At 38.2% G+C, this 144179-nt stretch overlaps 8 protein-coding genes across 14 annotated transcripts; 5 read left to right on the top strand and 3 right to left on the bottom strand.

The window, feature by feature from the left end:
- Positions 1-2761: 2761 nt before the first annotated feature.
- LOC113031908 (NLR family CARD domain-containing protein 3-like) lies at positions 2762-20651 on the top strand. The gene is made up of 12 exons (XM_026184434.2): positions 2762-2852; positions 4285-4375; positions 5766-5873; positions 7502-7609; positions 8236-8299; positions 9248-9476; positions 9959-11756; positions 11846-12019; positions 12368-12541; positions 14273-14446; positions 14638-14684; positions 19150-20651. Exons 2-12 carry the CDS (start codon positions 4299-4301, stop codon positions 19674-19676), a joined length of 3480 nt encoding a protein of 1159 aa, XP_026040219.2. The 5' UTR covers positions 2762-2852; positions 4285-4298; the 3' UTR covers positions 19677-20651.
- On the bottom strand, positions 20563-28372 carry LOC113031909 (uncharacterized). Of its 2 annotated transcripts, none has more exons than XM_026184435.2 (11): positions 27464-28372; positions 26440-26799; positions 25259-25615; positions 24050-24403; positions 23904-23921; positions 22872-22935; positions 22738-22781; positions 22253-22403; positions 21804-21917; positions 21443-21510; positions 20563-20760 (listed from the first exon to the last, which is right to left on the bottom strand). In XM_026184435.2, the coding sequence occupies exons 1-11, from the start codon at positions 27851-27853 to the stop codon at positions 20737-20739; spliced, it is 1944 nt and encodes a 647-aa protein (XP_026040220.2). In that variant the 5' UTR covers positions 27854-28372; the 3' UTR covers positions 20563-20736. The 2 variants fall into 2 exon arrangements, with proteins under 2 accessions (XP_026040220.2, XP_080164217.1); XM_080308091.1 differs by lacking the exon at positions 20563-20760 and adding an exon at positions 21053-21174.
- A 7685-nt stretch (positions 28373-36057) lies between these two features.
- On the top strand, positions 36058-37230 carry s100a1 (S100 calcium binding protein A1). 2 transcript variants are annotated; one of them, XM_026185414.2, is made up of 3 exons: positions 36058-36134; positions 36629-36782; positions 36891-37230. In XM_026185414.2, exons 2-3 carry the CDS (start codon positions 36642-36644, stop codon positions 36990-36992), a joined length of 243 nt encoding a protein of 80 aa, XP_026041199.1. In that variant the 5' UTR covers positions 36058-36134; positions 36629-36641; the 3' UTR covers positions 36993-37230. The 2 variants fall into 2 exon arrangements, with proteins under 2 accessions (XP_026041199.1, XP_026041200.1); XM_026185415.2 differs by having other exon boundaries at positions 36073-36134; positions 36632-36782.
- A 7774-nt stretch (positions 37231-45004) lies between these two features.
- mettl25b (methyltransferase like 25B) lies at positions 45005-51559 on the bottom strand. The gene is made up of 8 exons (XM_026184872.2): positions 51222-51559; positions 49936-50054; positions 49435-49651; positions 49288-49350; positions 48936-49073; positions 47236-48050; positions 46190-46374; positions 45005-46102 (listed from the first exon to the last, which is right to left on the bottom strand). Exons 1-8 carry the CDS (start codon positions 51321-51323, stop codon positions 46014-46016), a joined length of 1728 nt encoding a protein of 575 aa, XP_026040657.1. The 5' UTR covers positions 51324-51559; the 3' UTR covers positions 45005-46013.
- On the top strand, positions 51318-57266 carry isg20l2 (interferon stimulated exonuclease gene 20-like 2). 3 transcript variants are annotated; one of them, XM_026184876.2, is made up of 4 exons: positions 51318-51338; positions 53209-53936; positions 54937-55137; positions 55538-57266. In XM_026184876.2, exons 2-4 carry the CDS (start codon positions 53331-53333, stop codon positions 55655-55657), a joined length of 927 nt encoding a protein of 308 aa, XP_026040661.1. In that variant the 5' UTR covers positions 51318-51338; positions 53209-53330; the 3' UTR covers positions 55658-57266. The 3 variants fall into 3 exon arrangements, with proteins under 3 accessions (XP_026040661.1, XP_026040658.1, XP_026040659.1); XM_026184873.2 differs by lacking the exon at positions 51318-51338 and adding an exon at positions 51921-51999; XM_026184874.2 differs by lacking the exon at positions 51318-51338 and adding an exon at positions 51941-52271.
- Positions 57267-62610: 5344 nt separating this feature from the next.
- On the top strand, positions 62611-90167 carry bcan (brevican). Of its 3 annotated transcripts, XM_026184373.2 has the most exons (15): positions 62611-63030; positions 71951-72033; positions 74766-75158; positions 77336-77510; positions 77944-78071; positions 79200-79493; positions 79715-80587; positions 81247-81987; positions 83332-83574; positions 84580-84684; positions 84796-84954; positions 86659-86741; positions 86916-87060; positions 87175-87357; positions 88959-90167. In XM_026184373.2, exons 1-15 carry the CDS (start codon positions 63026-63028, stop codon positions 89072-89074), a joined length of 3726 nt encoding a protein of 1241 aa, XP_026040158.2. In that variant the 5' UTR covers positions 62611-63025; the 3' UTR covers positions 89075-90167. The 3 variants fall into 3 exon arrangements, with proteins under 3 accessions (XP_026040158.2, XP_080164218.1, XP_080164219.1); XM_080308092.1 differs by lacking the exon at positions 62611-63030 and having other exon boundaries at positions 71094-72033; XM_080308093.1 differs by lacking the exon at positions 62611-63030 and having other exon boundaries at positions 71095-72033; positions 83335-83574.
- A 1928-nt stretch (positions 90168-92095) lies between these two features.
- Positions 92096-98302, bottom strand: hapln2 (hyaluronan and proteoglycan link protein 2). Its single transcript, XM_026184374.2, has 6 exons — positions 98127-98302; positions 97867-97971; positions 96822-97178; positions 96341-96457; positions 96068-96250; positions 92096-92824 (listed from the first exon to the last, which is right to left on the bottom strand). Exons 1-6 carry the CDS (start codon positions 98158-98160, stop codon positions 92547-92549), a joined length of 1074 nt encoding a protein of 357 aa, XP_026040159.1. The 5' UTR covers positions 98161-98302; the 3' UTR covers positions 92096-92546.
- Positions 98303-111329: 13027 nt separating this feature from the next.
- Positions 111330-120099, top strand: rhbg (Rh family B glycoprotein). The gene is made up of 10 exons (XM_026185328.2): positions 111330-111686; positions 114306-114492; positions 115267-115417; positions 115562-115709; positions 116001-116167; positions 117142-117279; positions 117576-117709; positions 118340-118461; positions 118752-118825; positions 119391-120099. Exons 1-10 carry the CDS (start codon positions 111509-111511, stop codon positions 119481-119483), a joined length of 1392 nt encoding a protein of 463 aa, XP_026041113.1. The 5' UTR covers positions 111330-111508; the 3' UTR covers positions 119484-120099.
- The last annotated feature ends 24080 nt before the right edge of the window (positions 120100-144179 follow it).

Below are 144179 nucleotides of genomic sequence, written 5' to 3' on the forward strand. Positions count from 1 at the left end.
TGTGAGATTTACAAGGAGGGAAAACAGTACACCTCTCTAAACAGTGTCTGGGAGGCTGTGGTTGCTGCTGCACGCAATGTTGATGGTGAACAGATCAAAACACTGACAGAATCCATGGATGGCAGGCTTTTGAGTGTCCTTGCAAAGAAAGGTGGCTATATTGGTCGCTGATTTGTTTTTGTTTTGTTTTTGAATGTCAGAAATGTATATTTGTGAATGTGGAGATGTTATATTGGTTTCACTGGTAAAAATAAATAATTGAAATGGGTATATATTTGTTTTTTGTTAAGTTGCCTAATAATTATGCACAGTAATAGTCACCTGCACACACAGATATCCCCCTAAAATAGCTAAAACTAAAAACAAACTAAAAACTACTTCCAAAAACATTCAGCTTTGATATTAATGAGTTTTTTGGGTTCATTGAGAACATGGTTGTTGTTCAATAGAGTGTGTGTGTGTGTGTGTACACTGCTCAAAAAAATAAATAAATAAAGGGAACACAAAAATAAGACATCCCAGATCTGAATGAATAAAATATTCTTATTAAATACTTTGTTCTTTAGTTTAATGTGCTGACAAAAAAATAACACAAAAATTATTAATGGAAATTAAATTTAGTAACCCATGGAGGTCTGGATTTGGAGTCACACTCAAAATTAAAGTGGAAGAACACACTACAGGCTGATCCAACTTTAATGTAATGGTCTTAAAACAAGTCAAAATGAGGCCCAGTAGTGTGTGTGTGTGTGGCCTCCACATGCCTGTATGACCTCCCTATAATGCCTGGGCATGCTCCTGATGAGGTGGTGGATGGTCTCCTGAGGGATGTCCTTCCAGACCTGGATTAAACATCTGCCAACTCCTGGACAGCCTGTGATATAACGTGGCATTGGTGGATGGAGCGAGACATGATGTCCCACAGTGCTCAGTTGGATTCAGGTCTAGGGAATTGGCCAGTCCATAGCATCAATGCCTTCTTGCAGGAACTGTTGACACACCCCAACCACATGAGGTGTAGCATCTGCTTGCATGAGGAGGAACTCAGGGTCAACCGCACCAGTATATGATCTCACAAGGGATCGGAGGATCTCATTTTGGTACATAATGGCAGTCAGGCTACCTTTGGCGAGCACATGGAGGGCTGTGCGGGCCCCCAAAGAAATGCCACCATACACCATTACTGACCCACTGCCAAACGGTCATGCTGGAGGATGCTGCAAGCAGCAGAACGTTCTCCACCTCATCTCCGGACTCTGTCACATGTGCTCGTTGTGAACCTGCTTTCATCTGTGAAGAACACAGAGCGCCAGTGGCGAGGTTGCCAATCCTTATGTTCTCTGGCAAATGCCCAACATCCTGCATAGTGTTGGACTGTAAGCACAACCCCCACCTGTGGATGTTGAGCCCTCATGGAGTTTGTTTCTGACTGTTTGAGCAGACACACGCACGTTTGTGGCCTGCTGGAGGTCATTTGGGCTCTGGCAGTGCTCCTCCTGTTCCTCCTTGCGCAAAGGTGCAGGTAATGGCCCTGCTGCTGGGTTGTTGCTCTCCTACGGCCTCCTCCACATCTCCTGATGTACTTGCCTGTCTCCTGGTAGCACCTCCATGCTCTGGACACTACGCTGACAGACACAGCAAACCTTCTTGCCACAGCTTGCATTGATCTGCCATCCTGGATGAGCTGCCCTACCTGAGCCACTGGTGTGGGTTGTAAACGCCATCTCAAGTGATTTCCACTAGAGTGAAATCACAGCCAGCATTCAAAAGTGTCCAAAACATCAGCCAGAAAGCATAGGTACTGAGAAGTGGTCTGTTGTCACCTGCAGAACCACTCCTTTATTGGACATGTCTTGCTAATACCTATAATTTCCACCTGTTGTCTATTCTATTTGTACAGCACCATGTGAAATTGATTGTCAATCAGTGTTGCTTCCTATGTAGACAGTTTGATTTCACAAAAGTGCGACTGACTTGGAGTTACATTGTGTTGTTTAAGTGTTCCCTTTATTTTTTGAGCAGTGTATATGCCAAGCACTGATCACTGCTGCCTGTTGTGCCAAAAAGTGATTGCCTGCCAAAAACTGATTTCCAATGTCACTTTTTGGCACAACACCGTACTGTAGATCAGTAGGACGTGGAAACGTGACGTGAAAGTGACGTGGAGGATAAAAGACGATTGGACGAGGAATGAATGGAAACACACAGACTGATCTAAACACAAAACATTATGCCATTAAAACTAGCAAAATCGGGAGTTTTAATGTTTCAAATAAGAAGCGGTGTCGTGGTATTTTTAAATTCTGTTTTTCATTTCTGCTTTAAGATGAAGCTTAAGCTTGTATGCAGCTATATATATATGTACCCGCTTCTATGCTCGTGCTGCCTTCACTGCCAATCGTAATTAGCAGTTATCAACATAGAAATACGTATTTTTGTATAGCTGTAACTGAATTTTCAGGGTAAAGCTTTATCAGAATATATTTTGATACCAAGCCTAGTCGTTCTCGTTGATGCCGAAATCGATTAGGTGACTAAGTTTACACGAATTCAGCTTTTAACAATAATACAATGTTGAAATAGAGTATGAAATACTGAGCAGCTTCCCCGCCTGAAAATGATTTATTTGTAGCCCATATTATTCTCCTTCTTCTAAAGGGTTATATTAGTCTGCATTTTTCTGTAAAACTCTACGAACGTTTCAATCATTGGATATAGAGGGAATAACTCTTTAAACAGCACGTAGGCTAATCAGCTGACTTCAACTGCACGTAATCAGCTGACTTCAACAGAACTTCACACTTTCGCTTCTCCTTTTTCGCCACAACAGATAACTCGGTAACATATAAAAGGTAGGTCAGCAGAACTGCTGTTCAAGTCTGAGGTTACGTCTCATTTCTACTGTATCGAAGTGTACGGCGTCGTTTAGCGAGTATATACAAAATACGGAAATATCTCTAATAGTCTGTCTTTATTATCCAAGCAAACTGAAAACCATTTCGACTACATAGCCGAAAGGACGTAATTAGAAAGCTTTATCGGGAAAATTTTATTATTTACGTGATGAAACTGGTAATAAAAAGCAGACAAACACCGTGTGAACATCAGTATGAACCTAAGAACTGATCGGGGCCCGCTGTTGTTTTCCTGTCGGACTAACTCTACCCTGGTGATCATAGTACTTAGATAACACGTCATACAATTTAGTGCTATGAGGAAGTGAAACTAGCTGGGTTAAAAAGGACTACTGGAAGCATACAAGGCTGACAGGCACAGGCATCTCCTTTCCGGGGTGTCGGGGGGAGGTACTTAAAATATGAGCACATATTTTCAGCATATAACTATTTCAGTTTGCTTTCAGGAAAGAACACAAACTACTCACCCATCAGAACATCATCTTTTAGGTTTTGCACTTAGCAAAGTCAGTGACAACACTGCTCGAATCCAAAGCCCTGGCACTGTACTTATCCTGCTCTCTTTTCACCTCCCTCTTTTGAGCACCAGTGTTATTTACAATCATCCATCTCAGTCATAGCTAGCTATCTTAATCAGATGATGGTGGAATGTATCGATTCAAACTGTATTCAAACAGTAGCAACAATGACGACTTTGACTGGCAAATAATATTGATTACAGCCGCTGGCAGTTCAATAAGGCCAGATTATTAGAAGGAATTAAATAAAGATTTGATTAGACTCCGATGGCTCCTCACAGAGTGAAATCTCAGTGGTGATAGGAATTGAGACAGGGCCCTCTGGTAGATGCTGGTGGTGGTGAAAATAAGATGGAGGCTTGGATGAAATGACATGTGTGAGGTGGGTTGCACATAGGTTTCTGCAAGGGAAAATCAAAGATGAGCAGTGTGATTTAAAATATGGTGCTTGGAGGGTAATTGGTTTTAAGAAGGTGGGCAGGAAGATGAACCTAATAATAATAATAATAATAATGGATTGGATTTATATAGCGCTTTTCAAGGCACCCAAAGCGCTTTACAATACCACTATTCATTCACTCTCACATTCATACACTGGTGGAGGCAGCTACAGTTGTAGCCACAGCTGCCCTGGGGCAGATTGACAGAAGCGAGGCTGCCATATCGCGCCATCGGCCCCTCTGGCCAACACCAGTAGGCAAGTAGGGTAAAGTGTCTTGCCCAGGGACACAACGACCAGGACAGAGAGCCCAGGGATCGAACCTAATGAACCTCCTTAAATTATTTAACAACCCTGTTATGAGCAAGTCCTGATAATAATGGAACATGTTGGGTTTGTTTTTTTTGTAAAGGTAAAAACTGTCCTATGAGTCAGTCTGAGGAAAAAGATGAGGGACTGCTGCCCTCAAATGAGGAACATGGCAGCCAGGCAGACCTCGAGAGGTAAGATGGAAATCTCTTTCAACTCAAAATCCTCCGATTTAAAGTTTTGGATAATGTTTTGTTAGGTTGGGATTGGGTATTTTTGTTCTGTCCCTTGTTCTAAAAAAGCACATCCTTTACCTCTCAACTGGGCTCTTTTGGACATTTTAGAGACTGAATATAGATAATGTATATACTATTATGAATTTGATCATTCAGGGAACTATAGAAGGGATATTTGTACTTAGAAATGTAGGAAATAGTCAAAGCCAAATACTTGAAGTGTCCTTTTTTTTTTTTTTTTTTTTTTAGCAGAGTCCAATCTAGCCTTTCTATTCTTAAGGCTTATAAGTGGCTTGCACCTTGGAGTTGAACCCTCTGTATTCACTTTCACGTAGTCTTCTCTTTATGGTAGACTTTGATATTGATACACCTTCCTCACTTGTTCACTTGGTTGGTTGTTGTGAAAGGATTTCTCTTCACCATGGAAATGTGGTCTTCTGTAGATATCCAGGTCTTTTTGTGTTGCTGAGTTCACCCGTGTTTTATTTCTTTCTCAGCATGTACCAAACTGAAGACTCCTAATATTGTAGCAATTTCTTGGATGTCTCCAAAAGTTGATTCTGTTCATTTGGATATAGCTTTGTCAGCTACGTCCAGATGAACAGAATCAGCTTTTGGAGATTTACTTACCTGGATGATTGAGCATGCATCAAGGAATTTCTCAGATGGGTTTTTTCTGTTCTTAACTGGAATATGTTTCAGTAAACAGAAAACAAAACTTGAGTCAGTATCACAATATATATGAACCTAATTATATATAATGAATATTTCTGAAAGCCGGTGAATGGAATAAAATTTATTAAAAAAATGTTTATTTATATCATGAAAGATAAGAATGCAGTAAATCAACAGAGTTATATATTGTTTGATACTCCATGTCCAATATGCTCTAAAAATAATTCATTTTTTTCAGTAAAACTCTTCACATGGATGTTAAAGACATTACATTGGTTAGCAGTTAAACATGTTGGTAGCATTCTTGGACAGATGTATATAACCTCGACTTGCAAACTAGCTTTCTGTTGTCACATCTTGACATTTTCAGAGCACACACAAACCAGAGTACAAAAGTATAACCATAAACTGAATTAAAACATGAAGCATGTTGAAAAATAATATTCAAAGTAATATATAACAAAATATGAGTAGTAAGTAATAAATCACTTGGTGATCATGAAGTAAAACATCAAATCTCCAACATCCTAAACAGTATAAGGTATGAGGTCAGTACCTTTCCTCTAATATGTCTGGCTATGTATGGTAACTAGTACCACTTACCATTTTCCTGTCAGTGACTGAAGTCTATAGAACTCCCGTGCGACTTTTTTGTATGGTACATTTCTTTCAGGACTAAGCAGGAACATTCAAACTCAACTTCACAAAGCTGTGTATCCATGGAGAGCCAGAGATCCAGGGATTACCCGATTAGTTTCAACCAGCAAGAATCAGCTACAGAGTAAGTCAGCAAAGCAGTTTTAGCATAACTATGAAATTATTATTAAAAGATCTATGTTGTTTGCTTCTCTTGCCATCAAGTGTGTCAGTCAGTAAGCACAGACTTCCTGAGGCAAGTGCCATGGGCTCCATTTAATGCTTTTTTTAAAAAAATGCATATTTGTTTTAATGTGTTCTGTCCCAAACTGAATATGTTGTGTTGTTCTGTTATGTATACAAATATGTCTCCTCTTTGTATGTAGAATAAATTTGTTCTATTATTCCTTTTTCTTTGTTTTAAACACTTTACAAAGCCAAAATCTAAACTTGCCTGTGTCTCAATATGTAATGACTTTTTGTTTTAATTTTCATGACTGTGGCTTACGGCTCATTCAAATCAGAAATCCATTATTTCGGAATATTTACTTGGATCAATCAAAAAATCAAATCAAGAAATAATGTATGGTACTCAATGTCTGAAAAGTATGTTCATTAATATTCCATACTGATTTTGACCTCCTATACCACAAATTACTGCATCAATACAGTGTGACCTGGAGGTGATTAGTGAGTGGCATTACTGATGTGTTATTTGACTCCTTAGCACTATAAGAGGGACATGATTTAGTAATCATCAATAATGAGTCATGTTGTGCCCACAGGGGTCACCAGACAGTGTCAGAGGGGTCCACCTATCATCAGACAGACTTGGACTCCATATTTTTGTACCAAACTGTAGATTTTGTCACTCCTAATCTTGTAGCAATTTCTCGGATGGCTTTTTTTTTTTTTTAATCAGTTTTCACTCCTTAAAGATGGTTTGTTAACCTGAATGGAGAATTCCTTTGACAGCATGTTCTGTTCACAGCAAAATCTTCCAAATGCAAGCGCTACGGCTCAAATCAACTCCAGGCCTTTTATCTCCCTAACTGATCCTACATGACATAACGAAGGAATTGCCCATCCATGCCCATGAAATAGCCTTTGAGTCAATTGTCCAATTATTTTTGTTCCTTTTAAAAAGAATGTGGCACATGGTAAGGAGCTGAAACTCCTAAATCCTTCTTCCAATTTGAATGTGGATACCCTCAAATGAAAGCTGAGAGTCTACACTTTCTGTTCATGTTTATTATATAACTACAACTGGGATATGTTTCAGTAAACAGAAAACAAAACTTGTGCCAGTATCCAAATAAATATTGGCCTAACTGTATATGGTGAATATTTCTGAAAGCCATTGAATGGAATTAAATTGATTAAAAATTTTAAAAGCATTGTTTATTTATATTGTGATGGACTGAGTTGAAAAAGCAGGAGGAGTCACAGGAATTATTAGAAAAATACGGTTTCTGTTTATTTAACCCAAAAAAATCATATTTACAAAAGTAATAAATGTTGAACTCATAAAAGACAACAGGGTTGCAACACTCACTTGTTGAAGGTTGGATGATTCCAAGAGACAGCATGAGGTCCACCTCCTCCTTTAGCTCCACCAGGAAGTGTTCTGGTATCCTGTAACTCAAACGCTTCACAGCTGCATCAGGTCTTAAAACAATGTCATGCTCCACCAGACTTGTGGAGCATGACATTGCTGGAGCATAACTAGTAACACTTATCCTTTGAATTTTTTGTGTTGTCCATTTCTTTCAGGACTAAGCAGGAACAATTAAACTCAACTTCACAAAGCTGTGTATCCATGGAGAGTCAGAGATCCAGGGATTACCCGATTAGTTTCAACCAACAAGAATCAGCTACAGAGTAAGTCAGCAGAGCAGTTTTTAGCATAACTGTGAGATCGGTATTAAGATCTATGTTGTTTGCTTCTCTTGCCATCAAGTGTGTCAGTCAGTAAGCACAGACTTCCTGAGGCAAGTACCATGGGCTCCATTTAATGTAGCTTCTATTAGTTTTTTTTAAATGCACATTTGTTTTAATGTGTTTTGTCCCAAACCAAAAATGTTGTGTTGTTATGTAACGTATACAAATATGTCTCCTCTTTGTATACAGAATAATTTTGTTCTCTTATTCCTTTTTCTTTGTTTTAAATACTTTATCTAATCTAAACTTACGTAATGACCTTTTTGTTTTAATTTTCATGACTGTGGCTTACGGCTCATTCAAATCAGAAATCTATTATTCCGGAATATTTACTTGGATCAATCAAAAAATTCAAATCAAGACATAACGTATATTACTTAACATCTGAAAAGTATGTTCATTAACATTCCATACGGATTTCCATCTTCTTTACCACAAAATACTGCCTCAATACAGTGTGACCTGGAGGTGATTAGTGAGTGGCATTACTGATGTGTTATTTGACTCCCTAGCAGTAAACCTGATGCAGTTCCCTAGCAATAATTTTAGTCATGTTTTGCCCACAGAGGTCACCAGACGGTGTCAGAGGGGTCCACCCATCATCAGACAGACCTGGACTCCATATTTCTGGTTAGTAACTGTATAAGCAACCCTCTGTAAATAAATAAAAGAAACAGAGTACTTTAACTGGTCTAGTTCACCAAAACATATTTTGAGTGTATTCTGAGAGTGTGTGGTGGAGGTCCTGATCCAGGAAATCTTCAACTTCCGCATTTTGCAGAACACTGAGAAAAACTGGGGACATTCAGTCCATATGAACTATCTTCCACGCTTCTACTGCTGAGTCAGCAGTAGGAAACTGGCTGTGGCCTATTGTGGTGGCACTTACACAACAGATGGTTGACACTTCATGTAATGTAATGTGGGCTCCTTCTGGGGGGGGGGGACTGAATGAGTTTAACCCTGAGTTCCTGAAGTCTTAGGATGTTGTTGGGCCATCTTGATTGACATAGCTGAACCTTTCAGGATCACATCTTTTTTTTTGATGTTGCCCTTTTGGTGTCATCAAGTATTGACCTCTACTTGAAACTCATTATGAAATGGCTGGAATCAGAATTTGCACCAAGTCTAAAGCAGTGTTTCTTATTAAGGGTTTAAGGGGGAAAGTGTCCACTCCAAATTGGGGAGGAGCTGTTTCCCCAAGTGGTGGAATTCAGGTATCTTGGGTTTTGTTTATGGGGGGAAAAGTACAGAGTGGGATTGACAAATGGCTTGGCACAGGGTCTGCAGTGTTTTGCACCAGTCTGTTGTGGTAAAGAAAGAACTGAGGTGAAACTATTTAGCATTTTATACAACAACTTTACAAACAAACTAAAAGAATAAAAGAATATGTACATGTGGGTGGAATGAGTTTGTATACATGGCTCTTCCCTAGATTTAGAAAGAAGATAGAAAGGAGTCAACTGAAGGTACATAATAATACATTTTGGACATAATATAGGTCTGTGAAATGAAGAATCAAAGCTTTTGACAGAGATACATTTCTGCTTTTGAAACTGAAATTTTATTGTATTACAGGTTGTTGAGGAGAACATTGTTACTTTTGTGAAAAATGAGCTGAAGACATTCCGTAAATTGCTGAGTCCAGATTACCCAAAATGCTTGGAGAGTCAAGCTAAGGAGGAGGAGATAAATAATAGTGAAGATGAAGACCAGATATGGAGGAGCAGAGAGGCTTTTCTGAAAATCACACTGCAGGTCATGAGACGAATGAAACATGGAGAGCTGGCTGACTCTCTGCAAAACAGTAAGAGGTTTTTAATACAGTAGATGAAGCAAAACAAACATACAAGCCAAAACAATTAAAATCTGAGGTGCTGAAAATCTTCTATACAAAACATTACATCTTTAAAGGTCTTCTTAGCTATGCATACTATCCAAGAGTATATCAAGAGTTTCTGTCTGGGTAGTAGAAATCACATTTTTTTCTATTAGTAAAATTCTTTACTGAATCACCCAGTGAGTGATTCAGTAGTGACAATAAGTTGATTATTTTGCTTATAAAATTTTGGATTATTTCAATATCACATGTGTATAAAATTAACATGTGGACCAAAATCCCCCAAAAGAAATGATTTTCTACCATCACATTAAGAGATAAATGTGGCTTTGTTTGTGTCAGCTTTTTATTATTTTTCTGTCACCTAATTTGTCTTTGGTTTAAAGTAGGGAAATTGAGATACCTGTACCATGATCTAATTTAATACAATTTATCATTTTTCTTGTTAGGAGCTTCTGGGGCCATGTGTCCATATAAACTAAAATCAAGTCTAAAGAAGAAGTTTCAGTGTGTGTTTGAGGGGATTGCCAAAGCAGGAAATCCAACTCTTCTGAATCAGATCTACACAGAGCTCTATATCACAGAGGGGAGATTTACAGAGGTCAACTCTGAGCATGAAGTCAGACAGATTGAAGCAGCATCCAGGAAATCAGATGGAATTGAACCAAAAATCAAACAAGAAGACATATTTAAACTCTCTACTGAAAAAGATGAACCAATTAGAACAGTCATGACAATGGGAGTGGCTGGCATGGGGAAAACAGTTTTAACACAGAAGTTTGCTTTGGACTGGGCTGAAGGCAAAGTCAACCAGCATATCCAATTCATATTTCTATTTTCCTTCAGAGAGCTGAATGTGCTGAGAGAGAAAAGGTTTAGTTTGGTGGAACTTGTTAATCACTTCTTTCCTGAAATGAAAGAAGAAGGAATCTGCAGGTTCCAGGATTTTAGGGTTTTGTTTATCTTTGATGGTTTGGATGAGTCTCAACTTTCACTGGACTTCCACAAAACTGATATCCTGACTGATGTTACAGAGTCCACCTCATTGGATGTGCTACTGACAAACATCATAAGTGGAAAATTGCTTTCCTCTGCTCATGTCTGGATAACCACACGACCTGCAGCAGCCAATCAGATCCCACCTGAGTACGTAGACATGGTGACAGAGGTTAGAGGTTTCAACGACATGGAGAAGGAGGAATATTTCCACAAGAGATTTAGTGAAGAAGAGCAGAGAAGCAGAATTATTTCCCATATCAAAAGGTCACGAAGCCTTCACATCATGTGCCACATCCCTGTCTTCTGCTGGATCTCTGCTACAGTTCTGGAGAAGGTATTAAAAACAGAAGAAGGAGGAGAGCTGCCCAAGACCCTAACTGAGATGTATATTCACTTTCTGGTGGTTCAGTGCAAACTGAAGAACATCAAGTATGATGGAGGAGCGGTGACAGATTCACACTGGACTCCAGAGACCAGAAAGATGATCGAGTCATTGGCAGAACTGGCATATAAGCAGCTGCACAAAGGAAACCTGATCTTTTATGAATCAGATCTGACAGAGGGTGGCACTGATATCAGAGCAGCCTCTTGGTACTCAGGAGTATTCACACAAGTTTTTCAAGAGGAAAGTGGATTGTACCAAGACAAGATGTTCTCCTTTGTTCATCTGAGTGTTCAGGAGTTTCTTGCTGCTCTTCATGTTTATCTGACATTTTTCAATTCTGGAGTCAATTTGATGTCAGAAGGAACTTCAGTGTGGTCCAGACTGTTTAAAGCCAAACCTGATTCACTATCTCTCTACCAGAGTGCTGTAGACCAGGCCTTACAGAGTCCAAATGGACACCTGGACCTATTCCTGCGCTTCCTCCTTGGTTTATCTTTGGAGAACAATCAGAGACTGCTACATGGTTTAGTGAAAGAGACAGAAAGCAGCTCACTGACCAATCACAAAACAGTCCAGTACATCAAGAGTAAGATCAGTTCCACTTCCTGTCCAGAGAAGAGCATCAACCTGTTTCATTGTCTGAATGAGCTAAATGATCATTCTCTAACAGAAGAAATACAACAACACTTGAGCTCAGGACGTTTGCCCATAGATAAACTGTCTACTTCTCATTGGTCAGCTTTGGTCTTCATCTTACTGTCATCAGAAGAAGAGCTGAATGTGTTTGACTTAAATAAATACTCCACTTCAGAGGAGGTTCTTCTGAGGCTGCTGCCAGTGGTCAAAGCATTTACTAAAGCTGTGTAGGTTAAAATACCTGTATAAATCAAATGTATAAAGGTGTATAAAAAGATCTGTCAGTTCAAATACTTTTTGTTGCAAATACTTTTAGGGTGAGTTGTCATGACCTGTCAGAGAGAAGTTTGAAGCCTCTGGCCTCAGTTCTTAGCTCCCAGTCTTCCAGTCTGAGAAAACTAGACCTGAATTACAACAACGTACAGGATTCCGGAGTGAAGCTGCTATGTGAAGGATTACAGAGTCCACACTGCAAACTGGAAACACTCAGGTTAGGATTAAAAGAATCAAATAGTTATTTAAAACCTACTTTAGCATTAATACATGTCATCAAATGTGTAATCAGTAATATAATTTCTTTATTATAACGGACTATTATCAGATTAAAACATGTATGTATGTATTTATTTATTTATTTGCAATAACTCGCTCTTTAACAGGGTCCACTGTTGTTAATGGTGCTAATGTAATAATATGTGTGATTCTATAATAACTGTAACTTAACAAAATATCTTTCAAATGCTTATCTTTTTTTTTTGGCAGTAGTGGAAAACGGCTGCATATTAAGGACAATGAGTTGTTGTCATCACACTATTTTGTTACTTGTTCCTTTTTTTAGTCTTTGTTGCTGCAACCTGTCAGGAAAAAGCTGTGAGGCACTGGCTTCTGTTCTCTGCTCCAAGCCCTCCAGTCTTAGAGAGCTGGACCTGAGTAACAATAACTTGGAGGATTCAGCTGTGATGCTGCTCTGTGAAGGACTAAAAAGCCCAGAATGCAGACTGGAAACTCTCAGGTCAGGATACAGCCATTTGTTCAGCCTCTTTAAAAATGATCTAGGCAGAAAAAAAAAAAATCATATTTTCATATGTCCCCCCCCCCCCCCCCCTTTTTTTTTTTTTTTCATCAAACCTTTCAGGCCAGTATCAAGGGGTCACCTTTTCAGTTATTGCAGGCAAAATTCAGGAAAAGATAGTGAATGCACAGGTTCATAGACACCTCACTGGTAATAACTTGTATGAACAGTTTCAGTCTGGCTTCCATTCATTTCATAGTACAGAAACAACTCTAGTAAAAATAACAAATGATCTTCTGTTTGCAGCTGACTGGAGTCACAGTGAGACAGCAGCTTTTGATACTGTCTCTCACCACATCCTTCTTCATAGATTAGCATCTATTAGGATCAATAGTACAGCACTCGCCTGGTTTACCTTTATACTTTCAAGCTTTAAAAAAAAAAAAAAAAATTCATTTACCTTATGTTTTTTGTACTATTGTAAGGTGACCTTGAGGGTCTTTAAAGGCGCCTATAAATAAAATGTATTATTATTACTACTACTACTACTACTACTACTAATATGATTATTATTATGCCCTGACTAGGGGGCCAGAACACAACACGGGATAGGCGTTCACTTACCAAACCCAAGCAGCCACAACAAACAAGTTATCTGCATAAACCAATGTTGTATTTATTATTCAGCAAATTAACAGGAATCATGTCAGGATTATTAAATCCTCACGGTGAGTTAAGGACAAAACAACAAAACAGAACACAAGCTCAGAAAACCTGTAAGTATCAAATCAACAACATAGTCTTAACTCCAGAAGGTTAAACGTTAACAAAAATAAATGGTGGCTCAACCCTACCCACTCCTTCCCATATGGAAAAGATATATATAAATCTTATAAAGTTTGTATCTGTCTTGTGTGAAACTTGTATGAAAAGCATACAAGAGTGAAAACAGATGTAAGATCCCTTGAAAAATTATATAAATGAAACTTGTATGTTTTGGATACTTACTAAAACAATATATGAAAGTAATGAGAAAGTGGCCACTTTCATGAGTAAATCATATAAGCCTTATATGATTCACTTTATGAAGTAGGCCACATCTTATGCAAGTCTTTTATAAGTTTTTACTATTTCTTTTCCATATGGGTTATCAGTCTTACATAAGAGATTTTCTCACTCACTACGTGCTTATACACCTCTCTGCATTTAGTTATTAGTTATTGTTAATCTCTGGCTTTCTTCATGTCTTTTGTCCTGTCTTCCTCCCCCCTCACACCAGCAGATGGCCCTGCCCCTCCCTGAGCCTGGTTCTGGTGGAGGTTTCTTCCTGTTAAAAGGGAGTTTTTCCTTCCCACTGTCACCAAAGCACTTGCTCATATCACTTAGTCATGATTGTTTGGGTTTTCTCTGTTGTATTATTGTAGGGTCTACCTTACAATATAAACCGTTGTGATTTGGCATTGTATAATTAAAATTCAGTTGAATTGAAATGAAGTCAAATAAAGAGACTGATTAAGTGCAATTGAAAGTCAATATTTGGTGTGACCACCTTTTTTTGTTTAAAATAGCCTGAACTGTCTTTTGCAGGTTTTCTTATAATTTCTTTAAGTAGTTTTAAGGAATAGTTCCTCTGGCTTCTTGAAGAACATTCAAAGCTCTTCCTTGTGTTAGTCTTGACACTTTTTTGCTGTTTAGACTTCAGAAATCTCTGTGTGTTTTTTGTGTGTGTAGGCTGTCAGGATGTCTGATCACAAAGAAAGGCTGTGCTTCGGTGGCTTCTGCTCTAAATTCTAACCCAGCTCACCTGAAATTGTTGGATCTGAGTTACAATCATCCAGGAGAATCTGGAGTTAAGCTGCTCTCTGCTGGAAGAGAGAATTCAAACTGGGCACTGAATGATCTCAGGTATGAATAGACCAAGGTGTAAATTGATTTTCTTTAAAATATTTCAGAAAAAACAAACATAAAAATGAAACCAGACTAATTTCTAAGCAACTAAAATTAATTTCTCTTAATGTTATGATTACAAAAAACAACAACTTTGTCCACATCAATCCTTGTTAATTGCTGTTAATTGCTTTTTCAATACCTACCAGGATTGAACCCCGTGGATCACAGTTCATAAAACCTGTTCTGCAGAAGTGTAAGTATGCTCTTTTTTTTTTTTCTTTTTTTTTCATTAAATAAAATTACAGCACTGGTTGTTAGTGTTAAGTGTTAACAGTCTTCAGGTCATTTCATTTATGTAATTTTGTGGTATTCAACCTACTATCATGGAACTAATTTCTAACCAAAGACACAGTGAGTTTATTTCTATAATGTACCACTGCAGTTTACCAGCATCACAAACAACCAGGGCAAAAACTCAGAGCTTTTTGCCCTGATTTGATATGATATACTAAGGAACAAGTTTTTCAAGCCAACATCATATATCTTTTTTTTTTAATATATATTTTTATATACAGTGGAACCCCGACTTACGAATACCCTATTTAACGAAAAATTCAAGTTAGGAAGGCACTGAATGGCAGTATTTCTGCCCGTGTTACGGCAAAATGCCCGAGTAATGAAAGCCACTGGCTCTGATTGGCTGAGCCTACAATGCCCACAATGCCTTCTGAATCATGTGACAACCCCTTGGCTTTTGTACTTGTGCTTCGCTGTTCCACTTGAATGACATATTGTTGTTCTAGCTAGCAATTAGCCTATAGCCTGTCAATCAGCATTGCCTCACTCAAAAGACACGATAGGTGCTTCGACTTACGAAAATTTTAGACTTACGAAAGACCCTCCGGAACGAATTAATTTCGTAAGTCGGGGTTCCACTGTATATTTTTTTTATATTTTTTTCCATTTTCACAAATAGTACATAATTACATAACATAATAAAGTGTACAGTTCAGAGCCAAAAAAACAAACAAACCCCCCCCCCCAAAAAAACAACAACAAATCAATAAACAAACAACCCCAAAACAAAGCAAAAACAAAAACAAACAGACTGAGAACTAAGCACAAAACAAAACGCCAGCTCAGATCCATCTAAAAGATAAATAAAGTATACAATACAGTACCTGTGGTCCCAGTAGAACGCTGCCGTTTGAATATTCAAGAGAATCCTTGTAGCATAATATTAGAGACATCAGGTTCCACACCTTGAAGAATTGGTCTGTTTTTGACTGCAGTACACATGTAAGATATTCCAATGGCACTAGGTCCAAAACTACTCTTTGCCAACCTTTAATAGCTGGTGTTTTTTCATTAATCCTTTGGAGTAGAATATTCTTCCTCGTCGCATAGGTGAGAATACAATACAACCTCCTATTATTCTTTGATATTAAACGCCGGCTGGGGAGGCCCAGTATGAGCGACAGAGGGTCCATCTCCAATTCACAGCCCAAAATCTTCTCCATTTCAGATAACACATTAGACCAATATTCTTGCAATTTCAAACATGACCAGAAGCTGTGAGTTATACCAATTTCTGTCTTGCATTTGAGGCACATGGGTGAAAGGGTAGGATTATATTGATGTCTGCGAAATATGGATATATACATTCTGTGTATGATTTTTAACTGTATTGCTTTGGTACAATTACAAACTGAGATTGATTTGGCATAACTCCAGACATCTTTCCACTCTTCATCATCAATTGTTATACCTAACTCCTTTTTCTATGTGCCTTTAAGCCTCTGTGACATCATTGAAGGTACAGAATATAAAGCCTTATAAAATATCTTCACAGGTACCTCTTTATCTGTTAAAAATAATAATTTCTCATCAGGAGAGACTTCATGACTCTCACTGAAGTTAGTACTGTGCAAGATATAATGCCTTATCTGTAAATAACAGAAAAAGCCATGTTTGGGGAGAGAATATTTCTCAACCATTTGGTCAAATGGCATAACCACATTGTCGGAGAATAAGTCCCTCAGTCTGTGAATTCCTTTGTTCTTCCATTCGTTAAAACCTATATCGAACATCCCCGGTTGAAAGTCAAGATTATTCGCAATAGGGGTAAACATAATGTTAATTTCAACCTTCCCTCAATTCAACATACTAACCGCCAGGCCTTAAGTGTATTAAGTGTGATTGGATTATCACAGCTCGATCTAATATCTTTAAAGTTCTTAAAGAACAGTAAGTCCCTTAATGGATACTTTGAAATAGAGGTTTCAATCTCCAACCAGATAGAGTATGAATTATTTGTAACCCAGTCATGAATATAGCACATGTGAGTACTCAATTGATATATTCTAATTTTTGGTCAATCTAGACCCCTTACTGAATCTGGGAGCTGTACTGTAGCCATCTTAAGTTTTGGTCTGCGTTTGCTCCATATAAAAGAGCTATAACTGGAATCCTTTGAACAGGATAATAACAGTCGAGGCAAAATATTAATCTTAACCAAAGCTATACGTCCTAGCCAGGAAACAGGTAGGTAGTTCCATCTCTCCAAATCCTGCTTTACTTTCTCGAACAGAGGGACAAAATTTGCTTTATACATTTGTTTAAATTTTGGAGTTATAAATATCCCTAAGTATACAAAACCTGTGGTGGACCGCTTGAAGGGGAAAGAAAACAGTCCAGTTGGCACTGAATTAGGGCTCCCAATTGGCATAGCCTTAAGTAAAACCAGTATTGATGTCCCTGGATCAGAAATAAATATTAAAACATCATCTGCATATAAACTGATCTTATGCTCATAATCGATTCGCAGGCCCCATACATTAGGTGCTGTCCTTATCGCCTCGGCTAACGGTTCGATGGCAATGGCAATAGCAAACAAAAGAGGTGACAGTGGGCAGCTTTGCCTCGTTCCTCTAAACAATGGGAAACTATCTGATTTCAGTCCATTAGACAAAATGGGCGTTGGGCATCTTTCTTTGCCTTTAGACAATAATTCTGATGGCAAAAGAGCCAAACGGGACAGGCAAAAAAAAAAAAAGAAAAAAAAAGACAAAATGGACACCTGAGGATTATCATCCAAAATTTTTACCCACTTAATGAAATTATCACCAAGACTGAATTTATTTAAAGTGTAAAATAACTAAGTCCATTCTATCTGGTCAAAAGCTTTTTCAGCATCCAGAGAAAGCACCAAACCACCCATGTTCCTTTGCTGAGCAGCTTATTTAGATTGAGAAGGCACCTGACATTATTACAGGAATTACGGCCTTTTATAAAGCCTGTTTGATCTTCTTTAATAATTACAGGCAGGATAATTTCGAGTCGGGTAGCTAATATTTTAGAAAGTATCTTCCGGTCCACATTTAGAAGAGCTATCAGTCTATAAGGTGAACAAGACTTTGCACACTTCCCCTTCTTCAAAATAAGACAGATATTAGCTTCCCTTAAAGTCTGAGGTAATCTATTATGCAATAACGAATAATTAAACATATTAAGTAATGGGTATTAACAGCTTACTAAATTAATATAAATAAAATAAAATATAAAATTCCCTACTAAAACATCAGGTCCTGGGGTTTTTCCGTTCTTTAAAGTTTTTACAGCGTTTAGTACTTCCTTTCTAGAAATGGGAGCATTAAGGGTGGTCTGTTGTTTTGTTGCTATGGTAGGCAGATTGAGCCTGAAGAAGAAAAACTTGTGTTTCTCACAGAAAATCATTAATCTAATAAACTTAAGAGATGTATTTCAACAGACATTTATGGTATGTGAGAGAGGCAAAGCTAGAGGGAAGAGAGGAAAAAAATATATAAATATAATAAATGTTTATGAATGTGAATAAAAGCCTGAGACTCTGCAAATCCATTGTAAAAAGTAACTTCTTTGTTGGCAATACCCAAAATAAGATGCATCCTTATGTGGGCTGTATTAAGCTTATTCTGATAAAATCTCCACCTTATACAGCAAAAGTATTAACCCTGGAAGCAGAAACATTCTTAACCACATGAGATATACTTCTTTATGTTGTTAAACAGAGAACAATTAACAGTAAACCTTTCCACATCTTAGCAAACCTTTTTTTTTGTGATTTATGCAAGGAACTGTTTTTAAATGTTTCTTCAATCAATTTGGGAATATTGACAGTTATATCTAAAATCGGACCAGCAATATATCCAGATGTGTGTCAATCTGTTCTCTCCATCTGTTTGTGTATGACCAACTTAAAAATTTGGGATCTGAAGTTTGACACTATGTGGTTGGTTCTAATATTTTAGCTAATAGTTGCTTTCTGTTCATAACGTTTCATAACAATCCCAACGAATGCATGTGTTATAGTTTTCATGTCTGCCCGTGTTTGATTGGGTTTATGCAAATGCAGACATTCACATGCTTGATCATTTTTTGTAACTGCATGGACTCATCCTCTGAGTTCAAGGAACAACTCTGTATTCAAACCCATGACAAAGTATAATTACCACTTGAATTGTGAAAATCTTACGCTAGCCCTTAATTGAAAGTAATTTCAGCTTTTTCCTAAAACCAAGTCTTAACCTTCAAACAGGCCTTTGACTCCCTGGAGATGATTTAAAAGTAAATCTGTAAAGTGCACCTAAAAAAGCACGTGTTGCAATCTCCCCAAATTGAAACAGCATCTAAGTTAGAGTAAGACAATAAACTGCTGTTCTGCTTTATCTTTCCTTCAGATGCCCGTAAACTCACACTGGACCCAAACACTGCAAACAAAAACCTTGTAATGTCAAACAACAACAGAAAAGTGGCAATGGGTAGACAGAAGCAGTCATATCCTGATCACCCAGAGAGGTTTGACTACTGGAAACAAGTGCTGTGTACAGAGGGTCTGTCTGGTTGTTGTTATTGGGAGGTTGAATGGGAAGGACATATTTACTTAGGAGTGACGTACAAAGGAATCCAGAGGAAGGGGCAAGGGGATGACAGCTGTCTTGGATGCAATGATCAGTCCTGGACCCTGATGTGCTCTAATGGTGGTTACTCTTGCCAACATGGTAACAAAAGAAGATCCATCCGTACAACTGCTACCAGCAGAACAGGGGTATACCTGGACTGGCATGCCGGCACTCTGTCCTTCTTTAATGTCTCCTCTGGCAAACTGATCCACCTCCAGACCTTCCATAATGAATTCAAGGAGCCAGTCTACCCTGCTTTCAGGGTCAGGACTGATCCATTTAACTCATCGCTGGCTTTGTGTTAGATAAATCTTTAAATCTGTTTGGAACTCATCTTAGATGCAGTAGGGCGACAGATCAGGGCCTTAGTTTAAAGTCACCAATGCTTTTCCAGTAGCTGACCATTCAGCAAGTCTGAGTAATTAATCAAAGAGGCCTGCTCTGGCACAGAAGTCTCAAGCAGTTGAGTCTAGCTAGGGTTAGGTCAGGCTAGTTCAAGTTAGCTGGCCCACCATTCACAATTCACAGCCTGAAGTTTAGCTGGCTTGTGGGAACATTCATGAAGTGAATGTTTGGCTTGGAGCTGGCTGCGGTGCAGGACCTTCGAGAGGCTGGACAACAGCATCTTCATCACTCAGTACGGTGGCGATGAGGTTAGAGCACTGGGCAGCTTGACTTTGGCTGGCTGTGCAAGTGTGGAACTTGCTGGCTCCAGCAGCGAAAATGTGGAGTTCGACTCTTGAGGTGTGGGTACGAAATTTACAAAGTCAGCCATTTATTCAATGATGTTTCCTTGTATATTTTGCAAAATTATCAGAATTCTGAACTTCAAAAAAGTAATAAATAAATTGAGGAAAAAAAAATCTAAATTGCGAGATTATTCACTCAACCATAGCAAGACTGTAAATTTTGTACAAGTTGCACGAAGTTTCTGTAAATATACTGTAACTGTTACAATGTAAACCTCTCTTAATTTCATTAGTTGTATGGAAAGTAAAAAAGGCAGTAGGCTTTGTTTTATTTAACCTATTATGACTTCCAAATGTCAACAAAGAATGTTCAGAAAAAGTTTCTTGAACATTTTTCACAATATTTTATTGTGAGCATGTAAAGATTTAGCAAAATGGTAATGTGTATGTGATTCAGAAGTACATTTAAAACTAACACTGAAATCAGACTTCAGGCATTGAAAACTGTTTCTTTTCTGTGTTTATTGTCACTTTAATATTGCTGTGATTTAAAAATAAATGTTTGTCATTAAAGAAAATTTCAGTCATATATATATTTGCAGAGTTCTGCATCACTAAATTGATATGCAGCTATTTCCTACGTACAGTCCTCTTGTGGTCAGTTCAGCTCTGCTCCTCACACAATGGCTGTCTTCATAAACTGAAAAGAAAACAAGTCTTTAAAATGCAACTGTAAAAATAAATAGGCACAGTAAAATGTAGATATTTTTTATTATTTAACTCTTATTAGGCTAAGTAGCAAAGAAGACAGAAAACAGTCTATTTTTACTACTTACATCAAACAGATAAATATTTACTTCACCTCTTTAAAAAAAGAAAGAAAGAAAGTAAATGCATGTATTTTCCTCTGAATGAAAGCCCAAATTACCTTATGTAACAAAGTTCATATTTTTCCACCTTAATCACCCAATGACCTCAGAATAAATCTCTCTGTTGCTATTTTTTCTGTTTGTATTTGTCCTCGCTACCTAGCCTGACCTGTCTCCCCAATGTGATGTTTGTGTATTGTATGTACGGTCGGCAAGGTCTGTCATCTCGGTTGTGGGCAAAAGACCTGCAACAGACAAATAAAGGCTCTCATCTCATCTCATTACCTCCCATAATTTCCTTTGCTTGCAAACAACTACAGCCTAATGTATTTTAGTCTATATATTTAGTCTTTTTGCCTTTTTTGGATTTATACACATGCATAATCTATACTAACACACTTTTTAGTCATTATTAATATTGTCTACACTTTTCTGTAATTTTCCATATAGGTGAACATGTAAAAACTTGCTAGATTAAATTACACAGGTTTTATTTAAAACATGAAAACTCACCTGGTTCATGGTGAAGCTGGCCACTTGACAGTCACAGGGCAAGTTCAGCAGATGGGCTTTGAAACGATCTGAGACAGGAGGCATATATTTAAAACTTTGAAATACCATTTCAAGCTTGTAGAAGGATCAAAACTACAAAAATGATTGCAACTAAATTAATAACAATTCAAAGGTTATTGGGGAATAGATACAAATTAATTTAAGGTTTGCACTCAGTGACTTTTAATTCATCACATTCCCCCCCATTAATACTTAAAAAAAATAGTTCTAGACATCATATCTGGTGTAGTAGACACATTGTGTAATATTGAACTGGAGTATATCCTTAAAGTCAGTGTCAATGTGTTACAGTTGCAGTTACCTTTGAGGATCTGAAGTTTTGCCAGGGCAGCCACATATTTATCATAGTTGATCCCACCCTCTGAGCGATATTCCTGCCACAGAACTCTGAAGGTTTCGTCATCCAAATGAAATTCTGCAATAATCAGTGAATTTTCCCCGATTATTTATTTTATTTTTACAAATAAATGACTGCTTCTTAAATGTTTTGAATCTTTCTAATGACACATCCAAACCTTTTGTACTGCATCAAGAATATAATATACAGTACAGTTTGGTTTTCTGTGACTTTGCAGCTTATGTCTGTATAATGTGTCCAGTGTGTACTGTAAGCTGAACACAGCTGAGTGCGCAACTATGATATCAGAAATATCTGTATATTTTCTTGATTTATCAGCAAAGTTATGAAGGAGAAATGATGGATGTCAATGGATGTATTTTTACTGTACTTTTAAAGAAATAATGTCATACCACGGGCAACCAAAGCCTTTTTCATTTGGTTCTCAGTAACAGAGGGTTGATTCCTGCTCCCATAGCTCTCCACGTATTCTCTCCTGATAGCGCCCACAAAACGCTCCAGTTTGAAGAACTCCACCACATCCAGGTCTCCAGACTGGTCTGCCTGAAAGTGCTGGTTAAAGAGCATGAATCATGCAATATACATAGCTAAACACATAATTGCAATAAATGGAAACATATGCCAAATGGATAATTTTATAACACGGGAGGTTTCCATATTAATGTTTTCTATGCATCATGTTGGCATGGCTTTAACTATTACACTACCCACAAGCCTTTACTTCCTTTGCTATTAAAAAAAAGAAGTCATTAAGTGTAAAATCAGTCACATGAAGGTTCCCCCTCCCCAAATTATTTACTTCTTATTTCTTTAAGTGTTAAACTGTTGGCTAGAATTTGTAGTTCTGGTTCTACTAACTGCCACAAAAAAAGGATACATCCATGAGAGTCAGCAGCAGACGAGCAGTACTGAGAGTAAGAGCTAAATTTCGAAAAATAAATAAAAAAACATGAATTTAAATATTGTTCTTCAATTATTATTGAAAATGTTGGTGTTGGAAATGAAACAAACCTTTTCCATGAACAGAATAGCCACCAGCCTCCAGTTTAGCAGCGACATCTTCAACGTTCAACATCTGCAAACAAGGACAAAAATGGTGGTGTAATGGAAATTTTGCAGTATTATACCATTACCATTACCATTATACCATTATTGAATAATTACATCCCAAAGATGCGGTATGTGTATGCACACCACAACCTCAGTTATAAAGCAACTTTCAGTTCATTTTAGTGTCAGTTGAATGTACTACATGGATTTGTTTTTAACTTTTTTTGTCTTTAAACCACTATGATCTACATAATCAGTCATAGTTTGATTGTATTAGTCATACACACTAAACCACAAGTCTCCTTTTGATGGGTGGAAATCATTTAGAGACACCCTGTAAAGCTGTACTGTAAACATCTGTTATTATTCAGAAATACCAAAACATTTAACATGTGGAAAGAATTTCCCTTCATCATAAAACATTCTGTATCAGAGATTACTTAAAAGATTGAATCCTGTGTACTTTTCAATTCAATAAAACTTTATTGATCCTGAAGGTTGACCCCAAAGGAAATTGGGTTTTATGTTTGGTCATTATTATTATTATTTTTTTACTATCAACTGCTGGACAAATCCTGCTAGACTACAAACAGATGTATTCATCGACACCAGAGACCCTTAAAGTTTTTATTTTTTATTTGTTTTATGATTTTTTTTGTTGTAATTTATCAAAGTTTATTTATTATTCATTTATTTCCTATCCACTGTCACATTTATGTCTCTTTTGACTCAAATTAAGGAAGCAAAGAGTATTAATGCCTTTGGTGATGGTGATGAGCTCCCTTCAGCCACTAGACGTCACTAAAGCAGCACTGATGACATCATTGGATTCCCACCTATCTGTTTTTGCTGAGATGGACAACCAAATTGAAATCAGCACTGGCAGGTTAAAACTTTGTTATCAGCCCCACACCCCCTGAGTTGTCCACTTACAAAAGAAGCAATAAGTAAAAGTTATCAAATTTACTTTAAATTTCTGAAGAACTGAAATACCTTAGACCTTTTTTCTTCCTGTGAAAGAAAAAAAAGGAAGATGTCAAGTAAAGATAAATAACTGAAAAAGAAAAATAACTCATTTTACTTCATTAAATTACATTTTTAATGTTTCTTTGGTCATCAACAAATTGTCGATTACTTACTGATATGCACATTTCCTCTGGGAATGAGCTGCATTGCAGTTCTTCTGGCCATGAAATGCCAAAATTGGACATCAGTCCCTCACAGTCCCGTCTGGCTTTCTCACAGAATGACCTGCAGGGCCACTGCGCTTGCCCTGCCTCACACTGAGGGGCATAAACCCGACACAGGAAGACGCGTATGTCCACCGAGCACACGGTTTGCACCATGGAGTTGAAGAAGGACATCTTCGTGAATGCTTCTCTTTGGCTTGTGTGTCCCAGAAGATTTGGAATGAGGGTCTGGTTGTAGGACAGACCCTGGCACATTGGTATGGTGATTGGCTCACAGACCCCACCGCTGCTGCTCACGCCATACTGGAGACACAAGTACACAGTGTCATTCCAGCTCTGGTTACCTTCAGCATGTGATACATTTCTTTAATAATTTTATAGTGAAACATGGTCTTTACGTAAATATGTGCCACAAAAATCCAGCTAAAGCCTGAAAAAATTTTAAATACCAAATTATACATAGACTTGCAAATATGAGGGGAATATCAGTATGGTGACAGAAAAAAATGGACACATCAGCAGAACAAGACACCACGAAAGGTAATCTTGTGCTGTTGTAACTCACTTCTGCTTGTATTGTTAAAAACTGTCTTTGAAGTCCAAATAAATCTGTTTTTGTTGTATGTCACTCTGAATCCTGGACTCATTAGTTTTGACATTTTCTGGTTTGTACAAATCTACAATCAAAACGTTTTTTACACCCTGTGGCCTTAAAGATGTTTTTTTAAGTATGAAAAGTATTTAAAAAAATTTAATCTCAGTAGATTGGTTGAGCCATAAAAATGGACAAATACTACTATGAATACTTTTACATAATAAATGGGGACAAATGAGATAATCTGTTGAATTTGCACTTTTTTTCTTAAGGCATCTAAGGGCTGCACATCATCTGTTATGTAAACTTATTAAACGAGAAATAATTTCACAGGAAATAGTAGATTCTGTTGTCTTGCAAATGATTAACAATGTAAGGTATTGGGTGTCTTATTGCTCTTATGGTTTCAGCTTTTTAAAAAATCTCGGCTGTTCGTCAGATTAATGATCTCAGAATGTATTCCAATACAGTGCATTGGTTTTACTGGTCTAAACTGGGTCATAGGTCGCCCATGACTAAATTGAGTTTGACACAAAAGTGTTAGAGTGTTGTGTCAGACTTACATGCTCACAGGACTCTGTAGTAAATGCTGTACACTTCAGTTCTTCAGGCCATGGTAAGCCAAACTTGTTCATCAGTGGCTCACAGCCGGACTTTGCTTTCTCACAGAGAGTTCTGCAGGGAGGACGAGGTTTCCCTGACACACACTCAGGAACGAAAATAGAGCACAATAGCGGCTTTAAGTGGGAGGAGCACTCCACTTTAACTAGTGGATAAAACTGATTTATCTTCAGGCTTATAACATCTTGGGTTTCTTTCTCAGGCAGCACGGTTTCTGTGTAATGCAGGTCTTTGCAGAGAGGAACAGTGATTGGCTGACATGCTGCAGAGGGTGCTTGACTAACACTGATGACTGGAACCTGGATGAACAGAAACAGAAATTAGTTAAATGTCAACAATGCTGGGAAGCACAGTAGTGCAGTGGCTAACAGTATCACAGTAAGAGGATTTCAGGTTTGAAGTGTGTAGCTGTGTTGCCCACCCACAAACCTGAACTGGTAAATAATAATAATAATAATAATAATAATAATAATAATAATAATAATAATAATAATAGACAGGTAATGAAGTGGATGATTAGAAGAATGAATGAACAATGCCATTGCTAATTAGCTACAAATCTGCATGCTCATTTTAACTCTTATTGCCAAAGAGAGTATATCCAAACTGTCCATCCTGTGATACTTGTCTGTCTTATTCTATCAGGTCTAAGGGTTTGTGAGCTGCCAAAGTTTCCCTTGGCCAAAACTTGGCTAACTAGAGAGCATGCTGGAAGAGTGACTTCACTATGTCTTCATTCTAAGGCAATTGAAAAGCTGACTGTTGTAAAGGGGGAATGTAATGGTTGATCAGTTATTCTAAACTGGCCAAAGGTGTCAATGTGACTGTGACTGGATGTCTGTCTCTTTGTGGAAGCCCTGCGACAACCTGTCCAGGGTCTACTCCCCCCCTGCCACATTGAAGAAGTGGAAGAAAATGGATGAATAAATGTACTATCATTTATTGTCATTAACCAGCACTTACTATTTGATAGAGTTACAAGTACAAAAAAGCATATTCCCAAACATATGCAGAGCTGAAACAGATTTGAGCTACTCAGCCAGAAAGGCAAGTGAAAGAGTCAGAGCTTTCATCACAGTGTATAAGCGTCTTTGTGAATATTGTTTATCTTCATATTACTTACATGTTCACAAGACTCTGTGGTAAATGCTTCACACTTGAGAGCTTCGGGCCACTCCAAACTTAAACTTCTCATCTGTGCTCCACAGTGGGACCTTGCATGCTCACAGAGCGTTCTGCAAGGTGGACGAGGTTTTCCTGACAAACACTCGGGAACGTAGACGGAGCATAAGAATGGCTTCAGATGAGGGGAGCATCCTGATGTCACAAGTGGATTAAACCGGTTTATTGTTAAGGCTATATTGTCTTGGGTTTCCTGCCCGGGCAGCACAGTTTCTGTGTAAGTCATGTCTTTGCAGAAAGGAACCGTGATTGGCTGACATGCTGAAGGGGGTGTCTGAATAACACTGACGACTGATGACGCCTGGATGAACACAAACATAAACCTTTTAGTTTATATTTTTAATATTAATGGGAGTATAAAAGCATGCATTCTCTTCTGGTATTGGTGCATTTGGTTTTATACATGAAATCTGATGAAATGAAGAGTCTTAAAGAGGCATTGCATTTTCATTTCTACATACTTGTGGAATGACTGCATGAATTGACAAATTGTGAAAAACACAAACAGATGAGCTGAATATTAGCCAGGAGATGAGGACAATACCACGAAGTGTTACAATAACTGGATGTTCCCATTTAAAGTTTGTTAATGTCAGTGAAAGGGCTATGCCAAAGCTGAACAGACAATGCAACAATAAATTGTGAAGCAATCCATTAATTAATTGGGTGAAAATGAGACCTTTCATATGCTTTAACTTGTGCTCTATTCCACATGTGAGGTGATGCATGAAACATTAAACAAAAAGCACTTTTTTCCAGTTAATAATCAGGAAAAAAAACATAAAAAATCCACAGTAGCAAAGACTGTGCAGTTTTAATATTGAATATCCCGTGATATTGATGCTAAAAGCTGAATAATAAAAAAAACAAACATTCATGATTATGACTGTTGAGTTCAGTCAGCTATATTGCGTTACGTTTGCCAGACAGCGTAAGACATTACATTCTTATTATTTTATACTCACCCCTACACAGTTGCTCTCAGGTAAAGTCTCACATCGGAGCCTTAGAGGCCAGGACAACCACTTTGCTCTGAGGGTGGATTCACAGTCTGCCTTGACTTGTACACAGAGAGCTCGGCATGGTTTCAACCTGCTATCGTCCTCTGAGCTGCATTCAGGCACAACAATGCGACACATAAGTTTGGCAACATGCGGTGAGCAAGCAGTCTCCACAATCTGACCAATTTGCTGCAGGTTGTAGCCTTGAACTCCCGTTGGATGAAGGGTAGTGGTGTACCCCACACCTTGACAAAAGCTGGCTGTAAATGGCTTGCAGTTTGTCCTGTCATCGCTCCTGCTGTGTACCCACTGAAGAGACAGCAAACCCAAAACCGCCAAAAACAAATGCTTCATGGCTCGTAGTAAGCTCGAAAACTGTCCTGGATAGTTTAGCAAAGCTTTAGGAGGTTTGAGATGAGTGTGTCTCCAATGTGGAGGTGGAGTATGAGTCCACAAATGGAGTTTCTACAAACAAGGCACTGATTTAGGACCACTGTTAAGGTCACATTTAAACAGGTTGCCCAACACAAATAAGAACCAAACTGATCTCAGAGCAGGAGACTGATTCTGAGCTTAGTTGCAAGAAAAACATCTGCTTGTGCTTATGTGCTTTCACGCCTAGGGGTGAGAGTGTATTGGCAAACGCTGGCACAATAACCCTGACATCTGGTCAGAAAGTTACAAAGTGAATGTGAACACTTTACTGTACTCTACTGTCATTGTGACTCCAAGTTTTGATTTTACCAGATAAATAACAGAATACTTCATCACACAGCCTACAATATAAAATCCGATGTCACTGAATAGCCTAAGAATCAAATTTGTATTAGTTCTAGTACTTGAAGGAAAACGGTAAGAAAACAAATGTTAAAACCAGCGTGTCTCTTACTGTAAGCCTTAGAGGTGGAGTACGACTCCACCAATGGAGTTTGTACGAGCAAAACTGATTTAGGAGCAAAGCTAAGACCACATGTGAATACAAACCTCATCACTAAATGAGAGCCAGACTGGTCTCAGAGCAGCAGTCTTACATCATAGAGATTAAGAGCTTTATAGAAGAACAACACGTGGTTATGATTATGTGCTTTATGGGTGTCTTGCGGGGGCTGAGAATGTGCTGTATAAAACTGTTGTAATAAATTTGACTTTGACCTAAACATGTCCTCAGAATGTTTTAGAAAATGATAACTGCTTTACAAAAACAGCTGTGAACACGTGACATTTCTGGAATTTTTATTTCGAGAAGAGCGCACTGCTTTACCGGTAAGACAATTAGTTGATAGTCTCGTGCAATATGACCTAGAAAAAGACATCAGTGCAAAATATGGATGGGTTTCTTGATGAAACAACCTGTCAGGTTATTGTCTGTCTTTAAAGATCATCAATTTCGCTCAATCAACGGAAGTCTGAGAAGTTGTCCAGATGTGTTGTTAGCATTTTGTTTGTATTTTGTTTGCGTTGGGGGTCACTGCCCCAAGTGTTCAGATTACCACGGGGACCATTGAGGCCTTCACCCTCCACATCTTTTCTCTTCTCCTCTCTCAGCCCTGGTATTTTTCCAGCTTCTCGTGTTCCTTTTCCCTGATGTTACTATCACTTGGTGTAGCTACATTTATCACTACGGCCTTCTTCCTCTGCTTGTCCATGACTGCCATGGGCGGTTTGTTAGCTATCATGAATTTTTCCGTGTGTATTTCGAAATCCCACAGGATCTTTGATTGGTGATTCTCAACAACGCATGTCCCATTTTAACTTCGGGATTTCCGGGTCCCGAAGTTAAAAAGGGACATGCATCCTGTATACTATGTCAGCAAATTCTAACAACATTGTGTGTTTTTTCTTTTCCTTGGTTTTATTTTTAGAACCTCCTTTTTTTCCTTTGAAAAGAGTAATTGCACTATTCCCCCCCCCAAGTTTCTGTATTACCCGAGAGCTGACTAATGGTTGCATGCTAATTTTGCAAATGTGACAAAGGTATTAATCATATCTAAGTTCCCTAAAACAGCGGTCCCCAACCTTTTTTGCGCCACGGATCTGTTTATGTCCGACACTATTTTCACAGACCGGCCTTTAAGGTGTCGCGGATAAATACAACTAAACCAAGTACTAGTACCAAAAAAGACAATTTATTAATAACACACGGGAAAAGACCCAGGGAAACAGAGTTAACAATAAAAACGATTTTAAAAAATTACGCTAAAGAACATTAAAAGCCCTGAAAACCATAAATTTCACACCCGATCCTCAACTCTCGCGGCCCGGGGGTCGGGGACCCCTGCCCTAAAATGTCTTTTTATGTTTAGGTTTACATCACATTTGATAAGCTTCCTTAAACTTTGAGGAATCACAATGAAATACTTCTTACTCCCTCTCACAAACACTAGAATTGTTGCCAGCTGATGAATGGGTGTCCAGTGGAAGGTGAACAGCTGAGCCAGTTCTAAGAAGAATCAGAATCAGAAGGGGTTTTATTGCCAAATGTTGAGCAGGTTTACAACATTAGGAAATTGCTGTGGTACTTAGTGCAAAGATACTGTCAGACAATGCTTAAATAAACACAAAAATTAAAATTAAAAGTGATAAGCAGGTAGATATATACATGAATGCAGGTGGTGATCAGTGCAAAAATAGAATGATGCAGTGAGCACAGTATAGGGTCATGTGTTTGTGGTGCGAACAGAAAGAAATGTATGTATATATATTTAGTTATGTTTATGTCATTTATGGATAGAGGCGAGCATCAAATAATGAACATATTATATTAACACTTATATTAACACTTAGTGCTAGAGTAGCGCTGGACTTCAACCCACCTTTAACTTTCTCTATACTGCAGACTGACAGCGTGGAAGAGTTCAGCCAATCACAGACCTTTTTCTGCTTCTTCTTCTCCATCTGCAAGTCCCACGAGGAGCTGTCCAGAAAACTTAGGCACCATAATAACTACAGTTTGACCAGCTTCAGTAGCAGTCACTGAGTGAAATGAAAAGTCAGAAAGCAGAAAGCGAGTCAGATGACCCTGTTTAGAGTGTTTTCTGTGAGATTATTTACTTCTTCATATCATTCAATGGACAACCAATAATTAACACAGTCATTAGACCACCTGGAATAAAAGGAAGAAAACACAAATAATTTAGAAGTATGCCATATTAGGCAAATAACTGAATTCTGAATTCACATTTTTATACCCATTTTTTTTTCTAAACACACTTGACCTCCCTGAGAAGTTAGAAGTAAATCAAGTATAACACTTAACCACTAAAACTGATTTTTCTTTTCAAGAAAGTAAATAACTGTAATTTGGCATATTAATCAAAAATAATGAAATGCATTACCATGCATTAACAATACATTTGAAAATGTATAGTACAACAATAATACAACAATAACTAGATTTTATTATTTAAAATATTGTTTTAATCTTGGGCATACTGATGAATTAACCACTACAGAAATGTAAAAAATTATTGATTATTGATAATGACCAATTATGTTAGTTTAGGGCAGGTTTGACATAAACCTTTTATTAGGTGGTGGACTAATAAATTACTTATTTCTAATTTACATATTCTGGTCTTTTCCTTTCTCTGTTTGTTTGTGACTGTTTGTGATACTAATTGTGGACAGAATTTAAAATTTTGCTTCCTGCCAGTAAAGGCTGCTATTCATGCCCTTTCATGCCCTTTTCGCCGCTTTCTCGCCCATAGAGAGTGAGCAAGTAAAAATGGAACAGTTTGCCTTCATATTTTGATTTAGCAGCAGCTTTTACTGAAAACCAGTGTGTTCTGGTAACCTGAAAGGGCTAACCTGTATGATAGAGAGAAGACAGAGTGTGAAAAACTAGTTAATAACTTTTTCAGTACATTAGCAAGGAAAGCTGATGATAGAGAGAGAGAGAGACTGCTCTGAATGAAATGGCCTTTCTAATAGATAATGCAAGTATATTAAAGTACGGGTTTGGAACAGCCTGAAGACAATCTCAGGACAAAATCCAACCCCCCAGGCTTCAGGAGACTTGGGGTGGGTGAATGACCTAAATAAATATTTTAATAGGTTTGATCAACCACCCACCCCTCCCACAGCATCGTCCCCCCTGCTGCAATCTCCTTCATCTTCAGGGACTGCCTGTCCTTCATCTCAGGACTTCACACCTCTCAGCTTCACACCTCCCAGCTCCCAGTCATTACACCCACCCCCGGCTCCTGTGGACTCCAACATACACACCCCTCCCCCAAAATCCACTCTTTCTATCTCAGCACTTCAAGTGAGGAACGAGCTTCGCAAGATCAAGGTGCGGTAGGCTGCAGGTCCAGATGGCATCAGCTCCAGGCTCCTGGGATGCTGCGCAGATGAACTGTGTGGCATCCTAGGTTATCTGTTCAACCTGAGCCTGTCACTGGGGAAAGTACCACAGCTGTGGAAGACCTCCTGTGTGGTACTGGTACCAAAGACCTCCCATACCAAGGACCTCAGCAGCTACAGGCCGGTAGCCCTGACATCGCATCTGATGAAGACCCTCGAGATGTTGGTTCTAAACCATCTGCGCCCCCTGGTGAAGTCTTCATTGGATCCGCTGCAGTTTGCTTACCAGCCTGGCATTGGGGTGGAGGACGCCATCATCTACCTCCTGCACCGAGCTCTGACTCACCTGGAGAAGCCTGGAAGCACTGTGAGGATCATGTTCTTTGATTTCTCCAGTGCTTTTAACACCATCCAGCCACGACTTCTGAGAGACAAGCTGGAGCTATCGGGAGTGGACCACCACATGTCCCAGTGGATACTGGACTACCTCACAGAACGTCCACAGTATGTGAGGTCACAGGGCTGTGTCTCTGACACGCTGGTCTGCAGTACGGGGGCCCCACAGGGAACTGTGCTGGCACCGTTCCTCTTCACCCTCTACACTGCAGACTTCTCCATCAACTCCCCACGCTGCCACCTACAGAAGTTCTCTGACGACTCTGCCATAGTTGGCCTCATCACAGGTGAGGACGACTCAGAGTACAGACAGTGGACTCTGGACGCTGTTGACTGGTGTCAGCAGAACCACCTGCTGATCAACACCGGGAAAACTAAGGAGTTGGTGGATGACTTCCGGAGACGCAGACCCACCACACTGACACCGGTGAACATCCAGGGAGTGGACATTGAGATAGTGGACTCTTATAGGTACCTGGGTGTTCACCTGAATAATAAACTGGACTGGAGCCACAAGACTGATGCTCTTTACAGGAAGGGTCAGAGCAGACTCTACCTGCTGAGGCGGCTGAGGTCATTTGGAGTACAGGGAGCGCTTTTAAAGACCTTCTATGACTCTGTGGTGGCATCTGTCATTTTTTACAGTGTTGTATGTTGGAGCAGCGGTTTATAGGCAGCTGAGAGGAAGAGGTTGGATAAACTCATCAGGAAGGCCAGCTCTGTTCTGGGATGCACCCTTGACCCAGTGCAGGTGGTGGGAGACAGAAGGACTCTGGCCAAAATAACATCTCTGATGGACAGAGTCTCCCACCCCATGCATGTAAATGTTGCTGAACTGCAGAGCTCCTTCAGTGGCAGACTGCTGCATCCTAGATGCATGAAGGAGCGTTTCCGCAGGTCCTTCTTCCCTGCAACTGTCAGACTGTACAATCACAACTGCTCCCAACAAACATAGATGTTTACATCTGCGCTGTAACTGCAATAAGTTAATTAACCGATTCGCACTACAACCTGCTTTGCCTCTTATCTGTAGTTATTTTTATTTAATTTAATAACTGTACTGTACAGTACTCTGTTTATAGTAACCATTGTCCATACAGTGGGGCAAAAAAGTATTTAGTCAGCCACCGATTGTGCAAGTTCCCCCACTTAAAATGATGACAGAGGTCAGTAATTTGCACCAGAGGTACACTTCAACTGTGAGAGACAGAATGTGAAAAAAAAATCCATGAATTCACATGGTAGGATTTGTAAAGAATTTATTCGTAAATTAGGGTGGAAAATAAGTATTTGGTCACCTCAAACAAGGAAAATCTCTGGCTCTCACAGACCTGTAACGTCTTCTGTAAGAAGCTTTTCTGTCCCCCACTCGTTACCTGTATGAATGGCACCTGTTTGAACTCATCATCTGTATAAAAGACACCTGTCCACAGCCTCAAACAGTCAGACTCCAAACTCCGCCATGGCCAAGACCAAAGAGCTTTGAAGGACACCAGGAAAAGTATTGTAGACCTGCACCAGACTGGGAAGAGTGAATCTACAATAGGCAAGCAGCTTGGTGTGAAAAAATCAACTGTGGGAGCGATCATCAGAAAATGGAAGACATACAAGACCACTGATAATCTCCCTCGATCTGGGGCTCCACGCAAGATCTCATCCCGTGGGGTCAAAATGATCATGAGAACGGTGAGCAAAGATCCCAGAACCACACGGGGGGACCTGGTGAATGACCTGCAGAGAGCTGGGACCAAAGTAACAAAGGTCACCATCAGTAACACACTACAACGGCAGGGAATCAAATCCCGCAGTGCCAGACGTGTTCCGCTGCTGAAGCCAGTGCATGTCCAGGCCCGTCTGAAGTTTGCCAGAGAGCACATGGATGATACAGCAGAGGATTGGGAGAATGTCATGTGGTAAGATGAAACCAAAGTAGAACTTTTTGGTATAAACTCAACTCGTCGTGCTTGGAGGAAGAAGAATACTGAGTTGCATCCCAAGAACACCATACCTACTGTGAAGCATGGGGGTGGAAACATCATGCTATGGGGCTGTTTTTCTGCCAAGGGGACAGGACGACTGATCCGTGTTAAGGACAGAATGAATGGGGCCATGTATCGTGAGATTTTGAGCCAAAACCTCCTTCCATCAGTGAGAACTTTGAAGATGAAACGAGGCTGGGTCTTCCAACATGACAATGATCCAAAACACACCGCCCGGGCAACAAAGGAGTGGCTCCGTAAGAAGCATTTGAAAGTCCTGGAGTGGCCTAGCCAGTCTCCAGACCTCAACCCCATAGAAAATCTGTGGCGGGAGTTGAAAGTCCGTGTTGCTCGGCGACAGCCCCAAAACATCACTGCTCTCGAGAAGATCTGCATGGAGGAATGGGCCAAAATACCAGCTACTGTGTGTGCAAACCTGGTAAAGACCTATAGTAAACGTTTGACCTCTGTTATTGCCAACAAAGGTTATGTTACAAAGTATTGAGTTGTATTTTTGTTATTGACCAAATACTTATTTTCCACCCTGATTTACAAATAAATTCTTTACAAATCCTACCATGTGGATTCATGGATTTTATTTTTTCACATTCTGTCTCTCACAGTTGAAGTGTACCTCTGGTGCAAATTAGTGACCTCTGTCATCATTTTAGGTGGGGGAACTTGCACAATCGGTGGCTGACTAAATACTTTCTTGTATGTAAATATGTAAGAAAAATAGTGTATGTTTCTGTTCCGTGTCCTGTGTACTGTTTGTTTGTATATGTGTCTTTTTGGCTGCTGTTACAACCAAATTTCCCTTTGTGGGAAATTTGGTTGTAACAGCAGCTTGAGGGGTTTTTCAGAGGGATGTAATAAGTAATAAATGGAACTTATTTATAAAGAATGGGAAAGAAAGAGCAGGAAGTGGGTCAGATGATCCTGTTTAGAATAAAGTTGCGATTGCAACATAACCCTTAGTAATGCTGCAATAGACTTTGGCTGCTGGGGGTTTACTATGGTCCACTGAACATTTCCTCTTCTTTCACACATTATGTGTATATACACTACTCTGTATGAAATTATGAGTTATTATAGACCTTTAGCTCTCTTCCAGCAACCCTTCCACATCATGTATTTGGCTTGTCTCTCTCCCCCAACTCCCACATAGTCCCAAACAGTAGATGGCTGCACCTAACCTGAGACTTGTCCTGTTGGAGATTTCTTCCAATTAAAAGGTTTTTCCCTTCTCACTGTCATCTGATTGTTAGGGTTTCTCCCTCTTATTGTAAGCTCTTTACCTTACAATATTTAGCCACTATTGTGATTTGGCTCTATATAAATAAAACTGAATTGAAATTGAATATAATGTATAGAATATAATATAAAGAATTATTATAAAAAATATATTTTTATATTTTATGCACAATTTTCCTATAATACACTTTTATTTTTACCAAGATTTTTTTTTGTGTGTGTTTGAAAATAGATCGTCTCTTCTTGAGTTTTAATAAATGTCACTGCACATCACTGCAACATGGTATTTCTTTACTTATTTATAAGTAAAAGATAAATAAAAGATTAATAAAGTATAAACAAAGTATAAACAAAAAATATTTTATTATTGTTGAATTATTCTTTTATCAATCTGGCTTAGACGTCAATTCAAATTATCAATAAGTACGTTTAAGTAAAGTCCTAATAATCCTAATTATTATTATTACTTGATTATTTTAGATGTACAGCGCTTTGGGCAACAGCCCTTGTTTTAAATGTGTTATATGAATAAATTTAACTTTGCATTTGAAATATGACACTTACATCTGATGATGATGATGATGACACTTAGAGCAACACCCAAAAGGACGGCCCTCATTCTTATCTCCCTCTATAAAAACAGTGAGATGCCCTTGAACATTATATCTTCAAATCCTCAGATTTTCCTCAACATCTTTGCAGAGGTGAGTATATCATTTTGAGATAATATATGACACTTTAGATCACCAGATTACTAATTAAAAGTTTTAAAAGTTAACATTTAGTCATGTCCAGAAATGCTTATCACTGGGGATGAGGGTTATTTGTCTATTCAGCCAGTAAAATAAATTCAATGTGAAGAAAAGTTTACCGTCAACAATATTCAGAACAAAATTACAGACTCGTGTTTAGGTGTAAATGTTAATACTGAAACTATCGTTCACTCTCCTTGTGTTTTGCATTTCTTATTTTTTTTTGTTTTCACAATATTGTTGAATATATAATATTATTTATGTGCTGTGTGGATATCCTTTGAAAAAAATATGGCATAAATGGAGTTTAATGTAAATCATTTTTGTATTCAGTTACAAATAGAAGTGATACTTCAGGCATTGTAAAACTTTCAGTGTTCAGTGGATGAATTTAAACACAGGCACATTCAAATGTGTCTAACCTCACTTCCCTTGGACTTTCTCAGTAGGACATTTGCCATGGATACACAAATGAGCAAACTGGAAGAGGCAATGGAAGAAGTTCTTGGCATATTTAAACAGGAATGCACACGGAGCAAAACAATGATGAAAAAAGATCTGAAGAGAACCCTGAGAGCAGAGCTGGTTAATTGGCTGCAGGTACAACTCATTCTCTTTGTATATCCACCATAAATCCAAATCTAGTCATGATGTGAAAAATATACTTATCAGTCCTTGAGTCTTCATTGTTCCACCATTGTTTTTCAGAACTGCAAGGATAAGACAGAACGTGACAACATCTTGAGGGAGCTGGATGAAAACCCACACGACTGTGTGAACTTTGAGGAGTTTGTTTACTATGTGACTTGACTGATGATGTGCGGTCATTACTTCTTACAAAAATAGACTGTAACTCTCAGCTTGTTTCTAACACAGGAATTGGAATTGAAGATCTTAGCTTGACTGTGTTCAGTAGAAAATATCGTCCTCTCAACCCAGTTAATATCATTTTTTTGTCATTACAGCAACTCTTTCACCTTTGTACTGATTGATAACATAAATGTGAATTTATTAAAACTCTCAGAGTTTATATAGTTGTGTATTTAAACCTGGTCGGTGTGTCTTTTTTTTTTTTTTTTTTAAATCATGTTGATGTAACGAGTCTCTGAAATGTTTTCTACTGTGTGTTTTTATAATAAATCAGTGCTGTTGCTGATCAAAAGAGGTGCTATGACACTGGATTAAGAAGAGGATTAGGGTAAAACCTCAAACAAATATTTAATAAATATTATAATATTGATAAAAGCTCTTCTAATGATCCTGAGACTGAAGGCTCAGTGGAACTTGGGCTTAAACTTGTTTCAAGTATATGCTCTGGCAATGCACTAATTGTTAATTTAAATGTAACTTTAAATTATTACAGTTTTTGTAGTTACCTTTAGGTTTTACCAAAACAGAAGTGTACTTGTAATGAATATGTTTATAATATATTTTGTTGCACTTAATAGAACTCTCTATACTTTCCATTTTATGAGCACAACCACATGCACTAAAAATGTCAATGCGGTCCAATTTAGCCCATAAGTAAAAGGGTATAAATAATGAATGAATTATATGTGGTTTGCCTCTCGATCTCATTGTGCTAAGCACAGATCATGGCTCTGTACGACTCCACCAATGGAGTTTCTACAAACAAAACTGATTTAGGAGCAATGCCAAGACCACATGTGAAACTTCAACACAAAATGAGAACCAAACTGGTCTCAGAGCAGCAGTCTTACATCGTAGAGGTTAAGAGCTATAGAAGAACAACATGTGGTTATGATTATGTGCTTTATTGGTCTCTTGGGGGGGCTGAGAATGTGCTGCATAAAAATGCTGTAATAAATTAGATTTTGAGCTGAAATATACATACACACAACATATAACTGTTGACATACTTTACAAAAACAGCTGGGTCTATGGGATTTTTATTTCGACAAGTGCACGCTGCTTTACCGTTAAGAGAATTAGTCGGATTGTCTCTTGCAATATGAACCAAAAAACGAGATCAGTGCAAAAAATTATGTGAAAAAATGATTTTGATGGAACGAATATAATTCTGTTATAACAAAAACAACAAAATAAAGAAACAAAATAAACCACATAGGTGATCATATTTGCCGTTTACACACACCCTCACAAATTATAGCTTTAACTTCCATGACAGGTTTGGTGGGACAAAGCTTCTTAAAGTACTGAATGAAAATAACATATTTGATAATTAAGCATCCATCAAGACATATAAAAGCAGTGCTTTGATAGTTTGCGAGTCTGGAGCATTGATGTTTGTGTTGCAGTGCCAAGGAGGAAAAACCTCAACAACGACCTTGAATTGCATAAACCTCGAAAGTGTTATAGGGTTCATCGTTCTGCAGATTGTTCAGAAGAACAAGATTTTGTTCACCAAAACCTTCATGACAGTTTTCAGTCTTCCCAGGAGAATTCAAAACATAGGTCAAGTTGTACAGTGCTCAAAGAAGCGGCAAAAAACTCAAGAGCTACATCTCAGACAGGTTTTAGGAGACATGCTTAATGTTCACGACAGCACAATCAGAAAAAGACTGAACAATTATGGGTTGTTTGGTAGAGTTGCCAGAAAAAGACTGTTTCTCTCTGAAATATGGCAGCACAGTTTTGGTTTGCAAAGCTGCAACTTAGAACACCATAAGACCTCTGGAACAATGTCTTTTAGACAGACGAGACCAAAGTAGAGATGTTTGGCCAGTGCCATATTTGGAGAAAATCATTGCATATCAACGAAAACACCTCATACCTGCCCTCGTCTGCCACATAAAAACTATGCTTGCCCTCCTTCACAACATTAATTCCTGTCATGTGGGTTTTTTTTCTATTTTTCTTGCTGTTTGGTGGCTCCATCACTTGTCTCTCTACTTGTTTTGAATATGAAATCTACAACAGAATGTTAAAAAAAAAAAAAAGATAAAAAAAAAATCAAATAGTTGCAATCGTGGTTAAGTAAAAGTTTAGACCTGAACCTAAATGAAATGCTGTGGCAGAACCTAGAATGAATAAACCTCAGTGAAACAAATAAATGTTGTAAAGAACAGCAGGACAAAATTCCTCTACAATGATGTTGGAGATGGATAAAGCCATACAGAAAACCAGTACTTCCAGTTATTGCTGCTAAAGGTGGTTATGCAAGTGGTTGAAGCTAACACTGTGTTTTGTTGGCCTGTGATTGTGTCAGACTATAGTTACACGATAAAACAATGTACTGACATTACAGAATGTGTATTTTGAAAAGAAAAACACAATCGGTATGAATGATATGTCTAGTATATAAGACTGAAGTGAAGTAAAAAAAAAAAAAAAGTCTTAATGTGTAATTTTACAAAAGCTGTACAAAAAAACCAACCAAACAGCTTTAGGATAGCACATGTTATATCTGTGAGGTTTGAGCACTTTAGTCAGTAAGGCTGGAAAGGATAGTCATAGTAGGGTTTTTTGAAGCCAATCCTTAGGAGGATATCTCTGTGGCTTCAACACAGGGGAATCTGAGAGATTCCAGCTGTCACTTCCGGTGGACAGCTGGAATGCTGCACAATATTATAACAACATTGTGTTTCTGTTGGACAGAGTAGAGTTACACAACTACAGAAAATAAATGAGTTTGTTCTGGAAGAGAAGGGGAGAGACTTTTGGAGATAACACAGCACTAGGAACACAGAAAGAATTTACCCCTGTGACCCGATTGTATTGAAAGACCTCAGTAAATCTCCAGAGTGCATCACTTTGTCATGACACATAAAATGAAGACTGACACCAGAGTTCTGGAAACATGGGTTATAGTTTCAATTATTAAATACTCTAGTTAAAAAACATCAGCAGGGAAAAGTTCTGAATGCCTTTAAGAAGACGTGTGGAAAGATGATTGGACTACACCAGTGATGTCGCAATGAGCTTGACAGCATGGGAAAGTGGAAGTGATGTGGCATAAATAAGCCACCAACACATGGGAAGCAGACAGATGTGTGACTACAAATCTTCCTTATTGAACTTAAAGATAAGCTTTATATAAATAAAATTGTTTTGAAATCAAATATAATAAATAGGATATAATATAAAGTATTACAGTGAACGCAATGTAAACATGTGCAGCAGTAATAGCCATTCAACAATGATGGGAAACATTTTTCTTTTTTTAATTAGTTTTACTTTTGGTATTATATGCACAATTTTCCAATAATACAGTTTGGCATTGTATCAACATTGCTTTTTTAATTAGCACACTTAATGTACTTCTAATAAAGCAAACTAAAAAATGATTAGTGCTATTTTCAGTTGGGTACTTTCACTGTGACTCTGAGCTGTGGGTAGTGAAAGCAGCAGCAGGAATGTGCTTCCTCTCAAATGTCCTATTTGCTTTCTGCTTTTCTGAACTGAGCTTAACTGCCAAGATTTCTTCTGCATGCTGTTTTCCAGGAGAGGGAAAAAATTGAATTCTTTCACCAGGTATCCAGTTGTCCTGTTTTGTAGTGTTGTGTGTTACTCCATCCTTGAGACAATAAAGAAACAGACTTCCAGTCGGTCCATGATGCTGTTACACGTGTGGGTTCTCATTTGCTAAAACACAGAATAAAGGCAAACTCTCCTGTCTAAACTTATACAGTTGCAGCTGTCACATACTATCTCACTTAAGGTGGCCCTATGGAAGAGAAGGCTCCCTTGTTCACCTAGTTTCAGTATACTGTATACACTTCTCTCTGTACCAACACCATATGCATTGGCTGACTTTGACAATATGTCCATATTTGAAAATCAGCAGATTTGCAGATGAGTCGACATTCTTATCTTCAGCTATGGTGGCCATGAGGACTGATCTGAAGGGCAGCTGGTCTCTCCCTTGTGAAGGACAGATCCACACAGGAAAAGCTTAGAAGCCAGTTGAAGTGGTTTGGGAGTCAGGCAAGGATGCCACGTAGATTTTATTGGGATTACAATCATTTATACTTTAAACTGCATTGCAATACAAAATTACATTCACACTGTTGAATAGAGGGTATTTTTCCACTGAACAAGGTCAAGCTAAGATCTTCCCCATTTTCAGTTTCTGTTCTCCCCTGATGTACCAGACTGTCTCTTAGCTTTGACCTAGGTCAAGCTTACACAAGCATAATCAGAGATTTCAGTTACCTATTCCAGTATGCAGGATATAACAACCAGTGATGGGAAAAATGGCGTTACTTTTTTCAGTAACTAAAGAGTAATCCAACTAATTACTATATCGTAACAACGCCGTTACAGTTACTAACAAGAAAATGCGGTCCGTTACTATTTTTCAGCAAACAAACGGTTGAAGCTGTGTTCAGCTGGTTCAGCATCTTATATCAGTTGCACGGAAGTAGCTGTAAGTAATCTGGATGCTACAGCTTTAAGCAGCTGCGCACGCTCCTGCGGATGGTAATCACTGTCTAGCACAACACCTGGAGCTAAGGGGGCAAAACAATGGCATGAGTGCTGCTGTTTGACTGAGGAAGAATTAAGTAGTCGTGGTAAGCCAATCACACGGCCACTAAAAGACAAAACAACAAGGTGATATATACCAGTTTTTAAACTGTGTTGATAGGCCACGTAAAACCAGAGTCATGATAAACAATATATACGTGTGTTTTTTCCTCAATAGTTTCGTCACGTTTACTGTCTAAGGACAGCGCTAGCAAGCACGCTCTGCTTATGAGCAAAACAAAAAACAAAAAACAAAACAGGGGACGTTTTAGGAGTGACAGAGAGAGAGAGAGAGCAGAAAAAGAGAGAGAGAGGGAGTTTTGAGATGTGAGAGATTTGTGACGTTTAGCGTGTTTGGAGTGTGTAGTTAATGTGTTGTCTTGTGTAGTTAGTGTGTAGTGTTGTGGATAGTTTTGTGTTGTGTGTCAGAACAATGAGGAGACTGCTGTCTCCAGGTAGAAACAGGAGTGATACACCTGCTGCTGTCAGACCTGCAGGTATCAGGCTGTGATGTTCTCCTTTATAGTGGACAGAAATATTTGGAGTGGCACAAATAATTTGTGTGGCATCTTATTGAATGCAGAACAGCTGATTGTTCTGTAAATAGTTTGAAGTGGTTATAAAAAAAAAGAAGGGTAAAATGTAAATGGCTGCAAATAACTTTGTTGTTTGTAAAACTTGTGCATATGATTTTAAAATTGACAATTTATATTTGCATTTAAAGTTATGAAATATGATTCATTAAACATGTTTGTGGTTGTTACAGTAAAAAATATAACTTTTTCTACTGTGATTTTATGTTTTTTGTCTGATTTTAGATCAATTGTGTTAATACAGTATGTAAAAAATGAAAACATGATTGTAAATTCAGACACGTGAGGTTGTGCTGAAAAGGACGATACCAAACAAGGCAAAGTAAATCGTTTTTAAAGGTAAAATGTGGAGGGAAAATCAAAAGTAGTTAAAAATGGCCAATTATACCCTGGACCCCAGTGGGTGAACGTTTTTTTAAAGTAATGCAATAGTTACTTTTCAAGTAATTAATTACTTTTAGAATATTGTAACTCAGTTACTAACTCTTTTACTTACTTTACTTTTTTGAAGAAGTAACTAGTAACTATAATTAATTACTTTTTCAAAGTAACTTGCCCAACACTGGTAACAACATAGTGTTTTGTTTCTTTCCATGAACAGGTCCTGACGAGTGAATAGTTTTTCAAGTGAATACGGTCAAATTAAACTAATTTGTTCCGTCCTCATTTACAGTTGCTAAAAGGGGTTAAGGATTTGAAGTGCACCTTAAAATCCTTACATTAAAAAGTGCGTCTGAAAAATACGGTAATGGTTCCTTTAATGGTCTTAATGTGAAAAAGAATCACAAGTGGGTGAGGATGGCCAAATTAACAAAAGAAGGCCGGCATTGAAGGGAATAAGTGCACTTCACTGAAGATGCTCACGAAGGCCATCTTCAACCGTGACATTCAGGTAAGACGGAGTTCTCTGTTTGGTTGAGTAGAAAGTGGAAGATATGTACAGTTAGTGGAGCTAGTTTATTAGAAGTGGATCCTAAAATTAAAAGAAAGGCACTTGATTTTTTTCATTCGTCCTTCAGTTTTACTCAACATCGTGAACATTTAAGATTTTTCATTTTTTGCTCAGTCACATTTTCATTTTATAAATGTGAACGACGTAATGTTTAACATGTTCTCTCCTGTGTCCTCAGACTGGGAACAAAGGCCACTCCTCTGTGGAGGATGCTAGAGCCGCTATGGAGCTTTACAAAGTGGTAGAACATGAGTGGGAGACGCAACTTGCTGCCAACTCAATGGCCAGTGTGGAAATTTCTTCATTTTCTGAAATGATCACTTTAGTAATAGTAATATTACTTTTTTGTCACTTAGTTACATACATATAGGATAACATCACATATGTTTCGTGCTTTGTTCCACACACACAGTTAAGCCATTGTAAGTTGAAGACAATCAGGGGGCGATTAAGAGAGAGACCCCTCTCTGACATGCGCACATTTTGTATGGCAGCTAGACCACTTCTCTAGTAAGCCAGTTCCTGACACCTAAGTGCATTCGATCCTCATTACCCTAGTAAATATAGCAGCAACAGTTCTAAGTTCCTTTGACATTTCTACTAAATTCTGACACATTACCTGAAACCCTAAAAATAGGATTTTGGAGACATTCCACTTCATTAAGGAATTTTATTGGGCTTAGAACATGCTTTGAGGACCCAGAGAATGAACTTCTTCTTAAAGAGCTAAATGTGATTGATAAAGCAGCACAAAGGAGTGTGTGTGATATTTGGTGATGCATGTGTAACTCCATCCCTAACAATACTGCTGAAAATGGTTCTTTTACAGAAACAGTCACTAAATTACAAACATTGCCTGATGCATTTAATGATGAAGTTTGAGAAACATGTCTCAGACCAAATGGCTTCCTTATCTTAACAACAGTTTCTCATAAATGAACAACTTAATTTAACTAAAGTGATAAAGCTGAACAACTAATGCTATTTCATATTTCCATGTGTAATCTGATATTTTTGGAATTTTTGTATCATTACTGCTATTTTGCATACAAATTTTAGACTATAAGAACGATTATAAATGACCAAAGGGTCATAGTGAGAGTGGGATGAACATTAAGTGTAAAATTGTATCTGATACTGTAGAATGATGCACATCGCGAAACTTCTCTGAGTATGCAATGTTGTTGATATTGTATGATGTTAGACTAGAAATTACCTTTGTATGATTTAGTGTGATTGATCAAAAGGTTGGAAATGTAATGGAAAATTTGTTATTCTCATTCAAATTGCTTAAATGCTTGTGTTCATGCTCAGGTGTGGCATTGTAATGTAAACTTCCACTGAACAGTCTAGAACTACATGAACTTATTTCAGCCTCAATAGTTGAAGACAACAACTCCCTTTGCAGGTGCTGATAACGCCAAGGGCGCGAGTAGAGTATCAGCGCTACGATTAAGACATGGGAGAATCTGACAGATTAGACCTGCTTATTCCATTAAATTAATGGTTATATTTGTGTAAGACAGTTTCAAACTTTCAGCACTGAGCAAAAGTAAAGAATACATATAGAATTAATAAATATAAATTAAATTATAATTTAGTGCAAATCTAATATAAAGTTAAGTACGAACAGTAAGAACAGGTATTGCAGGTATTTTTTTTTTGTATATTAACTTCTACAGAAAAACAAAATTGTTTTAAAATTGCTTGCAGGAGGGAAAAAATCAACAAAGCTGTTCCAAAAAATATCTATATTTCTTAGACGTTCAGTGGCCAGAATTGGCCTGGTAAAGACTTGATCAAGCCCACTGGAAATATTAAGGAGGACATAAACTTTGAAGTTTTTACTGTATTTTCACAAGCTTTACAACATAACTCATAAAGCCCTCTCCCATTCCTACTAATACACCAAAGTAATTACATAATAAATAAATAATAAATATGAGAAAAATTTCTATTTTTTCACTGTCTACTATAGAAAAACCCAACATTTCTTAGCATTGAGCTATTACAACTTTTTCTGTAATTTTAAACACTTTACAAACGTGACAGATTTGTTTTTGATTTATAGGCGCATTTCTTTTGTCATGTAGAAAAACTGAGATATACTGCTGAAATTGCTCTTTTTTAATATTACAATTTTTGCAGGGATTAAATGCATTATGTTTAACTTCTTTATACTTAAAGCAAGAAGAGTTTCTTTGGTTCGGCCTAATTCAGATCAAAGTGGGCTGTATGTTGCCCACAATGTAAAACCAGTTTAGTGTCCCTGCTTTATATGGTTGTAAAAATGTTTAGGTCATGTTACTATTTGGTCACCAAGATCAAAGTGATCTTCCAAGAATGGTGACTCTATTTTTGAGATGGTAAGAGGTGATTTTGCAACTTGTTGATCTTTTATCCTGAACATAACCTGCTCTAAAGCAGCTTATTGGCACAATTTCTAGGATTTAACATTTCTTGGTGATGACGATGCCCACATCTATCCTTAATCCCTCCCCATGACCCTGGATTAGATAAGCACAAGAAGATGGATGGATATATTGTTTACACACAGTAAAATATGATGTTCCCTTTCTCCTTTACTAAAAATGGCGCAAGAAATAAAATAAATAAAAACAAACCACAAACACAATGTCTGTCTATACAGAGAAAATTGATACCTAACACATGCATGTCTCTAAGCTGTCATAGAGGCTTTAAGTGATAAACAGTGGTACATGTATGTGTCAGGATCATGATGTTCAGATGGATTAAAAGCTTAAAACCTTTCTTAATATTTAATATTTAAAATTCCTAAAAACAAAGAGCGGTTAAGTGGGAATTCTCCTTTTGTTGTCATTGTCCAAAACGCTTCAGAGCCACCAGCACAAAGTTTCTTGGAGAGAAGTTTGGGTTGAAGAGAGGAACAAGCTGACTGTTCACACCTGTAGAGAGACAGTAGAGGTTTGAGATAAATGGCTACACCACGCAATCATAATATTTAAGTCATGTGACAGCATCAACTGTCCAACCATTCTCTTGGAGGTAGATCATCCTATCCAGCAGCACCATTGTCTCCACCACAGGGGCCAGCAGCAGGGACAAGCTGAAGTACACCACCACCCTGCCCTGTTCCTTCAACATGGCCTCCACTCGCCCCAGGTCCAGGGGCAACTCAGGAGGCAGTCCGACCCGAGCCAGACCCAAACGAGCATATCTGGGAGGGATAACAAATGTAGACAAAACAGGACAGGATACTTAAGTCAGAAACTAAAATGATTCTTACAGAACGCAAATTATACATGCAGAAATGACACCAAATCTCTGCCTGTCTTTGTCCAGTACTCCTCCAGGGTCAGAGCAACCAAACACATGTGCCTCTTAAGAGGTTTTTATCTATATCACATATTATGATATCATCCAGTTGCCTAGCAACTACTGAGCAAACAGGGCTAAATTACCAATTCATGGCCTGTATAACACCTTCATGTCACTTTAATTTCACAATAACATATAATTCACATCCACAAAAGTTGAACTATGCAAGATATATATGTCGCCATCATGTTCTCTGGCAACCATCTAGTAGCAGGCTAAAATTTTCTAGCCTTCACGGCTTTACTTTTCTTTTTCTTAACTTTTATAATGTCTTCCTATGTTTTTATTTTTCTTGATTATCTTAATTGTACAGCACCTTGGTCAACAGTTGTTTTAAATGTGCAGTATAAATAAATTTTACTTTGCCTTTACAAACCAATATGAGCACAATGTATTACTTACATTTCATGACTATAACATCTTATTTATATCCACAAAAGTGGATTTACACTTCATATAGTAAAACATTATAATCATGTTGCCTAGCAACCACCTAGCATTGGGCAAAAATGACCACATTTTAGCATTTACGCACTGAAAGGCCAAACAATACTATAACATGGGCATGCACTGTTATTATGAATTTAGTGACCCTCCTCCTGTTGTACCAATTATTGCTGCATTTTCAGACAACTGACAAACCATATCAGCTGAAATGAAAGACCTGTGTAAATACCTGATGGATGCAATTTTTACTCACTCTATAAAAGGTAATAGGTGGGATTTCTTGATGGTCTGGATTCCTGCCCTGCGCAGATCTGGCCTTGTGTCTCTGATGAAGGTCTCAAGCATCGCTCTGTAACAGTGCGACCTGAGCAACTCGCTTTCTTCCCTGAGTCGCCGCACATAGTCCTCAACAGCATGACACGCCCCCTCTCGGGCCTTATAGGACAACTGATGTCCCGACAGCCCTGACACCCAGGAGCTCATCGGGTAGCCAAACTCTGACTGAACTGACTCTTGATCCAGTGTTGGTGGAGCAGGCGGTATGACCAGTCCTGGAGGGGTGGGGTTTTCTTTGGTTGTGATTTTCATGTAACAGCATGCCACTGAGGTGATGCCGCGCACATGCGGGCATTTGACAAAATGGCGGAGGAGGGTCGCACTGAGGTCACCGCAGGCATGGAGACCAGTCAGGACAAAGTTTGGATAGCCTTGAAGGCTGTCTTCCTCAGAGTATACCCCCTCGTGACTGTCAGAGTGGATGCATGAGCAGCATTTTTCGTCAATGAATTCCACTCCGGACATCTTTTTTGACTTTTGTTGTTTTGACAGTTCAGACTCTTGAGAGTTAGAATCAGAACGAGCATAAGAAGTCTGAACTACATGGAGGCCTCCTTGTTGCACAGAGCCTCGCAGTTTCTTTTTGCTGGGTCCAGATGGAGTTGGGGGACCTTCACTGACATGATCTGCAGCTTTTAGCTGTCCGATGAAAGCCTCCCACGATGCCTTCGGGTTTACCCAACCGGCGATGTGGCGAGGAAAATTTTGTGCTGGAATGTGAGAGGAGCAGTTCTAGGAAGCAAAAGATGTTCATTAATATTTCTGTTGATATGCACTATAGTAGGAGGTAAAATGTCTATACAATGGATTCATTAAATATAATCATAATTAAAACTGTCACTGATTGGTAAATCACTAAATCATCACTATGTTATTCCCCTAGGCTTTAAAGAGCGTTTACGCAAATCTGAGGTCAACATTTCAAACTTAAAGCTTGATCATTAACTGTGTTTTTATCCAGTCTTACTTTTCAGTGAAAAAGCATCCAGAAACCACTACTGTTTGAGACTAGCTAGTGAAGAGGGTATCTAACAGGTAAAGAAGCTCATATTTTTCCAAGAGTTGATAGAGAGGAAACTACAACTTTAAAGAGTGAATAACTGTGCTTACATTTATCAGGTAGAAATAAACAAATTCCAGGTGAATGGCAATGTTGCCCTGCGTCTGCTAAAGGTGGAAAAGCCCACCGTTTGCTAAGAGGGTCAACAAATTATCCAGAAGGGTGATATGCCAGTGTTTACACTTTGTATTTGCTGCCCCCAAGTGGCAAAAATGGAAGTGTCAGGCTTAATCTTGCCTTTGAATAGACATCACGGAGGATGCCGACTTTAACTCACAGTGCTTTGTCAACTCAACACAGTTCAGTTCTTATTTATAGGTTTGGACTTTTTGGACCCAGAATGCTCTTCTTGACAACAAGCTTTTTATAAAGAGGAAAAACATGGAAAAACTATGTTTGAAAATAGTAAATAATAATTAATAAGGAAGAGTCAATGGTAGAGCATTACACAAAATACTTAAGTATTCTATTAACCTTACAGGACATTTAGAGTTCTCTGAGATCCAAACTTTATTTAGAAACTTATAGGTGTGCAATAATATTAGAAAATCACTAACCTTTTTCTGCTTCTCCTTCTCCAAGGCCCACACCAACTGTCCATCAAACTTGGATGCCATAGTAACCAGGGTTGGATCAGCTTCAATAGCAGTCACAGAAAGTCCAAGTCCAAAGGACAGGAAACGAGTCAGGTGACCCTGGTTAGGCAAAAATGGAACTCAGGGTTTACTGTGGCAAGATTTACTGCTTTATTTTTGATTTCAACTCTTAAAAATTTGCATGAAAATTGATTTTATAGACTTTTACTACAGAAGCATGAAATCTAATTCCATTCCCATTAACATTAAAGTGCTACCTTAAAAAATGTATTGATGTGCTTATGGGTTAAAATCATGCGACTATGAGTGATACCTGCCCAGAGCCCACATCGACCACTCTGTTGCAATCAGTCTGCTCACAAAGTTGCTTAACCAGCTGCAAATATAAAAATATATATTAAAAACATTCTAAGCAGAAAAGCCAAGACGTGCTAAAGCAGCCACCTGTAAGCATACATACTGTGCCGAGCTTGCGAATCTCATGCTGTTTCTTGGGTTTAACATGCTTCCTGAAAATGTGACCCAGGAGGGAGCTCTGACTGTGATTTTCCAGGAACTCCTTTGGCTTCACTGACCCACCTACTCTGCATCCCTCACTCCTGCTCTCCCTAGGAAATGCCAGGGCATGGGCTGTGGCACGGAAAGCCAAGAGAGTCAGAGGCCACACTGAAGGATATCTGTAATGAGAAAGTTTTTAGGCAATTAATTACCTAATAAGGGGATGTTTTTATTGATATGATATTATATGAAGAGCACAGGATGTCTAATTTATGCTTACTTTGCCTAAATAAACAAATGAATGTATGAATTAATTCAATTTTGTAAAACAAGGCAACCAAACCTTCTGGGCTTTGCTAAAATCAACTTTGCTTTTGATTCTTTAGTTTTTTTGAGTTTGATTTGGATATTTGCAACCTTGCTTTAAGGATATATAAAGGGCCTAATAACAATCCAGTAGTACCTCCTGTCTTCATGAGTGGCATCCAGCAATAGGTCTGCAATCTGTGGATATGACAGGTCCTGCAACACAGGCTGCCAGCTGCTGGGTAATGTGTGCCACAGATCTTCTGTGAAAAATTCCTGTAGAAGGGATAACAAACTGATAAGAATCCAGCTGTTGCACTGTGTAAATAAGGCTTGATTACAATTCATATACCATACTTTACAGTCATGTGAAAAACTAAGTAAACCCTTACTACGTCCACAGAAATTAGAAGGGTACACAACAGCCACTCAGTGCTAATTAAATGCACTTGATTAACTGATCATCAGCAAGCATGACCACCCTTAATAAAGCAGAGGTTTTGGCAATTTGCTCGTCTGGAGCATTTAGGTGTAATCTACATTCTTTCGAGGAGTGGACGTTCCAGCAAATTCACTTTGAGGTCGGTGCTTAGAGAAACTCCCAAGAAAACCCAAGAGCTACATCTTAGAGTGAGACTACGGGTCTCAGTTAAGATGTTAAATGTTAAAGCTCATGTCAGTATGACAAGAAAAAGACTGAACAAGTATTAACTTGTTTGAAAACAAGTAATTTTTTCACTTGTTTTGAAAATTAACAACTTAATTTTGCAGAATTTGATCTCTACAAAACTGGATCTCTACAAAATTCCTCAATGTCCTTTGGACATATGAATGAAACCAAAGTGGAGATAGCTGGCCCTAATGAACAGCACCACATTAGATTATCAGCACAACACACATCATACCAACTACTAAGCACCGTGCTGGAGGGATGATGATTTGGACTTGTTTTGCTGTCACAGGATCTGGGCAGTCATTAATCGAATATGAACTCTGTATACCAAAGTATTCTACAGCCAACTATCAGATCATCTGTCTGACGGCTGAAGCCTGGGTTAAACTAGGTTATGCGAGGGACTGATGATCTCAAGCCCTCAGCAAATCTACAATAGAATGGCAGAAAAAGAAAAGGATCAATGTGTTCCAATGGTCCAGTCAAAGTCCAGACCTCAACCTGAATGAAATGCTGTGATAGAGCCTTAAGAGAGTTTTGCATAAAGAAATTCTTGCAAACCCCAGTTTCACTGATCTACTTGTCTCGCAAAGGTAAACAATCACTCGTCACTAGCTGGCACTATTGGCTTTGACATATACAAAACAAGTAAATAAATGTGCACAATAACATTTAGTTTTAGAGACCTGGTTATTTACTTATTCCAAACGCAACAAAAAACAAAACCACTGGGCAAGCTGCATACTTCAGAAATATCTATCGATACGCACAATTATGTAGGAGTCGGAGAGGTGGCTGTACTGAGACAGAAAGGTGGCCAGTTGCTTGGCTAGTTCCCTCTGCTGCTCCGCTGTGAAACGTGTTGTAAACATCTCGACATCCTGAAGGTAATGCTAACAAGTTAGCTCGTTAACGTCGTTTTATTTTATTTTTCTAGTTAAGACCGAGTGTGTCTGAAATACCAAAACTATTACAACCATCTCTATAAAATACAATTTTAACGTTAAAAGTATTTCCTTTAAATGTCTGAACTGATAATTGCTTTTAGCCACTAGCTTGTTTCCGTCGCTACCTACAACTTTCACGTTTTTCAATAGAATCGTGATGCGTTTAGGTACTCGCCGTAATTTTAGACACAAGTGCACAAAAATTTTTTTAAAATTAGAATCTTAATTTTAAACTTTAGAAAACAGTCTTCTACTCGGTTCCTTATATGCATCTGATATGGGGTTTTATTAATAACTTATAATAAATCACTCCCTACTGTGAGCAAATAGTACATTATTTAGGAATTAGTGGAAAGGATACTACAAAAGACGTTTAAAGAGTTTTAGTTTAGTATATTACTCAAAGTTATTGTGCATGTCAGTTTTAAAATATTTTATGATTTCAAAGAAATATAATAGAGAGGCTTTGAGATACCAGAGATAAAAGTATTCAAACCAATCTGGAATTTTCAAGATGAACAAAGGGTATCCAAAGGCAACATGCCCCGGATGTAGATCATCTGTTCTGGGCAGGAGGATTCGTTCGGTTCACGTGTAGCAGGTCTGGTTTTATGTTTCTAAAAGTTAATTTTAGACATTTCCTTTGAGGGCATATATCGCTATCGACCGACCAAATGTTCACAAGCAGAAAGAGAAACTGTCCATTGAGAGAGACTGTCAATAAACAGTGTTTGGTGTCCAACGTTAGCGTTAGCGGGCTAACCTTAGCAGTTATTAGCTAATGTTAGTATTAGAAGATATAGCAGTATTAGCAGTAGTGGCATCCACCAAGTGCAGCTGATGAGGTTTCCTGATGCCTGCTCAGTCATCCAGGTAAGGAAATCAGGTTTCCTTACCTTCAGGTTTCCCCAACTTTATAAACAATACGGTTTGTAAAGTTTGAATCTGCGACACGATGGGACAGTTACTGTGCCTGCTCATTTACCAGTTGCTTATAAATCCCGTATAAAGTTAGCTTTAAGATTTTATATTTCCAGAATCCCTCAGGTTGCCATGTTAAGTTGGGAAAAGTGTTGACCCTTCCATCCACGACCACAAACTATCAGGTCGCAAAAAGTAAACAATTAAAACAGAAAACATCTATTGTGAAAGGATGGAACAGTACCAATGTTTACATTGTCAATCTGGCAACTTCAATGTTTTCTAGTTTCCCGGACAAGTCCAGATTGATGTTACGTCCCCAAATTGGTTAGATAATTAGATATATGGATACTTTATTCAATTTTACGAGCAAAATTATTGTGTTATAACAACAGGATAAAGAATAAAAATAGTACAGTCTACAGTTATAAGCAACATAGTTGAAGCCAAAATGCTACATGCTCATAGTGATGACTTTACAACTTGAGTGAAAAAAAGTGCACAAATTTTTATATATACTACAGGGATTAAAAACAGAGCATTTTAAGAAATGAAATGAGTTAAAAAGTAAAGATAAGACTTAGATTGTGCAAGAAATTAGTGAAAATTATATTAGTGAATGATATATACACTCCAAATCTAACAAACGACTGTATAACAGTAAAATACTGAGATATATCTGTAAAAGGTTGTGCCTGAGAAGTGTGTTCACCTCACAGAAAGAAGAGTTATTGGACAGTTCCACAGAGAACAGTAACAATGATTTCCTGAAGTGTTCTTTGCCTAGAAAAGTATCTGAAAATTTGCAGGCATTTTCAGGCACTCGGTCTGATTGGTTATAATTCTGCAAATCCAGGCACAGTTTGATAATATTGTGTTTGCCTTGCAGGATGAGACTTCTAAACTGGACTAAACCCAACAAGGACCTGTTGAAGGATTACAAATAAGCAGATCTATGAGATTGTTTTGTGGGAACGTGTGTGTTTTGAAATTATTTAATTTGATGTAAACATGTCAGACATTTGGATTAATTTATCTCATGATGAAACTGCACCGAAAAAAGCTCTAGCAGGCAAGGTAAACAGGAAAAAAGAGTGGCTGCGTAGAAAGAGGCACAACCGTGGAGCAAAGGGGTACAGGGAAGGTAAACAAAAGAACAACCAGTATAGGCAAGACTTCAGACAGAGCCAAACACCACTTCAGAATGGTGCGTCCATTAAATGCCCACCAGCTTCCACTTCCACACAAAGCAAAAGTTTATCGTATCTGGCCAGTGCACACAGTAGTTCCATGCCTCCATGTGGTGAAAAACCAAAGGAGCCCCTGAAATCATCAGCCAGCAGCCCTGGTTCCTCAGTATCAAGCACCTGTAAGCCCATCACCATGTCATCAGGGAACCCTTCGAAGTATGTCGCTATTGACTGTGAGATGGTTGGCACGGGACCAAAGAGCCTCAGTGAGCTTGCACGCTGCAGTATAGTTTCCTATGAAGGAGATGTGATTTACGATAAGTTTATCAAGCCCTCTGCACGAGTCACAGACTATCGCACTCGATGGAGCGGCATCCGACGCCGTGACCTCGTCAATGCCATGCCATTCACCAAGGCCAGGATGGAGGTGAGAAAAGTGTACTTTTTTTTAAACGATTTAGCATGTTCTTTTACATTGTAAAATGCTTGTCATCAGAGGAGTTAAGAGAGAGAGATTTGGGCAAAAATATTGAATTTAAATGTAAAGGAGAACTCAACAACTGCAAAGATGCTGGAAGATATGTAAGTACCAGTGTTATTATAGCTAATATATAATTTATATAGTTATAGTTAATATAGTTATTAATTTGACAGCTAACCAGCACTAAAATATATTGTCAGATAAAACACATTTTAATTCGGATGAACGCACAACATGTGTGAGGTACCATACAAGTTGCAGCTAGTGTAAAGACACAGTAAATAACAGCAATTAAAGACAACTGCAGGAATAATTTATCATCCTAATCCATTTTTGTCCGTTTATCCTGTTCTGGGTTACAGTTGGTCTGGAGCCTGTTGTAGCTGTCTAGCTGCTATCACAGGGTTATCACAGGGTTTTAAAAGGGCTAACAACAAAGAGCCTGACAACCATTTACACACAAAATACAATCTCCAATTGACCTAACATGTATGCGTTTGGAGTATGGACCCACTAATGAAAATTAAAAATACAAAAATAAAATGAAATGATAATTAAGTTTCCTAACACTTATGGTAGTTAAATGTATTTGTTGTTAGTTTTATAAAAAGCTGTTGTTAAAAAGGGAGCACACTTATGGTCAGGTAAGGTATCCTTGAAAGGAACTTCACAGTTTCATGCAGACCGGTGCTAATATTAATTAATTTGTTTAGGTAAACCAACTGTTAATTTATATATGTTTTACTGTTTAAATTTATTTACTGGTTCCTTTTAATGGTCTTAATTTGAAAAAAGAATCACAACTGGGTTAAGATGTCCAAATTAACTCTAATTTAGACATTATTTCATTCCATTGTAGGATTTGATTTTTGCAGCGTCCATTACTCTGTATAAACCATATGAGTTTAGTAAATAAGATGGTTTTTTTTATCCGTTGGTACTACAGATACTGTCGCTGATTAAGGGTAAGGTGGTGGTTGGCCATGCCATCCACAATGACTTCAAGGTGATTGGTTACTGTCATCCCCCCGAGCTGACCAGGGACACTTCTCGAATTCCTCTCCTGAACCAGATGGCCGGCATTGAAGGGAATAAGTGCACTTCACTGAAGACGCTCACGAAGGCCATTTTCAACCGTGACATTCAGGTAAGACAGAGTTCTCTGTTTGGTTGAATACAAAATGGAAGATATGTACAGTTAGTGGAGCTAGTTTATTAGAAATTATAATAATTGACATTAATTACACACCAGGACACCAGTAATTTTTTTTATGTGAATCACTAACAGCAGTGTTTTTCTCACAGAATTATATCGAATTCAACACAAATATTTACCATAGAAGATTTTTGGTTTTGAATTATTTTCTTCTTTTTTTTTTACCCTGGAATCCTCTTTCATGTAGTGGGCTGTTGTCAATGACAAATTTAAACTGAAACCTGGGTAGAAAACCAGTTTTTCAACTAAAAGGTTAATATCATGTAATGTCATCATGATTATATAAATGTGACCAACATAATGCTTAACATGTCCTCTCTTGTGTCCTCAGACTGGGAACAAAGGCCACTCCTCTGTGGAGGATGCTAGAGCCACTATGGAGCTTTACAAAGTGGTGGAACATGAGTGGGAGACGCAACTTGCTGCTAACTCAACGGCCATGTTGGGGTAAAACACTTGATATGGCGGGCATGCAGTTTGGACAGCGGAATTTAACTGTCCCATTGTTGTGTGAATAACCAAACCAGGAGAACTGCAATTGCTCATTCAACAAACCGGATAACCTTCTACCAGCTGCCTGAATTTAAATAAAACTGTACTGTTGTCAGTGGAGGGGAAGAATGTGAATATCTGTTGGAGCTGAAACTTCTTCTACATCAATTTAAGCTTGATTTGTACTACTTGATGAAATCTATGCCTTACCATTACATCTGTATCGTCCCAGAAGTGTATCTAGATTGGTCCATTTGATAGTAAAATATGTGAGTCACACAATGATATTGTTTCATTGAAACAATGTGTTGTATCTGGCTTTCTCAAAAAAGCTAACACAGTTGCCAGTTTTCAGCCAGTGTTTTTTTTTTAAACCATGAAAGTCTGTATACAGACAGATATATTATCGACCTAAAGAAGCCTACATTGAAATATATGGTAGCACTGCAGCAGAAATATTGGTAGAAGTATAACTACCAAGGCTTTTAAATTAAGTTTAATCAGATGTAAGAAGTAATTCTGTACATGCTTGTAAATAATTGCACAAGTAAATTCCAGGAGGAGTCTGCTCACTGCTGGGACTTTCTAGAAGGACGTTGGTGTTGGTATAGAGGCAGGTGTTTTTGAAGACACTTCTCTTTTCTGTTTCAGTAAAGATGAGTGTTTTATATGTATTTGCTGCAAGTCCAACAAGATGAGCTCAGTGTCATCCTTAATGGAAGAGTAATGAAGACGCATTTGTCCAAACTCCAAAAGTAAACATGCAAAAGCTGCAATGGCCATTATGGTCCTGCAGAGATTCAGTGCAGGACTATAAATCAAGCTTTAATTGCAGTAGTTACATTTTGTGTCAGGGTTTTACACTGTGTTCAAATGGTGCTCATGCCACTTGGGGGCAGTCATGTCTTTGCTGGAACATTATTATGTGATGTAAACAGTTTCTAGCTTTTCACATGTTTTTTGTTTTTTTGTTGTTTTTTTACTAAATCAGCACTGGGCTGTAGTAGGACCGCATTTTATCAAGAGTCATGTAAACACTGCAAATAAATGGTCTTATATTCTTACCATGTGAACGCCAGTGAAAAAGAAAGTGAGCCCTGACTAAAAGAGCGTTAGTCAAACATCTAATTTTATTCAGGACCATAGAACAAAGACTTAACCCCTGAGTCATCTGTGTAGACTTTATTAATATGTTTTAAGGACCGAATTGTTAATATCACAGACATCTATAAAGCGTGCATTGTTAAATTTATTGGAGTTAGTTATCATTAAAAAACACAAAAATCAAGAATTGATCAACTTCATTCCCATTCCCCAAAATACTTCTGTTTAGACTTCAGGGTCCACACTGCTAGCCACTGGTTTGATCTTCCATTTCTCCTGTTACAGGAGTGGTCTGAGTGCCCAGTTAATCATCTTCCCTCTTTCAACTTCTTTTCCACCAAGTTCAAGAAACATAAGTGGTGACTTTCTGAATTTGTGCAATTTTCTATGCAATGTCTGTTGGAATATGTTATTCACTCTACTTTCATCCTGATTTTAAAATCTATAAATCATTACAGCAGTAATTTTGTGGCGTTACTGTAATTGGGTGTAAAGAAACCAACAAAACTGAGATAACGTTCAAATACTTATGTGCACAAAACACTGTTTAACTTTTCAGTTTGAAACACTCCTCGCTGTTTTTTCCACATTCGTTTTTTAATGTGGAAAAAAAACAAGCAATGGTGCCATCTGTGGCCATTTGAGGTAGTGAAAGATGTCTTTGTAGTGCCCGTTTGCATCAGTGTGTAGAAACTTCATAAGTGGCAGCACATAAAGAGCCCCAAATATGACCATGAAGCTAGTGAGTCTGTGAATGCAGATTTCCTGTCCCAGTGAATTCATGACCTATTTAAATTAAAGGTTAAAATTGCTTCCCAAAAAAGGTGCCTGGAAGTGTCTGTTGATGTCTGCACCTTTCTAAAATTCTTTTAGAAAGACTTTGATACTATCTCCTCATCTGAACAGCATAAATGAGCTCTATGGTAGTCTCTGATACACGACTGAGGAATAGGAAGTACATCAGTTTGAAAAACGGATGCCTCACAGGTCCTCTGTTGGCAGCTTCATTACCCTCTACAAAGCATTAGTCTCAAAATCAACAGTGAGCAGTCGACTCCAGGAAACTGGCCTTGTAGACAGAGTTGCAAAGAAAAAAAAAAAGACCTGTCTGGCCCTAGCCAATAGAGGGAATGGTTAAGATGGGCAAAAATGTGCAAACACTGGGCAAGGCAAATTCAAGAAGAAAATAAGATTTTGGGTTAACGGGTTTATTTATAAGACTAGATGCCATTTGTCAGGAAATACCTTTACATTTCCAGTTCCTTTTGGTGGGGAAATATAAAGGCAAAGTGAGAGATTTGTGCATGATCAAAGGCATCATGATAAGGAAAGTTTGACTATTTTTCAGTGTGGATACTAGTTGATTGGAGCAGGTTTGTTTTCCAATAGGACAATGACAAAGCTCCAAAGGATGCAAAAAGTATGTAAAGAAGCTGTGGGCTGGTACTCTGTATTGGAGTCAAGTCACTGGATTTCAGCCCCATTAAGCACTTTTGGCAACCAGCCCACCATATAGTGCATACATGTTCTGTCAATAGTGTCTACAGTATGTCTGTGAAGGTTCTCAGTCCAGGTCATCGTAGTCTAAGGAGCTTGAAAAGAAAAGCGTCTGGACTTCTAGTGTCTACGGCATAGTCATATATATGCATAACATTGTTTTCCACATATCCTGGCTTTTAATTTGAAAAAAACAAACAAACAAAAAACTCATAAAATGAAAAGCAGAGCACAGCAATTCTAACTTATGTTGTTCCAGATTCCTTCAATAAATTGCATGCTGAATGTCAAAGGTCTACAAGAGTATAATCGTTGCCAGTTGATGATTCTTTTACCAAAACAAAGATTGAAGGACAAAATTTAAAATAATTATTCTTTTTTGTATGTTCCAGTGCATTCTGGTACATCCTGCAGATGCATAGAATTGATGTCTATATCTAAAACAGCAATCATTATGGCTCCAATGGCCTGATAGCTGAGTTCTGAGATTACTTATTGTTAGTGTTGCTTTTCGTCTCAGAATTCACCCCTTTTTAAAAGTCTTTTGACAGAACAGACCTTGGTCAAATGTCAGATCTGACAAATGGCACAAAGCGTATGAATTCCCTGTTTTATTGAAGGCTAGCCTTTCCACAGAGCACATCAGCAGCTGCATCAACATATTTCTACTCTTCCAACTTTACACCACTTTGCTGGTGTAAGCATACGATTCTTCCACAGTCTCATACTGTTCCACTTTATGTCCCCTTTGGCAGCTGTTTGTCCTTAAAGGTGAACGTATCAGCATTTTTCCCCCACTGTGAATTCAGCTGTAGTGAATTAATTATACAGAATGCCATCCTTCCTGAGAAAGCAACACCAGACACATCTGCTATAGCAGAGAAGCTCATTAAAATAGTAAGAACATACCAAACGTCACAGGCAATACTGCACACAAACACCAACAGTGATTCACCAGCACTTTCTAGGTCTTTGTTAGAAAATCTCTACGTACACCAAAACACCATGCTGTCACACCATGAGAGCTCAGCAGCACAGATTTATTGGATTCAGCACACATCCACTTTGTTTTATACTGGTATTAATTGGGGTAATTTCTTAGCAACAGTGGGTCAGATCTGTTTAATGTGATTGTGGTAGCACAAGGGGACTCACAAGGAGCAGGAAGCCTTGAAGAATCATGTCCTAACTTGAAATTTTAATGTTATGTGTTTTTTTAACAGGTTTTTAATCAAATTTATCTCGATAATTTTGCAGGGATGTAACACTTCATCCATGGCAGACGAGTTAACACCAAGCTATTCACGTCCTTCTTTGCTCTTCTTTTCATAATCTGTTAACAGCTGTTTTGGCTTCTCAGCTGGCAAACTGAGCTCGTAACTTTGTATCTGGAAAATTCTGGCAAAACAAGGTAGGTATAGTAGACAACTATTGCTGACCTAACTGCCAAATTTAATGCTATTCAATTCATGTGCAATGCTGGGAAATTTACATTTGAAATAACAAATGTAAGACTGTTAAAAAGGCAACTGGTAACACAACTATTTAAATCATGAAAGTAATATAACATAACATTTCTCTCCTCTATTTTCAACAAATATATTAAACTGATACATAGATATCAGAAGGCCAGAACCAACCAAGAAACAATACTCCAAATATAATGAGTGTATATTAATACATGTTTTAGATACAGAGGCTAAGACACTTGCTACAACAAAAAAGCACATAAGTAACATTACAGAGTAGGATAACAGTGTTTAACCAGCAGAAGTCGTGAGAGGAAATCAATCAATGTCCCAAAAAGCAGGTGCCCCCCACAGACCACTGTAATTAAGTACACCAGTCAGCCAGAACATTAAAATAATTGACAAGTGGAATGACTATCGTTCATCTCATCTTGTTCTACTGGGAAACTTTTGGCCTTGGCTTTCATGTGGATTTAACTTTGACACTATCATCCATCTACTGTAAATATAGTTGCAGACCACGTACAGCCCCTTTGTTGCTGTGAAGCGACATGTGGTTTAATCCATTCTCTAGATTATCCCATGCTGTTTATCCCCTCTTAATCTCTTTGCATCTGGCCAATAATGTGAATACTTTGATTTTATTCCCTGTTATTAGATTCAAAAGTGAAAGCCAGAGCTTTAAATTAAAGAGGCTTTGGATTTTCTTCTATAGCTGTATTAAGTCTAATATTTTTGAAATCTTTTTTATATTGACCATTTCAAATGAGAAACAACTTTTGGCTCACTGATTCTTTTGGTCAACATTTCCCTTTCTTAAATGTGATTGCACATTATTGATTTAAATTATTCTTGAATTTTGAAATTAAAGAAGATTAAGTGACTACCTGCTGGATTAATTAGACCTTGGAATACATGCAAGACCACGGTGTGTGTCATTATGCCATACAATATGGATTTTATGGAATTTATTGCCCCGGGGTCAAGTTATTGGGAGCTAGACTCTGCAGATTACCCTTTTCAGACATATCACACAGCAAATATATTAGTCATGGCCCAGCCTCAGCTCTATGTGCATAATCAGTTTTTATTGCTCACGTCCAAGCCATCAGGAATTTGTCTGTTTTGCAGATTTCTACAGTAGTTAACCTACAGTACATACAGTGGGTTGGTAGAAGGGTCAGGATATGTGGAAGCTTAAGTTCTTATAGTGTCATGCATGTGGGTTATGAAAACTATGCGGGAGGAAATAGAAATCTCTGGAATAAGCAACTTTCTAGATTTATTACAAATCTGTTTAAAATACACTATAAAATAGGGTAGAGGCATATTGAATCCCCTATAATTTGTTCACTCATTCACTTTATCTCACATTAATGGTTTTTACTGTGTCCAGTGACACTCAAGTGCCCAGCAGTGAATACAAAGTTGTTCTTGCTGCTCCCCTGTAACATTTAAAGATCTCATAGAATAATTAAATGTATAGGCTTTGCTAATAAATATGCAACATGAACTAGGACACTCTAGGGTCAAAGAGCTAACCTGTGAGTGGAAAAACTGGTTTATACAGTATGACCCTTGGATTGTTTTCTTATTTAACAGTTTATTATTGTTTATTGCAGATATTTAGCATCCACTTTTTGTGTAATATTTTATTTGATTGTATTTGATGGTTTGGGCCCCGAGAAGACTAGCAACCACTGTTGTGGAAGCTAATGGGGTTCCTTATAAATAAACTAATAAACAAACATGTTTATTTTTAGTAATTACAAATTCCATGAACATTGCTTAATTTTTGGATGGTGATCTCATGACCTCAAGCACTTATAACATGCTAAAACTACTAGCTTACCTCAATATTTGGTCGCTAAAGTTACATTTACAATCATATTCCAGCTTTGTGGCGCTTTAGTCTCTTACAGCATTCGTTTTGATACACATATTACTATATGGCTCAACATCACTACTCTTGAGCTCTTTGCCAAAACAAAAGCTCAGAGAAAAATATTTATTAAACACCAAATTAGCTAGTGAGCACATAGACGGACTTTGCAATTTGTAATTGACATTCAAATTGCCACTGATGAATTAGTCACATCAATTTGTGTCCAAAGTGAAGAAACAAACAACAGGAAGTCAGATAACCACAATATCATTATGCAAGAATACTGACTAATTATATTTTGAGATGTTATCTTGTAATTATGTGACACACAGTTTGTGAAATGAGATGCAGATCTCCCAAGATTCTAGCATAAATCATCAGAAAATGTGTCACTTTTTTCCTTCTTTGGAGATCCAGACATGATTGTGAGTGGTAATGTTTTGAGACTACAGCTGAATGCTAATTTTATTGAGTCTGCTGGAAATCTGGGTTAGACTGCAGGCATTAGCCCTTAATAAGGGCATTATATATTAGAGCATTTCGTCAGATTCTTGTGGAATTGTTCCTCCCCCTAGTGGCCATAAATGTCAATTATTGACTCTTTAACCGTCGACGCTATGGGAGAAGAAGAACATTTAATGTCATGCTGCAGTGGGGTGAAAAGAGGTAAGAGATGAATAATTGCATGGTGTATCACGTGAAGTCCCGCATAAGTAAGGTATGATTCCGCTCACCCGATTGAGCCCTAACTATAAACTTTATCAAAAGGAAAGTTTTAAGTCTTAAAAGTTGAGACCTCACTTTATATGTCAGGAGAACTATTTTAAACTTAGCATATATTCTGGAATTAGCAGGGAGCCAATGACGAGAAGCCAGTATTTAAGAAATATGACCTCTCTTTCTTGCACCTGGTCACACTCTCCCTGCAGCGTTTTGGATTAATTGGAGGCTTTTTAGGAAACTTTTAGGGGGGGAAAGATAACACTGAATGACAATAGTCTTATAGATGTAATGAATGCATGAACTAGTTTACCAGCATCAAATTATGGGCTATGGGGACGACCCGCTTATGATACTGATGATAAGTATCCTCATTTGTTCATTCTTTAGCAGAAGGAGGAGGAGGAGGGAGTTCTTGGGCTTTTAAAAGTGCTCACATCCCAGTTTCTCCTCTCTCCACCTCCTCTCATTTTGGTGGCGGGGAAGGACGGGAGTGAAAATCTCTACTTCTCATCTGCAGTCGCTTCAGCAGTGAGAGACTCCTGGAGGAATTTCGGTCGGGAAATAGATACAAACACCTGCACCTGTGCCGAGGCTTCTTCGAGAAGAGACGCCGATTAATTTCTGCAAAACCAAGCCGAGAAGTCTAAACATGAAGTAAGTCCTTTATATCTGTTTTGCGAATTTCATTAGTGTAAAACGCGCTTTTAGGTTTTCGACTTCTTTTGATATTTGTTTAAGCCTCTGACCTTGCTACGCATGCATTTTATTTCGAAACACCGTTTGCATTTCTATGGAACGAATTTTTGGGATCGTTACACTTGAAATGCCGAACAATGAGTGATACAGCTTGGTAATACAAAGTAGTGCGCTAACAGCATCACTTAACAACCTCAGCATCACAACGTTACCCCAGAGATGTTTAGTGATAGCATGTGCAGAGCTAGATGTAATAATCGGATGTTGTAAAGAAAAAAGTAGTGATAGCACAATTTAAAAATAGGCTAGAAATAGAAGGAAAAGAATCAGCACATTGTGCATCAGGCATCAAAGGTGAAATGCCCATCTTGCAGAATTACTTGTTTTCAGGGTTTTGTGTCTTATATATTTAGCCAAATTTGTTATCCTTATGTTGCACCTGGTAGATATAAATATATGTAACCTGTAAGTAAGTAAGTAAATAAATCAATTATGGCACAAAAAAAAAGAAGAAAAAAGTATAAGCCAGTGGAAATAACTGTGCCATTAACATGCAATCAATACCTTAATAGAAATAAAGTTTTAAAAATTTATTTATTTATTGATGTATTTCCTTTTTTGTTATTTTCTCTTTGGAGAAACAGTTTCAAAGTTAATTAGTTCAGGTTTGAGATGTGTTTTCTCCTCATTTAGCTGTAAAAACGTCACATATATTCAACACAATGTACAAGTGTATGCATCAATTTTCAGTGCTGCATCAGAAATTACAAATACAAAAATACAAAATTCAGCATTTATGTAAAGTGCTGAATCTTGGGTTTACATTCACACTCAATGAGAAAAGTTTGAATTGTTACCTGGTTGTTATCCTGCAGCTCTCCACTTTTGTTTACTTATACAGGCCTTAATTTGAATATTCATATAATAATTGAAAATACCTTTCTCTATAATATAAGTCAGCTTGCACTTGTTCAGACAGCATCACTGAATGTCTTTTCTTGTCAGTCTCATATATAGGAATTCAAATAGGGTATTATTATTACTGTTCCACATGGAAAAAACTTTGATTTAAACTTGGGCAGTTAGGTGAACGTTTGCAATCGGGAAAAGAAAAGCACCAGAACTCATGCAGATCTACTGTTTATTTTAGGGGCCAATTTACATATTAACAAACTACTAAGTTCATTTTCCAAAGTCAAACCTTTTCGATAACTAAAAAATAAAAAGAAACAGTCCTTCATTTGAATTCTGTGTAACCAACAATCCTTTATACAGAATCTATTTCTCATTCCAAATTCTGAACATCTAAAGTGTACAGTATCATAATCCGTGAACTTTTTTACTTCTGTCTATTCATCTTCTATATGTGAAGCCTGATCCAGTGGTTTAAATTTAGAGGTTTCAGTAGATCAACAGAGTTCTGGAAAGACAATTTATAGCGCTGTTAAAATCCATTACATACTGATTCACATACTTACACGATCACAGACCATATTACGCACTGTTCTTAAAAACCTGTTGCAGAGAAATTAAGACCAACAATTTGATCTCTGAACATTGCAGAAACTCATCAACTTAAATTTGATATGCAGATTGCTCTGCACATATGGGAGTCACTAAGAAACTTATTCTTTTGACCTTTAAATGTAATGTTCACACATTGCCTCAAGGAAATGGCTGTTATACAAATGGAATTACTGCATCTGTACAAACCCAGCACATAATAGATTTTAGAGAATGTAACAACCCTTCCATGTTTATATAACCACTTTTATGTAAGGACCAAGGTTTGACTTGGCTAATCTGTTTGTATTGATCAGCTTTACTTTATTCTAGAATCGTAAAAGGCATTACATCTTGGTGCATATCTGATCACTTCCTTTCATTTTTTGAGTGGATATGGTAAATGTAATGTAAATGTTGCTGTTAATTTCTATTTAAGCATGTGGCGAGTGGAGTTTTCCAATAGGGTAAATTTTAACTCAATCAATTAGTTGTGGGCTCTCAGCAACAGATGATACAGCTGGCTCTCTGTGGGGGCCATAAGCAATCAGGTCATTGTGTTCACTGCCCTTTCCCATAACTTCAAAAGGTGTTGCTTCTCTAAAGCAGCAGCAAGTTTCTATCTCTTCCAAAAAGTATATAATGAAACCAGTGCTGTTGTTTTTTCTCACTTTGTCTGAGGCATAAGCCCTTAAAACTCACAGCAGATCTGCCTAATCGGCTTGTGGCACACAGACTACAACACACTCACACACACAAACTCACACAAGTCTAACGGCTGCTGTAGCTAACACCCAGAGACTTGTAGCTTATGGCTTTTGTCACTGCTTTAAAAGTTTTGCCCTCCAGCGCACAGAGTCAGCGGCTAACAGCTAACAAGACATGACTGCTGCCTGAGGCTGCCTGGTGAGCTGTTCCAAATCATTCCTGTGAACTTAACATCTCTCTCAGCACTCAGTCATGCTGTATGGAGCCTCTTTCTTCTTTTCTGCCTCCCCTATTCTCTTTGAGGTTTTTCTTGCTTCCAGCCCTCCCTGGCTGCTCCTTGCTTCCTGTCAGATTGTGTCTATTCGGGGTGGGAGGTGGGGGTGTTCAGGTTGCCCCTGGAGATGGGCAGGCTGATCCATTCTAGGTGGTGTGATGTGGGACTGGTGGGATGGGGTAGTGAGGATCTGCCGAGGGGCGACAGGAGTTTACTGTGGGGGTCCTTTCTTAGAGAAAATGGAGGGGTACAGTGGAGGTCAGGTTTGACCAATGATGGGCTGGCAAGTAGTTTTTGAATCCATTCTTAAATCTGAATGACAGCAGCAAAAAGAGGCAGTTTTAGACTGTGTGGTGAAAGGCTTTCGGTGCTACTGAGTTCCTTTGCATTTATTATTTTCGAATCCTTTAATAAAAGTACTTATAAATTCTGTTTAAACTTCTTCTTTTTTCATAATTAATTTCTGATGTCGGTTAGCATAAATATATATATATGAAAATACTTTTTTAAAAAAGTGACAGTAACTTTAAACAAACTGTGAACAGGTTATCATAAGTTCAGCAGTAACTTACTGGAGGCTAGATAGCAGTAAGATACTGTAAAAAAAATGTTAACACGTTTTTAATATGTTTTTATTTTTAATACAATTCTTGCAAATGAAATTACAGTACAATGAAAAAAATTTAAAGCGACTTTATTGTAAATGCTATTACAATAGGATGTTTTTGCTGTAAAAATACAGTAGTAAAATATAGATTTTACAGTAGTAAAATAGACATTATATAGATACATGAAATAACAACCTCTAAGTTGATTTTGATTGTATTACAACTCAAGGTCCTAGTGTCTTTCAGAAGTGTAGCTTCTTCTACTGGTCACTAAAGCACACATACCACAGCTTTAATATGATTCAGTAAGAGAAAAAATTGTTTGATCTTCACTATTGTGTAAATTCTGCTTACAGCTTTGATGCTAACTAACATAAGTAGATTTGCATGTTCCTTACTGTAAATAAAAGAGCTAAGGAAAGCTAAATCCATCCATCCCCTTTGTACTGCCAGTAAAGATCTGGGTCACCGGGGCAGCAGTCCAAGCACAGAAGCCCAGACCGCTCTCTCCTCAGCCAACTCCTCCAGTTCTTTTCGGGAAATACAAACTCTTTCTCCAAAGTGAAAACGATCTGTAAGGGTGAGACTAAGACACCTTTTGGAAGCTAATTTTTACCCCTCGTATTCATAATCTTATCAGGCTGGAGCACTGATGAACTTAAGAGCATCACATAATTTACAAATATCTGAGGCAGTATTCTAAGACCTAACACTCAAAAAAACTCCAAAAAGTGAAAAAGTGTGAAATAATTCTAAAAATTGTAAACTTAGCACTGCTGTCATAAACCTTTAGTGTGTCAAGCTTAGTGTAATTCTAAAGGTAGATTTTCCTTGAAATTCACAATGACAGAACTCCAATGTCTTCTTTTTTGCAAACACTTAACTGTGGTTGATGCTCTAAAGATGCAGTAATGCAGTCAACCCGTTTACAGAAATGTCAGCATGTGTGCTGCACTTAGCTTTCTGCTGGAGCATCAGCCCTCTCATCACATCCTGGGTAAAGTGACAAATGGGCCAAACTCTCACAAAGCTGGTGCAGTCCTTAAGAATGTAGTTCACCCCCTCTACCTCCCTTCCAGCCTCAAATGACCTTTCCTGGCATACTTAGCGGTCAAACATCCTCTCTCTTGGCCCTCACTGCATTTCCCTTAAGGTGAAGTCACTGACTATTCAGTCACTTGTGATGCCTGACTTTGCACTTCTGTTGTTGACCAGAATGCATCCATTGCCTGGCAAAAAAGAGCTCTCTCTCTTGTTATTTCTCCTTCACTCTGTGTGTCTCTATAAACTTCATGCCCTGTGGAAATGTGGTCATGGTGGGAGGCTACGCCCACAGAGGAGCTGAATTATCAAGTGAGGGAGACAGATAGCTGATAGTTTGCAGAAAGTTTCACATCAGTGTGACCTGAAGATGAATAAAATGAGCATGGAAGATGCAATTACTGTCTTATTTACTCAAGCTTGTTCAACTATTATAGAAGTTATTAATGTTAGAATTTGAAATGATCTTAATAAAATATCTCTTTGTGTGAATACTTATGTGTAAGAACTTCTTCTTCTTCTTCTTCTTTTGTTTTTACAATATTTTCATATTTGTATGCTGCTTTTTATTCATTGATACTCTATGTGAGACATCTAAATCTCTCGCGTCTCAGATTTTATCAGCAAGTCAAGCTAGCTGGTGTTGTGCTCATTTAATAAATCCTAGTTTTGTAGATGAGATGTTGACATCCTAGTTATATTAAAAAAAAAAAAAACAGCAACCAGTAAGATTGTGGGTGAAATTGGAAATGCATTTGCTTTTGACAGCCTTAAGGTGTCATGCAAAGTGTTCTGCTTTTGGTTACTTTGCTCATCAAATGTGGGAACTCTTTAACAGTAACACTTAGTAATATTACATATGCAAAATTCCCATTGATAGAATTGAGTTCTATCTATTTGGCCAGGAGATATTGAAGTCAGCCAGTCAAATAAGCTAATTGACTAAAAGGTGTCAGACATCAGACATCAGCATTTCATTTGTGCAACTATGTTTAAACTTTTTAAGATTATAGCTGGTAATCAAGCAGACAATCAGTCCACATATTTATTTTTTGTAAAAAGTGCAATAGTTGGTGCAATAGAATAGACAGAACTGAGTATCGTGCTTCGTAATTGGCATCGACACTGAAGCCAGCCCAGGCTTCAATGCTGATGCCAGCGACAGATGGGATTTCTTGAGGAGCAGCTGTTGGAGACCCTCTTTTATAGTGATGATGTACGCTAAACAAAAGCAGGGGAAGGGACCGTGTAAATTCTGTGGTAAAATATTAAGTTGCATAAAATAAAAATACTCATGTAAAATCAAACTTGTTTGAATTGTCTAAATTACATTTATTTATTTTGTTACCCACACCTTTTTATGTGCTGAGCTGTACTTTGGTAATCTTTATGTAACATGTAAATGTTTCTCAAGGGCACTCTTTCTCATATGACAAATTTTTAGTGAATTTCACTTTTCTTTTCTTTAGCCCGTTCCCATTTAAGTTTAGTGGATATCGGTACCTGTCAGTCTAAATCTCTGTTCGGTTAAATTGATTTGAACGGCCAGCTTTATCCCATGTGGCATTTCTCCCTTCAAAGCCTTCAAAGCCTTCATATTTGTCCATTATAAGAGCCTTTGAGCGATTATTTATTAATCCTGTTTTGATTAGAAGTCTGTCTCTGCTGAGACTATAAAACAAACTTCAGTTTCTCTCGTCATCACGTGTTTAATACTCCTTTCAGTCAAAAGGAAACGTTCACTGACACAACTGTCTGATTCCAGAGTTGCACATTCATCTTCAGCTAAGGCAGACAGACAGTCCACCTTCTTCTCCTCTCCACAGGCAACTTGTAAAAAGAGCTTGCATAAAAGATCTAAGAGTCTGAATGAACCATTTACTCTCATTCAGCCTCATTTATTTCCTCCTGTTGAACCTCTCGTTAATGCAGACCCACCGGCGAAGTGTTGTCAGGTTTTGTCCCCTGTGGGAAGGAGTGACCTGCTCGGTTTTTGCTTGGTTGTGGTTGAATCATCTGGCCAATAATCTGCCATCTGTTGATAATTCTAACTAAAAAAAAAAGAAAAAAGAGATAGAAGAGGTTTTGAATTTAATTGTTGCTTTTTATTCTCAACGTAGCTTTAGAAATAAATTACAAACTCATGAAGGTTTTTCTTTACTAAAAAACAGATTATAAGACTATTTTAAGTCCTAAGGCCACAAGCTGTTACAGTAGAAAGTATAATCAATAACTGACTGAGTTTTGGTCTTAACTTGCATGACGAGTTCTTGAGGAAAGAATGTAATATTATAGCTCGGCAGCCTGTCTGCAACTCTTCGTAATATAAAGGCCTTTTCCTCTTGGATAAAAGACTTTCACACTTTGTTTGTTAGTTGCCATTGTGAAGAAAAAGCAGATAGGAGATAACATAAAATGGTGTAACATACCCTTAGGACTACCAAAAAATACAACAAAGGAAAACAGGACACCAAAAGCAAAAGACAATATGCTCAGGGTAACACGGGTGCTAATAATGGTAACTCTAGTTAAGCTGGAGGTTGGGTTTCAGTCTGACCCTCCGGGGAGTTTTCTAGAAATCAGAATTCAGCTCACACTCCACAGCTCCTGAAGTCTGACTCACAGCAGCCACAAAGCTCCAAGGACACACAGGCAGTCCTTCTCTCTGTCTCCTACACACACTCAGACTCACACACACTCAGACTCACACACAAAAGCGAAAACACCCGGGTATGTTTGAAAAGCTAGCTTTATGGGAACATTCATTCACATAATACATTGCATAGCCCCTTAAAATAACCTTAACTATCACACCTAACAGTCTAACCGTGACTTGAAAAAAAGTCTGTTAAAAATTGATCCTAACTTTAACCCTAAAACCAAGTTTTAACTCTCAAACAGGCCTCGAAAGGGTTGTGAGAAGGTTGCCATTGTAATTGTAATTTGAAGACTAAACTCACATCAAGCTCAAACTAAGAATAAGAATGATAATTGTACACACACACACCCACACATACAAGTTCAAAATATTTACCCAATATAACTAAAAATTAGTAACACAAACAACAGTGCTGATGAAAATATTTGATTGTGACAGCCGGTCACGAACAAACTTGTTCATAATTAATTTATATAAAAATTTAATCTGCACAACTACTTGTTTTAATATTATTTATCATGACTCAAGGTTGTGTTTTTTTTCTCAGAACACCTGGGTGTAGTTTCCCATGAATATCATGAGCTAAATAATAAATAAATTTGTTCTGTTTTTCTGTATTTTCTGATTCTATCCACAAATAGCATGATTCTTTTTCCCACATAGTCAATAGAAAATGTAGTCAGAAATTGTAAATAATGGTTGAAGCATTTCACTAAATGCATGGCTAACAGCTGAAAATCATTTTCTTAGAGTAAACAAATAAAACTATTAGTTATAAACACAATGAATCTGGCTAGCTAAAGTAATGAAAAAAGCTGGAAATCATTAACTAAAAGTCAGTAAGGTGAAACAGCTGAAGCTGTTCTATCTCAGTGAATCATTATTCTTGGAGAATGCATCACTGAAGTATGCAGGCCCAGTCTTAGCCTCTCGTGGCTTTTAGTTTATTCTTGAAGGTGTTATTTTAATAATATTATAAAAAGTCCTTTGTGTTTCCTATCTGCAGTGTTCTAAATTGTATCTTTTGTGGTTGTATCAGCATTACTTTTGATGGCTACGCTCATCATTCTCTCATTTTTTCCTGCAAAGATGCTCATGTTATCCGCTCACTGGCTTTATTAGACAGTTTAAACATGATATGAAAGCAGGTGTCACTACCTGTCTGCTTTGAGTTTGATGAATCTCTCAAATCAGTGCGTGTCTTTTTTATTCTCTCCTTAGTGAGACACTCATATTTGCAGATACTTGCTGTCAGGTGTTGTGGAACAGCAGCTGCAGCTGTCTACAATGTCATGAACCAAGAATGCTTAAAAAAGGATAAAAGTAGTGCACTCTAAAAAGTTGCCTTCAAGTTTTTCAGTGAGGCTGCATTATTGGCACAAGAAGTCAAGTTCACACTGTTTTGTAGTTCTTTAAAAGCTGCATTTCAGCGGCTGACATCAAAAGTGTTTGACCCTTTCAAAAACGGGTGACTGCAGTTGTCATTTTTAGTAACAAATAAAAACCTAACAACAAACAAAATAGAAACAAGAAAGAAAACTGAAAAAGTGTCAATGTTAAAAAAAAAAGGCTTTTCATCGGCTTGTGAAATTGAAGTTACCAAAGACATGCAAGCACCTAAGTAGCTCTGAATGTTACATCATCCAGAGAGAAGAGTTATCTGTTTTTACTGTTGTTGTTGGGAAGCCTCAGTGATGTATTTTAGCAGGTTTTGGACAAAAATTGAGAAACAAATGATAACATGTAAAGCATTAGATTAATTCACAATATTGTAACACAAAAAATATGTTTTATTTGTTTTTATTAAGAAAAATAATGACAATAATCCTTCCTGTGACAGAACCTTTGCTTCTTTTGCACTTCAACTCATCATTTATTTTTTTTAATTTAATTAGAATTTTTTCTTTGTTTGTTTGATGAAAAGGGATTTATATTTAATGCACTGGGTACTATAACTGAAAGTGAAGATAGGGTATTAGGAAGTAGTATGCCTAAAAGACATGTTGTTCAAACTGGAGAACTCCTTGTCATATTCAGGTTCACACATTATGTCCCTCTGTCTCCTTTCTTGTCTTTTACCCACAGGCTGGATGTGCCTCTGCGTGCGCTGCTGTGCGCCATCTGTTTCTTTGTCCTGCTATCGCCCTCTACTTCCCTCCATGAGCCTGGTATGCACCTCTCCCTTTCTATCTCCGTCACTTTCACCACTGCCATCCACTACTGACATCCACAGCTTCATTAAATCACACCTGACCTCTAACATTTTAGGGCAGTAGGGTCCTCTTAAATCATTTGATGTCATCTATTGTTTTTGCTGACATGCACCCTGTGGAAGCCATGCTCAAAGGTATCTGAGTGTTCCAGCTAAAAATCAAGGTTAATTGATGCCGCTATGTAAATGTAGCTCTTTCGTTGTGTCAGCAAAAGAATAAGAAAATTAAAGAAAAAGTAATCAAATGGCTCATTTTGTATATCAACAGGCAATCCCTTAACTTTTCATCTAGTACCATCATCAGGATGAAAGCTGTAACTGTATTTAGCTAACATTAGATTTTGTTGAAACATCATTGTGTCTACGTTTAAGAGAAGTGGCTGAGCCATGTTTGTGTGTCCCTAATTTATATAATATTACTAAAACACAAATATTTACACAATTGTCATCAATGAATAGTATGTATAATAACCCAAGAAATAGCTAATTAAAATTGACCTTTTATGCTCATTTCTAGTTTCATTTCTTTCTTATTCTTGGGCTCTTCTAGAGTAATTTTATGTGATTCACATTTCCTTCTGGGTTTTGGTGCACACCCTTGGTTCATCCACTGTCTGACAAACATGAATTAAATGTAATGTCTCCCTCTCTTTAAGTCAACTTTCCTCTGCTTTGGACACCGACACTGTTATTTAAAACCTCAGCCATGTTTCATATTTTACCCACCAGAGTTTGATTTTGAACTTACCAGTGACTGAATCACATCATTGTCCGCAAACATCACAGTCCACGGAGACTCCTGCCTGCCCACATCTGTCAGCCTGTCCATCACCATCGCAAAGAAGAAAGGGCTTGGAGACAATTTCTGATGTAATCTCGTGCTAACCTGAAATTCATCTGTCTCTCCTATCACACACCTCAGCACTGTCTCACCGTCCTCATACATGTCCTGCACCAACCTCAAATACCTTTCTGTCACTTCTAACTTCCTCACACAATACCACAGTTCCCCTCTTGGCACCCAATCATATGCTTTCACTAGATACACAAAGAAACAGCGCAGCTCCTGTCAAAGCAAACATCACATCTGTAATGCATGAAGCCATATTACCGCTCACTGATCGTCACCTCTCTGCTTAACCTAGCTTTAACACCTCTGTCACATATCTTCATGATATGGCTCATCAACTTTATCCCATCTGTAGTTATTACAGCGCTGTACATCACCCCTGTCCTTGAAAATCGGTATCAGTTCACTTCTCCACTCTTCAGGTATCCTCTCACTCTCCAAATTTGTGTTCAGAAATCTGGTTTAAAAGTCCACTACGCTCTCTCCAAGACATCTCCATACCACCACAGGCATGTCCTCTGGACAAATCACATTCCTAGTCTTCAACCTCTCCAAAGCTGCCCTCACTTGCTTTGTTGGAACCGTTTTTTCCATCTGTCTTATTCTCTCTCTCATTTTCATTCCTCAGTTCCTCAAACGACTCCTTCAACACTCTCAATACACTCTCTTCACTTGTTAGTATGTTACCACCTATATCTTTAATCATCCTAACCTCCGGCACATCCTTTCAAGTTCAGTCTTTCTATCTAGCCAAATGCTGCAAGTCTCTTTCTCCTTCCTTAGTCTCCAACCTCACATACAAATCACTATAAGCCTTTTTCATTTTTTTACCACCTCTCTATTTGCTGTAAACCACAGCCTTGAATTACTCCTTGACTATCCTACTTTTTCTTTGCCAAAATCTTCCATTCAATGCTTATCTGTACTTTCTCATTCCATCACCAAGTCTCCTTATCCACTTTCCTTTGTCCATAGGATATACAAAACACCATCTTGGCAGCTTCCTTCATCATGCATCTGGTAACTCTACCATATCACCCAATTTCTTCCTCCTTGAATTCCCTGCCACATTCTTCCTTCTTCAACTTCCACCATTTCATTCTTGGATCTACCTTCACTCACTACCTCTTCTTCCCGTCCAAGGTCACCCTATGCCTAGTTTCATTTTCCCCCAAATCCACCTTGAAATATGTGTTCACTACAGCCACATCACTGCTCTCTACTGCTTCAGTGGTAGATAATGCAAAGATCATGGTAGTGAAGGTGAATGAGTGCCTGGGGTCAGCCGGTGCATAAAAGAGGTGAAGAAGAGAGTGTGTCAAGGGTGATATGTGACAGAAGGATAGCAGCAAGTGTGAAAAAGGACAGTTTAGAAGGTGGCAGTGAGACCTACACTATGATGCCTAGTTTGGATATGGTAGCAAAAAGACAGGAGGTAAAACTAAAGGTAGCAGAGTTGTACAGTGACCAGATATGAATGTATATATAAGGGGCATCTCAGGTTGAGCATTTTAGAGAGAAAGTTAGAAAGGCATGGTTGTGAGGGTTTGGATATGTGCAAAGGATAATGAAGATTCATGGATGTAGTAAAGGAAGACATACAGAGGTGATGGAAGACAATGCTGGGAAAAGACTGAGATGCAGGCAACCCAGTCAGTCAGTTTTTCTTTGTTGCAGGCAACAAGGGACAAACTGGGAGCTCTAAAGCTGCTCCGACTCTATGTCTGTGCTTAACACACAAACATGACAGTGGTCTTGACCTTCTCATCTGATTCTTATAAAAAATTAGAGTGCATTACAAAAGGTCGCTTGTTACTTTAAAGCTTGCCTCTTCTCAGATGATTCGAAGCTTCTCCATGTAACCATCCCAGCCACCCAACCTGTGTTTGCGGTGCTCGGTGGCTCTCTGACTTTACCCTGCCTGGTGTCTCTGGCACACCCGCCGCCATCCCCCTCTACCAATGGTCGCCATGCTGTGCTGTCTGTCCCCCGGATTAAATGGAGTATCCTGAATCATGGCATGGAGACAGAGATCCTGGTGGCCCGTGGTGACAGAGTGAGGGTCAGTGAGGCCTACAAGGAACGGGCCTCTCTGTTCAACTATGCCTACTCCCCCGCTGACCTCACCCTGCGTCTTGAGAGCGTGAGGCAGAATGACACTGGTTTTTACCGCTGTGAGGTGCAGCAAGGTCTCGAGGATGCTAATGATGTTGTGCAGGTCAAGGTCAAAGGTGAGACATATATATATATTTTTTTTTTATCAGACTGTCAGTCAACAACATAATATAATGTGGTCAATAAATGAACATACTAAGAATTTCCCTTTTAAAATTAAGCTACACTTAAATTGTTTATGAATTAATGGCCATGGACCAAATACTATGAACATGTGCAGTGAGTTCGGAATCATTTTAGAAACTTTACTCTTAGTTGCTTTCACACAGTGAATAACACGCAAATGTAATTTCTATCAATGATAGTCGTGAATCTATTAGAAACTGACTTATTTATACATCTGATGGTCAAGGTTTTGCTACTTGAGATTTAAAACATCTGTTTTTATCTGTTTAGCTGTGAAATGTTCCTACTGTTAACAGTATAATGATAGATACTACACAGATATACCTCCAGCATCACTTGTCCATGAATGTTGTTTTCTGGGCTAAATCTGGTCTTTAGTCTGAAACACTACAGGGAACGATTGAATTCAACATAATTCCAATCATTTAAGGCTAGAATCAGGTTAACTTTGGTTCAGAGGTGAAAGTTTAGCAGATTTGGAGTTTATATCTAGCTGTTATCAAGAAATCTGTGCACTGGGAGTTTATTTAACAGGCCTGTAGTGGAGTTTGACTTTATGTAAAGAGATGTTTTCAGCGACCTGAAAGTTTTTCACCTTCCCTTTTCAAATAAATATCAACATTCTTTTAGATGAATGGCAAAATCTCCTTCAATGTCTTTTTAGTGCATTTTGCTGTGCGTGATGCTTTTCAAAGCACAACTTTTTTACACAGACAAAAAAGCAATGCGTGCCACCTTTCGTACTAAAATAAACAGAGCGAACCACATCATGTAGTTATTCCACAAGCAATAATGTCACAATGACTTAGTAAAATAGTGAAATGGCCTTGCCCAGGTATGAGTGAGTCGGTCGTGTAAGTCAGGTGTGTCTTGACTCCGAGTCAAAGAAAAGTGTCCCAGTCAATACGATGAAAAGGAATAAGGTCAACCGTTCCCTAAAGAACAAAAGAAAAGCTGCTGTTTCTCTCCTGTTTCTGTATCAATAGTATGCACAGTTTCAGCATGTGTGATGAATGACTTTGCCCTCTCAAAGCAATACAATATGGATATTCTGACCACAGTAATTTGTGAGCTAATATATCAGGCTCTGAATGCTGGTTTCACGAAGTTTGCATTAAATAATGACAAGAATTCCATTGTATTGCTCACTAAGGTCACAATAAGGTTGGGCTGTTGGGATGTAAATTTAAGGAAATAAACCAACTTCTTCTTGTAGTTAACAGAAGAAAGGAATTCATTTCAGATTCCATTTAATTAATTTAAAGGGGACATGAAACACTACACATATAAAGGCTAATATACACCACTGAGCCCTGCTCTCAAAAACCGACATAGATGTAATGCCGGATTAAAGCTGGAAAAGTCCTTGAAGCCAAAGTTTACTGCTGTCTTCTGTCAGTAGGGGACGTGACGTCATGTGGTTGAATGGTTGGCTGCGGCTAATAGACTTACATTAGTCCTTGTTTTCCACTGAGGTATTGATTCTATCACTATTTAGCTTAAACTAAGTCTGTTAGCCGCAACCAACCAAACACATGATGTCATGACACACTCACAGACACAAGATGGTCGTAAACATGTTTTTAAAACTTTAAGCACTTATTTCTTAAATCCAGCTTCACAGACAATGTTACACCTATGTCTGTTTTTCAAGAGCAGGCTCAATGGTGTATATTAGCCTTTATATGTATAGCGTTTCATGTCCCCTTCTAATATACAAGACGAATCCCAATCACGGTGAATACAACATGCAGCCCATCTTTTGTTTAAGTGGTGACATTCTCAGCATGTAGCCAAGCAGCATATGCTCAGCTGAAGCCAATTACGCTTAAATATACTTATGTTTTGGAACAGCCACTGATGGAGTAATGAAACCATTACAGGAATCTTAAAGCTAAGTCAAAAGATTAAACTGCAAAGTGCATTCTATCGCAGTTAGTTAAGTTATATTTTTTTTATAATTTTATGATTTGATTTTATCATGTTGATAATGTGCTCTGCAATAATGTACTTTTCTTTGTGATATCTGTTTATGTGAGTGCTTGTTTAGTACTACATGTTTTACAAGATCTGCACAGATTTCACAAAGCTTTTCTTTTTTTTGCAGGTGTGGTGTTTCACTACCGCGATGCATCCAGCCGCTACGCTTTTACCTTTGAGCAGGCTAAAGAGGCTTGTGAGGACATCGGGGCTGACATCGCTACCCCAGAGCAGCTACTTGCTTCTTATAACAGCGGATATGAGCAGTGCGATGCAGGCTGGCTCTCAGACCACTCTGTGAGGTGAGGACCTGAGAGGACAGGGCACATTACTTGGCAATGTTTGGCCTTTTAAGCATTTTATGTGAATTAATTCAAGGTTGTTTTCAGCGTACATTTGCAATCAATCCAAATCCTTTCTTCAGCTCCAAACAAACATCAGGCCTGACATTGTAGATTGACTTGTTGTTTTCTATGTAGAAAAAAGAGCATTTAGTGTAGAGGTCAGTCATTCGGGGGATGATAGTGCTCCACTCAGATAGCTAATATTTGATATGCTCTCCACATTATAACACAGAGATTGTCAAGTACCTGAGAGTCACTCATCTGATCTCAAACCAGACATTTCAGCTCTTCAAGACCTACTCACAAATGTACTTACACAAGTGCCATGTTTAGAGTGCTGCCATTAGAGAAGAAGAGGTGCTTCAGTGATGTTTGGCATTTCCATCCACAGATACCCCATTCAGATGCCAAGAGAGGGCTGTTTTGGAGACATGGATGGCTTGCCAGGAGTGAGGAACTATGGACTATTAGAGCCCGATGAGCTATATGACGTGTACTGCTATGTGGAGAATATTCATGGTAATACAACTATTAAAAACTTGTAAAATGCATTTCACAAGTTTTTAATGTTAAATGTATTTTATGATAAAACCTGTGTCTTATTTTTGTACTCTTTTTGTATATTTTGTCACCAGTTTTAAAAACTGCAGATTCAGTAATATGATATGGTTCTGTGATGTGTTAAATGTGTAAAACCTGCTTGTTTCTTTCCTTTTAGCATAAAAGCGATTTCTATGATTAGTAACAATTTATTTTTAGAGGATCACTGGGGTTCTTAAAACTTTGGTAAAAACTTTTGCTAAATCTGAGCAAGCATATCGCCGCCTAGTTGCACTTAAAGCATGCCTTGAAACCCTTAATGATCAAAAATACCTTTATGGCAATTGCCCGCTTTATTAGACATAGTATGTAAAGATTAGTGGTGTGCGGATCTTCTTCCGATACCAACAATTTATGTTCTAGAATCGATTCTCATATTAAAATATTCATATTTTAGTACTTTGGGGTAAATTTGTAGTTTTTCATCAACAGGAACACAGTGAAAAGAAACTATATCATTCAGATCGTCTAAATTGGAAGGAACTACTTCTTACACCTTTCATAGTCATATGCGAAATATGGCTGTATAAATGTGTTACAGCCCCTGTCGTGCGCACTCGCAACAATAGCTGAGCGTAAACTGATTTATGTGTGGACGTATTTTACCGCCACAAACAGCCAAGACATGGTTTGCGATATATGTGGCAAGACAGTGAGGTTTTGTGGCAACACCACTGACCTCGTCAAACACCTCAGAGTAAATCATATCACAGAATATGATGAGCTTATGTTGAGTCGAACTGAATTTCTATATGATAATTCTGCATTATTAAGCAATAAGAACAAGTAGTCTGATGTCCTGTAATCATTATGAAGCTATATTATTATATTATTATTACAATTACATAATACAATTATATATTGTATTATGAAATACAATGAAGCATTAAGTTTTTGTACAGAGTATCGGTATCAGATCAGTATCGTCGATACCACCCTGAATTTTACTTGGTATCGGATCGGAAAGGAAATATAGTGGTATCGCACATCACTAGTAAAAATGTAGCAAAAGTAACATGTCAACATTATTGTTTCTCTGTTTGAAAGGTGAGGTGTTCCATGGCTCCACCCCCCAGCGTTTCACCTTTGGTGAGGCAAAGGCCTACTGTCTCAGTCATGGTGCAGAGTTGGCCACCACTGCTCAGCTTTATGCAGCTTGGAATGACGGACTAAATCACTGCAGCCCAGGGTGGCTGGCAGACGGGAGTGTGCGGTACCCCATTGTCACCCCTAGAGAGCGCTGTGGAGGTGGTGAACCTGGGGTCAGAACCGTTTACAGATACAGCAACCAGACGGGCTTTCCTGAGACCCACTCTCGACATGATGTCTACTGCTTCAGAAGTAAGAGAGCAAGTCGTGTAATTTCTATTTGAGTTTATTCTGTCCCCTCAGTGCCGGTGCTTTTGTAGGTAGTTTCATGGATAAAAGGACAGAAAAGAAATATAGCTTTATTACGTAAAATTCAACTTGGTATTTTACATTTATTGCCATGAAGATCCCAGTAAACATAAGGATATTGTGAATTCAGTTTTTTTTTTTTCAAATTATGTTTCTTTCTCCAGGTGATGATGGCCCCTACACAGATTCTCCCCAGGTTTTAGCCACTGAGCCAGAGGATATTGGCCAAGATATTGTTTTTGTAACTACGTCCTCGCAGGAGGATGTCAGCAAAAGTGAAGCAATGACAGATGGAGTTGCCCAGACTACAAATCCAATAAAGCAGGGTACTGTCGATGCTCACACAGTGACAATATCACAATTGACAGCAGACATTCCTCAGACTGCAACTCCTCTGTCTGATCACCAAGAGCACATGTCCACCAATGACACTTGGGAACTGGTAAAGAAAGCCAACTACCCTGAGTCCTATCAGCCAGCACCCGAAGAGGATCCAGACACAGATCACGAGGAGTCGTATATAATTTCATCCCCTTCTCCAAACACAGATAATGTAGTTACAGTTGGTTATTACTCCATTATACCCATAACTGATGTGGCAGATCCAGAAAGTGGAGAACCCACAGAGCATCATATTTCTATGACTGAAAATCCAGATGTGCCAGTTAGTAATGCCACATCTGGAGCTGATGAGGTGCATCAAGAGTGGGATTTACCTGTTTTGCAAAAGGACCACACTCCATATGTCCCTGAGGAAAATGCCTCAGTGACTGAGCTTGTCTATGTGAGCACCTCTTATGATGCTTCAGAACAGCCAGAAGAAGCCAGCACTGGTACTATTGAGGAGATATCAGTGGCAATGACTTCACTCCACACTGAGGTAACAGATGTTCTTGCCACTTCACCGATGCCAGCTTTTGCTTTTGATAAAAGTACAGCTGATGATTCTCCAGATGAAGAACAGGAGCATTCTGTGACAGTCGATTTGGACACCACTGCCATAACCAAAGTGGTCACTAAGTCAAACCTTGATTCAAGTAAGTGAGATTTAAATGTGAAATTTAGCCCATAAGACGGGTCGTAGTGCCGTGATTAGCACTGTGCCTTCACAGCAGGAAGGTTTGAACCCTGGCTGCAGTCATTCTCCATCTGTGTCTGGGGGTTTCTTCCCAAAAGTGTTAACTAGTGATTCTAAAACTAGCCATGGATTAGATGTGGTTAAATATGTAAAATATAGAAAAAATAGTACATGGTTAAATAAGAGCTGTAGTTTAAATTGTTTGATTAGTCATTCAGAGTAAATGGCAGTCTATTTTCATTAAGAGTTACTCTTTCTAGAGTTTCTAGAGTTCTAAAGGTTGTATATTTCATCTACTGGTAGAGATTGTGTGTGTGTATGTTGTTCTGCACACTGCTACATTATTTCTGAGCACCATTAAATGGTACTGTCAGCCCACCTGCCTGTCCACATCTGCATCCAACAAAAAGTTGCCCAAATGACCCACAGTGACATTATGTATATCTTAAACACAATTTTCTGTCTAGGCCTGTAAACGGTTTTTATATTTCCAATACCCAAAATGCTACTTTTCTTTGCTACTTTACTAGTTTTTAGCATTATACCATGCATTGTGTTTCCCCATTATCAGTCTAAATTGCTTCAGAAGTGTAGAGATTTTTTTGTTTTTGTTTGCAGGTTACGATCCTACTCAAGCCCACTCAGATGTAACGGAGTCCTCCATCCCAATTGAGCATAGCGCTGAGGAATTGAGTAGCACTTCAGGAGACGTGGCAACAGATGATCTGGCAGAGCAGAGTGGACACAACCCTCCAACTGTAATCTCAACTGCGGAGGTCATCACTTTCTCAGACGACACAGGCCTCAGCATCGACGCTCCTGTTCTAAAAAACCAACCTGTCTTATTGTTGGGATCCCCAATCTCTGCAACCTTATCTCCTCCTCCTGTTGAAGTTGAAGCCAGTTCAGAGATAATAACCTACATACCAGAAAGCAACGTTTCATCTGGGGCTGAGCCATTGGACGACATTCAGGATAAACCCGAAATGGAGGGATTAGGAGACAGCTCCGTGATTATCCTCCATACAGCCCAAAATATCACAAATATTGCACCAGAGGAGACCGATAAAGATGTCACAGAAGGACCAGGTAAATCGTCAGGAGAAAACCCAGAAAACTCAGGGGACACCAATTCAGAAGGAGTTAATGGTGATGCTGGCACGAATGCACCTCATTCAGAGATAAAAATCACTCTGATCCCTCATTTAACACTCACACCCAATTGGGAACCTGAGCTTTCTCCTGCCACACCACAGGAGTCTCGGTCTGATCGAGAATATAGCGCTGAGCCTGCTGCTGCTCCTGAGGAAACTGATGATGCTTCTAACGAGCAAGAGATCAACACCGGGACCATTAATGGTAAAGTTTAAAAGGGTCCGACACCCCTTTCTAACAAATAAATGTAGGGCGCACATGTTCCCAGTATGTGTATTGTAAGTTTTAGCTGAAGAAACCATGCAGATCATTCATAAACCCTTGTTTATAGGCCTGTACCATCCAGTTTTTGTTGTTGGGGTTTTTTTTTAACATGTTTTTTAGCTATAACTCCAAAAGAGCTGCTGTTTGTTACAATAACATCTCTGTCAGACACAGTAGAGCTGCAAACGGGAGTAACAGCTCCTTCAGTTGACTGTGAGTCAGTTGACATTGATGGAAATGGTAACCTTTTAATGACAAACTTTTACTTTTTAAGTGACCATTGTATGAAATCACTGTCATTCATAAGTCATGTGTGAGACATAGTATTATTATAGAAAAATGGAAAGCGGCTTCTGGGTGGTTAATTAGACCATATGTCACATTTCAGTCACAAGAAACTAAGAAAAAAATGTAGATGAGAAAACCTCTTTTAGAAGAGATCAAGCAATGTTCTGCTCTGACAGTTCAGATACTGGCATTCATGTGGATGTGACTACTGCATATGCCACTCTATCTAAGCATCAATGAACCTTAGGGTCATTCGTCCTTGGTAACATCACTCTAACAGCAGGACTTTGTGCCCTATTAACCTATTAAGCAAAAACTTGCAACCTGCTTCTTGACTTCTTTTGGCATATCTTCGGCCTATCAAGGTAATGGCACACTTAAGATTTTCCATTTTCTATCAAAATAATAGTAAATCAATGAATCTTCTGTTCTTTTCAAATGTCCTCCAAATACTTGGACCCAGCTTTGCTCGTTCAGCAAAAGCACAGCATTTGACATGCTCTGGTGGCTGTAGCAGTGAAGTAACAGTGGCAAACTGCCTTAGTTTGTCTTTCATTTATGAGTTCTTGCTTTTCAGGCATATCTATTTATGGATGGAGTGCTGTGCTTGCCACCACAGCTGCAAATTTTATTGGTCCACAGATATGATTGCTGATCCAAATGAAAGAAATCAAAGAAATATTATTTTCTCATGTTTTATGTGTCTTGACACATTGGGGATACCTAATTATGCACACAACAGTGGCAAAGTAGATTGTGAATAATATGTCTCCTCTAAAGGTCTTAATTAGATACTTCACAAAAAATATTTTGTTTATCTAACAGTAACCTCTTCTACCGTCTTACATAGTGCGTTGTACTGAAGTCTGGACATATCTGTTTCTAATAAGCCACATATTTATTTACTCACGGAGAGCTAGACAACTTACACAAACTCCAAGAAAGTTGTTGTCTGATTTTAAAATTAACTTGTGAACATGTTGTGAAATGTCTCAGCAGAACATGGATCCCATGGTAGTATGGAGGTGACCGGCACAGACGAGCCTTCAGTTAAAATATGCACATGGCGTCCTGAAGAGGAGGAGATCTCCAGCTCAGCACTGACCACAGACAACAGTGATATGACTATCATTGCTCCCACCATATACCCTGTGTATTTTGAAGGGAACGAGCAGACTGCCATGGCTGCCTCCCTGCCTGCTGCCAAAGTTTCAGCTGCAGGACAAGGAGGCTTTTCAGGTATCTGTACTCCAGAAAGAAGTGCAAATAGAAACAGCAGCTGATGCTTATCAGTGTTTTGGGAAGAGTAAGGTGTGATTAGGAAAATGCCAAATGTGGAGTTTTATTTTATACTGCACAGAGGGTTAAACTGTAGCTTCCTGCTTGCTCCCAGTACCAGGGGCACTGCGGCTCAAGACATATTGCGATATATATCGTGCATTGTGATAGAGCCCCCCAAAATATATCGATATTAGATTTTCATCAAATAGCCCAGTCCTATACTGCTGGTTTAAGACTTCAGGCTGACGCAACTCAACGGATGGATCAGTTATTAGTTTAGATTAGATTTGTTATTTACATAATTTCGTTATTTTAGTGTAAAGAACAGCCAGGTCATGTCATCACGGACTCATAAATCCCTTGAGTTGATTTTGTTGTAGTTATAGTTCAAATATTGTATTTCATGTGTAAGTCTGGAATGAAGGATGTTCTTTCTTAATGTGCAGGATCACTTCAGGGAATTAAAAATGTTAGATTGTTTTTGTTTCTTTTAAAAAAGAAACCCATTTTTAAAATGACATTAAATGACTTGCAATATTAAAATTTGACTAACAGAGTAAATACTGGAAACTAATTTGGAGAAACCATGTTTGAGGCAACAGCTCCCTCTGCTGGTGTGTCTTTGAAGGGGTTTTACATTTGAAAATCAGACAGCCTACTAGTCAATTGAGCAGTTTTATCTTTATAATCTGTTCCTTTTTTTAAGTGTATTTTGAGTTTTTAAGCAATAAGTTGTATAATTGTCAATAAAATAAGACACATATATGCAATTTTATCCCCATTAACATAGAAAACAGCTGGGAAATTAATGTTTGTATACATGGACTCTGACAATTTAATACAATGAATAAAGTATGCAGTTTTTTTTAATTTCATAAATATTAGTTTCACAGATACAGAATAATGCACACATCTGAAATATTTCTGGATCTCTGTTATAACTGTCATTTCTCATATCTACAGACTCCTGCTTGGAGAATCCCTGTTTGAATGGAGGCACTTGTGTTGACGGTGAATCGTTAAGATGCTTTTGTCTACCTGGTTATGGAGGAGACTTTTGCCAGAAAGGTATAGCACCATAAAATACAGATGTACAATCTTCCAAACATAAGCCAACCTTTCTACTTATTCAGACTTAATACATTTCTTGATATTTTTCTGTCCTTTCTTCTGTCTCAGACCTGGAGATGTGTGAGCCAGGCTGGGAGAAATTTCAAGGATATTGTTATCGTCATTTTAGCAAGCGGCAGAGCTGGGAGGCAGCTGAGCAGCACTGTCGGATGTGCGGCGGGCATCTGCTCTCTGTCATGACTCCTGAGGAGCAGGACTACATCAATGGTAAAACATGACTCAAGTGACTCATATGATTATCAAAGATTTTGTAATCAGGAAGCAAAAACATCATTTGACTGCACGAGTTAAATGTTACTTCTTGAAGCTGAAGAAACGTCAAGTATATCACACAAATAATGATGACAAAGTTTTAGATTGTCTGTATATTTTTAATGTTTGCACTGGGTAATCTTGCAAAGCTTTGAAATACTTACTTGAAAAATGCAATTCATGTCTAAGAAGCATACACTGAATTACACAACATTAAAAAATAAACCTGTCACAAAAAGTAAGAAAGTATGTATTTGGTCATTTATTTCTTTGTTGTAATAATGCTTTGTGGCAGTAAGTCCTATACAGTTGGAAAACCTGTTTATTTCCCCGCATGTGTGGGTTGAGCAGCAGAGTTGAGTATGAGGGTTGCTCCCATGAAAAACTTAATGGTACTTGTTAAGTTTAGTTACTGAAATAAGTACAAATATTTTTGTTCATTTGTTTCAAATGTCCGTAACCTAAGATAAGATAAGATAAGATAACTCTTTATTGTCATTGCACAGTCATACATAGTACAGTAGTACAATGAAATTGGAAAAACTGTCCTACGTCGGCACTACATATAACACAACACGACACGATATGACACATCACAACGTAACAAACAACACTAATCGAGGTGGAGAAACGTTGGTAGATGCTGGCACAGTGGTCAGTAATGCATAATATATTTTGTTCTCCACGCATAAAATCTAAAATTCATTGTAAAAAACAGTCACATTCCCAATCAAAGGACAGTATGAATTTTGTTGTTTCTAATAGCTGAGTTCTCTTTGGGTTTTGTGCAGTTGGGTTTTGTGCCTTGCCATGCAGAGGCAGGTGTCAAACCAGTCACTTTTCATGCTTCAACATGAGTCAAACTGTTAAAAAATGAAAAGTCATGAGTTTGTTTTAGGAACGAGACGCTGAGATTTTCTCCAGACAAGACACAACAATAACCTCTCGTGTCTTTCATCACTTGGAATTTGTTTTTCTTTCCAAGAACATGGCAGTGACTCACAGCTGCTGTTGGTATTTTGTCTTGCTAAGGGGCGATGACATCGTTATCTGACATCGCTGTGGTGGCGGCTCCTTGTGCTCGGCAGGCAGTGGGCACTGATCCTATTAACTGATACTCTTATGTAAGGATGTGAAAAGCAGCCGGCTTCCCAAAACAGCAGAGAACTTTAAAGCAGGAATGTGTACCACAAAAGATTTTTTTCTTTCATAATTTTCTCACAAAACATACTTTAATTCAAATTATTGTTGCTGACAAACAGTTTAAGTGTGAAAATATATTAGTATATTGTTTACATGCTGTGGATAAATGTTACATTGGGAACATGAAGCATTTTTTTTATCACAACAAAAAGTTGTGATGCTGTGTAAAATGTAAATAAAAACAGAATGATTTGCAAATGTCATAAAGTGCATTATTCACAGTACAACACAGAAACAGCTGGACAAACATAATTTAATTAGGTTAATTGGCAAAAGGTGATTGGATATAAGACGAGCATCTTAGAGTGGCAGTGTTTCTCAGAAGTAAAAATAGGGTTTACTAATTTGAAAAAAAAAAAAGGCAACAAACAGAAAACTGTCTACAAATTGTCCTAAAAAAGTGCAATGACTTAATAAACAATATATATAATACATATATTCTTATGCTAATTTTAGAAAAATACAGAGAATATCAGTGGATTGGACTAAATGACAGAACCATTGAGGGAGATTTCCGCTGGTCAGATGGAAACCCACTGGTGAGTTTTATTAGTTTTGACCTGACATGTTTGAGATTCAGAGGATTTATCAGCTGTTTAACATGATTTTCTTACATTTGGTTTGTTTAGTCACCTGATTTATGACTGTGAGAATGAGAGCACAATCAACCAGATTACTATGTAATTTCAAATCTGCTCACTTCTCTTTGTCAGCTCTATGAAAACTGGTACAAAGGGCAGCCTGACAGCTACTTCCTGTCTGGTGAGGACTGTGCGGTGATGGTGTGGCATGATGGAGGCCGCTGGAGCGACGTGCCATGCAACTACCACTTGTCATACACCTGCAAGAAGGGCGTCAGTGAGTTCACCTCATTTTAATCTCCCCTAATTCCTTCTTTTTTAAACTCCTTTTCTAAAAAAAAAAAGAAAAAAAAAAGAGTAAAGATCTAAGACTCAAAGTGGTTTCCAACAGCCTCCTGTGGTGAGCCCCCCCATGTTCCCCATGCCAAGGTGTTTGGGAAAAAGCGGTTGCGTTACGAGACAAACACCAAAGTGCGATACTACTGTGAAGAGGATTTTGTCCAGAAAATGAATCCTGTCATTAAATGCCTGCCAGGTGGCCAGTGGGAAGAGCCTCAAATTACCTGCATGCCAAGTAAGTCCATCATATGTCTGAGCATGATTAGTTACACCTATTACTATAAAACAGTCACGTGCTTCTGCAATGTAATATGTGACTATAATGTAAATTACATACAAAAGCACTTTTATGATATTTTTTTTACCTAAAAGCCTTACAACAGAATATCTTCAGATATCAGATCAGTGAAATATTGCTCTATTTTTAGTCCCTAAAAAAGATATTTTTTCAGTCTGAGTGAACAATATAATAGAAAATCAGACATGCATGTATTGACCTCTGTAGTACAAGAAGTAACGTGACATAATGGCCAAGAGTGGGACTAAAAGAAAGTGTCTGCAGGTGTTAAGGTGTACTGAACATACCAACTTTGGGCAAGAAAGAATATCTTAGATTCAGCTGAGACTGTCCACTATGAGTAGGGATGGGTATTGATAAGATTTTCACGATTCCGATTCCATTTTCGATTCTGTTTAATGATTCGATTCTTTATCGATTCTCTTATCGATTCTTTTTTAAAAAGGAGAACACTAAGGTCGAATAGCTTAGAAATTTGTTTTATATCTTCTCTTTGAATAAGATAGAAATTTAGGAGTAACATGGCCTTACAAACCCAACAGTGAGATCTTAAGAGATCCAGCCTGTGGCTCTTCAATGGGGTGTCACAGGGTCCCCAGGAAAAAAATTGTAAATGTAAAATAATAAAATAAATATTCTTCTGTAGCAATAACAAAGTATAACATAAATTATTTTGTAGCAATTACACAAGAATATCCAGTAATGTCCCTGCCTACAATTAAACACATTCACTTACCGAAAATCGGGGGCATCTGCTGTGGCAAATGGGTGCAAGCCTTTAAGCACAAACTTAGTCACTGCTCGGTGACATTCGTCTACCCTGGCCTGAAAGGAGATGCTACCGGTAGACTGCAGCGAGAACTGCCAGCATCTGAGCCAGACTCTGTCTGTCTCTCTCATCATGGTCACCTAAATGCACAGTAATGGCAGGTTTTGTAATAAGGCAGATCGCGCTAACATAATATGCACTGTTAGTTGATTATTTACCTGCCACATTAACGGGAGAGGACGTGCAAACGTTACCGCTGCTGCTGGGTTGAGATTCACGAGTCCGGAGTGGAATTAAAAACATGACATTCATTTAAGGTCATCGCGTGTTTTGTGAGCAAATGCTTTTGCATATTCGTAGTGTTTCCTCCCTTAAATGAAATATCTACTTTACAAGTATTGCAAGTTGCCCTGATGTCATCCGTTCTCGTAAAGCATAATCAAACTTTTGAGCGTTTGAGCCGCCATGTTTCCTGCCAGGTAAATGATGCTCCGCAATGTGGTGACGTCATTTGGGGCGACTGGAATTGATAAGGGAATCCTTTGCAAAAATGGCAAACAATTCCAAGGAATTGAAACAGTGGGATACCCATCCCTAATTATGAGGCTGTAGGAGTGTCAGCTGAGTACAGGAAGCTCATTTATACAAAGATTATAGAGAGCAAACTAATCTAAAGCAGCTTACATGGAAAAAAGTCCTAAAAATATGGTAAATCAGTCTTTTAATCTCAGCAATCATTTCTTTTTTCCCTGTTTCCTTACACATTTAGCTCATTCAGAAGAAGAGGACCTAGTTACCGTACATGCTGAGCAGCGCGAGGAGGCCATGGGTACAGCCACAGAGAAAGCAGCCCCGCTCTACTGGGACATTAACTGGAATGTTTAAAGCCACCCTGCCTTATTTAAAGCAAAAATCAAACATTCCTTCTCCTGTTTTCACACTTTTCTTGTTTCTTATAAGTTAGTCCTGCCCAGTTTCTGCATTAAATTGCCCCGAATAAAACAAGTTGCTCATTTTAACATCATCTCAAGGTTACAGTTCCTGCAATAATGGACAATTCTGGAAAAGTGCTCTAATCTAAATATGCGTTTTACAGTGTTGACCAAAGCGTGTCTAAAATGTTTGTGAAATCAAGGAAAATCTGTTCATATTGTTTAAAAATGCAGTTCGATCTAGACATGCATGGAAAAAAATATGATTCCCAGAATAATTTTCCAGTGAACCTTATCAAAAGATAAAGTAGGATCCAACACGCATTTTGGATCAGTAGACGACACTTTGGTGCAACAATCATCCGCCTCCTTTTTTGAATAAATGGGTTTCTGTTTAAAAAGAAAAAAAAAATCTATTTTTTGCTAGCGTATGTATGGAAGAAATACATTCTTACTTTTAATACAGAAGGACAACTTTTAAGCAGGTGGACAACTTTTATACAAATCAATTAGAATCAGTTAGAAGATGAGAGATCTGTTGTATAATTAGAACAATAATTGTAGATTATGGAAACAATTAGGTCTTGCGTATCTATGTATGATGATTAGCCTGTAATACCTGAAATACACCAAATCAAATGGAAACCAAGTACCAAGTAGATGATATAGAAAGATTTTTTTTGACCCAAGCTGTTAATACGATATGGGCGGCTAAGAGATCAAGGAATATTTATGAACCAGTAACTGTAGCCAGTTATGACTTAGTAACACTGTTACTGATGTAACTTACTTTCACAATCAGCCGTTCTGTAGCTGGCCTTTGTTGTGTTTTAGGTGACGATAGCAGACATTGAAATCAACCTGTTGACAATGTTGAATTCTTGAATTTGACTGCTGCTACCACACACTGTAATTTTAACATATTTGTAACAAACTGCTGTTCATGATAGTTTGATGAGTTTCTGATAGGTGTTAAATGTAGCAAAGTGTGAATTGATTGTCAGCATCAGCTGGTCTGACATTCACTAAAATCTGTTGTTCTTACAGTCTGATGGATTTCTTGTTTTTCTTTATGAGTGAAGGTTTTCTGTGAATTTTAATATTGAAAACTCCACCTGATGTGTCAAACCTAAGATAGCTCACACATATCTAACGATCAAAGAAATTCAAATGAGGTCTTAGAGTAGCTGCACTCGAGGAAGTGCTGCTATTCTGTTCTAATATAGCACAATGCTTCTTTACCAGGAGAAAGAGCATGTAACTGCTCATTAAATGGACACATTTTTTTACTTTTATAAATTGCTCTTGAAGCTGCTATAACTTTGCTGATTTCCAAACACACAATCTTGTTTCACCTTTCACCTTTATTAAAAAAGGGATTTCATGTGCGTTCTGTTTTCACTGAAAGTGGGTAGTAGATCTCAAATTGCAGTGCATCTCAGATAAAAGGAAATTATGTGGTATACTCTGTAGCAAGATCCTTATAGGTTACAAAAAAATGTGTGGGCTTGAAAAGCAAACTTAAAAATGGTAAGTCAAGGCAATGTGTAGTGTTAGTCTTTAGACAATGTGATTAAATTGTCAACACAACAAGCAAGATTGCAACGAAGATTTGGAAATTCTTTGCTTAGACTTGGCTACTCACTTGACTGTGAGTCAACTGTATATTTTGCGATACAATATTTGAATTTGAAGAATCTTGCAACTGAGAAATATCTTCCATGTAATATTAGTTATAATAGCAAACGAAACTAACCACAACATTAAATACAGTGAACATAAAAAAGCAACAAAAAAAAAAACCCCAAACATGATCAGCGTTGTTGTCAAGTGGTTTATTGCTAAAGACGTTATGTCTCAAAAACAGTGTGAATATTTAAGTTTCTCTCATTTGTAGCCATAGGATTGCCCACTGATTGCCCACTGATGACAAATTTATCCATTGATCCAAACAATATGGAGTAATATGTTGTGGGCCACCTTTAATAAAGGTGAAACACGATTATGTTGTGGGTAATATGTTGTGGGCCAAAAGGGTTACTCCAGGACAGTGGGACTGTCCTGGAGTAACCCTTTTGTTTGGGCTCTTCCTTTTCTTCTGTGTTCACAGGACTGGTTCATCTGTTGTTGTTTTCTTGCTTGAAGGCAGAGATAAGAGGAAGAGGTGGGAACTTCTTTGGAAATTTCTTTTTATATCACTTAAGAATGTATAGATACAGTTTACATGTAGATAAGGTCACATTAAAGCGTGAGTCACACTAGCTCCAGATTTAATCAGATGCAGTTTGTTTTGTTTTCTAACATGTCTAACTGATTTAAACACCATGTGGAAACTATGTTAACGTTTTCTTGAAGGGGACATCAGTGATTCCCTTTAATTTTGGTATTTCTTTAGATGAGGGAAAGTACCAACCCTGAAATCAGAGAAATTTCATGTAGACAAATGCATAAAGCTACCAGGTTGTCTCGGTACTCATTAGAGATTTAATAGGAAAGCAGATCACTGCTATATTTTATTTTATTTTATATATTTTTCATAAATATGTGTAAAAATGTATAATTCCTGTTATTTTAACTTCTATTGCAAGGCTCATTAAATAAGTCCCTCCTTGCTTTAATATTTTCTTTCAATGCATTGTTGAGGCAGGAAGCTTTCCCTGGCACCCTTGGACCCACATTGAAACCTAGCAGCTAAACTGAAACTGAAAACTTAACAGTAAACTGCAATTTAACTGGTTGCTGCTACTTTAAATCATTAACAACTTGACATCATGACCTTATCTGTGCAGTTTAGAAAGAGGCTACTCCTTTCTTCATTTATATTCCAACGACTGATGGCATCTAGATGCATGTCAAAAATGAGTATTTTAAAGTTAGGCTACATCCAGGCACTCTATGATAAATAAGGACAGAGGCTCCAGCAGCTGAGATATTTTTGGAAAGTAAGGAAAAAAATATACAAAAACATCCAAACTGATAACAGGTCATCTTTTTATTCAGCAAATTAAATTATGTGTCATTAATTTACACATAAATCAGTTTATCCTTTGTGTTTATTCTCATTAGAGTATGCTCATATAAAAGCAAGAGTTATGTTAAGTAGACACATCACGTGTTTGCAGAGCTGTTATTATTAAAGGCTTAGTGATAGATGATTGTGCATATAAACATTATTTTATAACATTTACCTGCAATCTACTAGTTCTTGAACTTTCCTTGAACTTTCATTCTTTTAGTTATTTTTAATCATTATTATACCCACTCATAGTTACTTTACTATAATGTTGAAAATAACAATAGTGCAACGTGTCTGTAGCCTCAGATATGAACTTTCTTATTTGGGACAATCTTTTGGTATATAAAGCTGTATACACATGTATTGTGGTCTCTCAGGTCTCTCTGTCTTTCTTGCTCGTGCTTTTGGATTACCTATAGCAATAGACCCCATAAACATGTGTGTTCTTGTCTGGGAATCCAAATGACCGTACTCCTGCCTCTGGAATGCCTCCACAGCGCTCCCTGGGGTTACTGATGGGAAACCGAACACTGCCATCTTTTAACCAACCGGCATCGCACTGGTCAAAGTTATGGAAATGCCAGGCAGCATAAAGCTGGCCGACCAATGCCATCTCAGCTCCCTGATTTTTACAAGTGTGTCCGGCCTGTTCGAAGGAGAAAGCCCCAGCTATGTAGAAGACGGAGCCTGTGGGAGCAGGAAACATTTGTAGGAGATATAAAGAATAAGTAATTATTTAAATGCTGACAAAAAGAAAATATGCAACTATTTAAATGTCCTTGTTGTTTTACAAGTCCAAACATGTCTGTCATATTTTCAACAGTAAGAGTGGGAGTATCAGTAGGGCTTTCCAGCTGGAGAGACAAACAAGCATTTTCCCACTGAACATGTTTCCATCATGTCACAACAAGTGATGGGATTTCCGGCTCTTTTTAGAGATCCGGCTCTTTCGGCTCGGCTCACTAAAAAGAGCTGGCTCTTTCGGCTCCCAACCGGCTCTTCAGGTTGTTTTGTTGCTTTAATTAATTAATTATCAACAACAATATAAAATTATGCACAAAAGGAATTAGTAATGTAAAAAAACGTGGTTTTCTTTATGTATGTTTATATATAAATATTTATGGGGACCCCTAGAGACGAAACACGTACAAACTCCAAAGCACAATATTAATACACAAACACTCACACACACACACACACACACATATATATATATATATATATATATATATATATATATATATATATATATATATAAACACCCAGCACGCCCCTGCGGGCGGTTTATCCTTCAAGCTCGGGTCCTCTACCAGAGGCCTGGGAGCTTGAGGGTCCTGCGCAGTATCTTAGCTGTTCCCAGGACTGCGCTCTTCTGGACAGAGATCTCCGATGTTGTTCCCGGGATCTGCTGGAGCCACTCGCCTAGCTTGGGAGTCACCGCACCTAGTGCTCCGATTACCACGGGGACCACCGTTACCTTCACCCTCCACATCCTCTCGAGCTCTTCTCTGAGCCCTTGGTATTTCTCCAGCTTCTCGTGTTCCTTCTTCCTGATATTGCTGTCATTCGGAACCGCTACATCGATCACTACGGCCGTCTTCTTCTGTTTGTCTACCACCACTATATATATATATATATATATATATATATATATATATATATATATATATATATATATATATATATATATATATTCAAATAATTTTAAAAAAAAAGTTCATTTACCTGTTACTACCACACACCCAATCCGATTGTTGGTACTTCCTGGCTTGTGTAGCCACTAGGTAACAAAAGCTCAACACAGCTCCTAGCATCCTGGAGCACTTCTGTTGTGTTTTGGAGTTTGTACGTGCTTTGTCTCTAGGGGCCACTGTAAATATACTTTTATTTATTCACTCCACATAAAATGTAATAAATAAATTATAAAATACAAAAACCAACTATTTACATTTCATACATTTCAACTTTTAACTACTTAAATTTTCAGCTTTTTCCTTTTAAACAAATTTAAAGTGAAACAACACAAAACACTGCAAACCACAACACAGTAAAATATAAATTAAAATATGGGAAAAAGGGGGAAAAAAAGAACGCCCAGATCTTTAATTAAGGGAAAGGTTGGCATTTAGAAATATTAATATCACACTCAACTGACTGCGTTTTATCTTCCCATTGCACTGATGGGTGGACAGTTCTTAGGTGCCTGTGCATGTTGTTTGTGGAGCTCTATATGATATCCTTTTCTTGTAGACTCTACACTCTGCCTTTGTTTTGTCAATACGATTGAAATGGTTCCAGACTTTGCTTCTTTTCTTCGTGTCACTCATTTACTTTACTGTACCTTTCCAATGTGACGGTGTTGTCTCTTGTTGTTGCTCCCGGCTGTCTTTCTTTCCCTCCTGCTCTTGTTGTGTGCTACTGCTGTTGCGAGTGTAACTACCGTCCCCGCCCCCTCAGCTCAGCTCAGCGCTGAGCAGAGGGGCGCAAACGCAAGTCCCTGTTTGGCGTCTCTGCTCAGCGCAAACACAAGGGTGACTTGCAGCGTAAAGCAAAAAAAAGTGAAAGAGAGGGCAAGAGAAAGAAAAAAACCCACGGCTCCCAATAAGGAGCCGGCTCGCATCGTTCACTTCAAAGACCCGGCTCTAAGAGCCATTTCATTCACCCATCACTAGTCACAACAGCACCTACTATCAATACTGCTTTTGTGTGGTAGGTATTAAAGGGCAGATTGTTTCTACTGAGAATCTGGATTCAGTATCACTGCACTCAAACATAAACAATCATCAATAAAAAATTAAGAAGCAACACCCTGTAGACCATGGCTCTACTGGCGTCACCAAGAAATCCAAAGTGTGGTGACTTTCTGGGATCTGGGTGTGTTTGAGGTGCACTGCTCGGGTTTCTAAAGGGGGAACTCTTTTTTAAAATGATCACTGCATAGATTTTTGAATTTTCTTGTTTTTATGACTTTTTCTCTGGTGGTTTAATAAATTTGTTAAACACTGTATAACTGTATACAAAAAATATTATATTTTCTAAGGATTCATCAAAAGTACTGTGGGTTGAGTCAGTTTATTTTGTCACTTTGACTCATAGAAGTTCAGAATTGTTTTCTCATAATTACGAGTGTAACCAAGAGTGCATACAGCCTACAGGAGTGCCTAAGGCAGGATGAGGAAGCCAGCTTAAAAGCGCTAAAACCTGCATTTCTTGGAAAAGTCACACAAGGCTGTTTCTCAACTGGTAACAGCTGTAAGATGAGTGACAGTTTTTTTTTCTATTTTAGTAATTTACTTGTTTTGTTAAGTGTTGATATAGACAACTTGGGTCATTTTTATTGAATTACACAAAATATAACTTGTTGCTGTGTGGTACATGAAGCTTGTTTTTTAGTTTTGGTGAGTTAAATTAACTTCACACTCCACCCTCACAAATAAAATAGGCTGTTTTAGGTTTCACAAAACCAACATTCCAGGAGTCAAAAGGCTAATGAGGATATAAAACCACTGGGTATGGTCACAATGTCTATGTCCATCTTTTATAAACAGTCTATTGTGTGACATTCTGTACTTTATCTGGTGTTAAATTATTTCTTAAAGAGTTAGTATTATTTGATTCCTTTTCTATTTTGAAGAACTCCCATGTGAAGACCAAACACACACTAGCCTCTCAATACTTCCACGCCTTGTTATGTGACTCTCTCGGCTTCTGCTCATTGGTTCTTTCTGAAGATACAGTGTCCCAAAAAGAAATTTATGTGAAGGATTGTAAATGAAACGCAGGATGCTGTGATTTTAAACAAGTGTATTACAACATAAATAAATAATAGCATTTGGATCAGTGATTCTATATTTCAAACAGTTTGAGATTTGAAAAATATTTAACCACACAAAAAACTGGAAGAGTAGAAAAGTTTGTTTCCTAACTTACCAGATGTCTGCGAAGTGAAGCAAAAAGCATCAAACCGATCATTGTTTTTATCTTTTGGGCCATAACTGCGGATGCCTGAAGGCAACTCGCCTCCACAAACTGGTCGTGGGTGAATAATCGGATAATGAACAGTGCCATCATGGAGCCAACCTGCGTTGCACCAATCCAAACCCTCAGTCCAAGCTGCAGGAAGAGACAAAATAATAAAGCTGGACAAGCAGTAGATAGCACTTGTTGATTCGGAATAAATGCTTTGAACAGTGTGTGGGGTACCTCTGTAAAGCTGGCTGTATGTGGCTAATGTGCCATCTTGTGCAGCACAAGCCTCTTTTGCTTCTTGGTAATTGAATCTGTAACGGCCATCTTTACTCTGATACGGGAAGACCACACCTACAAAGAGAAGGCCCGCTGTCAGTGCTGGTTTTTCTCTGCCCATGCAAAATGAGTGCCCCTATGAAGCTATGACAACATTTCAAAATAGCCTGTATATCTTTCACATCAGCGGTTCTCAGACTATTTTTCTTGATAAGCAGGAGAAAAAAATATCCAAGCTGAACCATAAAAACATGGGTAAACCTTATTTTCTTTACAAAAAAAATCATTTTTATTCTCATGTGTGTGTTTTTGCCCCATGACCTACCAATAGCTCAAACCACTATTTTACCAGAAATAGCCTTTTTTAGCTAGTGTATACCACACGAATAATCAGACATGTACCAATATCCTGAAAAAGCAGATACAAAAAATATTTTACCTTCAATCCTCAAAGTAATGGTGACGCTCTCATCCTCAATGCCATTGACCAGCTCACAGCGATACGTGCCTTCATCTTCCAGCTCAAGACGGCCGAGGTGCAGGGAGGCGTCCATGGCATGAGCCTTACGCAGAAAAGCTCGCTGTCCAAGATGGCCGTATGGCTTGAATTCATGTGCATTGGATATCATGATAATATTTTCTGGTCCAACCTTCTCTGGTTCAATTTTTGTCCATTTAACCTTGTAATGGCTGGGTTTGGTTCTGAGGATACATGGTAAGGTGACATTATCTCCTCTTTGACCAGTGACGTCTGCAGACACAGGCAGCTCAAGAAGATACTTTAGTTTCTTGGAAGCTGTGGGCAAAAGAAAATCGAACATCATAAATAGAACACTAACATCAACCTCCCATGTGACAACCTTTTTGGGTAAAAGAACAACTTGTTTGCACTACACCGAGCAGTGCAGTGTAATTTTTCTGCAGTGCAAAAGTTAGATTTTTACCCTTTCAGGTTAAAGCTTTAAAATTTTCTTCACAAGACACTTTTTTTGGCAAAAATATTTGCATTGATAGCGTGTCAGTACCAACCAGAAAGTTTAGTATCTTTGAGCAAGATACTAAACCCCCAAGTTCTCCCTGATGCACTTTAAGTGCTCTGATTGAGTTCCACTCCATCTATGACTAGAAGTAGCCGTCTACATTGTATACAGTAACATATATTCTTTTCTTTACTTCACTGCACTGATAAAAAATATTCTCCTCATAATAAATACTGTGCTGAAGATGAAATATAGCCTATATTTGCATTTTACATAAGACAAACCAATCAGGAGTTCAATACTGGGCAATATTGGTAACATCATCAAATATGAATTCATTTTCTTCTGTTACACAGATAAATTCACAGATTGCATCATTAAACATGACGTACGTTAGGCAGTAAATTAACAAGTATGTAAAGTAATCTCAGGTCAGTACATGAATATGTAACTGCAAACCATTGCCAAAACATCACCCATCATGTGAGAGTAATGGGATTTTACCTGCTCTCTCCGGTGTATATAAAGCTGAAGACCAGGTGAAGCACCTTGATATCAATAAAAGAATCACTGCACAGTTCATTATGAAGGGTGTCACTCTTCCTCCTCCTGTGTTTCATGAGAAAACAGAATAATATTTTGTTGTCACAGATGGCCTGGCATCATCAATAAAACTTTAAGTTAAGAAAAATTGTGGTACATTTTACAGTCCAATATGTTTCCCAAATTTTAAATCGGAAATTGGCAAAGACAAAGACAAAAACCTGCGTAATTGAGAAGATACAGCCGTTCGGTCATCCTCCAGCATCCTCCAGCACAATGTTTTCAGTGTCCAATCAGAAAATTCTCTGGATAAAGCTTGACTTTGTTTCTCTACTATTTATCTCTGTTGGGTTCTCTGTCCAATCATCAAATGTTCAGCTGTCATCGGTCTCTAACTCTTACTCCCTCTCTTCCCTCGCTCTGGTCATATGGTCCACTCTGTAATCGACAGTGTGACTCTTGTAACCATACGAAGATCTGATACTCACAAGCTTTTGTGTTTGTTTTCGTTAATAGTCTTTTTTTCTTTGTTTTTATTAAATGTGAGACAAAATATGAACAACAAAAAGTTTTCTCAGAGGATTATAACTATGAATGAAACCAGCATTAGCACCTAAAATTCTACATTTTGGTGTTACAGGTCAAGGTGCAAACACTGATTTGTAAAACATGCCATTATCTGATTTGTTTGAGCTGACACATACTAAATCTGTCAGTGGTAGACGTTACTTTTAGAACATGAATAAATGAATTGTTTATTAATTGTCCATCAATGTCTTGATTGATCAATTACCAGATAGCAAAGTATCTATAATCTTATTCAATTCCTGTTTTAGATGACTGAAGAAACAATGAATATATACAAAGATGAGTTTTGTGTGTTGCTTCTTAAGAACACTTAAGAAGGAGAACCTTAATATTACACATTAAAACAAAGAAAAGTATTAACTTTGATCAAATCTGCACACTTTTCTTACATTCTCTTGTGCTGTCAAAAAACATATTGTACAATAAAGTGCACCGAGTGATGAGCCATCTCTGAACCCTGTAGACAACAAGTTAGCCTGTGTATTCTAACCTTTCCCATAAGGTCGTTGCCAAAGAGCACTATAGTGCGCATTGAGGCATCTTTGTTATTGCCCACATGGCTCTGGGGGCAGTGGGAGAGGAAGCTGTGTCGGACCTAGTTTCCTATTCCACCACGGTCCTCGGCACAAGGGCGGCATTGTGAGGGTTATGTTCTCCACACAGTGACAGCAGGCAGGAGACACACAAACAGCGTCCAATGTGGAAAAAAAGATTAAATGATGGGATTCTTCTGTTTTTGCTGGTGTTGCTTCCCTATTGTGCTCCGTCATCAATGGGACTCTTTCATGTCCTCCAATTAGTATTCGCACAAACACCTCTAGGTGACAACAACCAAGTGGCTCTACAGAACTCTCTCCATATACAGTACCAATGCATTCATTACGTTGCTTCAGTTTGTTAAGGTTTGAAGGTATTCTTTTGTGCACAGCTATCTTCTGCACTTTGATTGGATGATTACAACTCTTTGATTCTTTCTTATTTCAGTAACTTTGCCTGCTGAAAAAAAAGCTTTACCTGGCCTCACATTCTACTGGTATACAGAAGAGTTCATGGTTGACTCAATGTGTCCTGTGGCTGGTGTCCCCAAACAACACTGTTCCAGAAGTCTTTTGATTTATTCAAATCAAAGTTTTCAAATCTATGCTATGTTGTCATGCTCCTAATAGAGAGAAGCTTTCTTCTGGTAACCCTTCCAACAAGTCCAATATATTCAGGCTTGTTTTATAATTGTTCTCTCATAGGTTTAATATTTAGCATTCAAACTAAATCCTGTAGAACAGCGGTCCCCAACCTTTTTTGCGCCACGGACCGGTTTATGCCTGACAATATTTTCACGGACCGGCCTTTAAGGTGTCGCGGATAAATACAACAAAATAAAACTAGTACCGGTACCGAAAAAAAGAAGATTTATTCATAACACACGTGAAAAGACCCAGGAAAACCGAGTTAACGATAAAAACGATAACAAAATAACGCTGAAAACCGATAAAAACCCTGAAAACCATACATTTCATACCTCAGCCTTAACTCTCACGGCCTGGTACCAAACGACTCACGGATCGGTACCGGTCCGAGGCCCAGGGGTTGGGGACCGCTGCTGTAGAACCTCTTTTGGGTGAACTGCCTATGAAGAGTCTTGCATTGTGTTAACACAGACCTGAATGTTCCAGATCAGCAAACTACATATACTCCTGCTTACAGTATATATAGGAGATCACACTTGTTGATGATCAGCTAATCAAGCGTATGGACTCCTATGAAAATGCAGCCTTTCATGGTCTTTGTGAGTGTTGATCTCCTGTCTATGAATAGAAACACAATGTTATGCCATTTTGGGGCAGCTACACCAATTTATCATAGAACAGAAAATCAAAAATCATCAGGATATTTGTTCTTCAGATTCTGGTTGCATTGTAACAGATAGCTGAATATTGCTTGCAGGGCTTTGTGCTGTTAGTGTGAATTTATGTTGCATAGAAAGAAATGTTGCCCTCTGCAGTTTAACTATAATAACGACAATAAGTAACTTTATTTTGTCATAGTGCCATCATGTGGTAGTTTTAATACATTTTTTTTACGCCAAACTGTGATCTATATTTTTCAACATTTTTTTAAATTATTCTTTATTGAAAAATATACAGTTCAAAAACCCTCACAAAACTATTTTTGTTCTTTTTTTCACTTTTCAACTGTTTGGCTCATTTTCTTATACACGGCAGCTGCCTAAGGCTCAAAGCAACTTATTAAAGCCTGCAGGTAAATGCTCTTGCACTCTGTGACAGTTCATTTCAATTTTGTTGATGGATGTGTTTTTGGTGTTTCGCAATTTACTTCTGAAGCTCTAAGCAGGGCTGCAAATCACAGAGTCAGTTAAAAGCATTCAACATTTTAATCTCTACACATTTGATAACCACTCAGTCCATCTAGAGTTGATGAGTGGGGCTAATATGAGAGCTGGTCGACCTGCCTGCAGCCCTGATGTAGTACTGATGCGTGACTCTGTTGACAAAATCTGTGAAAAAGTGCTGAGGTCATGAAAGTGCCTCATGGTAAAAGTATGTACTTTTTGCCAACATTTCTGAAACTTCATGTAAAGACACATCACCCTAACTTCTAACATACTTACAAATACCCTTCTTCTTGAATCCACTGCAGAGAGTGACAGTTTGTGACAGATTTACCTTCCTTACAGTTTTAAAAAAATCCAATGCTAAGGAGTCACTGGAGGCACTTCCTTGTCTGACTAGGTTCCCCGTGTCTTCCTTGTGTGTAGGTGGCTTTTTTGTCTTTGCATTTCATCTAAGTACCAGGAGTCTGAAATAAAACCTTTTGACCTTTTGATTCTTATGAGGCATAATGCATAATGATCTTTTATAAGAAATGTGAAAGCTGTTTTCCACTCCTTTCCTGCGCTAGTATAATTTTACACCAAGTAATGTGCATAAGTTTACAGCAGAAATGTGTGAGACCAAAAGTGACATGTCTCTTTTTCACAGACAGCTGTTAGGAGAAATAATGTAGGTTTTTTTCCCTGTTACTTTCAGAGGTCCTTGTAAACTTTCACCGTCCTTGTAACCATAAACCCCATATGGGCACACACTGTTTCTTAGAAAACAGTTATCAGGAAATGTCAACTGACTGTTACACTGAAAATGAAGTTGCTGGTACTTAAAACAAACACAAGCTTGTAAGATGTAGAGCTGAGGTGTACTACAGAGTCAGGTTGTAATTTTAGATGAGTTCATCAGTAAGGGCAAATGTTTTTACATGAAACAAAACACATTTTACACCATGCAGGCTGCCGGATGGAAACACCAGTCATTATTATCAGTCCTTTACTTATCTTTGTATACTTATCATTCACCCATTCACATCCCTTCACATTTTCCATGCTCAGTTGACTCAAATGTTACCAGTGAACATTTAGCAGCATTTTCTCGTTGTTTGCACTGTGTAAAAATTAAATAAACAAACAAAAAAAAAACGACATTGACTTTGAATAGGATATTTGTCTCTGTGCCAGTCGCGCTGACTGTGTCTTTATTTTTCCTTTCACATTATCACTGATGTTACTGTTTCACATCAATACAAATTAACGTTGTGTAAGGTTGCGTTTGGAATGTCAATAGGATAGTGTCATATTTAAGTAGCGTGCTGTAAGCATTTAAACATTCCCGTAATGCCACTTCTGTAGTACGCTGATGGTTGTCAAGTTATCGGTGTGGTGTGTCATTTGACTCTGTCCATTATTTTCTACAAATCACGTTTTCATGGTATGCTGATTATTGCGATATAAGACATGTGACACTTGCTAGTCTCGAAGCACTGATGCGGATCATGCATTGGTTGGCTGCTCAGATACCTCATTCTAATGAGAGTACTCATACCCTATCACACTTCAACACTCCTTAGTTTTGATGAACAAAATCTTTCAACAAAACTGCTACACATTTATTTATTTATATAAAGACATTTTCAAGTTTCTGCACACACTGTTACAGTCCTTAACACTGCTTTTTGAAGTTAATAAGAGGTAGACTTGCTGATGTGTTTCCAATCACTGATAGAGCAAGTCATTCAGGTCCTAAAGCAATAAAGTAACCCCACACCATCACACTACCAGCACCATGTTTGCGTGTTGGTGTGATGTTCTTAAGCCAGATGTAATAGGACTTAAAGCTTCCAAAAAATTCAATTTTTGTTTTGCACTGCACAGAATATTTTCCCAAAGGTCTTGAGGAACATCAAGATGAAGAAGGGTTTTTTTGTTTGTTTGTTTGACAAATGTGAGATATGTCTTGGTGTTCTTTTTGATCAGCACTGGATTTTGTCAGTGTCAGTAATTTTGATAAGCTGGCCACTCCTGGGAAGCCTCACCACTGAAACATAAATGAAATAATAATTTAAAAATGACATTTTATCATTTTATCTGCATTATATCAAGAGGGGGGGGGGGGGGGGATACTTTTGTACAGCATTGTACATAATACAACAAAAAATATATTAAATATAAATATATTAAAAACGACAGGAGTTGTTTGACCCCTTGTCCTTTACATGGAGTGATTTAATAATGAGCCTGAGGCACAAGCTGAGTTAGTTGTGTAACACACATACGACAGTCATAGAAGTAGATATGAATCTCACAGCAAAGATGAGAGAGAGAACTTAACGTTCCCATACATGTTTTTCCCCCTTTGAGCATGGAGCACCTCCAGGTTGTTTCATGCCAGAACTGGAAACCAAAAACAACAAAGTGCAGAATCGTTATTTGTGTGTGTGTGTGTGTGTGTGTGTGTGTGTGTGTGTAGGGACACTCTTTAGGTAACTAGTATATATATAGTCGATATTTTCAGCTCAAATATCAATCATTTACCTTTTAACCTTTAAGTATTTCCTGCAATGATTGCCACTAATTGCTACTATTTAAAGACATATATTTTGTCACTTTTACACTGCGACAAGACATTTTGTGCTGCAGGTATAACACATGGTATTATAATGAAAAAGAAAAAAATCGTTGAAGATTTTGCAAAATATGATATTGTACATCCAGATGAGTGACATGGACTGAATTTAAACAATGAAAATAGCCAGTGTGATGTCAACCAAGTTGAGCATTCTGGTCATTTCCACCTTGACGTCTCGAAAGCTGGATGTGATGCGTGAGAGGTGGATCTGACTGAGAAACCAAGGAGCACTGCATGCTCATGCAGCAGCGGATTGTCCATCAAAAATAGCCACACCCTAAAGCATACCCTGCTTCATACTATGTCGACTATTTTATTCTTACTGGAATCCTCTTTTTCAAACTGCACATTATGTTGTGTTCAACAAGATGTGAAACCAGCAATGACACTATGAACTCATTAGGAATTCATATGTGTTCATGCCATTTTAAGGCATTTTGTACAGGAAGCTATTTTTTTTTCAGGTACTGTCTGTGTCTATAACAAAAACGCTATAACAAGAAACTTCATGCATCTATTAAGATCAATTAATAGATGCACCTTAAAAGGTCACATAGGCCTGGCAAAGTTCCCAGAGTACAGTATAAAAGTGTGAAGTACCAGTATAGATTCCCACTATCAACTATCTCAGTCTTACATAACAGGCAAGCTTAGGCTTGCATTTATCTCTTTTCATGTGGTGCTGGAGCTCTTTCTGTTTGCTGTTACTATGCTGCCTCTGATGGGGAGATTGTGTTATCAGTGCATCAGAGCAGCCAGTACTGCACTGATTGAATGACAATAGTAACACAGTACTACAAAACAAACTGTGGTATGCACGCTTGAACCTCTGGGGCTAATTCACAATGAGTCAGGTGACACACATGCATTTCTATCCTGTAAGATCTGGAAAAGATATCAAACATTCTAAATTTATCTCACACAGCAGCGTTTCAGCCTTATCGTTGAAGAAGTGCAGCTGAGGTATCTTTTAAGTCTGGTGCCCATTTGTCTGTCGGTTGGTTTGTCTGTTTTGACATCAGGGGACAGGAAAGCTAACTGGCCAAAATTTTTGATCAAATCATGGTTGAGGAAGAGCTTCTCTACACTGCACTACACTTATAACTACACGATAGGGCATTGAACTTGGCCAGCTGGTTGTGGGCATATTGTCACACCACAGTTAGCATTTAGCTTAAATCTACTCATGAAGACAATGAAGTTACTATTTATTGCTATTCAATTCAATTCATTTTTATTTATACAGCACTGTTGCTACTACTCATTTCAGTCAGAAAAGTGTTTGGGTGTTAATAACTAATTGCTTGTTTGTACAAATGCCGCTTGTAACCTTTGGGCGATCGTGGCTCAAGAGTTGGGAGTTTGCCTTGTAATCGGAAGGTTGCCGGTGGCCTCGGCTTGGACAGTCTCGGTCGTTGTGTCCTTGGGCAAGACACTTCACCTGTTGCCTACTGGTGGTGGTCAGAGGGCCCAGTGGCGCCAGTGTTCGGCAGCCTCGCCTCTGTCAGTGCGCCCCAGGGCAGCTGTGGCTACATGTCGCTTGCCATCACCAGTGTGTGAATGGGTGGATAACTGAATGTGTAAAGCGCTTTAGGGACTAGTAAAGCGCTATACAAATACAGACCATTTCTTAGATGATTCAAGAAATAGTGTTTTTGTGGGTACTTTGTTGACTCCATTTACATATAGGGGATTTTCACATACCTCACTGAAGAGGTATGTGCCACCCTGTCTAGACGTCTTGCCCCCTCACCTGGAAAATTTTCTAGATCCACGACTGAGCAAGGTAACAACTGTGTTTTATTATTGCTGTTTCTCATTATATAGTTGGATTATTACATTCATTACATGTGGCTCCCCTCCCTCAACACTTTTAGATGCACTTGTTGGAGTGAGATTTACACATGCATCACTTGCAGGTTAATCCCATTTAAATAAACACTGAAAGTTGCAAGGCTAAGGATTATCCAGATGTTTTGATTGTGAAGAGCGATATGTGGATATATGTCAGCTTGGGTTTACCTGCTCTGTGCCACGTTGTATTATCTATTGATAAAAACAGTATTACAGCAAACAGTATAAAAAAATCGTTACTCATTGTGTTTTTGGAGTAACTAATTTGTGTAAGAAATCCAAAGTCAGGGACGTCAAAACATTTAAGTACTTTCTGGACCACGAGCCACAAAATTTAACTGTAAAATTATCTTAAGTATCTTAAGTGTTGCAATATTAATGTGAGATTTTAAGAATTTTTGGAATGGTTGAGAATAATCTAATATAAATGCCAGAATGGCTCTTAAAAGCAAATCTAAAAATTGAAAATGAAGAGGTCTGTCTAATGTGAAATGGAAATGAATTGGGGAGCTGCTATACAGCAAAAGCCCTGTCTGCTTGGCACATCCACAGCTGGTCAGCTGATCTGAGCAATTGGAAAGGAGAGTGGAAGTGCAGCAGCTCAAAGAGGTAGGATGGGGGCAACGCTATTTATACACTTTAAAACAAAGAAAATAATTTTATAATGAACTCTAAAATGGAAAGCTGGCCATTGCTGTGAGGATAAATCATGAGTAACATGCTCTTTCTTCTGTGTTCTAGTTAAAAGTCGTGCAGCAGCATTTTGAGACACGGAGGACTGGCTAACACTAACATACAAGGAGTTACAGAAATGTGATAAATACTGATTTACTGATATTGATCTCACTGCCATGATAAATAATGATTTTTTTCTCTAAAGTAATGGATGCTTATTAGAGAAGGGGATTCATTCCCTGTATTGGTTGTAAATCATTTCCTTGTTTGTTTTATATAAAACTTTAATTTTCTTTTATGTCTCTTTGTTGCTGTCCCAGGCTTAGATTGCATTTGTTGAGATAGATGTCAGTTTCCCTGTGATATCTAAACAACCCTCTCTTTTTTACATTTCTAACAAGATCTTTCTCATTCAGTTTCTGTTTCAGACTGTTGCACATCACTCATCACATTCATATAGCTGAGAGGTCTCTATGTTGTCATTTTCCTGCTAACAGCAGCAGCAGTTGTGAACTTTAATCAAAGTTTCAGCTTCAAGTTTAGAAAGCTTGTTGATTTTAAATGTAAGCCTCTAATGGCTAAGATAAAGCGATGAGGAACAGGATCAGTTCAAGAGCAAAGACAAGATGAGGCATGTCTGGATGTAGGTCCTTATCTCTGAAGTTTTATGTTTCATTCAGGTTATAAATCATAAAACATGACATATCTAATGGGTTTTTTTTTCCCATAAACAACACTATACCTGTTTGAATGTTGAATTAAATGTATTCTTCTGTTTTCTGTTAGAAGGTACAAAAGGAGATATTTAGCTATTTACTCTGGAGGAGGCTTTAAAGGAAACCAAGTTGATGAGTCATGAAGCTCATTTCAGAGCAGTGTTGGGCTCGAAATTAAAGAAAGGAATGTATTACACATTAAACTTGAAGTTAAAGTTTAAGGGGGATACGATCTTTCTTGTACTTGTTAACATATGAACATAAAGCCAAAAATGCAAAGCAAATCTGGAAACCAGCCTAAAGAGCCTTCAGAGTGACTGCAACAGTGATTCTACTTTAGAAACATGAACAGATAGAAACAGTAGTTGCAAGCCTGATCTTTCATATTTGGTTTCTGGAGGTGCAGATATGAATTAAAAAAACCTCCATCGCACACAAACTCAAAACTTTTATGTGTGTGGTGCCACACACATAAAAGCCAAATAGAATGGTGATTTTCCATTTAAGATTGCGGGCCAACACTGCCACTAATTCTAAATTTACAAAAAGATTAGTTGTTGGAAGACTCAATTACACATTAAAGAGTGCATATTTGTGAATATAATATTTTTTTCTATGAATTCAGCTCAAAAAGCAACATATTAGATTAAATCTTTGGTACAGAGGAATAATAAATAATATTATGTCACACATAGGAATTCACAGTTAATTTAAATATTTTCATTGACATAAAGCTTATATTACTATATAATGTTGAATTTGTCACATGACATCATGTGACTGAATGAAATGCAGGAGAATACCGATCAGTGATGTTTTGATTTTGTGACAGGAACCTGGCAGAAAGAGTTATCTGTATCTGCATAGTTTATGGCTTCTCTTTGACTCTCCTGGTGTCTCGTGGTAATAGTTTAAATACTTCAAAAACATAACTGCATTCTTGCCAGCTCCGAAGAAAAAGCAGCCTGTGCTGATAGAAGATGAAGATACAGGTGTGAGTGACATATGTTATGAAACATTATAGCAAGAGGAAGAGAAGGCACATGAAATTTTCCTTTAGCTTTGTACAACCTCAGCTTGTCCAGTCCTTTCACAAATATATAGCTGTTTTCTCTCGTGTCTGTCACAGCTCTGTCAGTGTAAACAGCGTAGCAAATGGTCTATGCTCTTGTGGTTTTAGTTTACTGATTCTGGGAAAAAATGCCTGAGTGATAACACTCATGGGAATGATTTTTACATAAAAAAGAGTGATACCAACATTGGTGAATTAATTTTCTGTTGTTTCTGTTGAACTCTCTCATTTCAGATATCAGACATTCTATTGTAAAAGGAAGAAAACTTGCAATTGTGGGGGAAAAAATCAGCACTGATATCTATGGTCACTCCATAAATTTAAGGTATGATGCTATTTAGGTGCAATCAGTCATATTGTTCCCATAAACATACATTGATTAGTGTGTAATTACATCTTCCAACAAACTGATGCAGTCTACTAAACTTTAATCCATTAAAAGTACAAAGCAGTGAGCACCAGTTTATAGATGTCTCACCAGGCGGAGATGGACATTGCCATTTTGCCTTATCTTGTCTTTTTGTATGTGATTAAAGTCTGGCAACATAAGTAGGATGCCAAAAGCATAAGAAGTGAATTAGCAGGTCTTTGTTTGAGACCTCTTTAAAGTGTGAAATGTACGTGCATGCAAGTGTTGCGGTAAATTGCATTAAGCAGCAGTAACAGGAGATTATTCGTTTTTGTACTAACAAGGACTCAGAAGAAAGAGACCTAATGCTTAATGTTTCACATTTTACTGTTTTACTCTTTAGCACACATTCAGAGCAGACACAGTCTCTAAGGGGATATGGTTTTAGGGGAATAACAAGAGGAACGAAGCTGCAGAGAGGCGTGTAAGACTGCAACTTTGTGTAACCGGTTTCTGCTTCACCCCGCTGCAACAGTTCAGCCCAAACAGACTCCTCGACTCTGCGTTGTGTTGCGTTTTTAAGAAGACAAGGAGTCTCTGATCTATCCTTGCTACTTTATTTCCTGAATGGGCACAACGGTGTTGTATCAGATCAAAGGGCAAGTTGTGGCATTTGTGGCAAGTGGAATAATACTACACTGTTACATTTGCTTCCTGGTCTAAACTATTTAGTCACATTTTGCTCTATCCAAAATAGGATGGTTACCGTCTCTTCAGTGGGTGTGTCACAGACTGGGGGACAAGGATGAGAGACATGAATGGGTTGGTCGTGTGCTGTGGGCCTCTGTTTAGGACTACACGTCCTCCTCACGGGCACCTAGTGATCAGGTTTTTCCTGCTGCTTGGTACAATCTGCTGGAGAAGAGTTAATAGTGGCCACACTACCTTTGGCTACACTGGCTATAGGGGCCATACTGTGAATATAATCAATGGGTGAATCAACAGAGATTGTGTTTGGATAAAAAAAATGTGAAGATTACACTATGAAATAAGATATTATCTATATGTTTTTAATTAAGTTTGCTACACCTAAGCAGACACAAAAACACCACTGTGAGAGCCAACCCCAAGTGAGAACGCCACGCAGGAAACCACTGTAATCTGTTTCATCTTCCACTGTGTAAATAAAACTGCAGATGGCCCAACTAGAAACCCACTGATCCTTGATGGTGTCAGTACTTTTATGGTCCCACATTTATTTAAGCCCTGGCTGTAACTTATCAAAGGGACAGTGACCTTTCAAAACAGACTCTATTTGGAACCAGGAGATAGAAGGAATAGTATAAATTGGAAGTAGTAGCGAGGCTCATCGTTTCTCTCTTGTTCTGATGCAGAACTGTGGTTATGCGCAAATGTGCTTGTGGGATGCTACAAAGTCATGATAAGCAATGCAGCAGCTGAAGAACTGTAGCTTTATCACGTGAGAATATCACGATTATTGCTTCTACTATGTGCATTTATCTCAGCAGTGTTCAAACAGAGACTCGTTAGAGAAGATTTGATTGCCATACAGACCTTTCAGTACAGGTTTAAGGTGCAAAATGAATGTTTTAGGTCATGTATACGTTTTACTAAGTATATTTATGTGTAATTTATTTATATGATACTTATTCTATTTTCTTCTTCTCATGCTTTTTAACCACCCCATACCCAACAATATTATAGTTGGGTATGGCGCAATTCCTGAGTCGGAGCTAATACTAGGTGTTGTGCTTTGTATAATTGTTCGTGATGTAAGGATTTTCTGTGTATAGGATTGTGTAATTTGGTTGCAGTGCTAGCAACAGTTGCAGTGGGGAGGTGTTGAGTTCCTGTGGGATCCCATTTATTTATAGTGGATTTGTAATTAAATCAGGGCAATTGGTGTTAATACTTTGTGCAAATAAGTTTTTTTTTCTTTTAATGGTCTAGTGTGTGAATGTGTGTGTGAATGGGTGAATGACTGAATGTAGTGTAAAGCGCTTTGGAGTCCTTAAGGACTAGAAAAGCGCTATACAAATGCAGGCCATTTACCATTTACAAATCTTTTAAATGATAAAACCCTATATGTATTTGCTGATTCTGGCTTCTTGCCCCTTTCCTTCTGAACTCATCCTGTGTGATTTTAATTGACAGTTGTATGAGTAGTAGGCCGTGGTGGCTACAGTTTTTTTGATCGCTGAGAGAACAGAAGATCCGCTGTGCATCCTCAAAGACAGGATGACTGTTTTTTATTAATCCTTTATTTATCCAGGTAAAAATCTCATTGAGATTAAAAATCTCATTTACAAGAGAGACCTGGCATCATAGCAACAAAAGTCACATACCACATAACATTTAAAACAAATACAATATCCCATACAAACATGTGTAAAATATACAATAACAGATCAAATTAAGAGTACATTAAAAACAATCACACTGAGTAAAAGAGCTGTGCTTTAAGTTTTGCTAAGTCTGGACTTTTTGTCACCTCTTATTTGTTGTTTTTTGTTTTTCTTTACCCATCTGTAAACATATGAGTCAGCCCTAAGTGGCTAATCCAGGAACTCCAGTGGCTTAATTTTTTTAATGCTAATTGGGGTGCTTCATAACCAAACGGTATATTTTTTCAGTAACCACAGCAAAGTAGTTTTTGTGGGCAAACCTATCCAAACAGAGTGAGTGTGTGAGTGAATTGTCTCAGGAACTTTCAGGAACTTGTTCCTGCATTATCTCTGCTTTTAGCATGAAACACAAATACAGAACAGAAACTGTCTCAAACTGTATGCTGTATGAATGAAGGAGTGGCTGCTGCCAAATTGCAATAATATATGATGGCAAGTGCACACAGAAAATAAAAATGACACTTAAATCTCATGCTGCTGGCTAAAATGTGGTAATCCAGCAGCCATAAACTAGTGGTTTAACTAAGTGTTAAGCTACTAGTTTAAACTAGCTTAAACTTATTAGCCATAAATTAGTGTCTAAAACACTAGAAACACAAATTACCAAGCTGTATCTAACAAAAGTACTGGATTATTACTTATTATAAACGTATTTGCTGAACTCCAGCACTTCAAACCACCTTAAAAAGTAAAGTAGAAGGGGGCGGGAATAATATTAATTATGCCATTTTAGGTCCGGTAGGTGTGTCCCAAGAGATGAAAAACACATCAGCGCTTGTGTTTGTCTGTGAGCTAGTTCTTCCACTCTCACACAAAACATCCTCTTGTCTCTGCAGGACGCCCCTGAGTGTGAGAGAGACAGTGTGTCCAACGCTCTGTGCTAGAGCTGTAATTAATTTCATGAAGAACAAGCCTCATTAAATTTCTCGTCTTCATCTCACCGGAAAGAAAACATGACAGACACAAATACCAACATGCGGCTGAAACTGCCGATCACCTGCTTCATCCTGGAGATCATCCTCATCATCCTCTTTGGGGTGCTGGTGGAGTATGACAAAGAGACAGATGCAAAGAAGTGGCACCATTCGAACCACAGTGAATATGACAACGATTTCTACTACCGCTACCCAAGTGAGTGTTTTGTAGATATGGAAAGGAAAATTTGTGCATTGCTCCTACTTAATATAACGTTATTTTTGCACATAGCATATTACAGATTAGTGTAAACCAAAAAACGAAATAATACTGTAGTAATAGTAAGCTTGCCTCTGCCTTGTTCTTAAGCCTATCGGCAATTTATTTAAGAGTTTCAAAGGCCGATATATGTTAAAGTGGTTCTCTTTGTTACCTGTTGTTTTGAGACATGGCCTCACTGTGCACTTATTTTAGGACTGTTGCGTAATTCATCATTGCATGCAACTGTTTTTTCAACAAAACACAAATGTTCTCATCTGCATTAAAGGGGAAAAATCTGCTGAATTGCATTTCACCAGCTCTCTTTTCCCTAATTGGAAGAGTCCTATTCATTATGAGTGAACATTTCATGGAAATGTCTTCCAGTCCACTGCTGTCGCATGCAGGCAAAAACATTGTCCTCGCTATTTGTTACCTTTGTGATTTACGTTGCCCAGTAGTGGCAAAAACAACAACAAAAAACCTTTATAGGGGCACTCATTGGATACATAAAAGTATAGATTTGTGGTCAGTTTTAAGTAGTAACGTGAAATGATGGTATTTCCACTCTTATTACATTTAATTTTATTTATATTTAATCAACATGAAGCCATAATAAAAGACACATTTTGCTTATCACAAGAGGACAATATATAGGACTTCCAGGAAGGAATTATATTTTAAGCCGAACCTAAAATGAAATGTTGTAGACTTAATAATGGAAAATAGGCGTTTTGTTTCTTTCATTTACATTGGTAAACTTAACACTGAAGTTCTTAGAAGTCAGGGAGCACAAAGTTCTAGCTTAGCAGTTGGGCATATTCGTTAAGATGGAGCTTTGTGTTAGGCTGGGCGTGTGTTAACAAATTAGACAGCATTCTGCAAAGAGAATCTGGGGAGATGAATTCCCTCTCCTTTACAAGCCACCTCCCACCTGCAGGCAGCTAACTTGAGTGTTGATCCTGCCCTGGCCTATTAGTAAGTCACCTTTCAGAACCTACTGCAGCAGAATTAGGTTACATGTGACTTCAAAACTGAATTACAGGAACTAATAAAGCCACAAGGTCAGCAATATTTTTTTACGTAGTTATTACATGACCCTCTAATTTTGCACTGGACGATACACCTTTATTAGTCCCACACGTGGGAAATGTGTTTGGTGAGCTAAACTAATAACTTGACTGTTGTCAGTTGGTTAGCATAGCCACTGCATTTTGACACATCAATCAATGTGAAATGTCGCAGGACAAAATGAAACATTACAAACTGTACTTTTAACAAAGCTTTGACCAAATAACAACTATTTTCTTCAGCTCTGCCTCAAACAGTACAGGATTAATAGATTAAAATTCATAAAATAAGAAAAACAAGCAGAGACAAAAGGTTCATATTGGTGTATTGAAGTCTGACACCCTCAATATCCTGGGAGATGAAAGAAAACTTCACCTGTGTGTATGGAAAACCTACATGGTTTACCCTTATTTCATTCTTAGGAAAAAAAAATGTACAGTAAACATAGAAGTTTACACTGTACAAAGCCTGTGTTTTACTGGACTGTCCTCCAGAAAGACAAACACACAGGTCACAACTTATAGTTAAAATGAAGACCTAATGTGGACTTTCTCTGAAATATGCTCTTATGAAAACCAGTGACATATAAGTTTCACTGGAAAAACACTTGCATGGGTAGGTTTGGAAAAAAAACAGAAATGATCTAACCGAGGAACTATAGTTGAGAACTGTGCTATTGAACAAACTCTTGTGCAATAGTTTACCTGAACTATTTCTTTTTTTTAAACCAAAGTAGAAATAAATAAATGAGTGACAATATTAGCGTTTTGAATTCAATGCAATGTGGAAACATACAAATAAGCTGGGTTATATAGTTATTACTAAAGGTTAAGCAGAAGCCAAATAATAGAATCTAACTCAACCCAGTGAAGCGTATTATTGCTTTTACTGTATGGCGTCAACTAGGAACTACTGAGAACTGCATCTGGGCCAAAACAGCAATGAAGACAACACCTCTGCATGGTCCTGCCAGTTAACCATTACCATAGTGACAGCAGGCAAAGCACAGTGCAATTTTGTGTTTGGGAATATCAGACAAATAGATAAACATACATGGAAACACCCGGGTGCAAGTTTAGACAGTTCAGTTTCATATGCTCTCTTGTCGCAAAAGCTAGTTTTTCACACAATACAAGTGATAAAGTGATGATCCAAGAATCAGTAGGATGTTTCACAGCTTAACCTGTTGTTCCAGTTAACCAAAGCTTATGTAAGTAGCCATTCAGTTTGTGTTTTTTTCTAGACTACAAAGCCCTCGAGTCATAGTGTCGCTGGCAATGATTGAGTGAGTTTGTTGAGAGTAGCTATTGAGGAAAACATTCCAGACCAATCCAAGCGAGTGATATCCTCCCTGAAGTGCTGTTGGAATTCCTCTGACCAACAAAAAATTAATTGTAGTTTGATTTAAAAAAAACATGAGGGGAAAATGTTTTAAATGCCATAGGTACTTCGTTATTTCACCACTTGGTTTCTCAGTTTTTAACTCTTTTCATCCACACTTTCCAGGTTTCCAGGATGTACACGTAATGATCTTCATTGGTTTCGGTTTCCTCATGACTTTCCTCCAGCGTTATGGCTTCAGCAGTGTTGGTTTCAATTTCCTGATTGCAGCTTTAGCCTTACAGTGGGCCACACTTATGCAGGGTTTCTTCCATGGTATGCAAGGAGGCAAAATCCACGTTGGAGTGGAGAGGTATGTGGATAACCATGCATATATGAATGTGCACCCAAACACATACAGAATATGCAAAATACATAGGATAAGGATAGAATTTTTTCTTGACGCTTAATCCTCTTAGTTACAATCATAAACACGAGTGCAAACAATTTAACCCGTGCAAATTCCAACACATGTACAAACAAATCAGTTTCATTTGTTATTCTAGAGCTAGTCTTGATTTCTGCCTGTGAGACTGGCACATTGTGTACTATAAAATAATGGCAATAAAGGTCTTATTTTAGCCTTTTCTTATGACAAGGGGGACAGAATATTCTTTGTCAAAACTATAGGAGTGGCTAACTACTTTTGCAGTGTTAATGCCTCATGGTTAAGCAATTCCTAGAAATATTGTTCACCTTCACTGTGTGACCAATTGCATATCCTGCATTTAAAGCAGCCTGAATACATCTTTGGTTACCTGGATGTAGTAAACTGTCAATACTCTTATCACTTGATGAATGCAAAAAAACCCAAAACAAAACAAAAAATTGGTATTCACTCTAGGTAGCAAGAGTAGTTTTGAGTATGAACATACTGAAAAGGTTTTCTAAATGCTGAGAAAAACTGGAATGCTACAAAATATGTCACATCATGCAAATTACAAAAGAAATCTGTGGATTAGAAGAGATGCATTGTATTTTGTTATGTTGTCTTTGTGCTGTGAAGTTTATGTTTCTGAAATTCATTTTTTGAATGAATTCAATTGTTTTTTTGGGGTTTTTTTTTTTACATTTTTGTTTCTTTCAGTATGATCAACGCTGATTTCTGCACCGGCTCTGTGCTGATCTCATTTGGAGCTGTTCTGGGTAAAACAAGTCCTGTCCAGTTGCTTGTTATGGCTGTGTTTGAGGTCACACTGTTTGCAGTCAATGAGTTCATCCTGCTGAGCCTTCTTGGAGTAAGTTACTGTATAAAGATATTCATATTATGAAAACATTAACTACATAATTAAAGACTGGGACTGAAGACTTTGGCCTAAAATGCACAATGCATATCTGAATTGTCACCTATTTTCATCATTATTACTCCTGGCCTGTTCCAGACCAGAGATGCTGGTGGCTCGATGACCATTCACACATTTGGAGCCTACTTTGGCCTGATGGTGGCTCGAGTCCTGTACCGACCCGAGCTGGACAAGAGCAAACACAAGAACAGCTCAGTCTACCACTCTGATATGTTTGCTATGATCGGTAAACACCTGCAACTACTTCTGTGAAATACAAATACTAAATGTTCCTTATTATATGTATAGTTGTCTAATTTAATAGTAACTCTTTGGTCACTTGTGCTGCCAGGTGCTTGCCAGGCGCTATTATCATGAACTGTCTGTAATCACCCAAATAACAACACATAGAAACACTCTATAGTATTTGAAACAGGAACAGTTATATTTTGAGTAGTTTCAAAGTGTATATTTAAATCAAAACTACTGTATTGATGAAATATTAAAATGTTGTCTTTTCTATACTGGTTGTAAATAGGTACTCTCTACCTGTGGATGTTCTGGCCCAGCTTCAACTCTGCCATCACAGCTCACGGAGACGATCAGCATCGTACAGCATTGAACACCTACTACTCCCTGGCAGCCTGCACTCTGTCTACTTATGCCATGTCTGCCCTCACAGCTGATGATGGCAAACTGGACATGGTGAGGATACAAAATTATAATTTATGACTTGAATTGTAGCTTCAAAAAGCAATTCACCTTAACTCTTTACCACTTGAAAGCCTAATAGGAGTTTCCCTTGAAGCTTATTTCTAAACTGTCATATTTCAGGCCTCCTTTTGGAACAAAGATGTGGAACTGAGATTGCATTAGAAGTTAGCCTGTGTGGTCTCTGCCTATGCAGCTACCCTTAGTAAAACACAGAAAGCAGTCTAGTGGACATCAATCCACATTTTTATTGATCCATACTGAGGTGTAAAACTTATTATAATGGTTTAGGGGAGGTTGTCAAATGTCTTCTTTATGGGGTAAAGGTTTAAGAATAAAAAATATAATTAAAAATATTCTTAACATCTGTAGAGGTCAGAAGAAGTGCACAATCAGTATTAACACGGTGAAGGGAGGGTGTGGTCAAGACAAAGTAATGAAAGAACTAGGTCTTTCCCTCCTGTCAGCAATGTCAAAGTCAGCTGATCCGGGTCACGACAGAGTCACTTGTGATAAAAACTGACAAACGTGTCAGCTGACGGTACACTCCCTCCTCAAAGATGACACTGTCAGTTAGTCACATGTGCTTGTTGTCAAGCCCATCTGTTAACAGTAAGAAGTCAAGGCGAGACATTCCCGTGCTGATTTGAATCAAACCAAAGAGGGAAATATAAACAGCTCGTGAAATTGACAAAGGGGACAGACATGCCACACAACCTGCTGACAGTAAAGACAAACCAATCACTGGAAGGAATCAGCTTGTCTGTAATATCGTCCACCTATTTACTAGCACGTGGTGCAAAACCAGTATGCTAGAGAAAGATGAATTATCTTACAGTTCTTGGTGCTCACGTCTGATGGTCTCATCTGTTCATTTATTATTTTGTAGGTCTCTTCTACAGATATTAAAATCTTTACATTCTGCATTATGTGATGCATTATTAAAAGTCCTTCTGTCACTATTTTAGGTCCACATTCAAAACGCTGCACTGGCCGGTGGAGTGGCAGCAGGAACAGCTGGAGAAATGATGCTGACTCCTTTTGGCTCCATGATTGTTGGTTTCTTGGCTGGTATCATCTCTGTTCTGGGCTACAAGTACCTCTCAGTAAGGATGATTCAGTTTTCATGTTTAATAAATCAGACAAGGAACTGTGATGTACTTGTGGAAGGGAAAGAAACAAAAACTGGTTGCTAAAACACACAATTTTGGTGAATTTTTCAAAAATATGTATGTGCTAATTTATGTTTTCAGGTTATTAAAAAAGTGGGTTAAAAAACACTAAAATGAATTCATTTTTACTGAAAATATTATTAACTTGAATGGGTTTCATCCACAAAACAGTTTCATCCACAAAACAAACACTGCCACATAATCCTCTCATTTTGTTTTCTCTCCATCAGCCCATCCTGGAGAGCAAGCTGAAGATCCAAGACACCTGTGGGGTTCACAACCTACATGGTATGCCCGGTGTTATGGGCGCTATTGTGGGAGCGGTCACTGCTTCTCTGGCTACCAAGGAGATTTATGGCGACGGGTAAAAATTTCTTTTTGTATTTGTTTGAAAAAAAGAAAAAGGTGTAAGGTCAAATATTATGTTGACCTTTCCCCCCGCAAAGAATATTGCAATAAAAGATAAGGGAGAACATAAATAACAATACAGAATGTTGATTTAAAGGAACACAGCAACATCTAATTTTTTACTTCTACTAGTATAGAGAAAAAAGGAGCACTACCAATAAACATCTTGAAGCGATCTGAGTTGAGAGCATATGGCAAAGAACACGAGTGAAAATAGAATTTGAAACATAATTTTGTAAGAACAAATACAAAACAAATATGTACTTTAGCATATGTTGTTAAGTTATGAACTGTCAAGACCAGGATATAAAAGAACATTAAAAATATTTGATTTAAAATGTTATATATATATAAAATGTAATCATATATACATATTAATCATTCTTTTGATGATTTACAAATCAGAAATCATCATGCAGAAAACTGAAGGCTTTCTTCAACCTGCTCCTTTCATTGTTGGGGATTGCAATGGGGTGGAAATATTTTGGATGTGGAGGTGTGCGATTTTTAGAGTGAAAAATCCATCCAGCCATTCTATAAATTAAATGTGAACTTACTTGATATTTTTCCTCTGTGCCAATTTTAGTTTGAAAGACGTGTTCCCTATGGTGGCACCTGATGGGAGAAGCGCATCTTCCCAAGGCGGGATTCAGGCCATCTCCCTTGCTGTCACTTTAGGCATGGCCCTGGTGGGAGGGCTTCTTGTTGGTAGGTTCACATCCCTCCTTTAGTTTTTTTTTTTTTTAATACTCCTTTGATTGAATATCAGGTACTTTTAAAGTACCTGATACAAAACATAAAATACAATCTACTGGACTTTTGTGACCTGTGAGGTACCAGATCAGTAAAAAACAAAAAATGTTATGTAAACGATATCTCAAGATTTATAATTTAATAGTCAGCAGAAACCCAAAACCTTGCTTTCAACTTATATCTTAATAACTTCTTAAAAATCTTAATTAAGAAAAAAAGATTAATACAGATAATCTTTTGTTTAGGTTTCATTATGAAGTTGCCCATCTATGGAGCTCCTTCTGACGCCTCGTGTTTTGAGGACAGCATCTACTGGGAAGTAAGTTCAAAGAAGCTTTTAGAAACTTCTAAACTCTGTATCTGTCCACAGCCAAAGAAACACTGCAACTATACTACAGGCTACGTGGAGTTTAAGATTCAGACTTCCCTGCTGCAAACAGAGCAGTACCTAATTTTGCCACAAGATGGGAGTGTTTCACCAACAATCAGATGTCAAAGACGGTTATATGTTCATAGCTAGTAAAGCTGTTGAATCACCAGGTGGAGCAAATTCACCACTACAATTTATGATCAGCCTGGTTTATTACACAGAATCTGATTACTTTGGGCTGACGTCATTTAGATTTGTGTTGCCCTTGGTGCTTTTGAGTTTGTGTTTATGAATATTTGAATGACAACACGTTTAAAAGAAATACATTTGTTCCATTTTTGCGATCCATCTGACATTTAGATACCAGTAGAACCAGTAGACAATTAATACCATTAAACCAAGAAGCAGCTACTAATGAGTGCCTTGAATCGTGACATAGCGGAAAATGGAAGGATGTTTGAGACCAGTTGATATCGTAAGTCTGGAAACTCAATAATCTCCTGCTATCTGTCAGGTACCAGGGGACGAGGAAGGTCATGAGGGCCAGTTGAGCACTGTGAAGACAGAAGAGTTCGCAAAGCCAGAGGAGACTGAGAAGCTCAACTAGACACAAAAAGACACAGAAAGACAGAACCAGGCACACACACTGTGAGATTATAGCAACCTAGACCCTTCTAAGAAAATATGTAAAGCTACCTATATTGTACTAATGTTAATGTAAATTTGTCAAAATGTGCTGTTTTAGAAGGCTTTACATTTTTATTCACATCTTTGCTTTTCAAAAAATCCCCAAAAAACTAAAACTAAAAAGAACACAAGTGTCCATTTAATCTAGACAGTTTCGACCACTAGATGTCGATCTAGAGCTCCATCACTGTGTGCTACTGGCCTGCGGAAAGGCTGCATTTCCAAATGAGGTGTCCATTTGATGAAAGGTGCTTTGTAATTGTTTCCTAAAGCAAAGTATTGTTACAAAATACAAGTTTTACAGACAATCCAAACCAAAGACAGACATCTAATAAAAAATACCTTCAGAACATTACATATTACCACTATTATTCTTCAACAATATGTTGTTTTTTATAGTTATGTACATCTATTTGGTTAGTATGACACACATTTTAACATTTACGAGACTGACCTAAGGAAGGTTACATCTGAAGTTAAATAATTTTGAAAGGCAATATCGTAATATTTTTGGCAAAATAAATATTTCAAATGTGCATTGTGTCTCATTTAATATTTATGACTACGTGGGTGCACTTTTTTGTTAATGGGGTCAAAAACAATAGGAATAAAAACAAATTGCATTCAGTTATTGATCATCATAATCAAAAAATGGCCATCAGAATGAAACATAGAAAGGTCTGGCTCTCTTTAGCCTCTTATAAGATTTAGTAATTTTATAGAATATGGTAGGAAGGCAAGGAGCTATGTAATCAAGTCTCTGCTTATTATGATGAAGGCCAGTCATCATTAGTTCTTTTGTCTTGAAGGCTTAATGACTGCATAGCAATAATGACAGGATGGGTTAATGCTTTCAATTCATATGGGATTTGTCTCTCACAAGTAATTTACACAGTTTCTGTTTCAAGGATGAAACAACCAAAGAAAGCAGGTGTCCTCACAAGACATGGTCACCTCTGTATGAGAGGTGCTTAATGCCACTAAAGAAGTACAGAAACGCTATCAAAAACAAAGCATGTGTGCACACTTTGTTTTATTGTTGGCAGCAACAAAGACTTGACAGGATTTGCATCGTGATGAAGAACTTTTAAAAAAGGACACATACTGTAATAACTTATTCCCTTGCATCAGCCCCCAGTCAGTAGAATCAGTTATCAATTGGTATCCAGTTTTGTCCATTGAGATGACTGTCCATAAATATAATTATGGTATATCATGTAAAAAACAGAGTTCTTCTTATTTGTATGGTTTTTAATCAGTTTTTAAATGTTGCCTTGTGACTATCAAACTTTGTCTACAGTGCCTAAGATATACTTGTACACATCTTTGTTTCTTTTTCTAGAATGCAATGAGGAACCCTTGTACCTAATGCAGCGTGTCTTTTCACAATGCACATATACAAAAATAGCAACCTTATATTTTCTTTGCAGGACTGATTGATGGTAACCACACACAGGTTTATTACAAATAATGGAAAGAAGAATACAAACAGAAGCTACAATGGGGTTTTTTTCTGCCTTCATTTTATGCATCAATACATTTAAGAGATGCTAGTATGGATGTTCCAGCAGTATGGTTTATATCTAGAAACATAACCACTTTACCTGATTTTATTCCAACAAGTTAGAACATTACAAGTAAAACAGAACAACATGCTTTATGTCATGCTTTAGACAAGAAGTGACATAGGTAACTGACCACCTCCAGTCCAATGTTTGACCACATCCCAACTTCCTCCTTTGCTCCAATCATAATAACTATGTCCACTATAGTGGAACTTTTATTTTTTTGGATCATATTGTTACATATTATATACTATTTCACAAAAAATATTTAATTCTTTTTTAATATATGTATTTTATTTTATTGTATTCTTCAAACCGATAACTTTGCCAAGAACACTTTTTGCTTGTTTAAACAAGCAAAATTCAATCTATAATTTTTTTTTTCTGATCAGTCACATCAAATTTCAGTCTGGATTATATACATGCATATAGTCCATGTCCCTGTTGTTTTCCTGCCACTGTATTGCATTAATCACCCTTCATATAAGAGGCCCCTTACAGGCTGCAGGGGCCTTGTTTTACCCCCCACCCAGTTTGGTGATGGTTTCCTTGGCGTGAACAGGCACCACAGCCTTTTCCCAAGAACTAGAAGACAGGTGGACAGCTGTTTACTGAATAGGCGCTTATAGTGAAGAGCTTAATTGAGCTTCATAGGGCTAATTAAAATGCAAGGAAAAATAATCATGATTATGGTAATTATTCTATTGTCTAATATGTCTTCTGGTGATGTGCTTCTTTGGCATCATACCTGCAATATGTTGAAGACAATGACAAAAAAAAAAAAAAAAGTAAAGATCCTTTGAGGTTGTCAAGCTTGTACAAAAGCTATCATTATAATAGAAAAAAAAAATGGTGATACTAAATCTCTACTGCCCAAAGTAGATCCTTTAGGGAGCTGGTATATAAATAAATATATAATAAATCTAAATAAAGCCTGGACAGGAAAGGCCATATTTTCTCCTTTTTTGGGACATTTTAGGTCTTTGTCTTCATTCATTTTTATAATTATTATGATGATGGAATTTTTTTGGTAAAATTGTTAAAATATATTAACTTTTTCTGATATAGCAGTAAAATATAATTTTAAAAACACATGATTTTTCACTTTTCAGTATAACATCTCATCCAAATTTCTACAAATAATATGCTCTTGACCTTATAACTGTACTTCTCTACATGTGGTCACTGGGCAAGACACAGCATGGGAATGATGCTGATCAGTCCCCCCAGGCAACACGGGTCATCCTAAGCAGCTGTAGCCTCCTGTGGCCCTGCCTCCGGCTCGTATGTGATTGTTATCCTTAACACTGCTCTGGAGGTGAACATAATGGATTAATAGGCTCCCTCAGGATCTCCTGGTCCCCTGTGGGAGCCCTTAGTCTGCTTGCAGTCCTGTGGAGGCCATAATGGGGTAAGGCTTACACTGCTATATTGATCTGACACACTGACAGGATATCAGACCCTGATAAGATTTATAAGAAAATACATCATTTATGAAGGGATAGCATGAAATGTACCTCAAACCACAAATTATTAATTCATGAAATTCAAAATGTTTTTCGCAAACAAGGCCATCAGAGTTTGATAATTTTATAATGTGGTATTTGGAATACATCCAGAAGTATAGAGCAGTAAAAGTGTAAAATCCAGTGTAGTTAAATGTAAATTTAAAAAATAAAATAAATACAAAAATTGTACAAAAATTCAGGTTCAGGTTAGCAGGTCAGTTTATAGCAGAAAAACAAGGGATCGTTTAGGGTTATCTGATCCAGGTCTAACTATAAGGTTGTTTGTTTTTGTTTTTTTTAAAAAGTAAAGTTTTGAGTTTAATCTGAAAATTATAACGAATATCTGTCTCTTTAATCCAAACTGGGAGCTGGCGTCACAGGAAATGGCCTAATAGCTGTTGGTTTTACCTCCCATTCTTTAATTACAAATTCTCTGAATCATTGGGACAAGCAAGTTAAGCAGTACTTGCCTTGCAAAATCTAACAACAGACATAAATTAACATACCAAAGTAAATTGATTTCTCTCTCCTCTTATCTCGGACAGGGCTACAATAAAGTTCATCCTTTAAAATACTGCCATCATGTGGCCACAGTCAGCTATTGTCACTGGAAACTGCACGTGTTTCACGCTCATAGGAACTATCGCTCTCTCTGTCGTATGGGCGTGTCGGTCTCCTGTTAACAGTGATTAGAGCTGGGCAAGCTGCTTGGCAGGTAGCATTTTTCTGGTTGATTGTAGATGCATGTTGTGGATAAACCTCCTGTCTTTGACTGTAAATTGATAGGAGACAAGTGTGCAAGGCAAACTGCCTCTGGCTCAGCTTTCACTGCTCTGAGATCAGTTATCTGCACTTTGCGTGGAAACACAGCTAGCATTAGCAAATAAATGAGCTTCATTGACATCATCGTAACAGATGAGTGTCGTTTTGCTAGCCACCTTGGCCAGTAATGATGATGATGAAGAGAAGCATGTATGGGAGAAGTGTATATCTCTGTCAGGCTTTTTAGGGAACTTTTAGAACAACCTTATAATAATGAATTGCAATACTTTAGCCTAGCAGTAATGAATGCATGAACTAGTTCTTTAGCATAACTCTGACACACAATGTTTCTAATTTTAGCGATACCTACATTTGTTTGTAAACACTGGAGGACATATCTTGAACAAAAATGATTCCAGGATTTCTCAGCGTTGCTGGAAGCCAAAGTAATTTTATGCAGAGTAAGTACCTGGTTAGACATCATGTTTGTAATATATTTATGGCCAAGAACAGGAAGCTCAGTTTTGTCAGAAAATAGTGGGACATCCAGGGCTTTTTGTCTTTAAGACACCCTTCAATTAAATTAATTGATTTTTGTCATCTGGGTTCATAGCTAGACATTGCTGGACATCATCAGCAAACAATGAAAGTGTATGCATTGTTTCCTAATGATACTGTCTAAGGAAGCATGTATAATGTAAAAACTATTGGTCCCAGTACAGAAACCTGTGGAACTCTGCAACTGTGAATGATGGATATAATTCAAACCACTGTTGTGCATTTACTTTGATAACAATAGTGTATTTTAGTCTATGTATTAAAATCAACAATATTGAGCACTACTGCATTGAGGCCTAACACGACAAGCACAGAGATGAGTCTCTTCATAACCCGCAGTGCTTTCTTTGTTCCATGATGAATTCTGAATCCTGAGTGAAAAAGTAAAATCTAAAAGTGCAAAACTTCATGCACTTTGGTTACCTAACTTCTTAATTTACAGTGATAATCTTTTGATTGCATGATTATTCCATCTGCTTATGGCCTTTGCTGAGACCCTCAAAAGCAAACGTCTTGCTGCGATTTGCACTCACAAGTACAAATATAAACACTTTGTAGGTACATTTAGAAGTGTACACTCATCAATGTTAATTTAACACACACTCATAATTTTGAAGTCATCCCAAAAGCCATATCAGCTCTCCAATCAGCACTTGTCAGCTGTGTGTATAATCACCACACCACAGAAAACATTTTTGCTTGAGCGTTACAACTTAAAATCTTCGCAGGGGAAAACAAACCATAGGATGTAATGCAAAAACTAAACTTAAATGCACATTTGAGATTTATGTCTGTGATTGTGGTTTAGGTTCAGAAACAAAGCTGTTGTTGTAGCCTCCTTGTCACCATTCTGGAAAGAGCAGAGCCCCAGTAAGAGGTTATGACTGATGCCAGCTAAGCAGGGTGATGATGGAGCAGCAGTGTCGGTGGTGGGGTGTTGACTAAATGCAGGAAGTAGTTCAGTTTGAGTGGGTTTTAGCCTCTTGACTGAGGGGAAATTGCCTTCAGTGTGCTTCACAAGTACATGGGAGTGCTTCACTTGAATTTCCTCCCTGAAAAATGGCTAGCTGTATGAATGCCAAATCAACAAAAGTAGAGGCAGTGTTAATTTCGGGCCCCTCAAATATGGGCCTCTTTTATAGCTTGCCTGTGGTCGACAAATCCTGCGTGTGAAAGCAGAGTGCAACCCGTCACACCTGGACCTCCCGTCAAGTCCAGCATGAGCAAATACTGATTTGAAGATATTCTCTCTTGAACAAAATTCAAGATTTGTTGAACTCATAATGGCCCAAATTACATACAAACATGGGTTAGAAATTCACCATGAATTTGTAGGGCACATGTAGCTATCTATCTCACCCTATCCCCGGGCATTTTGGAAATTAAGGGAAGTGTGTTTTAAAATTTTCTCAACCAAGATAAATATTTTAGCCATCATTAGCTTCAAAGACCTGATATATATGTTATAATCACTGTGTCACTTGCAACTTAATAGCAACTGATTCAAAAATAGAGGTGTTGCAAATTGTTAGGGATGCATTATTTAGCACTGTTTTAATACTATTATCCTCTTGGTTTTTACGATTAAATTAACTGTATCAATTCAACACCATTTTATAGATATTAGAGTTGAGAGTGTTGCTAACTATTTAAAATGCAATTAAAGTAGGCATTTAAGTCATTTTAAAGCAAGCTTAGATGAAAAAAAGAAAAAAATGTTATCAAACATAAAAAGTGGTTGAAACCAAAGTTTCTTGTTGTTTTAAAACTAAGACCCAAGTGCTGGAATTACCCCCTCCCCCATCAACACCAAAATGCATCCAAGTCTTATTTCAAATCCACAGAAACAGCAAGTCAATTTCTGCTACTGCTACTAAACAGCTTTCTTATGACCTCATTCCACAAGTCTCTATTACTTCATTTCTTTGAGGTCAGTATATCATTGATGTGCCACTCTATAACTCATACTTCTCTTTATCCTTCCTCAGGCTGCGTACTGGGCCTTTAATTCTCCCTTAGATAACTAAGTAAACTGAAACGTAAGACCTTTAGATAGAACAAAAAAGGCTTTTGCAATTAGGAAGATCTAAAGAATAACATTCATCCACTGGTTGAATGACCATTCTGACAGAGAAGGATCACATTTAGGGCAGAATGGGGCAGCCTCTAATCCCAGAGTTCCTGCGAGGTCCCCTGGCTTAGCACCCTGTGCACTAACAAGGCCTCCCACTGGACCCATTACAAGAGGAAAAACCAACAAAGGCAGTTATTACACACTCCTTATGAAAGACACCAGGGGTGAAGGGGGGGGGCAAGCTGGACACCACTGGGACAAAAGCGGACTGACCAACCCCAGCACCACAAACCTCCAACCCCCTCATGAGCCCTCTGCTCCAGATCAGCCACTTCCACCGCACGCATCCCACTGTGCTGCATTGTGGACATACGTGACACAAGGGGGTCGGCAGAGGTCGGAGAGGTTGGGGGCTTTGTGGCCTTTTAATTGAGTGAGCCACTGAGGGAGCATGTGGCTCAGCATGTCCAGACCAGGGGCTGAGAGCAGCTATGAAGTCACGCTAGTTTAGCTGGCAGAGCAGGAAAAGCTCAGAGAGAGAGAGAGATGACAGTATGAATGAACAGCAGAACCCATCACGTCTCTGGTTTTGTCTGCTTTTACAGTATTGAGCTTAATGTTAATTTGGGCCCTTATGAATCCAGATATAAAAGAAACTCTTGTATTTATTTATTTTTACCTGCCCTTTCTAAATGAAATTCCTTTGTAAAGACGTTCTTGTTGAGACCTTATCAATAACATCACCTTGTTGGATAATAAACATTTTATTGTGCCTGACTTTTAACAACAAAGTAAAAAGCTAATATAAGTAAATAATGCTGACCTCAGGTCTCGGTCTAAAGTTATCATGACGCTCAGTATTCAGCATTTGATCCTCAAACTTGGCCACATGTTAATAAAAACTACTGAATACCTGAATTTAAAGAGCTTGAGACAGTTGGAAGAACAGCAGTCATCTGAATACTGCGCACGGGATATACACAGTAGATGACTGGGAAAAAGTTTAATTAAGCAATAAAACATATATATATATATATATATATATATATACATACATACATACATACATATATAGCGTACAACAATATTGTTTCTATGTCCATAGGGAACGTTTTGTATTTGGTTTCAGAAAAAATGTTGTCTTATTGGAATGTTTAGATGTTTTAAGTTCTTACTGATAAGGGTGTGCCTGAAATATTAATCATCTATATGCTTAACCAAAAAGGAAATACTACAATACATAATCTACCAACTAAACATGCTGGTTCATGAGAATTGAAGAAGACATCAAGACAACCGCTTTACAGGAAGCCATACATGAATCAGAAGAATCAGGACAATGTCAGAGACTTTTGCCAAACCACACATATTCCCAGCTAGATTCTGGGGGTTTAAATTTAAAATTTTCCAAGCTGAATCTTGCTCCTGGTCATACTATTCACTGTTTAATTGTTTACACAGCAGACTCGATTTATTCAATACTACTGCATATATCTTATTGTATGCCTCATATTAGAGACCCCTGAGCTCAATTTCACTAAATCCTAGAGCTACAAAAGAATAAAGACAAGACAAGGTCTTTTTAGAGGTGGAAACGTGTTCTGTGTGTCATTTTCCAGGATGAAATTCAGTGAATTTGTTTGAAGATCTAAGCAATCAGTCCAGATCTCAGCTGTCTATGAAATCAAATTTTAAATTCAGTAGTTCAGACCATCCTATTTTAAAGTGTTCACTATCTGTGTTGGAAAGGCTCCCTGATGGAATCGAGGAGCCTCTTCTCTTACTCCCCTCACACCGTGCATTACCTCATTCTCATCACCGAAAAGACAAAAAAGGGGAAAAGAAAATAGCCAGAATCTGATACAATCAAAAGAAGGAAAGAATGAAAGACTAAAAGATTTGAGGGGGGTGCGTTAATTAACGAGTGACTAATCTCAACCAAATTAATAACTGGGTCATGGATGTGAGGAAAAGAGGGATGAAAAGAAAGAGGAGGAAAAAGAAAGTCAGAGAAGAGATGTAACATGATGGGTCTGGGTACGCCGATGGGAATTTTGTCCCTGTCTTTTCCCCATAACCCCTCCTAACCTCTCCCATTCTCCCCAGTGCTCCGATCACAAACCCTCTTTGTGGCTCTCCCAAAAAACCTTTATTGGATGCCTATTTGCATAAAAGCAACAAGCAACAACACTTTTTTCTCTCCTGTGGGAGAGAACAGCAGCAGCTCCTCCCCTAGCAATGGAATTGCAATTCTTCTTATTTTAGTATGCACACACACTCACACACACACACAAGCAGGAGCATACGTGCAGGATGACATGACGACGAATGTGCTTGTTTTATGATTCCCTTGGTGCACATACTGTACTTTTTCATACCGTGTGTACACACACATATACACAAACAAGTGGACAAGTGCTGCTCATGCATTCATAAATGCAGCACGAACACACACTGAAAACCTTCACACAGCTCCCTTTTGAGCGTAATTAAAACAGGAGGTGCTCACACAATACGCTTTTGTCTTAGGGCATGGCAAGGAGAGGCGGGGCGAGGGGCCACTGCATATTAATTAGAAGGCTATGGTGTGAAAGCCAATCAGGCGTGTTAAACAGATGACATACTGGGACAAATATGGCACTACTTTCTTGCTGCTCTCCCACGGTGGCGCATGGATACAGGCAGTGCACACTGCCACTTCCGCCAATGGCATTTTGCCAGTGGTTGGAAATTAGCAGCAGGAGCTGTTGGGATGAATTAGTGGCCTGAACAATACAGTAGGCTGTGTGCTGCACAGCAGGGAGACAAGAGGTGGCTGATGGGGTGAATGTCAAACCAATAGGTGGCGATGTTGAGTCAAAGAAGCTTAAAGCTGCACAAAAGCTCTTTTTTCCCCATGCATAAACCTCAAAATGTGCATTCAAACCTGAGGTGTCATTAAATAAACGTAATCAAAAAGGTGTATTTTAGATTTCTGCTGAAGGCTTTTCACAGCCAACAATGAAGCAAGGAAGGGAGCTCACCTGCAAGGCAATGTACAAGCAAACACAGGTTTGATTTGAACTGAATGAAGCCAATATTACACACTATAACTCTGCATCTCTGTTGAGCGTCTGGGTGCCAGTTTACAGTATTTCCCTGACAACAAAAACCGTTAGCCCAGATTTAGCGTCAGATGTTAAATCCAAACTGGACACATCTGTTTGGTTATCAATAATGGAGCGACTGTTTGGCATGCTGGCAGCTCTCTTCTTTCTCTCCCATTCACAACTCTGTTAAAGGAGAACAATTCAGGTGTTATAAATCACCAAAAGGGGTGTGAGCTAGTGAGAAGCTGACAGGCTGTACAGTGGCAGAGGGAGACCTCCAGCACCCTGCCACTGTTTTTTATCCTTCAAGGCCACCCAGCTTCATTTACATGGACAAGTCCAACCTCCGTTTCTTTGTTTTTGCTGCTCAATTTCCCTTTTCTCCAGGTTTCCTTTCTCTGGTGTTCTGTGTTTGGTTGCGAGGTTTGTACCCCATTTCCCCTTTTTTATTCATTCCTCCTATGCGCCAATTGAATTTGTCTTCTTGGGCTAATCTCTAATGCTCTTTCTCGGCCTTTCTTCTCACTCGGGCCTATCCCCACCTATCCCTTCCTCTTTGCTTTCCCCTTCTTTGCCAACGCAACCCCCTGTCATTTTCACCCTCCCTCTCTCATTCTCACCAGCACTCCCCCTCCCTTCCTCTCTCCCTCGGCTTTACCCATCGCTTTCTGCCATTTCCCTGGTAAGGGGGCACTTTGCTTCTCCTGTCTTTCGATCTCCGCTCTTGGCACTCAGTTCTGAGCGGTGGGCCCAGTGTGTGCGGAGGGGAAGCTGTGTTTGAGCAAACGGGTGCCCACGCCTGCCCCCGGCACCACAAAAGAGGCTTTCTTCGCCCGTCAATGGCTTTCATTAACGCCAGGCCCTCGGCCTCTGGAGGGGATGTCAGGCTTCCCGAGATGGCACACAGAGACGGCCATTAGAGGCAGGAAGCCGGGGGCAGGGGCATCTTGGGAGAGCTGCCAGGGCAGGGGAGGATGGGACAAAGAGGGCATGAGGCAGTGTTTTGTGTTCGAAACTCATTGCTGTGCATATACATACACAAACTCCCAAAAGGACACATTTATTCTCTTGCACGCACAAATTGGGGCTTGCATGTATGTAGCAGGGTTCAGCTACTGCTGGCTTTTTAAGTTTAGTGCCAATATTTTAGGCATTAGCTGTTAGAGGTTTTGTTCTAACAAAGATCTGAATTATTATTTTTTCATTCTGTATTCAGCACAATTTTTTTATTAACACATTTCTTATGGAACTTTTCAAAAAACCGCCTATCTAAATACAACCCCACAGATTCACACATATTAAGAATAAAACACTGATCTTATTCCCTTCTTTTGTTGCCATATAAAATTCAAATAATGAAATTCCAGGGACCAACAACATGTTAATAGCCAGTAATAGTTACTATTTTACTAAAGACCAACATCTTCTACAGAAATCTATATATTGTCATAGAAAAAATCCAAATCATTTTTGTTGCAGTTTTTGTGACATATTTCTCAGAAAGACATTTGTTGGGTTTATCAGCTGTGCGTTAATCAACATATAGTGATCTACGGAGTGTTTTTGTGCAACGCAGTGCATGTGGGATAGAAAAAGATTTGTGCGTTCTCATGGTAATGAAGGATCATGTCACCCAATGCAACAGTATGGTTCACTGATGTGTTTTTAATGTGCTTTTGGACAACAATGGAGCTCGATGGCACAGAGAAGCAAGATATTTTAGGCTTTGAATACAAATAAAATACTTGTTATTGGCATAGATTCAATTCCTTTCTTTCTTTTCATGAAAGTGGCAGGCGAATAACAAAAAATAAACCAATGAGAGTAAAAAAGAAAATATCATAAAATAAACGACTGTAAAAACAATTTATTCCTATGCTGGATGTCCAAATTCTTCACTCCATGAAAATCTCACATTTTCCTGTTTTTCTTCTGAGGGTTTTGTTTTGTTTTACTACTCCAGTCATTGCCTTTGTGTGGACACCACCACATCTCTTCTATGTTTAAATAATGATCCACCATAACCTGCTAAAACACCAATATCAATCACTGAAACGCCAGTGAAGATTCACACTTTTGGAGATGTGCATACACATCACAGTAGAAGCCAAAAACAAGGACGATACTTGCTGGCACACATATGCATTGTGTATATTTGTGTGCACCAAAGGTTCACATGTTTACACTCCCACCCACTGACACACACACACATGAACTTGGCAGTCAGTGTGTTTATGTCATGGCTACTTCTGTAAGCATTGCTTTTCAACATGGGAAGAAAAATCAATCTAACTATCCGTTTTTTAATCAATCATTTCAATGAAAGGGTAAAAAAATGGTAAAAAAAAAAAGAAAAAAAAGAAAAAAAAGTAGCCAGTCATACCAAACCAGTAAGAATATGTGGGAGTAATTTCAACAAACTGGCAAAAGATTTTATGTAAGATAAGAAGGAGAATAGAATAAGAGAAACAAGTGATCCAATAAGACTTTGAATGGAAAAATTTGACGGACGAACACAGAGCATTTTCAGAGAATTTTATGAAGGTAAAACCAAGCTGCCGTTGCAGAATGAGTACCCTCTTCTAGCTTTTTGGGGGAAGGGGGGTGTGGGGGTACTGTAAGAGAGCTATCTAGTTAAAGTGAGATCAGATCAGAAGCATCTGAGACGAAGATGTGAAAAGAGCCAGGTCGGCCTTCTCAAGACCTTCTCAGAAGACACCACGGGATGGCAAAAGGGAGGGTCAGCTCTGCAGGGGTGGGGGCATGCTGTGAGAGCAGGTGGGGTGGTGAAAAAGAGATGGGGGAGCGTGTGCAGATCAGAGCGCTGTATGTGAGCAGAGGATGGTCAGCATCCACTGATCTAATGATGGCCCGACTTCAGAGCAACACTGGCTCCCTTTGCACAACGCCAATTAACTCCAAGGGTGGGGACAGTTGATGGACAAGTCTATTATTAGCTTGTGAGGAGTGCCGCAGTGCATCAAAGAAATCAAAGAAAGAAAAGTCTCGAAGGAAGTGGCAAATGCAAAGTGAATGCGCGTGATATGCTTCATTGGTCCAATTGTGGTCGTGTTGCTTTTCTTCTCCTATTGCACCCCCAACACCACCTCATGTTCTTATGAGCAGAAAATACAGCACAGCTTTGCAAATGGTGTAATTTGTGTCTCTGCAGAGGTGTCCCCTTTCTGCTTCCGTACTCAATTATACGACTCCGGGAAACAAAAAAAGGAAAATGCTCCCTTATATTTAAAGAAACATATCAAAGGTGCGTCAAACTCTTAAATCCTTACAAGAAGAGCTCTGCTTACGGTCCCTCCCCGTTCATCCCACCTATCATTGGCTTCAAGCAGTGGGAGTTCGCTTACTGATTGGACTCCTTTTCAAAAACATTTCTCATGTCCACCAATAAGCCTTTTCAGAGATGAATAGTACACTACAAGACAAGCCAAACAGCATTTATCCCAAACATACAGTCACATTTCTAATCGCCCCCTCTGACAGGGGAAATTTCATGTAATAGTAATATATAAATTAAGTAATAGAAAATGCAGCATGTTGTAAGCGTTACATTTCTTTGTGTAAAACACTTCTAACTACTACAAACAAAATATTGGAAGCTGTTTAAGTGTTCAGAAAAGTAAAAGCTATGCAAACCCCATCTGCTGAGGAAGATAAGTTTGATATGCATTAAGCTTGTTAAGACATTAGAATCAAACCCTGAAGGTGCAGATTCTCGCTCTGATTTTATCCAGATAGAAAATAAAGAAAGGAATCAGTCATGATGACTTTTAACTCGACCATCCCACTGCACAAGCTCCCTTTTTGTGTATATTAAGTGGGCTAATTAACTGGCACTATCAAAGATAGACAAGCTGTGTAAAACTGCATCAACTGCTAAGCAAGGAGAAACTTTGGATATCTCTTTTCTGCTTTGATTTTCTCTATAAATACAGTCTACATATCACATTTGTGTTAGTGCACTGCTCTCCTGTTTGTACTACCTTTGCAGAGCCCTGTCAGAGCAGATCTCACATTTCAGGATGAAGTTTTGCTTCACTACAAAAGCCAATCAGAACATGTGTAACTTCAAAAGAATTAATTAATTCTCATTTTTAATCAAGGCTTAATCTTAATGTCTGCTCGGCACTATATGGCGTTCTGATAGAACATATGCGGGGATTAAATAGCTGAAAATGAAATGCTAATAAGAATGTATTCAAAGAAGAAGAGCAGCTAATGTGGAGATTTATACTAACTGTTGAATAACATGTTTCAGAGATAAATTAGTGCCATAAGTGTGCAGTTGTCAGTTTGGCTCGCAGAAGACATGGATGGTAAAATATTCTTTATGTGACATTTTAACTTTAATATGCGGTTATGGCTTTATTCAGAGTTCAGTTAAGTTGATGAAATTACAGGATTTCCATCAAAACACATTATGAAAAGAAACAGGCAGCTTCCATTCGAATGAATGACATTGTTAATGGAGATAATGAATTTGAAGACGTCTCCAATCGTTGGTTTCATGTTGATAAATTTAAGTAAGCAGGACATGTTAGTGGACTTTTGCTCAGATGAATAATGCATGTTTCTTCTTTAACTGACCAATGTGATTTAAAGCTTGAAGAGCAGAAAAGAGACATGTATAGAAGGTCAGACCTTTACAGGTCCTTTTCATATATTCAGTGCTGGAGGATAACATGCATTTATTTGTAAAGTTTAATATGTTTGCATTATAATGGCTAAAGTTCACATCAGGGACAACAGTTCACAGAAGCAAGAAGTCATGCAAAGAAAACTTAAATCGGTGATCTACCTTATTTTTCTAATTGCCAGTGAATACCACAGAGAAATATATTGTCCCTGAGGAGCATAGAACAATTAAAAACTTCACTTGGTCCACTGCTGAACTGGTCAGCATGTTCCTTCATTACCATGAACAATAATATTTAAATATTTTTTTAAATTACTTATTTTTCTCATATGATTCTTTGGTCTTTTGGCTTACATCATATCTCTTTGGTGAAATGCACTTGCATCTGTTATTAGTCTGGTGTTTTTCTTATTTTCAATGCAGCACTTTGAAATATTTGTTTTTAAGAGTTATGTAGGACTATAAAATGTACTTACTTACCTTTGATGCAGAACTTTAAATCTAACAGTTGTAATATGTAAACTTTTTTTAAGTTGTACACTTTTTTCTGTACATTTTGATCTGTTATGGGATCATTTTGGCTGTTGTTTATTAGTGTGATCAATTCACAGGCACAAAATAAATCAATTGACAGATTTTGGGTGGACACTATAGTTAAATAGCCAATAAAATGTATTCAATGTAAAAAATACATAAATAAAAAAACATACAAAACATTCTTTTTGTGAAAGAAAAGTTGGCATTTTTGTTCATGTATACCTCATTTATGCATCTTTAAACTTTTATAGTTATTTTCTAATTTATTGTAGTAATTTTTGTGTACTGAAGTTGTCTGAGCAATTAAAATCTTTATGTGTAGTATAAAAAGATGACCTTAAATTGTGTGTCCCATTATAACAGAGATATTAAAGGAATATAGCGCCATGAGGACAGACAATACGCTATATTTATATGGAGCAATTCATGGCTCTTGAGAAAAATGTTTGATTTTTTTTGGGGGGGGGGGGAAGAGGGGTATTTTGTTTCCTTACAGGGCATATCTGTGCTTGTATAAAAGAGGGATAATCACATGCAGGACTTTTCTTGGAAATGTGTTCCCCTTTATGTAAAAAGGAGATTTTTCTGTTGTTCAGAAAGGTATATCTGTGCGGTGTTCTTTTCCTCCCATCACTGGAAGAGGTTGAGGGCGGATTAAAGTGAAGCTAATCTCCAATCCGGGCCTCCTCCTCCTCTTCTTCTCTTTTTCGTTCCTTCAGTTCAGCCTCTCTGCAGCTGCCAGGTTGCTGTTCCACTTCTTCTCTGCGGCGGCTTTTATTCATGAGGAAGAGGGACGAGGGGGAAACAAGCAAAATGAAAATGGCAGCTGTTTGTTTACGCGTTCCCACGACTCCATGCCAATTAAGCATCGTCATTCCGTCAGCCGCTTGTCTTTCCTGATTAGACACCCCTCAGCAGACAGGGCAAGAGAAAGAGAGATGGGGAGAGTGCGGGGCCTGCAAAGAGAAAGAAAAGGCCCTGAGAGAAGAGCTCCTGTCCGGTGACCATCACAAATAAAGGCCCGCTTTTTCGTTTTTGAACATTTGAATACATCTTTGTGATTATTTCAGCCATATTAGATTACAGGACACACAGATCAGCTCTGTTAGTACACAAGGAGCTGCTTGAAACTCCTGTTGCCCGAAGCAGGAGATTTCACTCATCATTATTCTTAATAAAAAATGATCATTTTCTAGTTTATCTTTTTCTCATTGGAAAATGTATATTTTCTTCATTTTTCATCTTTTCATCTTTTACAGTCACTGTAACATCATAAAAATTAATATGTGACGCAAATTCAGTTTAAGCACATTTACTGATTGAAAAATGGAGGACAAAAACTTATTTCCCAACCTAAGAGAGGACAGAGTTAACTCATTTTTCTAGATGAATTTTCATAATCCCAGCAGCTGATTTATGATAAACTTTTAGTTTTTTCTCCTCTATTTAAGTTAAAAAAAATCTTAATACTTGTAGTACCCTGCTACTATATTTCTGAAGTATCGATATCATATTATACCAACACATGAGCTATCGGATGATGCAAAATAGGAATTAAGACTGAATAAAACGAGGAGGCTGGAGATCTACTTACATTTGGGTTGCTACACGGAATTAATCCTTATTATCGTTTAAAAGTTTATTTCAAAATAAAAAGTCTCGGGTACTTTATTTTGAAATGATAAATAAAAATTAAATGCCTTCTTCAAATCACTTCTGGGCTTCAGTGTTTCAGTGAATAAAGGTCAAGGACATAACTAAATAAATAAACACAGGGGGGAAAAAAGAAATCAATCAACCAATCAGTCAATTCCGGTCATGAATGCGCAAAACATTATACGCTAAACTTTCCACAAAAGCAAAAAGTACGACCCTCCGTCGTCTTAGCTAAGGAGGCATGATGGAGCAGGTTGGTGCTGCTGATGAGTCGTGATCAGCATAACGAATGTGTTTCTGGTTATTATTGGATTAGTTCACGCTTTAAAAAGACTCAAGAGACTCACAACATATGAATGCCACAACCGCTAAAACAGGACCCATGTGAATACGAACGGATGGCAGTCTTTTAGTGTGACAAAATCAGGTAAATATGAGTCAAAACCGATTCTGTATAAATAAATACATTAATTAATTAAATAAGTAAATTATAATAATAACAATAATAGTGTGTTTTGTACAAGGCCATATAACCTAGTAGCAGCAGTATACTTTCTATAGTGCGTGGTCTTCAGTCAGTTAAGTTCCACCCCCCCCCCCCCTCCCCCCCAAACTGCTATTTTTATGAAATTTGAAATGTTTATATTTCTTCTTTTCTTAAAAAAAAATCAGTATTATTTCCTATTAAAACAACTCACAATGAGGTATTGTTGTACGCTAACAACATATAAAAAAGAAAAAAAGTCTTTATACTCTTTATCTAGCTGGCACCATGCACAGCCTATGAGACAATGGGATCTTGGGCACAGATATGTAAGAGGCCCTTCACTCCTCCCACATAACCCTAATTGACGCTGATTCAAAGAACCGTGTTTATGTACCTCAAAACAAATCACTTGCTCTGCTTATGCCAGGCTGATCGTAACTGTTCTGTTACCAAAATCTCAGCCTGCTGAACTGTGTATATATTTTTATATCATTCAGATGGTGCATTGCACTGTGTGGTTGTATGTTGAGCCCATTGTGTCCAAATACGTTTTGATCTGGTGAAAACAGCTCTTGATGGAAACTGAAGAGAAATGTCAATTTGCATTTACACGTTTGTACGGCACTGCCAGGCTAAAAGGAGGCAGTTAAAAAGGCAGCTATAGTTATCTTGTCCCTCTTTGTAGCTGGTTGATTAAACTTCTAAAAGGAAATGTCAACAGAAGAACTGTCCAAGGATCTCTTAACCTCAGGCCCTTGGGCCTGTGCCTGGCAGGCTCTTTCGGGGATCCTCCCCTGGCTGAAATGTTAGCATGACACCAGTCACACTGTGAAGAAAGAAAAAACATGATCAACAGCTCTGAAAACACGTGCGATCAGCCTGTAGATCTTGGATTCGGGGAAGCGGTATTTTAAAAAGTATTTTATTGTATTCATGAAGATTACTGCACTGAACAAAAAGAAACCATACCATCAGCGAACAACAAAAAAACAAACAAACAAAATAAACCCAGAGTAATCCATTTTCCAAGCTTCAAGGCTATGATCACCAGTTTTTTACTTTGCTGGTGGCTATGTGCCCCATGTGAGAACAATATTATTTTTAGTTAATATTATGATATTTTTTTAATTAGCTTTTTTGATTTTGGGGGCCGTTAAATTAGTTTAGTCTTAGAAGGAGATAATGGTTTGGATATAAACAGACCCTTTCATAATTTTGACCACATGTTAGATCCTTCTCTCATCCCATTCAATATATGGATGGTTGTGAGGAAATGAGTTACCATGAAATCGCTTATTTGAAAGGTTTGGAGATTTTACAAGTACTGTACTTATTCACACAACCACAAGAGGTCACCTTAATAAATAAACACTGGTTGTTTTAACCGCCATCAAACAATTAACCTATACTGTCATTTTTGGGCTGATTCTAATGATGTCTTCCTTCCTCTGCTAGAGACGTCATGAAACGAGCACGCATGGACACAAGTATTCAGGTATGGAGAGTATGCTTTCAGTCTTTGTCGACACCCGAGACAGCTTTAATGAACATCCCTGTAATGAGGCCTGAGGTGCCTCCTCCCTTCTGTCTGAACAGCCTCTCCACCCAGACAACAAGGCAGGCTGCAAATATAATACTGCATGTATGCTTGTGGAGGGGCCTCCCTGTCTCTCAGAGCAAGATGGAAGGAGGTTCTGTAGTCAGGCCCAATCCCACAGCCACCTCCTGAGAGGCAGCCAGCCAACAACAAAAGGGTGGAGGTCTCTCTGTGTGTGAAAAAGTGCAGGGGTGGGATGAATCAGCTCCTTGACTTTGCTGCATCTTTGTGTTTATTTAGGACCACTTGTAAGTATTTTTGTATTTTAGTCCCAGGAGCTACACTCAGAGTCTTTAAGAAGCAGTGGAAAATTTTGGAAAAATTATTTCTGCTTTTACAGACTGAGCTAGCCAAGAGCAATGGTTTATTATGATGCTGTAGTAATCATGATATCATTCATGTATTTGCCATTTGCTGAGTAACTGTAATGTTAAATATATGCTGGAAAGAGTATAGATCACGCAGGCAAGATAGATAGTATTAGTAAGGATCTGCTAACACTTTTCAAACTTGTCCCCTACAATTTATGTTTCTATAGAACTAAACTGCAATCGCAAATATGTCCTAAAGAAAATGTAATTGCTACAAAATTACATTTTCTATCACTGTAATTGGGAAACATTATTAACCTATAAGGCAAATTAAAGCACACGCTGAATGTATCAGTAAAAACACATTTTTCAGCCAAAGTATCCACTTTAAATTACACCATTATGTAACCTTTTTATGGTTATGCAAATGCACTGGAAACACTTAGTTTATTTTAGTGAGAGATTGTGGTTGCGTCTAATAGAGGAAAAAACTCCACTTTTATTTACATTTAATCAAAATCTTTTTAATATCTCAACTAAATTACATGTTGCCTAAACCAAACAAGAAACTAAAGTGAATCCTGTCTTTGAGTGCTGAATAAACGTTACACTGAAAACTAGTTAAGAACTTTAGCCCTGAGCTTTTTTAGATGTCTCCTGGTTGAGCTGTTTGAGTCCAGTACGACTAGAATACAGAGAGTAGTAACTGTCCCGAAAATAAACACCAAGTGAGTGGCTGTGCTCGGGGTCACGTGTTCTAAATCGGCATTTTCTGAAATAAAATGTCTCCAGATGTGGACAATAGTTTTACTTTATCATAATGATGTGTCTACTGAAAACAGTTATACAATAGTTTTTAAGAGGTTGCATTTTTTCAGCTTTTGAAATATTAGTCTAGTCAATTTTTTTAATGAACAAAAATTAAGCTAGTAGTACTACTTCAGATGTTTGTATGTCCACAGCAATATTTAATTCAATTCAATTCTATTTATGTAGCGCTAAATCACAACAACAGTCGCTTCAAGGTGCTTTATATTGTAAGGTAGAGACCCTACAATAATACAGTCTAAAGTTCTTTGAGGTGATAAAGCCAGGAAGAACAGAGCTGAGCCAAAAGCCTGTAGCTGAAATGTAGGCAAAGTCCCTACAAAAGTTTCAGGAAAAGTTTCCAGTTGTCCAAACTGCTGGAGTATTAGATCAAGTTGTGATTTTTAGTCTTTAAAACTGTGATAGGGTCCACATAACTTCAATAAAGACACATCTGTCCTCTTTACTATGCAGTCTATCTGGAGGTCACAGTATTGCTGCTTGGTTTGAGAGAATAATGGTAACAGCATGTGAGTAAATCTACAGCTACCACTAAAGCATTTCTTTTTCTGAGTCCTTCTGTATTTGAAAGACCACTGTACTGCTGCGTATTACCTATTCCTCTTATGATATAATTATTCTCACCTAAATAAATTAAATAAACAAAGTTTAAACGAATAACTTGGCTTTGACGACCGGGTGAAGTTAGTGTGTTTTTCCCACCTCCACTATAAACTGCGGCTGGTATTTTCGCCGATTTTAAATATGTAACTGTGATTCACGCTCGTGTGTCACTTGCTTAACTTGGTGTAGAGCTGTCTGTTACTTCACATAGATTCCTCAAAGGTGTCGTTTATAATCAGGCCAGCATAATATTCGAGAGTCCCCCACGTTCTGTGCACTGCTGTTCTTCTCCAGCAGCCTTGGAATGATGCAGAGTTGTTTGTGAGTGCATTATCATGAGAAAGCACCTCCGTCTCACTGCACTTATTTGACCTCTGACCTCCCCTTTGTGCCTCCCAGACAGCAAATTGCTGCGGTGGTAGTGGCGGGTCCCTCAGTGCTCAACAGCCCCTCCGGTCCTCGCGCCGGGGAAGAAGAGTGGGTGGGTGTCTTTCAATCAAGTTGTTTAATGCCAAAGTCAATTCCCATACACCCCCTTCTCTCCAAAAACACACACCGTCACACACGCTCCCACACTCTTAACCAGACAGGCTGGAGGACTCCGTCTCAGCAGCCTTTCTTTGCCACCCTGCTCCTGTCTGCACCCCCTTTTCTTGTCTGCGTTTTAATGAAGACAGGGGGACCCATGGAAGGAACATGATTAGGGAAACCCTGAGTTGCAAGGCTGTTGCATGTGTATATCTTTGTGTATGTGTGTGTGCATGCGTCCACGTGTCTAGCTTTGTAGGCCTAATCCCACAGAGTTGCAACGGGATGAGAAACATACGCAGCATATTATGAGTGCGTCACAATCACGGCAGCATCAATGGTGTCCTCTGTTTTAACATCAAAGCCCAGGAATGTCTTTGTATGCGCTGCTGTTTCCATATGGTAATCACCACAGCTGCTTTTAACACTAAAGCAGTTTTGATTGCAATGATGTTGTTTTTAAATTTTTGTAGCACCATTGAAATGTGTTTTTTTTGTGGGTTTTATTTTCAAAAATGTGTACCTAATTATCATCCAGACAAGGTGGTGAGGATGTTTTAGAGCAGCAAAGATTAATATTTGATCAACTGTGGATTTTTTTTTCCCTCAGTTGCAGAGGTTGCTTTTTTTGAAGTCAGTTTTTTTTTGTTACGCTACATCAATTAGGATTGTACATTACTTATTTAATTTATCTTAAATCCACATTCAGACATCCTTCACTGAACTGGTATTTTATGGCAGCCTTTATTCCGCATTTTAACTGTTCATTTACAACAATCTTTTGACATTATTTCTTCATTTAAATGCAGTAATTTATTCTAGACATCCAGGTCCCAGCTATTGAATACATGTGAGTGTCATAGGGTCATGTAGCTTTAAAGAGCTGCTAACCATGAAAGAATTTCATTAGTCTGATGTTCAATGGAAAATGTTAATATTCCATTCTGGTCTCAATGTTGTTTCAGAGTCTTTCACACTGCTGAGAGTAAATCTTAAAAAAGAGGCTGATTATCTAAAAATGTATAAAAAAAAATTAAAAAAAATATCACATAGATAAATCCGCTTCTAGAGCCCAAAATATCACCTTCAACAAATCAAAGGGTCTATTCCAATCAAATATAGGAGGTTAGTGATCTCACACAAGGGCTGACATTTAGAAATGGAGCCAAGCATGTGTCAAACAATTAAACATGAGAAAGATTAAACAGCTAAATATTTTCAAGTTAAGTTTAAGGATGGAGAGCTCATTCTTAACTTGTTGATCTTGTTTGTTTGCGCTTCCCTTTGGTTGTTACCAAGAAAAAGAAGAAGCCCGGTGCCAGTAGGAAGGATTTACAAGTAGATATATGATCAAAGCTGTGAAACAAATCAAAAAAATGTGATCTGTTTCTAAACTTCACCAAGCAGATTTGATAGTGAGACGTGAAAAGTCAGCGTGGTCCAACAGAAATCCATAATCACCAGTTTTAGATTCCACATTAATGAATGTGTTTGTGGATCCTGTGGCTTATGCCAGTGTGGGCCCACTTATCTGCTAACCTGGAGTTTTGTTGGTTCTTATACATCCCTATTTTGCCATGTTGTAGTGGGACCCTTCACCTTGAAAAGTGATGCTGTAAGAATATCCGGTTGTATACCATGAGAGAACTAAGTATCACTATATATCAACCATCAAATATTTTGCGAGCAACTTAAAGTGTACAATAATACATTAAGGAAGTCAAGAAATTCATACTTCGCCAAAATAATCAGTATTAACAAAAATAATCCCAAGGTCCTCTTTTCCACCATAGATCATTTATTTAACCCTGATTTTAACAGCTCCCAAAGAACCCCCACAGACTCGCTCTGTGAGCAGTTTGCAGACCACTTCAGGGGAAAGATCAGCGCCATCAGATCTGATATTTTATCTAATCGCGATATGATTGTAAACACATCTGAGGGCTCGATTGTACCTGAGGAGACACTGGACAGCTTTGTCCTGGTTAATGCTGAGAACTTTCAGAAGGTTTTCTCCACAGTGAGACCCACCACATGTCTTTTAGATCCAATCCCTTCTTCACTCTTTAAAACACTTTATGGATTTTTTGAGGCTGAGCTTTTATGCATGATGAATTGCTCTCTTCAGTTGGGTGTCTTCCCTGCTGCCTTTAAAACGGCGGTGGTGAGGCCCCTTCTGAAGAAGAGCAATTTGGATTGTAATGATTTTAATAACTACAGACCTGTATCCAACTTACCATTTTTAAGTAAAGTCTTAGAAAAACTTGTTTTTACTCAGATTACTGATTTTCTCAATGATAGACAGATCCTGGAGATATTCCAGTCTGGATTTAGGGTGAACCACAGCACAGAGACATTCTCCTAAAGGTTTTAAATGATCTTAGATGTAACTGGGACTCCCAAAAGCTCTCAGTCCTGGTGCTACTGGATCTAAGCGCAGCCTTTGATACAGTAGACCACACTATTCTTTTAAACAGACTGAAACACATGGTGGGCCTCTCTGGTGCTGTACACAGCTGGTTCACTTCCTATCTCTCTGACAGAACTTTTATGGTGAGTATGGATACATGCTCCTCTAAGATCCATAAAATGACATGTGGTGTGCCTCAAGGGTCGGTTTTAGGCCCTGTACTTTTTAATTTGTATATGCTCCCTCTCGGCGGTGTCATCAGGAGGCATGGAGTGAACTTCCACAGTTACGCTGATGACACGCAGCTGTACATCTCCGTGTCTCCTGATGACACCAGACAAATGGATGCCCTTTTTAACTGTATCTTGGATATAAGATCTTGGATGGCAGAAAACTTTTTACAACTTAACCAGGACAAAACTGAAGTTTTAATTGTCGGTCCTGAGGCTCAGAGAGAGAAACTCTTGCCTAAATTAGAGGCATTTTCACTATGTCCTTCGCTACAAGTGAAAAACCTGGGTGTTATTTTTGACTCTGAGCTTGGTTTTATCCCACATATTAAACATGTAACTAAAATTGGATTTTATCATCTAAAAAATATAGCCAGAGTCCGCCCTATTCTCTCTCGGGCCAACACGGAGATGCTGATGCATGCTTTTATTACCAGTCGCATTGATTACTGTAATGCCCTGCTCTCTGGTCTTCCTAAGAAGAATATTTCAACTTTACAACTCTTGCAAAACTCGGCAGCTCGTGTGCTGACGAAGACCAGAGGGCGGGCCCACATTACACCGGTTTTAGAATCGCTGCACTGGCTCCCCGTGTGTTTCAGGATCGATTTTAAAGTTCTTTTATTGGTTTTTAAATGTCTTAATGGTCTTGGGCCTTCTTATCTCTCAGATCTGCTTTTACCATACGAACCCTCGCGGACCCTGAGGTCCTCTGGTACTGACCTTTTGATTGTCCCTAAAGTCAGGACACATACTCACGGAGAGGCAGCTTTTCAGTGGTATGGTCCTCGTCTGTGGAACAGCCTGCCGGAGGAGCTCAGGGCCGCAGAGAACGTACATGTTTTTAAGAACAGGCTCAAGACCCACCTTTTTAATTTAGCTTTTACTTAGCGTTTATTTATTTTATGCTTATTTATTCTATCCTGTTATTCTATTATTAATTTAGGATTTACCTAATATTTGTTTGATTTTATTCTTATTCGTTTTTTAATCTTCTTATTCTATTTATATTTATATTGTATCCTGTTCTTATTTATTTTATCATTTTACCCTGTATATATTGTATTGCGTCATATCTCCAGTGTTTCCTCGGAGGGCGCTCTCTGCACCGGGGCTGTTATTGACCGTGGCTGCTGGGTCTCTGGGGTCCTCTCAGACTGGCTGGGGGGCTCCTTTGCCTCCCTCCTGCTGTGTGCCCAGCCTGGAGGCTGCGGTCTGT

Source organism: Astatotilapia calliptera, chromosome 11 (assembly GCF_964374335.1).
Source record: "Astatotilapia calliptera chromosome 11, fAstCal68.1, whole genome shotgun sequence".
Taxonomy (NCBI): Eukaryota; Metazoa; Chordata; class Actinopteri; order Cichliformes; family Cichlidae; genus Astatotilapia; species Astatotilapia calliptera.

What these genes read in the sequence shown, in the direction of transcription:
- LOC113031908 (XM_026184434.2), top strand. Translation starts at nt 4,299, where the DNA reads ATGAGTCAGTCTGAGGAAAAAGATGAGGGACTGCTGCCCTCAAATGAG. An exon ending in AGCCAGGCAGACCTCGAGAG is followed by an intron (nt 4,376 to 5,765) that starts GTAAGATGGAAA and finishes CATTTCTTTCAG; the next exon opens with GACTAAGCAGGAACATTCAA. An exon ending in TGGGCACTGAATGATCTCAG is followed by an intron (nt 14,447 to 14,637) that starts GTATGAATAGAC and finishes AATACCTACCAG; the next exon opens with GATTGAACCCCGTGGATCAC.
- LOC113031909 (XM_026184435.2), bottom strand. Translation starts at nt 27,853, where the DNA reads ATGAAGCATTTGTTTTTGGCGGTTTTGGGTTTGCTGTCTCTTCAGTGG. An exon ending in CTATTCTGTTCATGGAAAAG is followed by an intron (nt 22,782 to 22,871) that starts GTTTGTTTCATT and finishes TTCGAAATTTAG; the next exon opens with CTCTTACTCTCAGTACTGCT. An exon ending in AAAACTTCAGATCCTCAAAG is followed by an intron (nt 21,511 to 21,803) that starts GTAACTGCAACT and finishes CTCCTGTCTCAG; the next exon opens with ATCGTTTCAAAGCCCATCTG.
- s100a1 (XM_026185414.2), top strand. Translation starts at nt 36,642, where the DNA reads ATGGATACACAAATGAGCAAACTGGAAGAGGCAATGGAAGAAGTTCTT. An exon ending in AGCTGGTTAATTGGCTGCAG is followed by an intron (nt 36,783 to 36,890) that starts GTACAACTCATT and finishes ATTGTTTTTCAG; the next exon opens with AACTGCAAGGATAAGACAGA.
- mettl25b (XM_026184872.2), bottom strand. Translation starts at nt 51,323, where the DNA reads ATGTTTACAACACGTTTCACAGCGGAGCAGCAGAGGGAACTAGCCAAG. An exon ending in AGATTCGCAAGCTCGGCACA is followed by an intron (nt 49,351 to 49,434) that starts GTATGTATGCTT and finishes TTATATTTGCAG; the next exon opens with CTGGTTAAGCAACTTTGTGA. An exon ending in TCGATGTGGGCTCTGGGCAG is followed by an intron (nt 49,074 to 49,287) that starts GTATCACTCATA and finishes TTGCCTAACCAG; the next exon opens with GGTCACCTGACTCGTTTCCT.
- isg20l2 (XM_026184876.2), top strand. Translation starts at nt 53,331, where the DNA reads ATGTCAGACATTTGGATTAATTTATCTCATGATGAAACTGCACCGAAA. An exon ending in TCACCAAGGCCAGGATGGAG is followed by an intron (nt 53,937 to 54,936) that starts GTGAGAAAAGTG and finishes TTGGTACTACAG; the next exon opens with ATACTGTCGCTGATTAAGGG. An exon ending in TTTTCAACCGTGACATTCAG is followed by an intron (nt 55,138 to 55,537) that starts GTAAGACAGAGT and finishes TTGTGTCCTCAG; the next exon opens with ACTGGGAACAAAGGCCACTC.
- bcan (XM_080308092.1), top strand. Translation starts at nt 71,853, where the DNA reads ATGCCTAAAAGACATGTTGTTCAAACTGGAGAACTCCTTGTCATATTC. An exon ending in TGATGTCTACTGCTTCAGAA is followed by an intron (nt 79,494 to 79,714) that starts GTAAGAGAGCAA and finishes TTCTTTCTCCAG; the next exon opens with GTGATGATGGCCCCTACACA. An exon ending in GGTCAGATGGAAACCCACTG is followed by an intron (nt 86,742 to 86,915) that starts GTGAGTTTTATT and finishes TCTCTTTGTCAG; the next exon opens with CTCTATGAAAACTGGTACAA.
- hapln2 (XM_026184374.2), bottom strand. Translation starts at nt 98,160, where the DNA reads ATGACCGAACGGCTGTATCTTCTCAATTACGCAG. An exon ending in GTATCTTCTCAATTACGCAG is followed by an intron (nt 97,972 to 98,126) that starts GTTTTTGTCTTT and finishes CATGAAACACAG; the next exon opens with GAGGAGGAAGAGTGACACCC. An exon ending in CATTACTTTGAGGATTGAAG is followed by an intron (nt 96,458 to 96,821) that starts GTAAAATATTTT and finishes TTCTCTTTGTAG; the next exon opens with GTGTGGTCTTCCCGTATCAG.
- rhbg (XM_026185328.2), top strand. Translation starts at nt 111,509, where the DNA reads ATGACAGACACAAATACCAACATGCGGCTGAAACTGCCGATCACCTGC. An exon ending in AAGGAGATTTATGGCGACGG is followed by an intron (nt 117,710 to 118,339) that starts GTAAAAATTTCT and finishes TGCCAATTTTAG; the next exon opens with TTTGAAAGACGTGTTCCCTA. An exon ending in GGTGGGAGGGCTTCTTGTTG is followed by an intron (nt 118,462 to 118,751) that starts GTAGGTTCACAT and finishes TCTTTTGTTTAG; the next exon opens with GTTTCATTATGAAGTTGCCC.